The following is a 144,179-nucleotide window of genomic DNA, read 5'->3' as shown; positions in this document are numbered from 1 at the left end:
GCTATTCGAAACGGCCGTTTCGAATAGTACTCGCTCATCTCTAGTTACTTGTCTTTCCCACATACCTGATACTTTTTTCCTTCTGGCATCTACCACCAGGGAGCAGAAGGGACATCACATCACAATAAATGCTCATCTTATGGTTATCCACAAGCTCTATTTTGATGTAATATATGGCAAACCAAACCCTAATGACTTTTGTTTGTTTTGTTTTACAGGCACATGCAGATCATCCTGATATACTAACAATTATATGTTTTACTAGCAGTTACCCACGACTTCGTCTGCGGGTTGGCGGTGGCGCTGAACCGCTTATATTTCTTGTACCCCCATCTCTGCCCCCAGTTTCTTGTCCCCCCATCTCTGCCCCCAGTTTCCTGTCCCCCCCCATCTCTGCCCCCAGTTTCTTGTTCCCCCCCTACATCGGCCCCAGTGTAGTTGGACTCACCTTGCCACGCTCCCCCGCTGCTCTCTCCGCTCACTCACTGCACATAGTTGTCGGGCGACTGGCTGCGTGTGGCATATATGAGGCAGAGCAAGGGCTGGCGTCAGGTTGCTATGACAGCCGTAAGCCTTGCGCTGCCTCCCTGGCCTGGCAGTCTTTTGCTTCTATTGCAGCCTAGGCAGGTAGACTGCAATAGAGGCGCCGGTATTGTGCAGTGCATTGCAGAATACCGGCGCCTCTATTGCAGTCTACCTGCCATACGCAGCCAGCCGCCCGACACCTATGTGCAGTGAGTGAGCGGAGACAGCGGTGGGGGAACGTGGCAAGGTGAGTCCAACTACACTGGGGCCGATGTAGGGGCGGGGGCATGAAGCTGGGGAATGTGGTTGATTCCTGTGGTTTTTTCAGCCAAAGCCAAGAATGGCTACAAATGGAATCGGAAATATTTGGAAAGTTCTTAGGCTCCATTCCTACAGAGTAACGCGCCGCTCATTTAGACACGTAAACACATGTCAGAGCGAGGTGCTTCAAAACAGATCCCATTGACTTCAATGGGTGCTGGCTTACGCGCGCTACACATTGAAATCAATGGGTTATAAAGCCTCTAAATGAGCGGTGCGTTACTCCGTGGGATCGGGGCCTTACACTTCTAACTTCTGCTCAATCTAGTCCTGGCTTTGGCTCAAAAAACACAACAAAATCTGCAACAAAAAAAGGTACCATTCCGCAACGTGGGGCCCCAGCCTTAAATGGGTACTTACATTTTTCAAAGTATTGCTGGCCATAAGCATTGCGGATTTCTTCTGAGGTCTTCTCCCAAAGTTCATTTAATTTTCTTTGATGTATTTCAGGATGAGTTATTAAGGTTTTAAAGTAGCCAGGCTCTATGATACAGACTCTTACACCAAATCTGCCAATTTCACGTCTAGAAAATGCAAAAATACACAAAGTAAGGAACGCTCCATGGTAATACTTAGTGTTGAGCGAAGAGTATTCATCGAAATACCTCGCCGATGTAGGAATGCATGTAATCGTCCGAACACCAAGGGGTTAAACGCATCGAATTTTAGAAACCCTTGGTGTTCGGCCGATTACACGCATTCCCATGCCGGCGAGGTATTCGACGAATACTATTCACTCAACACTAGTAATACTCTAAGCCCCTTTGTAGATGACTGTATGAATGGTCAGTGTGCCATCTGGGTTTTTCCCGGATAGCACATTGAACCATTCCTTTTTATGGGCCTGTACACATGACTGTAAATTACACGGTCCCATGTGCGGGCCAACAGTCCAGGCCGCAATACATGGAACAGGTCCTATTCCTGTATGATTTTGCAGCCCTGCTTCTGCAGTTCCTATTCAGGCAGGACACGGATGACATATTTTTTGTCATTATAGTCTAGCACCTCTACCTTTTTTTTTTATAACTTTTGTATGGGGATGCATAGGGCAGCTTTTTTTTTGAAGGGCCAGATGCCGTTTTTGATTATACTATGTATATATATATTTTTTACTTCTATTTTTTCTTAAACGGTATACTGGATTAGGTCTAATCACTAATGCAATGCATTGCAATGCTAATAAATTGAAAAATACTGGCACTTATATTACAGGCCGCATTGAGCATCCTGTCATAGAAGAAATGCCAAGACAAGCCTGGGAGCCTTCAATAGGTTCATGGCTATCCTTGGCAATTGATTGACAGCCCCCGGATCTTGTTCTGGGGATTGCCAATCCTCCCCAAAATGACTGCGAATCCTTTGGGAAAATAGTGCCTCAGTCGCCTTTGAGTCGTCGGGGACCTTAATGCCTCACAATCAGTTAACCATTTCCATACCGGGCCAATTTCTGGTCCAGTACCAGACAAATTTTTTAATTTTTTTTCTATGTGCGATTTTGAGGGCTGTAACATTTTTATCATATATGTTATTCAACTAATTTCTGCATCTTTTTTTGTGCTTTATTTTTACATTTTTATCTTTGCATGTGTTTTAATTTTCTTTATATCTGGGAAAATATAAATAAAATAAGAAGGAAAATATTCTGTTTTCACTTTTCATTTTTTTATTTTAATATAATAACACAGAGTGCTAATAAAAAACTTTAGAAAACAGTTTTTCCGCTCCATTACAGTAATTTTTATTTTGTATGATCTCCGTTGGGGCGGGGCTATAACCTTTAATAATAGTGTTTTATTAGCGTATTGTATTTATTTTTTTAATTATCTTATTTACATTTTTTTTCCATAATTTTTTTTGTTTTTAACATTGTGTCCCCATAAGGTCATAATAGACCTTAGGGGACATCTCATCCCTTTTTTTGTAGGGGAAGCTGATTTCCCCTGAAACTGGAGCTGGTACATTTAGCCTCAATTGCAGGAGAAATACAGCCTCCTTTACGGTAGTATATACATCTTATAGAGCTGATCAGGGTTCTGCAGGGCCCAGCAGCTCTTAGGGGGCATTCACACAAAGTAAAGTGGCACTGATTCTGCCACAATAACTTGTGGCAGAATCAGCGCTGATAGAAAGACTCCCATTGACTTCTATGGGTTCCGTTTTCTGCACGGAACACATTGAAATCAATGGCAGGCTTTTTAACTCATTGATTTCAATGTGTTTCGCGCAGAAAACGGAACCCATTGAAGTCGATGGGAGTCTTTATCAGTGCTAGTTATTGTGGCAGAATCAACGCCACTTTACTACGTGTGTATACCCCTTACAGATGCTGATTCCGGAGGATCACATGACTGCTGGCTCAGAGGGGAGCCGTAACATGGAGGCGCCCATAGTGCTGTATAAAATTCTCATTGAGCACTGTATACGCAGTGATCGGGAAGGCAGGGAAGGTAATACAGCTTCCCTGCCTTCTCTCTGGAAGCTCCAGCTGGCTCCCCATTTCAGTAGCTGCATGATTTCATCAGTTCTGCTTGGAAATACCGGTACATCCTTGTAGAACTAGACAACCACCTTCCAGATGTAAACAGTCTATGGGCGGTCTGGAAATGGTTAAAGTGGTTTGTCACCAGGGTGAAGCATTAAATTAGCAACACATTTAGTAAGGTTAGGCTCATCGGAATTTAATGCTTCTTCTCACATGAAAATTTTTACCTCCGTTTGTAGAGATATTAATTCATTTCAGAATATGCAAATGAGAAATCTGGAGCACCATGGGTGCTTCTGTTGCTCCAAACTGCTATGCCATACATAAACTAGGTACTCCCACCTTACCTCTCCCTTCTTTGAGTGACAAGGAAAGGTTTCTAAGTTGAAATATTGCCTAGCCCTGTCACTCAAAGAAGGGGTGGGGGGAGGGGAAGATATATTAGAGCAGTGTGGAGCATATTGTGAAATAAAGAAATATCTCAGCAAAAGAGGCACAACTATTCAATGGGGAAAAAAGAGTTACAATTAGAAGAGTCTGATCTATCTGACTGTGCGGCTGGCATAATATAGTTCATCCTGTTGACAGACTCCCTTTAAGGTGCCAGATTTCACATCTGTTAACTATACAGTACAGTATGTAAATGTACTCTTACCGAAGACTGTCTGAGAAGCATTCTACCCCATATTTTGATATGCAGTATCCTCCACCGCAGACAGCTATTCTTCCAGCAATGCTTGCAATGTTGACAACACGACCCTGAGCTCTTCGAATCATGGGAAGCATTTTAAGTGTAACATCAATGAGTCCAAGAAGATTTACATCTACAATTTTGGCAAAGTCATCTTTAGTCAGCCATTCATTCAGTGCAACGGGAATAGCAGTGCCAGCATTGTTCACCAGGCCCCAAAGTCCTGCAAAACATAATCAAACATACTGTAAAGTGACATAAGAAAAAGCAAAGTAAAAGAAATATTCCTAGACTCATAAATTATCACTGCTGGGATCCCTATCAATCCCAAGAACGAGAGTCCTGTGTCTACTGACAGTCACACATGCAAGGTGCTGCCTCATTTAAGATCTGTGGCATTGGACAGTTTGGGACTCTACTTGGCTATCTCCTTCTGTCTCAAAGACTATGAATGGCGCTGCACTGGACACCTGTTTTTGTGATAAGTGGGGTCCCAGCCATGGGACCAGCAGTAATGTTTTCAGCAATTTGTACCATAATAATGGTACTAATGCCCTAATTTTGAAATGGGCTAGCCTTTGCTTCCCACACATCAGTGGATTTTGGGCACTGATGACTCTTTCACCAGTCAACCAGTTTAGTAGCTGTTTAGATCAAGTTGAATAGCCATCACAATTGGGTCCCTGCCAAAGTAACTTAGGCCGTTCACTTGCTATCGATATAACCCACCCCTTGACAGATGCTATTGACATATACAGCATCCCAGAGTGCTCCTGCTTATAATGTGACTGTCTTTGTGCCTCTGGGTTATGTTTGTATGTCCTGTCTATATGTTATGTGTTGCATGTCACATTTTTTCAGCTTTCCCCTTGTTATTTCCCTGTTAGTCTCCCCTTCTTCACCCCCTCTACTTGGTACAGCTCTGGCCTATCACAGACCACTGGATGGGGTTTGGGAGACTTGAGGGTATGTTACCACAGCAGAAAAGGTGATGGAAACCTTTTCTGCTTTGTGAACTTTCCGCACAGCTAGGCGCAAAGGGATGCCAATTCAGCATCAGCATTCCATCATGGCATCCCGCTCCTGATTGGGCCTAAACAGGAGCGTGTCTCGAGCCACAGACGCTGCAGCTGACTCGGCCGTGGATTCTGTGGCAAGATACGTCATGTAACTTCTTTTTTCCACTACTAGCTAGCGGGGAAAAAAGCAAGAGGCTCCCATTGAAGTCAATGGGAGCCATTTTTGCAGGCAGATTTTGAGGCGGATACCGCCTCAAAATTTGCCTGCAAAAACTCAGTGTGAACATACCCTAGGTCACCAGGGTAACTGTTAGAGAACAGCTTACGCTAGGTTCACACCTGCGTTCGGGTCTCCGTTCTGTGGTTTCCGTCTTCTGCATGCAGGAAGACGGAAACCACAGACCGGGACCAGCCGTGAGCGGCAGTGAGTGTTTTATGCTCTCCGCTGCGAAACCGTTTTTTTTTTTAAACCGGACACAGAGTACTGCATTTCCGACTCTGTGTCCGGATTTAGAAAAACGGTTTCGCGGCGGAGAGCATAAAATGCTCACCGCCGCTCACGGCCGGACAGCTTTCAAACCCATTCAAATGAATAGGTATGAAAGAGTCCTGCAGGTTTCCGTCTCCTGCCTCTGTTTTGTACAGGAAACGGAAACCTGCAGAATGGAGACCGGGCGCAGATGTGAATGAGCCCTTAGCAGGTTGTGGTGAGAGTGTAAGCTAGCTCTGCACATTGAGCCCTGCGGTTCCTAACACAGCCTCTGAGAAGGAAGATTCAGCCCAAGGCTAAACTTGAGACAGCCCTGAGAGAGGAATCTAGCTGTCTAACATATTGAAGGTTGGCTAGAAGGAGTTGTGGATTCCTGATGTGAAGGTTTTCTTTTTTTTTTTTTTTTTTTTTGAATAAACCTGTTTGCTACTTTTGTATTCCTGTCTCTCACTGGGTCTGCACCATTGCTGCTACCGATCTACCTCCCCCACAGCAGCCTTAAGTGTCTCAATGGATATAGACTACAACCCCAGTGTGGGACGATCCTTCCATTTATCTTCTACTTAATAACTTGACAAATGTATGCTAAACTAGGGACTGATAGAAGGGGCGAAGCCTTCAAAAACACACTATGGTCGATTGTAGTCTGTAAACATGCGATATGTCTCTTCATGTACCTTTGTGTACTTATATACCTCACCTTTATCACGAACAATATCATTGACCCACTCTGCAGCAGCGCTGACACTTTGGCTGTTGGTGACATCTAGTAGAGTTGTCTGCAATCTGGTTGAGGTTTCTTTCTTCAGCTCCTCTGCCCCATGTTCAGTCAGACAAGCCGCCAAAACCTTTATTCCATGCTTATCCAGCTGTTTTGCCAACAGATGTCCAAATCCTGTATCACATCCAGTGATGAAGACATATTTGTCTGTCAGATTCTCAAGGATTAGACCATATCTGTATCTTCTGTATAGGAAGATCAGACCCAAGAGCACAAGAAGAAGAAGTAGCCACATGGTGATGAGGTCCTACATCAATACAAAGTAAGAAACACAGTTTCTAGTTAATAACGTTATATACACTATATGACTTTTTTTTTTTTACATTTACATGGCACCTAGATGGATATTCCTATTTTGGAATGTGAAAGATGCCATATTGTAGTTCCCTGCATGGTGTACAACTAAGCTGTTGTGCAAGAGAAACCAGGAGCTAGAGCCAAATGGTTCAAGTGAAACAAAAGTTCATATACAGGGGTTGGAAAGGAGTGTGTGCTCACAAGTGAATGTGGCTGGAGGGGTGATCCATGTCCTGCTTCTATCCCCTACCTCTCAAGATGAGGCTGGGTTAGAACAGATGGGACAACTCTTAACTGGTGTACAGTTGTATGTTCCAGTACTATCAAGATGTTTTCGAGCTTGTGAAAGAATTGCAGATAGAAGGACTCAAGCCTGAAAGAAGGCGATCTACATATTAAATTGAGCAATAAACTATTTCATTACTCCCTGCTACCACAGCCCAGATAATGGGGACCTGGCATGAGTGGCTGTTCAACCATTACACCCTTCCACACCCTTGCACCTCTTTTGCTACCATGTGCATGGCGTCTGCAACAAGCTTGTCACTATTAATAATTCTTTTTAAGTACAATTGAAAGCAAATGAAACAAATGGAAAAAATGCTAGAATGTGAAATAACGGTTTCTGTGATCCAGACACAAAGTCGGACACGCAAGGCTTCGTGTCCAGTTAAAACAAACGGTTTCCCCTCAGACAGGCAGAAGACGCACACGGGCGGACACCTTTGCAAACCCATTCAAGTGAATGGTCTTGAAAACTGACCGCCAGGTTTCGGTCTCCTGACCAGTTTCGGGGGGCAGAAGAGTGTAACTGGCCAGATTGCACAAACTGGACGACGAGTGCAGGTATGAACCCCCTCCCATAAACCCTGTTATGCCTCTGACATTCTTGGCTTTGGCTCCAGTAAACACAGCAAAATCTGCAACAAAAAAAAGCTGCGTTTCTGCAACATAGGGCCTCAGTCTTAACCACATGAGGACCGCCGTACGTAAATTTACGGCCTCATGTGCTGGTACCTAAAGACCGGACTATTGCCGAAATACGTCCGGCCTTTAGGTACCTTTCTGGCGGGGGGAGGGGTGCGGGGGGGGACAGGGGTTAGGTGTTACTAACACCTAACCCCTTCCTCCATAACGTCCAGTCGGAACTGAGTCCGACTGGACGTGTTAACCCTTTCGATCGCGCCGTCAAACATCACGGCGCGATCGAAAGGGATCCGCCGACAGGTTAACCCGATCGGCACCCCCCGCGGCGAGATCGGGGGGTGCCGATGTCAGTACAAGGTAGTCTGGGGTCTGGCCAGTGACCCCAGACTACCGGAGCCCCCACATACCTGGTGATCCTGCCAGACGGTGGAGGAAGTGAGCGATGTGTCTCACTTCCTCTGCAGCTTACAGGACACGAGCAGGCTCATGTCCTGCTCGTGTCCTGTCTGCTACTGTGCTGAATCAGCTGATGCTTTCATCAAAGCATCAACTGATTCAAGTGTCCTACAGGGACACATGAAAAAGTTAAAAAAAAGTTAAAAAAAAATAAATAAAGTGTATGAAAAAAGTAATAAAGTTCTAAAGTCCAAAAATCCCTTTTTTCTATACAAAATGAATTATATAAAAAAAAGCACTAAAAATTAAAAAAAGCAATGCATATTTGGTACCACCGCGTCCGTAACAACCTGTACAATAAAACTGAAATAATATTTAATGTACACGGTGAACGTTGGAAAAAAAAAAACGGAAAAAACTCGCCGGAAATAATGATTTTTTGCCATCTCATCCTACAAAATATGCTATAAAAAGTGATCAAAAAGTCATATTCACCCCACAATAGTGCCAATAAAAAGCGCACATTTTCCCACAAAAAATAAGCCCTCAACCAACACTGTCAACCAAAAAATAAAAATGTTACGCCTCTCAGAAGATGGCGATGCAAAAATCACTGATTTATGTCCCCAAATGTGTTTTTGTTCTGCAGAATTAGTATCGCATAAAAAAATAACATAAATGAGGTATCGCCGTAACCGTACCGACCCACAGAATAAAGGACACATGTTACTTATGCTGTACGCTGCATGGCGAAAAATTTAAAATGTAAAACTCTATGCAGGATTGATTTTTTTTTTTTTTTAATCCAGCAAGAAAGAGTTAATAAAATGTAATCAGTAAGTTGTAGGCACCCAAAGATGGTGTCATTACAAAATACATCGCATCCCGCAAACAACAAGCCCTTATATGGCCATGTCACCAGAAAAATAAAGAAAATATAGCATCTAGCAATGTCAAGGCAAAACCCCCCAAAAATCGCCAAATTATTAGAACACAACTGGCTGCCGCAGGTAGGGAATATATAAGCTGTGCGAGCGAATATCAGGGGACACCCCAGATTTACAGCTTATGAGGGAAAAAACACCAGAAGTGACCCCCAATGTGACCCCCAGAGTGACTCCCCCAATCATAGGAGCTACTGGGACATAGTAGGGAATTTGGTGTCTGCAATGTTCTCCGCACAGCTTATATATTCCCTCTTCGCCATCCGCTGTGCAGTCACGTCTGGGATACTAATACTCACTACACCCCCTGATAAATTCTTTGAGGGGTGCAGTTTTCAAAATGGGGTCACTCCTTTGGGGAATCCACTTTTCTGGTACCTTACAGGCTCTACAAACATGACATGGCGTCCAGATACCAAACATCAAAATCTGTACTCCAAAAGCCGCATAGCGCTCCTTCGCTTCTGCGCCCTGCTGTGCGCCCAAACTGCAGTTTATGACACATGTATGACACTGGTGTACCCGTTATATCGGACGTAATGTCATATGTGGGTATAAACTGATATTAGGGCACAGCTGGACGCAAAAGGGAAGAAGGGTTATTGGGTTTTTGGAGCACAGACGGTTTGGTTTTTGGATGCCATGACACTTTTGTAGATCTGAAACGCCAGTAAAGTGGAATCCCCTGATATGTGACCTTATTTTGGAAACTACACCCCTGAAGGATTTCTCCAGGGGTACAGAGAGCATTTTTAACCCCCAAGTGTTGCTATAACTTATTATCCATAAATGAATACGAAGCTGATTGTGAGAGGTGAAAATGACAATTTTTCCAGGAATCCGTCATTTCAGTGCGTAATATGTTGTGCCCGGCTTGTATCAGAGATGAACGCTCTAAAAGCTGTTGTGCCCGGGATACCCGCTTACCAGTTTTTGGAGTGTCTCTGCTGACATAAGTTGGGCACAACATATCGGGCACTAAAATGGCGAATCTCTGGAAATTTTTCATTTTTAACTTCTCATTATCAGCTGTGATTTCATTTCTGGAAACTAAATAAATGCAACACTCAGGGGTTAAAAATGCTTGCTACACCACTTGATAAATCCCATGAGTGGGGTAGTGTCCAAAATGGGGTGACATGTCTGCGGATTCCACTTTATTGGCAATTCAGGGGCTTTGCAAAAGTGGCATGGTGTCCTAAAACCAAACTGTGCTCCAAAAACCAAAAAAGCGCTCCTTCCCTTCTGTGCCCGGTTGTGCCCAAACAGCCATTTATACCCACATATGGCATTAAGTCCGTTATCCGGGGTACACCAGTGTCATACATGTGGGCATACACCGCTATTTGGGTACCCAGCAGGGCGCAGATGTGAAGGAGCGATATGTGCTTTTGGAGTGCAGATTTATATTCTTTGTTTTTGGACACCACGTCACATTTGCAGAGGCCCTAAAATTGTCCCTACAAAATGGGGTCACTTCTTGGTGAATTCCAGTTTACTGTCACCTGTGTAGTTTCTAAAATGGGGTCACAATGGGGGGTTTCCATTGTATTGATACTTTAGGGGCTCAGCTAATGCGACATGGCACCTGAGAACTATTCCAGCCACATCTGCTTTCTAAAAGCCAAATAGCGCTCTTTCCATTCTGAGCCCCACCGTATACCCATACAGCAGATTATGGCCACATATGGGGTATTGCCGTGTTAAGAAGAAATTGTGTAACAAATTCTGGGGGGCTTTTAATTCTTCAGCTACTTGCAAAATTAAAAATATGGCGCTAAATGGACGATTAATTGGAAAAAAAAGTAATTTTTCATTTTTACGTCCCATTGTTAATAAAATCTGTGAATCAGCTGTGAGGCCAAAATGCTCACCAAACCCCTAGATAAATTCTATGAGGGGTGTAGTTTCCAAAATGGGGTCACTTTTAGGGGGTTTCCACTTTATTGGTACACTAGGGGCTCTGCAAATGCAACATGGGATCTGAAAAATATTCCAGCAAAATCTGCCCTTCAAAAGCCAAATAGCGCTCTTTCCATTCGGAGCCCCGCCATGTTCCCATACAGTAGATTATGGCCACATATGGGGCATTTCTGTGTTCAGGAGAAATTGTGTAACGAACTTTAGGGAGCTTTTTTTCCTTTATCCTCTTGTGAAAATGAAAAATTTGGGGCTAAATTGACAGTTTGTTGGAAAAAAAGTAAATTTTCATTTTCATGTCCCAATGTTAATAAAATCTGTGAAACAGCTGTAGGGTCAAAATGCTCACTCTACCCTTTGATATGTTCTGTGGGGGTGTAGTTTCCAAAATGGGGTCACTTTTAGGGGGTTTCCACTGTATTGGTTCTCTAGGGGCTCTGCAAATGCGACATGGCACCTAAAAATTATTCCAGCAAAATCTGCCATCCAAAAGCAAAATAGCGCTCCTTCCATTCCAAGCCCCACCATGTTCCCATACAGCTGAATATGGCCACATATGGGGTATTGCCGTGTTCAGGATAAATTGTTTAACAAACTTTGGTGGGCTTTTACTCCTTTAACCCCTTGTGAAAATGAAAACTTTGGGGATAAAGTGACATTTTAGTAATTTTTCTTTTACACATTCCAATGTTAGTAAAATCTGTGAAACAACTGTACGGTCTAAATGCTCACTATACCCCTTGATGAATTCCGTGAGGGGTGTAGATTCTAAAATGGGGTCACTTTTGGGGGGTTTCCATTGTTTTGGTACGCTAAGGGCTCTGCAAATGTGACATGGTGCCTGAAAATTATTCCAGCAAAATATGCTGTTCAAACACCCAGTGTCACTCCTTCCCTTTCGTGCACTGCCGTGTGCCCAAAAATCAGTTTACACCCACATGTGGGGTATTTCTGTGCACGGGAGAAATTGCATAACAAAATGTGAGATGCATTTTCTCCTTTAACCCTTTGTGAATGTGTTAATTTTAGATCTAAATGAATGTATTAGTGAAAAAAAATGAAATGTCTAAATTTGACCTCCATATTATTTTTATTCTTATGAAATGCTTAAAGGGTTAACAAACATCCCAAATGCTGTTTTGAATAATTTGAGGGGTGTAGTTTTGAAAATGGGGTGATTTATGGGGGTTTCTATTATATAGGCCTTTATAATTCCTTTCAGAACTGAAGTGGTCCCTAAAAAATTAGTTTGAGGAATTTTCTTGTAAATCTGGAAAATTGCTGTTACACTTGTAAGCCTTGTAACATCCAAAATGAATTAAAAGACGATCAAAAGATGATGCCGATATAAAGCAGAGATATGGGAGATAATATTTATTCATGTATTTGGATGGTATGACTATCTGCCTGAAAAGCAGAGAATTTCACATTTTGAAAATTGCAATTTTTTCCAAATTTCCATCAAATTTGCTAGTTTTTTTATAAATAAATACAAAAATATTGATTAGTGTTTACCACTAACATGAAGTATAATGTGTTACGAAAAAACAATTCCTTAATGTACTTCTGGGCCTGGTCCTTAACCGGTTAAACAGGCAGCAAAAACTGATGTGCTCCTTGTTTGAAACCAGCTAGTCAGGCTAACACCGCTTACTTATGTAACTACATATGAAAACTCTATTTCATTGCTCCCTGCTACCACAGCCCAGACAATAGGGACCTGGCATGAATGGCTGGTTTAAAAATGCAAAAAGTTGCAAAAGTTTTGCTCAAATCATTGCAAATCTCCTTTGTGATTTTTAATGCCACAATTTGGGAGTTAAGGGCTTGATAAATTTCCACCATTATTATTAAATCTGGCTCATAGTGTGATGAAGGTTTAGATACTTTGGTGACCAGAAAAAGTGGTTGTGTCATATAAAGCAACCACTGTCCATATTCTGTTAAAGCATATGGACTCAAAGTGGGGGTGGTCTTGCATTGACAGACTCAGACCAATCATCCAGGCATGAGTGTCTCACCAGGAGGTAAGTGACAAGGGGTTTTATATCAGTAGCCTGGGCCATCCCCTGTGTACTTTACTTGACCCCTACGCCTCTAATTGTCCCACCAAATTCTTAACCCCCTAACTGCTGAACCCCCCTGCATTTTTTTTTGTCCCTGTCATGCCCAAGCCTACACTTACTTTGCTACTACGTGCCCTCCCTTATCTTACATTGCAAGCCGGTCATTATGCTTCATGTAATGCTACATTTGTGAGTGACTAGATGTTCCTACAGTGATGACAGCCGATCGTCAGGTCTTACACTGCTTTCACACATAAGATCCGTTTTGAGGCCTTTAAAAAAAAAAAAAAAAAAAAAGTATGTTATATTAGTATATCTCTGTGTTTGATCTGAGTGTCATCTGTTTTTTTTGTGTGTGTGTACAAGAAGTTCAGATGCTCAGAAAGTCTATGAAAAACAGATGACACAGAGACAGCACAACGGATGACGTCTGTCCACGTGCAGTCTGTTTTATTCCTCACTAGCATCTGCCTGCGACTTCGTCTGCATGTTGTTGGCTTCAATGATCCGCTTATATTCAGCAAATTGTTGCCATCGATGGTTTGCCTGCTCCGGCGTTTCAGCAGCTTTTAAGCTGTCCTGCTGCTGAACTTGTTCCTCATGCTGTGCCTGTGATTGTTCCAGCATCTCAGCTTACTGGGATGTCATATTGTAATGTCCCGGTACTGCTAGTCCAATTCCCTCTAGTAGTCCTTGCAGACCGAGATGGTATGGACATTTCCATATAAGGTAAAGATTTACTCCCCCTTCATTCCTTCATTTCTATTTTTCCAGAGCATGCACCATCTTGTGGATGTTTTTGTGAACTACCCCTGCCTATACTTGCCATTGTAATTTGAGTTGTCAGTGTGAAGGTGTGTCCAGTATAATCAAGTGACCTTCAGGATCAATCAAGCTCCCTTGATTTGGCCTGGAGGAGGAGTCGAGTTACAGTTCCCTCCAGGGGGGTTGGGGAGCTTTTTCTTTGGGTCTTTTGTGTAGTCACAGCTAGCAGACAGAGCACATGAATAACTGATAATGGCTGCCAACTATCAGGGTACAGCAAGCAGAGATGTCTTTTCCTCTGTTCTCAAGATCCTTCTCAGAGAGTGTTTTCCTCTGGAGCTCCAAGCCTACAAGCACTAAAAGTTGATGGACTTGTTTTATCCATACATCTGGGACGTCTACACATATCTCTCTATTCAAGTAAGTCTTTGGGACAACTCTATATTTAAGAAGCCCATAGCTAGTCTGGCAGAAATTGAGAATCTCCCGCTGCTAAGAAAAATTGTATTTGCTATTCTACATACGTGTACCCAGTTGTTGACGATTAACCCCCTGGATACAGGCCATCTTTAAAAGTATATACAATTTTACTACCCAAGCAACTACGAATTAATCTATCCAAAGCATTTTGCCTCCGTCATCTGCTAACTGGATACTACCTACAAAGATCGCTGTATTGTATGTGAAAAATCCCTCCATATGTACATTTGTATTACTTTATCCTGCTAGTAAAAGAGCAACAATTACCCCCGAAGCCTGGTTGTCTGTTGTCATTGTCAGATATCAGAGTGGGGGTGGGTAGTCGGGGACATCAAAAAGGAAATTTTGTGCACTTTTGGGACCCAGGGACCCCCTGAAAGCTGGCCACATATGATAAATTACCCGTGATAGCAGCCCTGGCCCTCCTGAGTGTTACAATATAATGAGCATGTTGTTGGTGTTGATGATCCATTTGCTCTAGCGTTTCGGCAGCTGTCAAGCCCGCCTGCCGCTGAACTCATTCCTCGCACTGTTTCCGTGATTGTTCCGGCATCACAGCAGCTCGCTAAGACACCATATAATGAATGTTGTTGGTGCCGATGATCCCCCTCAGCTCCACTTGAGGAGAACTCTGTGACTTCTGGCTACGTTCATAGCTGTTGTTTTAGAATTTTGCAACAAATTAGATTTTCTTTTTCCCAGCATGTTTAAAAGTAGCAAATTGCCAATTTGGATCAAATGTGGTTTCCAATCCAGTGTGTCAGCATGTTGTCTGGAGCTGATCAGATAACATGCAAATGCATATACACAATCCACTGAGGGTTAGCTGAATGTTTACATAAAGAGATAACAGACCTGGCTGAGATAAGCTGCTGCAACAGCAGTGTAATATAGTATGTGAACACAAATTCATAACATTCGTGAAGCCATGTCATTTACCGGGATAAAAAGTAACCTATGTTTTAATCGAGGTTACAAACTATCTATGTGCCAAATTTCATTCAAATCCGTTCAGCGGTTTTTGCCTGATTGAATAACAAACATACACTAATATTAGTAGGATTATTAGGAGGAACCCATAGATTAGCATGGTAGAGAAAAAAAAAATAATTAATAATAGCGCATGTTTTTTTTTTTCCTCAGGGTCTCTCAGTTTGTGGAAGATAAACAGACATGTAAATGGCCCCATTTAATATAATGGCTCTGTACAGTTTTTGTTTTTTTTCCCTCTCTTCTTTCTTGGACAGAAAAATCAAAAGACTGAATGGATACTTAGAGAAGAGAAACCCATGTTATGTGTGCACTTGGTTTGGTTGGAAAAAAACAGGGGATAAAGTGAGTATCCAAAAATATAGGGTAGCAAATTAAAACTCAAAAGCTTTTATTAATACCCATTAAAATATTTAATACTAGCTGGTACCCGCGACTTTGTCTGCGGTGATTGTAGAAGTGGGTATATACAGGCGCGGGTAAGGTTTTCGTACTGTGTATAAGGTATGGGACATGAAATGTAACTTTGTATCTTGTTTTTGCTGTAATTCAGACAATACATGAGACTTTTGTGTTGAAGTTAATTTGTATTTGAGCTGCTATACGGTGTTGGTATAAACTGTACATAGTGTCTGTGGGACAGAGGTATTTGAAGTTAATATACTTCGATATACGACATTGTATGCTTTGTTATTTTCTGCCAGTAGTGTGTTGACATTTTTTTGTTTGTAAAAGTTGCCATATTCTGACAGCAGTCACTTTTTTATTTGTCTGTGTCGGGGGATGTCTTTTTTTGCGGGGCCAGGTGTAGTTTGTAGTTGTTGCATTTTCGGGAAATGCTATTGGTTTGATCACTTTTGATTGATATTTGTATGATAATGAAAATAGTGAAAAAACAGCGGTTTTGGACTTTTCAGTATGTTTGCCGCTACGGCGTTAAGCGTCCATGCAAAATATTTGTATAGCTTTGTAGAGATTTCGGACACAGGGATACCTAACATGTAGGTGTTTCACAGTATTTAACTACTTTTATATGTGTTCTAGGGAAAGGGGGGGGGGATTTGAATTTGTAATACTTTTTATTTTTCATTTTATTTTTTTTCCCCTTGTGTTTTTGTTTTTGCATTTATTAGACTGCCTAGGGGTATTGACATGGGTGGGCGGTGTCACGGATTGTCAGAGCGATGGGGGTCGGCAAACATGGCTGCTCTGGAGGGTTAAAGAGAGCCTCCTGGAGTATCGTTAAGGTGAGGGGCAAAGTGGTAAAGTATATGTGTATGTGATTGTGTGGGGTTAGGGGCTAAGCTGTAGAGGGCAATATGAATTTTGGGACTTGCTATGGTCCAAAGTGTGTGAGATTGCAGAGATGGTGGTGTGAGTTTGGGTTTTGTAGGGGTCCTGGCACAAACGTATGTGTGCTATTGTGACGAAAAGTAGCGTATTGCGCAATCGGGTGTATTAACTATGTTTGTGGAAACTTTCAGCCAAATCGGTCGAGCGGGTTTTGCGTGATTGAGGAACAAACATCCAAACACACAAACCCACAAACATTAATATTAATAGGATAAAATTGCTCCCCCACAAGTGAACCACCATCACCTGTATGTAGGATAGCTAGACTACAGATAGTCGCATAGGTCTGATTGGGGGTATAGTAGCCACAACAGGTATTCAAGCTACTAGGATGTCAAGGGGAAAAAATAAATAAACAAGGATCCTCCCCCTCCTTTCCTCTGATCCCTTCAACACACCATATCAGATCTAATGTGTAAGTTGCTATTGTTATCTCAGCTCCTGTGCCAATATAAATAGCAACTAAACTAGCTGTTTACAATGTTTTTAACTATTTAAAACAGCAATGTAAAGATAGCAGAGTGCTTCCTCATATTCCACTCACTACACTAAGTTTGCCTTTAGCTGCCTGGACTCTCACACTAATAGCTCCAGGCACTGATAACTGCCTAAATTCACAGCACTATTAACCTTGAATTCCTGGCCCTCATAGCTCTTGGCAATGCTAACTTCTTATCTTTTCAACAATCTTAGCTTCACTGGTTAGAACCTACACTTGGTATGGTTGAGTGCAGGTAAAAATAAAAAAAAATTGCATGCAGTTTGTTTCAGTTTTTGATGCATTTTCTTAATTTTACAGGTGAAATGTGCTAAAAAAATGTACAACAAATATTTGGGTTTTTTTTAAAAAAAAGACATGGACCACATATCCTGGTATTTTTGTCACAGAAAGAGTAAATTTAAAACATAACTTTTAATTTTTAAGATAAAAAACAAACAAACAAAAAAAGCCCCAATGTGCGCTAAAAATTGAGAAATGACACACACTATACGGAATGATGATGTCCGTGTGCGTTAATAAATTCCTCAATATATAACTGTAGTCACTGTGTAGAAGGATAGTGACCCAATTAGGAGAATGTAGATAGGAGAGCCATGAGCAACTGCCCCTCAGTCATCCATATATATATAGCATCCTAACCTGTACTGGTTATAACAGTCACTCTAAACCCCTGTGATTAATTACACACCTGGGGAAGGAAAGGGTATATGGATTTGGCATAAAGTAGATATTACTGCTCTCCTATTCTGACCTAATGTGGGCTATGTACTCCTCATAGCTCCTCTACGCGTTTCGCCAATGTATATTGCATGGCTCCTCAGGAGGACGATATTAAATATATACAGTCGCTATTGTTTGCAGTTAAAACTGCAGTTCCTGCATCCTTGATGGTAGGAAGCAGTAATGTGCTATGCACAGTTTTAACTGCAAACAATAGCGGCTGTATATATTTAATATCGTCCTCCTGAGGAGCCATGCAATATACATTGGCGAAACGCGTAGAGGAGCTATGAGGAGTACATAGCCCACATTAGGTCAGAATAGGAGAGCAGTAATATCTACTTTATGCCAAATCCATATACCCTTTCCTTCCCCAGGTGTGTAATTAATCACAGGGGTTTAGAGTGACTGTTATAACCAGTACAGGTTAGGATGCTATATATATATGGATGACTGAGGGGCAGTGGCTCATGGCTCTCCTATCTACATTCTCCTAATTGGGTCACTATCCTTCTACACAGTGACTACAGTTATATATTGAGGAATTTATTAACGCACACGGACATCATCATTCCGTATAGTGTGTGTCATTTCTCAATTTTTAGCGCACATTGGGGCTTTTTTTGTTTGTTTGTTTTTTATCTTAAAAATTAAAAGTTATGTTTTAAATTTACTCTTTCTGTGACAAAGTTAATAATTGAGTAAATTACCCATCAGTGAATTCACATATCCTGGTATGATTGATTGATCCAGGCTTCTCAGAAAAATCTGAAACAATTAACATGAGGATCTTAGTATACAGTATCAGGCCGACTGCAGATGACCGTGCTGCAACCAGCAGGCCGTGAAATAAATGAATAGGAGCCTTGGAAGCAAGGGCCACAATATAGGACAGGAATAGGACCTGTTCTATATTTTGCAGCGCGGACTGTTGGCCCGCACACATGACCGTGAACTCCACGGTTGTGTGTACGGGACCATAGAAAAGAATTGGTCAGTGTGCTAACTGTGAAATATCCAGATAGTACTCTGAACGTGGCCACGGTCATCTGCAACAGCCTAAGCCCAAGAGCCACTTCATGACGACCTGCATACTGGGTCCTTATGATGCAAGGCGACCACCACAACTGCAGCAAAGTTTACACACAGAGAATGACCCAGCAGTTCAACCCCCTGCTACTAAGCTCCCAGACTCTGGGCTAAACCACCTTCACAGGTACTGCACCATATGAACAGATCTCAAGAAGTTCACCTTACCAAATGGCCTCAGTCAGAAGACTGGGAACTAGTAGGTGGATTCCTTATGAGGGGGGTGGGGGTAAAGGAATTCTGGTAACAAGGCAAACAGACATTTTCATTAATGTGTATGAGCCCACTAAGCTACTAGACAGCAACCTCTATATAATGGGTCCTTATGCTATTGCCTAGTTCTGAATTGTCCTGGATTCACTCCAAGTCTTCACTTACACTACCCATGACACTTCTTCCTGTTCTCAGTGTGACACTGGGTTCATATCACACCAGCGCTTGCGCTACATTTGGGGTTTCCGCTCCCCTCTCTGCATGAAAAATGCAGTGAGAAAAGATCTGCAAACAGCGCCTTTCTCTCCGCATTTTTCGTCCTTTTCAGCTATGGTCCCATGGGCTGGAAACGTTGCACTAAAGCACTGCGGGAACAACCGCGGCGTGAACACATCACTATTCTTCCCGTAGCGCTTTGAACAGAAAGTTCACAAATTTTTCCTACACGGACTTTCTGTTACAATTATATCTATGGGAAAGCAGCCAGTGTTTCCGTAGATATAATTGACATGCTGCAATTTTCAAAACCACAACGGTTTTAGAAATCACAACGTGTCCACGCTGCAATTTTTTCTGCAAAGTGGGCATGGGATTTGCATGAATCCCAGCAACTTTGCAAGTACTGTAAAATGCTGCCATTTTTCCTGCGGCGTTTCCACCGTGGGCAAATCGCGGCGTTTCAGAACCGTGGGGCCCCGGCCTTCGGATGGAAAACACATGTACCCCATTATAGTCTATTGGGTCAGCAGGTTTCCTACAGCAACTGTTTTTTTAAGCAGATTGGGTTTATGTTCGGGGAGGGGGGGGGGGGTGTCACCAAGTAGACCCCCGAATGGAAACACGGACGCAGATGTGAACTTAGCCTTAGATGGAATTGACTTGAGCCAAGTCTCCACCCCCACTCCAATTTTTGTCCTCTGTATGTGAGATGGAGTGAACATGAGTCTGCCTCCATTACTGTGCATGTGTGCAGCTAGAGCCTGGGGAGTCAGAAAGAAAGTGGTAACCAGATGGAAGTACCCGCGGTGCCTCAGCACACTGAAAGCTAATATTACGGCTTTTACTTTTGATTGTCTGGCTAGGGCAATGGTTCTGACTCCACACATTTATCAAGCCATTTGCACTGACCATTCTAGCTGCAAACGTCTGTTTTTTAATGCAATATCTACATAGGTGTATAGAGGCCCATTTCCAGCAACCATCACTCCAGTGTTCTAATGGTGCATTGTGTTTGCTAACTGTAAGAAGGCTAATGGATGTTTAGAAAACCCTTGTGCAAGTATGTTAGCACAGCTGAAAACAGTCTTGCTGGTTAGAGAAGCTAGAAAACTCGCCTTCCTTTGAGCTAGTTGAGAATCTGGAGCATTAGGGTAAGTTCACACGGTCACAGTCTCGCGCGGGTTTTGACACAGAGAGAGACGCAGCGAACCGCGTCTCTCTCTGGTCAAACCCCACCTGCCGCGACCATCACAGTCGCGGCTTTCCCCTCCTATGTCGGCTCAAATGAATGAGCCGACATAGGAGGGTGCTGCTGCTAGGCGGAAGCCGCGGTCCAGCGCGCCGCGGTTTCCGCGTGAAGATAGGACATGTCGCTTCTTTTCTCCGCTAGCAGCGGCCCGCCACTAGCGGAAAAAAGAAGCATAGACCACCATTGTAAAGGGGCGGATTTTGAAGCTAAATCTGCTGTCAAAATCCACCCCTTTGCCCACGTGTGAACGAGCCCTTACATTTGTTGGTTTGAATAAACTCTCAAAATGGCCAGAAAAAGAGAACTGTCATGTGAAACTCAACAGTCTATTCTTGTTCTTAGAAATGAAACGCAAATGAGACGCAGAACAACTGAAAAGATGCTGGAAGAGCCTGACGGCATATGTCAAGCATGGTGGAGGTAATGTGATGGTCTGGGGTTACTTTGGTTCTGGTAAAGTGGGAGATTTGCACAAGGTAAAAGGGATTTTGAATAAGGAAGGCTATCACTCCATTTTGCAACGCCATGCCATACCCTATGGACAGCGCTTGATTGGAGCCAATTTCATCCTACAACAGGAAAATGACCCAAAGCCTCCTCCAAATTATGCAAGAACTATTTAGGGAAGAAGCAAGCAGCTGGTATTCTATCTGTAATGGAGTGGCCAGTGCAGTCACCTGATCTCAACCCCATTGAGCTGTTGTAGGAGCTGCTTGACCGTATGGTACGCAAAAAGTGCCCATCAAGCCAATCCAACTTGTGGGAGGGGCTTCTAGAAGCATGGGGTGAAATTTCTCCAGATTACCTCAACAAATTAACAGCTAGAATGCCAAAGGTCTGCAAGGCTGTAATTGCTGCAAATGGAGCATTCTGTGATGAAAGCAAAGTTTGAAGGAGAAAATAACTATTTCAAATAAAAATTATTATTTCTAACCTTGTCAAAGTGTTGACTATATTTTCTATTCATTTTGTAACTCATTTGATAAATAAAAGTCTGAGTCTTCATAGAAAACACAAAATTGTCTGGGCGACCCCAAACTTTTGAACAGAAGCATATATATATATATATATATATATATATATATATATATATATATACTCTTTTACTTAGCTATCATTTTAATTTGAACTCCATTTAACCTTTGCCACTAGGTGTGTGAGGAGCTGGGGGTCATCTGATTTACTGTCTTTGCTAGAATCTTATCTGTTCATGTTTTTGACAGTCCAGCTGGTTGTTCCACCTTTTGTTAGGAGATATCTTCAGGCTTATTGTCCTAGGGAAGTGGTAGTTCACATTTCTTGTGGACCAGGTGTAAACTTCTTAGGCAGGGTCCTGCTGTGAGTTAGGGGAAACCATTTATGGGCAGATCTCTGCCTCCCCCCAGGCAACAATGAGTTATAAGGGCCCATTCACACTACGGGTACGCTGACTGATTCTGAACGTTAAAACACGTTCAGAATCAGCGCGTATAAAGCAGATCCCATTCATTTCAATGGGAGCCGGCATACGAACGCTCCCCATTGATATGAATGGGCTGCTTTTTTCTCTACGAGCGCTCCCATTGAAGTGAATGGGAAGCGATCGGGTGTACATCTCACTTGGCTCATTTTTCTACTTTTTCCTTTAATTGTGTGAGAATTTCATTATACATTAATTCCCTTATTAAAAATCATATTCAATTTTGAATACAACTTTACGAACTTTACTTTGAAAATAAATAAATCAAAAGAATGGGACAGGGGACATAGTAAAGTCCCCGTAAGGACAAAATATATACAGTATATACATGCAGAGCCAAAAGTACTCAGTATTAACTGAGAGAGCATATAAAGGCAGATTTGCAAAAAGACCTCAGAACTAGAGATGAGCGAGTAGTGAAATTTTTGAGATTCGATATTCATTTCGAGTAGAGCCTCAATATTCGACTACTCGATGGAATATCGAATCCCATTATAGTCTATGGGAAAAAAATGCTCATTTCAAGGGAAACCACTATTCGTCTAAAGGAGAGTCACCAAGTCCACAAGTAGCAGGAGGAGAGTGTTTAGAAGGAGCGAAGTGCAGTTGAGGAGTGTTGAGGAGGAGCGCTGTGCAGTTAAAGCACACGGACCCCATAGACTATAACGGGGTCTGTGTGCTTGCAGCGCACTGCCCGCACAAATGATTTATGTGGGGCAGTTCGCGGTAAGCACATGGACCCCATTATAGTCTATGGGGTCCGTGCGCTTTAACTGCACAGTGCTTGCAGTTGCACTGATATTCCGTTCGGGGGGTCCTCCTGACCCCGGACATGAGGCAAGCGCTAATGTGAACCAGCCCTTACTCGTCCTGCAGAACCAGCATTGATTGACCGAATGCTATACAACAGCTGAAAACCTTCCATGAACATTTCAACCAGTTCCATCCCACTATCAACCTGATGCTCAATTACTCCTTCTCTGAAATAAACTTCCTGGATGCAGTCATCAAGATACAGGATAACAAAATTGAGACATCGCTGTATCGGAAAACAATTGACCGCCCTACCTACCTAAGATGGGATAGCTTTCATCCGAAACACATAAAGAACTCCATTGTCTACAGCCAGGCCATCAGATATCATCGCATATGTTCAAACCCTGCAGATAGAGACAAACACCTGGGAGGCCTCAAAAACACATTCTTGAGGTAGGGTTACCATCCAAGAACAGTTGAAAACCAAATCACCAGGGCCACCAGAAGGCCTACCAAGATCGGATTTATTAAAATACAATACCAAACAGGAAAACAATCTGGTGCCCCTGGTCATCACATAACCCACACCTGGAGACGCTGAGAGGAATCACACGCAAATTACATCCACTACTGCAAAAAGACAACTGTCTAACATCCATATTTCCAGACCCCCCCTCTCCTGTGCTACAGACAGCCACCAAACCTCAGGAATATGATTATTAGCAGCTCACTGTCACCTCCAACTAACACAGGAACATTTCCATGTGGACAGAAAAGGTGCAAAACCTGTCCGCACATACTGACCACTGACAGGATAGACTTATCAAACTCTAACAGGGAATCCAAACAAACAAATACAATATACAGCCAGACTCTTGTACTAATATAATGGAGGCTCCGCAACTGCACGGACACCGTCCTTCAGGCAAGGACAAAACTGCAAAAATATCCAAGTGCTTGTATCCAGCACGAAGTGGTAAAGCCTCTAAAACATAACTTTTATTTCAGTAACAAATTGTCCATAAAACTTTGCTCACAACACGACATTTAAGTATAAAAAATAAAATCCAAGAGACATACCAAAAGCGAGACGAGACACTAGCAACACGACATGAAGAACCGCTTACGCGTTTCAGGGAGAGACCCCTTAGTCATAGACTGTCAGGACACTAAACTACCCAGATGGTCTTATGGACTTTGCTGCAACTCATTGGGCATTGGGATTTTTTTAATGCGGGCATGGATATCTTTACAACAGGGCTGTTTGGTTTAGTATCCCAAATTGACCTGACAAGTTCTCTTTAACCTCCTTGCAGGTGACTGTATGAATGGTCAGTGTGCTTTTCGGGTCTTTCCTGGATAGCACACTGACCTATTAATTTCTATGGGCCTGTACATATAATCGTGAATTACATGGTCCTGTAATTTACTTGAGAAAGGAGCCTAGAGTTCCGAAATGTTGTAATCTGTCATCATTATTAGTTAGTCATTAAAAAGGTATCAACTACTGAAGATTATCAAGTTTTTTGTTTTTTTTATATTTCCTACCCACTGGCTAACACGGTACGAGAACAAACATTTTCCTTATGGTCCTGTGTGTGTGAGCTGACAATATTAAAATATTGAGCAGGTCGTATTCCTGTCCGATTTTGCAGCCCTACTTTTGCGTCTCCTATTCATTGATTGAAAGGGGCCGCAGAAGCACGGCCGATGCACGAGCGGCACACGGATGACATCCGTGTGTTCCCCATGGGCTCCCTGTGCCGTTCATTCACGGCAACCAGTTAGCTGGTCATGTGTAACCAGCTTTAACCCTTAAGTACTACAGTATCATGGTGTCTCTCAGACACCACCACCATAGACATATCATTATGATAGAAACCATGATAGTAAAAAGGGTTAAACATATGGTTTTTCAGTAAAATTAAGAAACTGCATCAAAACTGCATGTAGTTCTTACAGGACTGTGTGCATGCTCCCTAAATTTTAAAAATTTTCACAAAAGATACCCTGCACAAAAAAAAATTGTTGCTCCCATGTGGTCCTTTCTGCTATGCATTGGTTATTAAAGGGTTAAATGCCTTCAGCGTGTATCCGAGCAACTCCTTTCTTCGACTGCTGGTTGTTAGACTGGATTTACATGGCAACCCTTTACTGAAGAGCTGAGGGCCGTATTATCTGCACTTGAATAGCGAGCTTCTACTATGCCAGTAAAGCAGAGGTTTTCAATGTACAGGCGACATCAGAGACGTAACTTGATGCTCCTAGGACCTCAATGCTAAACTTTTAATGGGGCCCCTACCTACCTCTTGCCTTATAGAATAGTGGTATATTATATGTGGCACTGGGACCTTCTCAGGGTCCAGGACCTGATAGCGATCGCTACCATTGCACCCCCTGTAGCTATTCCCTTAGTATAGTAACGTGCCTCATATTACTACAACTATAAACAATATGCCATTCTTCAGTACAAAAACCCCCCCCCTGTAATCCCAACTTCAGTGTTTTCACTGCCTTGAAAACTCAATGCACGTTCACACTAGAGCTCTATATACAGTACTTTGCAGCTAGATTATATTGCTCTGTACACTATAGACTTGGTATGCCTCCTTACAAATAAATCAAATACGGTATTTTTGCAGTTTTTATATTGATTAACCTAGTATATAGCAAAAGAAGATTAGGAAGTAAGCAATCTATAAAACTGTATCTGAAAAGATTACACAGAAGGCGTCTTATCTTACTTACCTGGATGTTTGAGAGTTAAGAGCTGTATACGAGAGAGAAAACGCTCAGGGTATATATCAAGGGAGTTTGGAAAAAAAACTAACTCAACTGTTGTTGCTCTGACCCTCCCTTCTTTTACAGCTGCCAATTTTTCTTGATGTATAATACACCCTTGGCATATATGACACAACTTCAAATTCAGGCTGTTTATTAATCTTTGCTTAACAGCTCTTAAAGTAACATACCCTTAAAGGGGCTATATCATTAATGTCCCCCTAAATACTCCTTGTGAATGGAGCACAAACGCACTTGCAGCCCCATAGAAGTGAATGAAGTGCGTATTCCATTCACAAGAGTCTTTAGGACCCCAATTCTGCAGATTGCTGGGGGACCCGGCAGCTGGATTTCCAGCGATCTGACCTTTATTCCTTATCCCTTGTATAGGGAACAAGTGTCATTAAAGCCAAAACCCCTTAGGGCTAATCCCCCATGAATGGTTATAAAAAGATTGGGAACTATATAGGAAGTTGTTATACGTCTCCCTTCTGCTCAATCCACTCCTGGTTTTGTCTCAAAATACGCAGCAAAATCTGCAACGAAAAAAGCTGTGTTTCTGCAATGTGGAGCCTTAGCCTTAAGTAGCACAGTTCTCATTGCCTGAATGGCGTATTAGTCTCAGAATTATTCCCAAACATGGTGTCGCTATTAACAGTGAATGATGGGAATAAAACATTTATTGCATGACCCAAAATCTCATTAAAGTACTGCAACATAAAATTCAACATATTTCTTTGGTGTTGCATGTGACATTCTGCACAATTGCGATATAAAATTTGCACATAGTCGAAATAGTCTTGACTTTCTGTCACATTCGACATTACTCCCATAGATATCAAGTGTGTCATATGAGACAGCGACTCCTACACAGTGGAGGGCCCGTTCACATGGAATAAATGCACGTGTATTTTGGCAAAATACATGTGTAAAAATAACACTCCCATTGACTTCAATAACATTTTACACGTGTATTTTGACGTGTTTTTTTTTACACATGTAAAAAAATGTCATTGAAGTCAATGGGAGTCTTATTTTTACACGTGTATGTTTTACACATGTATTTTGCAAAAATACACACGTTTACTCCATGTGAATGGGCCCTAAAATGGTTACACTGTGTTTGGTTTTCTTGCTTTCCTTGGTTTTATAAACTAAGCCTTTCACTCACAGTCACTCAAAGATTTGCAAGACACACTGAGGCAGCTTTATGAAGACAACGATCTTCATAGTCCTGGAGCCAGCGGAGGGTGCACCTCATATAACGAGGTGCATGTCTGCCCTTGGGGTACTTGTGTGCCTGGCGAAAGATGTCTGTCAGTTTGCCTCCCCCATGATAAATTTAGCAGAGTGATGGCCCCACCCCCTACAGCCCTCGCCAAATTTTCCTTCTCCGCCTTCCAAAATTCATAACTTTTTAATTTTTTTGTCAACGTTTGTGATGAGTTGTACTTTTATTTTGCATCATTATGGGGTACATATAATGTTTTGATTAGCTTTTCTTAATGTTTTAGGGGGGTTTATGTAGGGTGGGGCTATGAATGAATGATTTTCCTGTGGACACTGTTTTCTGACGTCTATAACATTTTACTGTTTACTTGACAGATATGTCAGGGATCTTTATATGTTGGGCAAGTTGTTTTTATTGGCACCAATGTTTGGTATGTATGACTTTTTGATCAATTTTTATTGCTATTTTTTGGGAGAAGCAAGGTGGCCAAAGCACATTCATTTGCGCTTGTGCTACTTATTACTGCCATTAAAAAATGCATACTATGCCTCCCAGCATTAGTATTCACTCCACTGTGATGTCAGCTCAATGCAGTGAATATTCATGAGAAGGCTGCTGGGGTCCTGCATCTTTGGAAAGTGTTTTTCTATGTAATTTTTTTTTTAGATGTCTGAGGGTTGGTTCACACTAGCGTTTGTATTCCGTCTGGAAGGAGTCCGCATGGACACCCCCCGGATGGAATACAATCGCAATTGGAAGCAATTTGTTGTCAAAGCACACGGACCCATAGACTATAATGGGCTCCATGTGCTTGCTGCACACTGCCCGCACGAATGAATGTGGGGGCATTCATTAATTCCTCTGTGCCTGTTTTCTCACATAGAAGGATGATATTGTTGTGCATATTTGCAAAAGTCGGGCCTTTTTTTAAGACTGGTGTACAATACATCAGTCTAATAAATCTGTTTTAATTGTTTTTGAGAACTCAGTCTAAGGGTTAGTTCGCACGGCGGAATTTGCATTCCGCGTGTGAACATTACGCACAGCTAGCCACAACAGGATGCCGATACAGTGCATCAGCATTCCGGTGTGGCATTCTGCTCTGGATTAGGCCCAAATGAATGGGCCTAGTTGGAAGTGAGCCTAGCGCAGCAGACTCGAAATCCACAGCAAGAAGGGTCACCTCGCGAGTGGCTCACACTGAAGTCAATGGGATTCCACGTCAAAATCTACTGCCAATAAACTCTGTGTGAACACACCGTTATTGCACTTGCACATCCGAGTTAGGGCCAATTTTGCAGCGCTTGGAATAACATCCAAGTATCATCTGTGTGTATTCCATTATGCGCTTATCTCTATGGAGGATTCTGATTTGTTTTCTTCCAATGAACGGAATAGGATTGGATCTGCTCTATTTTCATTGGGAACAGACCCTTGGATGGCACGTTCGGACAAGTGCATGAAACCTTAGGGCTCATTTATCATTGATTTGTGGGCAGTGCCGCACCTCCCATGAGGCGACCTGAAGCGAGCGCTTCAGGCGGCACTATGCCAGGGCCTCAGGGAGGGCGTCATTTTTTGCTAACCTAAGCCAGTCCAGGACAAGCTGTCCTGGACTGGCTTAGCACCGAGCGGTGGTTTGGGGAGGCCACTGGAGCAGCGCTGCTCCAGCAGCCTCCCCTCACGCTCAGGCAGAGAGCAGGCAGTCTCCGGGCCTACTCTCTGCCGGCGAACGGGGCTAAGCTCCGCCCCTTCACTCGACCACACCCCGATCCGCCCGGCCACGCCCCAATCCGCCCGGCCACGCCCCCGATCCGCCCCCTCCTCCCGGCAGTGGGGGGGCGGCTTTCTGCAGTTAGCCTCGGGTGGCAAAAGGAGCAGGCTCACCCCTGTTTGTGGGCCTGCAAACAAGCCATGAAAAAGTCTCAATTTTTTGTGACAGTCAAATTTTTTCCCAAAAAAAGTTGTGACTTTTTAAGATCTCATCCCTGAAGCCACTTTCCTCAAAGGAGGGATTGCAGAAATTGCAGTGGCACCATTGCCCCATTAGTTTTAGCACAATATATGTCAGTTTAAGGTGCTGGAAGCCATCCTTTTATACAAAATGGCTTTCGGTGGGTGCCGTTGCCAGGTCCCTACTAAGATTGGCCTGTTTAGCTATCATATATATGTAACGGTTTATTACTCTGTTTCTCTGCATATACTGGTGACTTATTGCGCTGTATGATGTAAGACTGTCAGTGTAATTGTGCTGGCTGATGAGTCACTGGAGCTGTTTCTGTAGGAAAGCGTAGAAGGCCTAGCGTGTATCTGAGAAGGCCTGAATCAGCGGAATTGAAACACCTGGGAGAACTGGGTAATTGCTATGTATTGCCTTGGGATCGCCACTCTCACACTAAGATGGATGCTAAGAATATAGGGGCACATTTATTAAGCTACTTGCACCTTTTTTTGGCATAAATTGCTCCTTTTAAGGTCTTTTTCTGTCCTAATGTTTCATTTATGAACAGATGGACAGATGGAGAAGCTCTGCATATTGCTATGACTTCAATGTTCACTGTGTTACACATACACTGGCCTGGTCACCCTTGCATTGGCAATAATTTCTCGTTTTGTTAGGTCTCTTTTGCAATAGAGCTATTTATTTATTTTTTTATACAGTGTCAGGTTTGCCATTAGTATAGCTTGCTGCACTGTGATCTGTGACACATACATACCGTATAAACCATGATTTTTGCTCTTCAATTACTTCTGGAGGTTGAAGTCATGTTGGAGGTAATAGGGGTGATGCTAATAAGAGCAATAGGAGGTGGTAATTGCTGGTAAGACCTGGAAACCAGGTCATGGTGACAGGATGACAGCAGAGGAAGAGGGTCACCCTGATGTCAGTTGCAATGGTAACAATTTCTGGTGGTGAAGTCACTGCTGGACATCTTAGAGTATGTTCATACGACGGAAACCTTTTCCGCTGTGTGACTTCTCTGCGCGGCTAGCACTGCATCGGCATCCTGACACGGCATTCCACTCCTTATTAAGCCCGAATGAATGGGCCTAATTAGGAGTGTGTCTCAAGCCGCGGAGATATAGGGCATGTCACTTCTTTTTCCTGGTAGCTGAAAAAGATTGCTAGCGGGAAAAAAAAAGCAAGGGACTCCCATTGAAATGAATGGGAGGCTTTTTGCAGGCGGATTCTGTGTGAAAATCTGCCTGCAAAAAACTTCATGTGAACATACCTTTAGTGGATTCCACTGCATTTTGCCAACTGACGTCATACACTCAGTCTTGATGGTGAATACCTAGTCCCCATTATTTCTCTAGAAAAGTGGCCCCTGTTTTATATAACTGTGCAGCGCTTTTCTCTAAGCATTTTTTCATGCGGAATGCCCGTACGGAGACCCTACCAAGCCATAGCTTGTGACTTCCTATCTCGTGGAGATGGACCATGAACACAATGGTCTGGAGCAGACCCTATTGACTTATATAGGAGAGTTTTCTAGATATGCTATGTCTTCTATGCAGTGGAGACTAGATAAGCTGTGACATCACCTATTGTATCTGCTGGATACTGTGTCTTATCTACATATACAAGATAACTGTGACCACTGTGCTAATAAGTGAGGGGGTCAAAGACAGAGATTCACAACTGCAAGGTTTTATGAATTTTTTAAAGTATAGAGAACAGGAAAATTTTTAGCATAAAAACCTTATTCAAAAATAGGTTATTATCTTTCATAATTGATAATAAATCTGCTTGGGCTGACTTCCACCTCGTCCCACTGCTTACCACGATTCCTTCTGAGAAGGTCGTACTGGTGGTGCAGAAGTGAAATTAGTCACAGATTTTTGCACAAAAACCTGATTTGCACAAAAAGTTGTTCAAGGCATGAAAAAGTCACACCAGAAAACTGACATGCAAGACTTTATAAATGTCCCCATAGCATTTCAATGAGGGTGTTTTCCTAGCAAGGCTTAGATAGAATGTTGCTAGGAAGAACTTTAGAGCTTGTTTTATAGCAAAAGAAAGTAAAATTGGTTAATAAAGCATAAACATCACACAAAGAGAAAAAAGTGCACCAACTATTATACTAAGGCTTACTGCTGTCCAGAAAAACGACGACTAAATAAAGCCAAGCAATAGAATAGAGAAATCTAGAAGGGCAGCTGGAAAGGGAGATTTGGAGTTTTGTGATCAGGATAATGGAGAAGAGAGATCTAGAGAAAAATCTGAAGAACTTTGGAAGGGAAATTGCAAACAGGAACATTATCCTTTAATGATTTATCAGGACAAACAGTTGAGTGTTGTGAGGCAGTAAATAAAGTGTCTAGTTCCAGAGTGATGAGATGAAGTTAAGTTGCCATAATAAAATGAGATTTGAATAAATTTAGAGAGAGATAAAAAGAGGCAGAAAATAGTATAATTTCATCTTAGGATAAAACACGAAACAAAGATGCCTGATGAAATGCAGTTAGCATGAAACAATCGTCGCTGTTGTAAATGTTGCCATCCTCTCCCCGCTCTACCGATCTTTTAGAAGATTTTCAATAAAGGAGTTGTGGTTTTACACATGTCTGCTTGGGTGAGTACCCTGATCTTTTTTTCTTTATTTTTGTAAAACACGAAACAAAGATGCTTAAGATGCAAAAGAAATTGAATAAATTACTGAGAATGTTCTGTATCTAGAAAACAGATCCTTGAGGAGTAATCTAAGGCTTGTGTGGAAACCGGAAAAGGTAGAGGGAGAAGACTGGCTTTTTATGGCTATATCCATAGGTTTATGGCTACATCCATGTGTCATACATGTCTGATACCACTTCTATCTTGAGAATGGAGCCCCATCTGTTTCCGAATTTGAATGGACAGTGGCCGAGCAGGCAACTTTGGCCCATTCCCATATCTCCTGTAAAAGTGAATGGACAGACAGGGCCCCATTCTACTGTTTCTACTGTCAACTGGATTGAGACCAGAGCAGAAAAGGGGTGGTGTCTCTGATAGAGTCCTCCACTGATTTGACTGTTGCAGAGAACTCTGAATCACACCCCATGCCTGGTCCTACCTGAGACCACCCATGTTGCCCACCAAAACTAACTGCTCCGATTGATCAGAAATGATGGGGGCTAGAGGAAAAAAAAAAAAAAAAAGTCCAACTGTGTTGTAATCAACGGTGTGATGGAATGGTTTAAAGAAAGGACAGAAGATCTTAACTGAAGTTTTTAATGTTCATGTGCCTAAATGTAAGCTTCCCGTGTACCCACTGCATACACTATTGGTCAAAGTTCTTGAAGTGCCAAGAAAAGAAAAAAAGAGGCAGCACAGGAAGGAAAGAAAAAAAAGAGAGAGTGCAAAGTTCTTGATAAATCCTGACAAGTTAAAGATTGCATACGAGGATTCTATCCATTGTTTTTGGAAATCCAGTTGAAGCCTCAGAATGGACAGAGAGTAAGAACTATCAAGAAGTAATTCAATTCAATTGGTATAAGAAAATATTGTTGGCCTGTATACTATGTTTTTGGAAGGAAGTTTAGTTTATGGGAGGTTGTAGGGGGTTGTAAGCCCTTCTTTTACTTCTCCGGGTTTTCTCACCTTCTCCTCTCCACCTCCTGCTCGCTTCCCCTGCATATATTTGACCAAAGCAAAATCCTCTCCTGGAAAGTTGAGGGACCGTCAGATTCATTGAAAAGACTAGCTGTATTCAGTCTAGTATAAATAAAACTACCTGCCAGGAGTGGTATGTCTGCAAGAGACCCATTTAACTAAGGATACAGTGCAAACTATATTTAACAATAATCTAGGCTATTCCATACTCTAGAGAAAATTTTAGCACATAAAAGATTCCACTGGGCTTCTTTATGGCTATTCACTTACCTATATGGAACAACCTTAGAGAAGGTGGAACTAGAGGAGCAGGTTTCCGTTTTTCATTTAAAAAAATAAATAAATAAAATATTTGCATATAATTTCCCAGAATTCTTAGCATAGCATGCACAGCCTGCAAGACAACACATCCAAAAATGTGTCCTGCAAAGACATTCCCCTTAGGGAGACAGTACCACTCTTGATCCATGTTTACGGCCTCTCACCTAGATCCATGTCTATGGCCTCTCACCTCTCACCTATGGCCTCTCACCTTCTTAGCAAAGCATGCACAGCCTGTAAGACAGCATATCAAAAAATGTGACATGGAAAGGTATTCCCCTTAGGGAGACATTAGTACCACTCTTGATCCATGTCTATAGCCTCTCACTTAGACATAGGTCAGTGCTTTGCACTGGTGAGGGAAATTAACCCTGAAAAATCTCTCTGTAGATGGGCTTCTCTTCCATTGGAGTGAGATATTGCTTCTTGAAAGTCAAATACTGATCTAGAGGAAAAAGTTGGTACTAGAGGAACAGCATGCACATGCCTGAAACACATACATCTATAAGGTGGCCTGCAATGGCAGTCTTTTTAAGAAGACATAGTATCCTTCTTGACCCATGTGTATGGCCTCTAAACTAGTGAAACAGTACCCTGTTTAATACTGGAGAGGGGCGATAACACAAAAAAAGCTCCAATGGGAGCAAAGACCACACAAGGATGGTCATTCAAGGGGACACGACACCACCAGTGATACTACTGCAGCCAAGAAAGAACTCAGCTTGAATGATAAAGGCCATGAGAAGACAATGACATCACGTCGTCTTCAAGAATCCACCACTGCACCAGCACATCTTTCCGCAGCTAACAGAGGAAATGGAAGACCTACAGCATCCCAGAAGAAGGAAGAAAAAGTCATCATAGATTACAACAGCCTTCCTCTCTGTGTGCGCATACAGCACGGTATTTACACCTGGCAGTCTGGTGGACAGTAGATACATAGCAGGTAAGTATGACACAACACACAACACAACTCTCACATTTATATTTTAATTTTTTCAATCTCCATATTTCAGCAGAGGCAAGAACCTTACAACCAGGTAACACCATTAGTGGCCTTGATACAGGGTTCTCGGACCGATCGCCTTTTCCCGGGGTCAAGAAGAAATTTTTCCCTGCAACACAAATTGGCTGAACGTGTTCAGGGTTTTTGCCTTCTTCTGGATCAATGGCGTTAGCTATCAGCACTATACACAGTCATCCTAAGTGCAAACACCATATAGCTGTCCTGGTTGCACAGTCCATCAGTTCACTATGAGAATACACTGCTATTATCCTGACGTGCCCCTACACTTAATTTACTTACTTTCATGCTGTAGGTTACAATATTGTTCCATCATGTTACATGCACTATTTATTGTACCAATGGCCTTGATACAGGGTTCTTGGACCGATCGCCTTTTCCCAACTTTATCCCCCGACTTTATCCCAATAAATCATATTTAATTGTATAATTGTTTCTTGTGTTTTATTTCTCTACATGGTGTGGTGTCCATCTAAATCCAGGGTGATCCTCACATGGTGGGTCTAGGTACAAATGGGAAGGCTTTTTTGAAGGGAGTAGCTAAAATAAAGGATCATAGCTAAATCTATTTAGAAGACTATGTATGTGATATAAATCCAGAGCCGAGCTGAACTCAAGAGGATTGAAGATAAATAGCTGATCCATGGGGGTGAGACTACTGAGACTCCTACTAATATTGAGCATGGGGAGGGGTGTTTATGTTTAACCGTCAATTTGAATGCAGCCAGCCTAAATGTAAGTGTGCCCCTACTGGACAGAAAGCATCCCTACACTCATTCACTTTAATGGGAATGCCAGAGATAGCGATTTCCGGTGCTCCCATTAAAGTGAATGTTCTTCACAAGTGGAAGTTCTGTCCATTCGACTATGGACTCATTGTCAGCCGCATTTCTCAGACTGATCATAGAACATTGAGCTAGGACCTGGACACGACACCTCATAGACATCTATGATACTAAGAGTCTCTGCCTCCCCAGTGGACTTCTGTCTGTATATTATCAGGCTTGTGTAATATCTGCTGGCCTATATCCATAGTCTCCTCACTACTAAACATTACTGTAGTTAAAAATCATTTCCATACTTTAGAAAGTTCTGGCACGCCCCATGTTACTCAGCTATCTCCAACAGTCCCATAGAGTACATGAAGCACGATGGACATGCACATCACTTGGTAAATGCAGAGACATATTTCTTAGATTGTAGGACTCCCACCAATCATTTTCCCCTTATCCTGTGGATGGGGGATAAATATCTTTAGTGGGCCACCCCCTTTAAAGGACTAGACCCAACCCTAGCCTTAGCAAGTGCATGGTAGGTCTCCATAATGGACGAGGTAACAATAACATATTAACAGAATGAATGGGAGTAATATATAAACTTAAAGCTTTATGTATCTATTCATTTCATGCATCTTTTGCGTGCACTAAAATTTCTGCATGTTATCAGCACATTAGATTTTTTTAAGCAGAATTTCCATCTTTTTATTCATCTGTCGATTCTCTGCTCTGTGCATTCACTTAGGAACTATTGTACTAGTTTTAGCTCAGCAGCTGTGGAAATTGGACATAGTTGTAACCCCAAGTGTTGATCTCTCGCTTCATTTCCTCCCTCTGACCCTCTTATATTACTCAGAGCATCTTTGAAGCATCCCTGGAAATCTCCACGGCCATAAGCTGTCTCCATTAAAGATGTCGGTTCCAATAAAGTGTTTAAAGGGGTATTCCCATGACGCTTGTTCACTAACCTGCAGGCTGTTGTGCTCTATTCACCTCCTGCTTCTCTCGGCACATAGGTGGGCGGGTTTACACGGGATCGGTTGTAAATGAATTACCACAGTGTGAAGCTGATGTAGCAGAGCTGGATTTCAGTCAGCTTGCATTACATACAGAGGTAACGGACTCCCTATCTCAGCCCTTATTAGCCAAATTCAATTAAACCGACTGATAAGAGCTCAGAAATCCTGGAGCTCTCACCTCCCCTATCTGTGCCATTTAAGTATCGGAGCTTCTCAATCAGCTCAGAGCTGCTCCCAGCCCCTCCTCCTCCTGAGAGCAGGCAGCTACATCACTTGACAAATGAGCAGATAATTCCAAGGGCCACAGAAACTGAGTGTAAACAATGAAGTGAATAAATTAAGATAGCGGCCAAACAAAGCAGTTTTGATAAAGCAATGCATTTAGGAAAAGTCTTAAATCCACATAAACTAGCAGTATAGACAGGATCCTTGTGATGGGACAACCCCTTTAAGCAGTGTAAACATTGCTAGGCTGAGCAGAGTACAACTTCCCTCTCTTGTCATCAGATATGTTACTCAGGGGTAAGAGGTAAGGAAAAAGGAAGATGAGGGCAAATCATCTAACTATGAAAGTCCCCAACTGTACTCCCGCTGAAGTTTTCTACAGATTATAAAGATATAGTGTAAAGATAAATATCATAATTAAAGGGATTCTACCATTAAAAAATCTTTTTTTGTGTGGATAACATGTCAGAATAGCCTTTAGAAAGGCTATTCGTCTCCTACCTTTAGATGGGATCTCCGCTGCGCCGTTCCTTAGTAATACCGGTTTTTACCAGTATGTAAATTAGTTCTCTGGCAGCGATGGGGGCAGGTCCCAGCGCTGAAAATGCGATGAGGGCATCCCCACCACTGCCCGAGAACAGGATCCTGCTCCGCCTCTATCTTTTGCTGGATCCTCCCCTTCTTTCTTCGGCAGCTTCACCTCTGTCGGCTCTGACACTAGTAGAACCGACTGCGCATGCGCGGCCATAGTTCCGAGGCCGGAATTGCGCACATGCGCAGTCGGCTCTACTAGTGTCTCAGTGGCAGAGCCAACTGCGTAGGCGTCAGAAGAAAGCCAAAGAAAGAAGGGGAGGATCCAGCAGAAGATAGAGGCGGCGCAGGATCCTGTTCTTGGGCAGCGGTGGGGACGCCCTCATCGCATTTTCAGCGCTGGGGCCCGCCCCAATCGCTGCCAGAGAACTAATTTACATACCGGTAAAAACCGGTATTAGGGTGCATGCACACTACGTAACGCCGGGCGTGTATGAGAGCCGTACACGCCGGCATTACAGCAGACTGCCGAACACTTCCCATTCACTTCAATGGGAGTGCTCGTAACAGCGGCGTTTACGAGCGCTCCCATTGAAGTGAATGGGAAGTGTTCGGCAGCCCTGCTGTAACGCCGGCGTGTACGGCTCTCATACACGCCCGGCGTTACGTAGTGTGCATGCACCCTTACTAAGGAACGGCGCTGCGGAGATCCCATCTAAAGGTAGGAGAAGAATAGCCTTTCTAAAGGCTATTCCGACATGTTAGCCACAGAAAAAAAGGGTTTTAATGGTAGAATCCCTTTAAGGTACAAATGCTTCCGCACATTAGTCTAGTAAAAGAACATATGTAACTAAGTCCCCAAGTATCCCCAATCATGGCCTGAGTGTATGACCTGTGTGGTTGCATAGTGTTTATTAGTATGCCCTAGTGATATGGGCACCAGATCAGCCCCCTCCCCACAGCTAAACTTCTGTAAGATCTCCACGATGCTCCATCCCTTCCTATTACTGCATTTAGTGTACAGGTAGTCCTCGGTTTATGACAATCTCGGGTTACGACGTTTCGTGGTTACGACTAGAGATAAGCGAGCAGGTCCTTGCTAGTTGGGAGTGTTAGCAGCTTGCATTTATGCGGGAGCTGACTTTCTCATAGGAATGCATTGGCCAGCGTTGATTGGCCAGTGTACAGCATTCGGCCAATCAACGCTGGTTCTGCCGGAGGCTCGTCTGTGAGGAGGCGGAGTCTAAGATTGAACCACAGCAGTCTCCATTGTGGTCCGATATTAGACTGCGCCTCCTCACAGACGAGCCTCCGGCAGAACCAGCATTGATTGGCCAAATGCTGTACTCTGTATGGCATTCGGCCAATCAATGCTGGTCAATGCATTCCTAAGGGAAAAAGTCAGCTCCCGCATATCGCAAGCTGACAGGGATCCCGAAGTAATACAGTGACTTGGGCATGTTAGATGCCCCCAGACATGCTTCCTCTGCTGTCCCAGTTGCATTCCAGGGTGTTGGTATCATTTCCTGGGGTGTCATAGTGGACTTGGAGACCCTCCTGAGTCGAATAGTGGTTCCCCCTAAACGAGTATTTATTCCCCATAGACTATAATGGGGTTCGATGTTCGATCGAACAGTTGAGTACTGAGCGGCTACTCGAATCGAACTTTGAACATTTCACTGTTCGCTCATCTCTAATTTTTACCCATTGATTTTAATGTGTTATGCGCATAACAAAACTCCGTGTGAATGCCCCCTTATGTTGTTCTCAAATACTGAGCTTGAACTCCCTGTCAAGTCTATTACAGAAGCACTACTGCCACCTAAAGACCAAACAGCTGAAGCTCTTCATAGATTTACCTACCAGGCAAATAGAATTCTTACAAAATTAAGCCAGTATTAAGCAGTGTAAACATTGCTAGGCTGAGCAGAGTACAACTTCCCTCTCTTGTCATCAGATATGTTACTCGGGGGTAAAAAGTAAAGAAAAAGGAAGATGAGGGCAAATCATCTAACTATAAAAGTCCCCAACTGTATTCCTGCTGAAGTTCTCTACACATTATAAAGATATAGTGTAAAGATAAATATCATAGTTAAGGTACAAATGCTTCCACAAATTAGTCTAGTAAAAGTACATATGTAACTAAGTCCCCAAGTATCCCCAATCATGGCCTGAGTGTATGACCTGTGTGGTTGCATAGGGTTTATTAGTATGCCCTAGTGATATGAGCACCAGATCAGCCCCCTCCCCACAGCTAAACTTCTGTAAAATTTCCACCATGCTCCATCCCTGCATTTAGGGTGCATTCACACGGAGTAAAATGGAGTGTAATTTGGAGCGTTTACGGAGCGTAACCGCTCCGTATACGCTCCAAATTACACTCCATTTTACTCCGTGTGAATGCACCCTTAGGCTGCATTCACACTGAGTAAACGCTAGCTTATTCTGAACGTAAAACACGTTCAGAATAAGCGGCGTCTAAAGCAGCTCCATTCATTTCTATGGGAGCCGGCATACGAGCGCTCCCCATAGAAATGAATGGGCTGCTGCTTTCACTCCGCTCAGTCCCATTGAAGTGAATGGGGAGTGCCGGCGTATACGGCAAGCTCTGCTCATGCCGGAGCGTACACGCCGGCACTCCCCATTCACTTCAATGGGACTGCTCGGAGTGAAAGAAGCAGCCCATTCATTTCTATGGGGAGCGCTCGCATGCCGGCTCCCATAGAGATGAATGGAGCTGCTTTAAACGCCGCTTATTCTGAACGTGTTTTACGTTCAGAATAAGCTAGCGTTTACTCAGTGTGAATTCACCCTTAGGGTGCATTCACACTACGGAACGCCAGCGTGTATCACAGCCGTACACGCCGGCGTTACAGCAGGGCTGCCGGACACTTCCCATTTATTTCTATGGGAGCCGGCATGCGAGCGCTCCCCATAGAAATGAATGGACTGCTTTTTTCCACTCATTTCTATGGGGAGCGCTCGCATGCCAGCTCCCATAGAAATGAATGGGAAGTGTCCGACAGCCCTGCTGTAACGCCGGCGTGTACGGCTGTGATACACGCTGGCGTTCCGTAGTGTGAATGCACCCTTAGAGTATATGTATGGGGAACTAACAGCAGATTTTAGCTGGCAGCTGTGATTGCTCTCCATAGTGCCTGTTGTCATAGCTAAGACTGGAACCAACAACCTATTGCATAGAAGGCAAGAACGTTAACAATGGGCTATAGGCTCAGTCATTATGTCTGTAAAGACGAGGTGAAGGCTAGGCCAATGAAACGTGAATAATCCCTTAACAAATCCCTTCATAAATCAGCTGCATGTCCCTGTAACGGAATGCAGATCTATGCCAATGAAGAAACTGGTGTAGATTTCCATCATAACCCATGATAGAAAACTGGTGTGAGCTATAATGAATAATCATGTGACTGCTGAGGCCAATCAGTGGCCCTAGTGGAACTCCAGAAGAGACCCAGCAGAAGCCACCACAGCAGAAGAACGGGGACGCACGGGGACAGGTGAGTTTGCATATTCTTTTTACTTTTTTCACTGCTCCGGATGATTTAAAAGTTAAAAGAATAGTCCATTTTTGCCTGGACAACCCCTTTAGTGATGCCCTAAAAATAAATAATAATTATAATTACATACACAATGACCACTGAAAAGATATAGGTCTCTAAATCAAATCAGGACTAGAAAAGCCCAAGTACCTTCACCTGCAACTCCCCAAATGTGGTCTACTAATAGAGGACTTTTCACCACCTCCAACAACTCCAGCTCCTTAGATCAATTAATAGTTGCTGCTCCACTAATTCTGGCACAGTTGGAATTTTTCTCTAGCCCTCACAGTTCCTGAGCAATCAATGCTGTTAGTTTTGGTGCCTGATATATTATTTAGACTCTGTAATGTCAGGGGGGTGGTGCTAGGCAGGAACAGACAAGAACTTGAATTGGTGGAAGTAATAAAAGGTCCTCATTAATTATAATTACCAAATGTTCTACTCCTGCTTCACCGCTCTTTTGAAGCACATCCTTGGGTGCTCTGGCCCCGGGAGCTGTAGGGGCGCTGTTATGACATCACTTATTTTGTGCCTGCAGCTCTCTGAACAGTCTATGATAAGAGACTGCACAGAACGGCAGGGGAGCGAGGAGAGGGGAGTATTAGTGTTTTATTATGTTATACTGGAGGCAGGGGGACATTAAACTTGGGGCAGATAAAGGGGGACATTAAAATGGAGGCCAATGAAGGGGACATTATACTGGAGCAGATGAAGGGGTGACATTAAACTTGGACCAGATGGAGGGGGCATTAAACTGGGGGCAGTTGGAGGGGGCATTAAACTGGGGACAGATGGAGGGGGTGTCACGATTGTGCCTATGCCCAAGCAACCGGATACTGAATGCAGCATGCACCTCTAAGGGAATGGGGTAGGTAACTCTCCCTGGCGCTACCACAGTTGACTAGGCCCTGCCTGAGGGTGTTGGTCCGCTGTCCCCAAGCTAAGCCTGGCCCCACAACTTCTAGCCCTCTAAACACGAAGCCCTAACGGATAGGTAGGAAGAGAGCTGAAAGAGGCTAGGGACTAGGGATACTAAAGTTCGTCACCCCTAGCAAAGAACAGGTGCAGCCACAAACAGAAACAACTAGGGCGGGATGTGCTGGAAAACAAACATGCAGCACAACATAAACACACAACAAGAGTATGAGGAGAGGAATAGTGGAATAGTGAGGAAAGGGTTACACAGTACAGGGGCAAAATAAACCTGGAACCCTAAACAAAACCTCACTAATACCCAAACCGTGTCAAGCAACCAGAAAATGTAGGACAGGGGTTGAATAGAAGTGTAGAGGGAAAAGCAGACTCTCACACAAGGTAACACACCACTTCCAAATTAGTTCCATAACTGTGCACCTTCCACAAGTAAATCCTCCTAACTGGGCCACGAATTCAGGTTGGTAACAACAAAAACCAGCAAAGACTGAAGTCAGCCCTCTGCCTTATACAGACCCTGGAACAATCTGATAGGTTAATGAGTATAACAAACACCTGAGGCTCATGACTTTGGATCTGGGATGTCCCTCACTCCTTCCTAAAACCACCCAAACTACGGTTAATAATGACTTTGGAATAAATGCACAAAACACTTTATTTTGGTTGTCAAAATGGCCACAGCTTTATTAAACTCACAGAAGTAAAATAATGACAGAAGGAGTCAGGTGAAGTGCTAGACCATTGGGATTCACGAATACTGTGAGATCCCCAGCTGTCTGACATACAGCACCCGGCCAGACAGCAATAAATAAATAAAGGGGGGCGGCACGCTCCGGCTTGCAATTCTAGCAGAGCCAGTACACTTTAAGGGCATCAACGACCCTGTGCTTAACCCCTGTGCCCGCCCCTGGATGACGTTACTAGGCTCCTTCAGGCTGGCCATTTCTAAAGCTCAGCCTGTTCACCACCATGAGGTTTAACCTCCTCTATTATTTAAAATAAGTCTACAATAACTTGCCTGCAACTTCCACCTGACTCCTCAACCGCCACAGAAGAGGCCATTTGACACCTTAAATGGACTCGACCGCCACCAAACTGAGTAGGAATGCACTAGCCTCGAGAAACCTTATATACTACAAGTCCCCATACTACCTGCCCGAAAATACCAAGGTATGAATGTGGCTGAAAATGCAACAAAAGTGATCTGGCTGTAGTCAGAAACTAGTAAAGAAAAATAGACTATAACACAGAAATTGCCATAAACCAGTATACATGGGGATATCGCCATACCACAGACATGTAATTGCCAACCATATATGCAAAGAAGTACCTATTTCCCACTTATGAGGTGTGAGGTCCCACTTATGGTGGTAACTGTATACACATGATACAGATGTATATACCATGTACAAGATAACCCCTCTTCAAAGAATACCTCTCCCACTAAAAACTAGAACTGTCGATTTACAAACATTGGCAACCCTATACCCACTGATACTGCAAGGAAAGACATAGAGAGTATAAAGAAGGGAAGAGATAAGTGCTGTGGCTTCCCCACTAATCTCCCGCTTAGACTACTGCAACACCCTTCTCCATGGACTCCCAGCTAACACCCTCGCCCCCCTCCAGTCCACCCTAAACTGCGCTGCTCGCTTAATCCACCTCACCCCCCGATCCTCATCGGCTGCTCCCCTCTGCCAGTCCCTCCACTGGTTACCCATAGCCCAGCGAATTGAGTTCAAGCTACTGACGCTAACATACAAAGCCATCCACAACCTGTCCCCTCCATATATCTCTGACCTCATCTCCCGCTACCTGCCCACACGTAACCTCAGATCCTCCAACGACCTCCTACTCTGCTCTGCTCTCATCTGCTCCTCACACAACCGTCTCCAAGACTTCTCCTGTGCATCTCCCATACTCTGGAACTCCTTACCACGACACATAAGACTTGACCCCCACAATCACAGGATTCAAGAAGGCGCTGAAGACTCATCTATTCAGGAAGGCCTACAACCTCCAATAACACTATCACCTCACCGCCATCTATACAGTCTCCCCCTCTCCTTCTGTCTCTATCCCTCTTCATTCATAGATTGTAAGCCCTTGCGGGCAGGGCCCTCTACCCCACTGTGCCAGCCGATCACTGTTAGTATGATATGTACCTGTATATTTTGTGTATTGTATGTAACCCCCAAATGTAAAGCACCATGGAATTAATGGTGCTATATAAATAAACAATAACAATAACAACAGATACTACAGCAACCCCAGGGCACTTACTGTAGTGAAATAACCCTCCATTGTTGTTTGATGGGTCACTACCACATCAACAGCAAAACAAGCCATTAAATGATGCTCAGCATGATGAGAAGAAGCCCATAATCCGCTTGAGATACAATAGTCTCTGAAGGCAGTGAGAAGGCTGTAATGTCATCTCTCAATCATTTTCAGAGCACTTGATGACCTTTACCCTTAGCCGCATGCACTGGCCCAAGGGCACCAAGACTGAAAGTAGAAGCTGAAATTTTCGTCTATGCTGGACATGGACCGGCACCATGCTGATGCTGCCCGTTCCGCAAGGAAGGAGGGCATAGGCCTATATAACTCCTGCACATAGAGCATGGGGTTATCAAGGTAAGCAGTGCTGGGCTCCATTCACTAGCTGGCTGCGATAGACACTGTACTGCAGCCATGGCCGTATCACACTGTCAGCAACCTTAAGAGAAATGAGTTGGTCAATATAAGCGGTCATATATCTTCATTAAGAAAAGTACAAATCATCAGAAAAGGTCCTTGAAGCTATTAGATTATTAAAACTTTTTTTTTTTTTTTTTTAAATAAAATGTTTTTCTCTCCCTCCAGCCGCAATCAGCCCCAGCTCGGAGGGATCAGTTTAGTGCATAGGCATGTGAAAAATGACAGCCATGACCCTAGGGACTTACCCTAACAGGGTCTTCTTAAATTTAATTAGTTTGGCGTAACCAGGGGGTCCGTTACTCTGATGGTTACCCCTCCACACCCAGGGGGCCATACCTACGATGGTCACCCCTCCCCACCAGGGGGCCATACCTCCGATGGTTACCCCTGCAGTGGGCTATACCCAAGGTGGTTGCCAATTACCAGCCAAATTAAAAGTAACTTCAAGGACCCATTAAAAAACTTACCGTATTTTTCGGACTATAAGACGCACTTTTTTTCCTCCCAATATGGGAGGAAAATGTGTGTGCGTCTTATAGTCCGAATGCAGCGTGTGTAGCGTCTGTGTCCCATCTGTGAGAATCAAAAGGAGAGCAGCACGGTGCCTGCCTGCTCTGCCCCTCCTTCCCTGCCTGTGTTGCGTCATTGCAGGAGCGAGATATGAGAGGCAGGGAAGTAGGGGCGGGCCAGACAGGTGAAGGAGGCGTGGTTTCAAGCTTGCCGACAAAACCACGCCTCCTTCTCCCGTCTGGCCCGCCCCTCCTTCACTGCCTCTCAGATCTGGCTCCTGCAATGAAGCCACACAGACAGGGAAGGAGGGGCGGGCCAAACGGGAGGAGGAGGCGTGGTTTTGTCGGCAAGCTTGAAACCACGCCTCCTTCACCCGTCTGGCCCGCCCCTACTTCCCTGCCTGTGTGGCTTCATTGCAGGAGCAAGATCTGAGAGGCAGTGAAGGAGGGACGAGCCAGACAGGTGAAAGAGGCGTGTTTTCAAGTTTGCTTAGAAAACCACACCTCCTTCACCCGTCTGGCCCGCCCCTTTTTCTCTTCTTGCATAGCTTCACTGCAGGGTGTCTCTTTCCATCCATGGATGATATATATATATATATATATACAGTATATATATATATATATATATATATATATATATATGTTCAAATCACCCCCATATCCCTAGAATACATATAAAACAAAAACATTACTGTTGAAACACATACACATTTGATATCCCTGTGTCCGAAAGCCCCCGGTTCTATTTACATTGGTGAAATATTATATTATTAGGTTATTAAATATTTCACCAATTTTTTTTGTTTAAAATTTTTTTTCCCCCCATTTTCCTCCTCTATGGTCCGGTGCGTCTTATAGTCCGAAAAATACGGTATTTAATGTCAATAGTACGAACTATAATGCACAACAATAGCTATAGTTTAGGATTATATTTAAGCTAAAGTATTAAGAAAACACATTAGTAAATAACTATATTACATTCTGTTATACACGTTTGAAGAAGTGACAACCCCCCCCCCACACCCCCCAAAAAAAATAAAAACAAAAACACTTGTAAGTGTATTGCAAACCACCTGTTACATAGTGGCTCGGAAATGTATGCATCCCAATCCTTAGCAATCATGTCATTTAGGGTTACATAATAAGGAAAGGCCAGTGACAGTAACAAAGTAAAACACTGGCCTAAAAATTGGAGCCCCAGACACACAAGGTCCTCTCTTCTACTCATACTAGATCACTCAGCTAGTTAGACATGTATGTACAGTATTGTACTTCTGTTGGGACTATGCATGAAAATCCCTATATATATATATATATATATATATATATATATATATATATATATACACACAACAGCATGAAATTAAGGGTGCTCTAAAAGAAACAATAACTTACACGGCTCACCCTAAATACTGTACAAGCAATAATACTAAGTCATACCAGCTCCAGAATAATCCAGAGTCGGTAATAAGGAAATACCTAGCAGCTGTCAGTGGGCACAAAATTATACTGTTATAGGACCCCACTGAGAAATATCCCATCCCATAGTATATGCCATAGTAATGGGACCGGCTGCATTATATGATGTAACATATAATAATGGTGATCCATATACTTATCTGGATACAGACTGTAAATGCTCTTAACACACAGGCTACATGAAGACTAAGAAATACAACAATCCGGTGCAGTATTTGTCTGATATCCATTGTCTAAGTGTGTTGGGCCCTAATACAGAGGTCATAAATAGAGCAGTAGGAATAACAACACAAGCTCTTAACTTTTCCGGATACAAACCCCTTCTTCTTGAAGGGGAGGTCCTTGGAGCTACAAAAATCTGTCTGACAATCTGTACCATCACACCAAATTACCCCCAGCCGCAAGCACTGGCTCAGGGGAAACTAACCACCATGTTTCCCCACTCTTTACAATTTCAACCAGCTCCAAGAACTCCCCGCCAATTATAAATAACCTGTATACAGTATGGCCAGTATATACAGTATGACCTGTATACAGTATGGCCAGTATATACAGTATGACCTGTATACAGCCCTGAGAAATTACATAAAAATTATCAACTTTAACTTATCCCCAGGATGGTCAGTGTTAGCAGAGCTGGAGGTATATACAGGGAGTATCAGTGTGGCCTCCATTACCCTCACTACACTGTACCAGGCTGTCCCTCTCTCACCACAGGACCTCCATTACATGTGTCCTCTCAGCTCCACCATAGACAGACCCTCAGTCCCCAGGACTTGGGAACAGTCTGTATTATATAGTAGTATATATGAGATATCAGCCATGTCTGCAGTATGTGAAGTAAATATATGAGGGCACTCTGTGACTGTATATAACCTGAGGTAATACTGCAGTATATATGATATATCAGCCATGCCTGCTTTGTGTGGTAAATACATGAGGGGACTCTGTGGCTGTATATATCCTGAGATAATATTGCAGTATATATATATCAGCAGTGTGTAGTAAATACATGAGGGGACTCTGTAGCTGTATATATCCTGAGAAATATAGTAGTATACATATGATATATCAGCCATGTCTCCAGTGTGTGGTAAATACTGTACATGAGAGGACTCTGTGACTGCAGACATCTTGTGCTAATACTGCATCATATACAGTATAGTTTTTGATACTACACTAGTAGTGCTGTGTAATGTGGTGACACCAGTGATGTGTGAGGTGATAAACCCCAGTCTTATACTCCCTGATACAGCAGACATGCTTCATCCAGGTCTTGTGATGAGAAAGAGGATGAAGATGGAGGAGACAGGAAGTGACATCTATTCCTAACTCCTCCCTCCCTACAGTAACACACTAAGCACTATATACTAAAGCTGAATATACACAGATATATACTCCTAAAGTAGAATATACACAGATATATACTCCTAAAGCTGAATATACACAGATATACACTCCTAAAGCAGAATATACACAGATATATACTCCTAAAGCAGAATACACAGATATACACTCCTAAAGCAGAATATACACAGATATATACTCCTAAAGCTGAATATACACAGATATATACTCCTAAAGCAGAACATACACAGATATATACTCCTAAAGCTTAATATACACAGATATATACTCCTAAAGCTGAATATACACAGATATATACTCCTAAAGCTGATTATACACCGATATATTCTTAAAGCTGAACCAATCTGTATAAATCTACACAACTACTGCACGAAGAAGAAACTGCAGGAGTTATTGGTTCCCCCATCCCAAAGTCATGTCCCCCTTTGCTGATGGCTCCAGGGGTGTCTAATCAAAGAAACCTCAAGTGTACACTAAAGTCAGATACTCAATGTCCAAGTGAATAGCTTAGTGGTAAGAAAGCCACCAGAGAGCTACAGAACATCAGATCAAATCCCCAACCAAACCCCACCAGAAAATGCACAAATTTTTATAAAGTACTCAGGTCCTGACAGAGAGGCATTAAACTGGGGCTGTTGGAGGGGGACATAAAACAGTTGGGTTTCCTGGATGGGGACATTAAACTGGGGGCAATTTGGAAGCGGATATTAAAATGGGGGCAAATGGAGGAGGACATTAAACCGTGGGGGTAGCTGGAGGGGGACATGTCTGCCTCTACTTGCCCCCAGTTTAATGTCCCCCTACAGCAGTCCTTAGTTTAATGTCCTAATCCAACTATCCCCACAGTTTAATGTCTCACCTCTAGTTTCTTCATACTGTGGGGTAATTGAAGGGAACATTATAATTTGGAGGCATATAATGTTAGGGTGACTGTAGGACAATTATACTGTGTGGGGGCACATTAGAAATATGGATGAGAATGTTTTTTTTTTTTAAAGATCTGTGAGTGCTATTAATAGGTTAATAAATACCTTTAGCAGTGTTTTGAGCAATTTCTAGGTTTCTCTGGGAGCTCCTAGCATCCTCTGCATGTATTTTTATAGGCAACTTCCTGTTCTTTTTTTCCTCCAACTACCATAGTGCATTGCAATTTACTAAGAGATGATTCACACTAGCCCCCCCCCTCTCTCTCTCTCATTCCCTCAAATCTCCTCCCTGTTTCCCTAGCTAGCCCCAACATACTTACCTGTCTTCCTGTCCAGATCTTTTGGGCACAGGACATCACTTCCTTCTGTGGGTCCGGCTCTGCCTGCTCTTAACATCTGCCGAAGCCTGAGCAAAGGGCTGGAGTGCTGGCATGTGCATGTGCGCAATTGCTGTGTTGGAACTATAGCCGCGGGCATGCGCAGTCGGCTCTACTAGTGTCTCACTGGCAGAGCCTACTGCGCAGGCATCGTAGGTGACGCCGAAGAAAGAAGGGGAGGATCCAGCAGAAGATAGAGGCGTCACTGGAGCCTGTTTTCGAGCAGCAGTGGGGACGCCCTCATCGCTGTGAGAGAACTAATTTGCATACCAGTAAAAAGCGGTATTTCTAAGGAATGGTGTGGCGGAGATCACATCTAAAGGTAAGAGAGACGAATAGCCTTTCTAAAGGCTATTCCGATGTCTTATCTACAAAAAAAAAAGGGTTTTAATGGTAGAATCCCTTTAATCATTCTGTAAAAATATTGAAAGGCAAAACAGCGAAAAAAAGGTGGTTTGGCTCTTTTGATTTTTTTTTCCTGTACGGAATTCATCATATGGGAAAAATATTATAATTTTATATATGGGATTTTTAAATTTTATTTTTATTGTATATATTAGACCCCCAGGGGATCTGATCAGAAATGCATTGCGATTAAACAGGAAATGTATTACAGGCTACATAGAGCAGCCTGTAATACAAATTAGTGAGAGATGGCTGTTCTAGCAACTGGTCCTGTATCTCGTTCCAGGTACTGACAATCTGCACAAAAATGACACATCACCTATGGTTATTAGCATAGGTGCATGGGTGGAACTACCTCCATGATGGTTGCTATGGGGCTAGGACATTAGGGGTCCTGGTGCCTGTGGTACAATCTTAGATATGGATTCCATTTGTGGCTGATTGATATCACACCTTTTTGGTCCCCAGACCCTCACAGACTTAATGTCTGCAGTCACATACAAAGCCCTTCATTACATACAAGTGTGAAACTCGCAATATACTTTGTGGGATCTAAAAAAGGAGACACTATATTGTGGGAGGAGTTAGTAAAGGGGTCATTATGCAGTGTGGGGGCCAATAAAGAGGGCCATATACTGTTTGAGGACCAATAAAGTGGGGGGGTCAGTAAAGGGGGCATTATACTATGTGAGGTATTAGTAAGGGGTGCATTATAATGTGTGGAGGCCAGGAAAGGGGACATTGTACCATGTGGGAGCCAGGAGGGGAGACATTATACCTTGGTGGTGGTGGTGGTGGAGTCATAGCTTGCTATGGCGCCTGGTCTTTTATAGTTACGCCCCTATATAGGTGAATCTTCTAGTGACAGTGAGAACATGGCAGGCCTTACAAATAATGGTAAACAGTTTGATGAAATTGTTACTCTTTATTAGATCTAGGTTTCCTGCAATTTATATCAATACATCTCAGTAAGACTGGACTTATACCAATGTTATTCTGAATCAGCCACATGTGGTTGTGCTTTGTTCAGCTTTATGGGCTGGTTTGGGTGAAAAGCGAGCCATCACATAGTCCGATAACACAGTGGGGAGGTAAGATAACGGAAGGTAGATAAGCTTGCAGTCCCATCCAGGAGAATATCTTGTCCAAGGGTACACAGCAGTCAAAGCATGCTCCATACAGTCTGGAACCTGATAGGTCTTTGGACTGGCTGTTTTCAGTAAAGCCTTCAGATTTTTCTCATCTGTGAATAGAGGAGTGAACATGTTATGCTACAAAATGTTATGTTCTCTATTAGTCCAGGCAAATGACTCAGATTTCCGAATAAATCTTTTGCAACCTAAAGGATGTTGTAAATTTGTACAAGTAACAGTGACATGCACCTACATTGTAATAGACAAGATAGATATTGTAGGCTTTTTTTTTTTTTTACTGTATTTTCTGTGGTGAAACTTGCTTTTTTTCCTCAAAAAAATGTGCCAATATTTTTACATTTACAACCCTAGCAATAGGTGATATGTGAAGATCAGTGGGAGTCCAATGCCCTGGACCCCCAAAGATCATCTGCTTGAAGTGGTGATGGCGCCGCTTCACAGGATGTCACAATGCCATGTTCATTCAACACTTGGCTGAGCTGCGATGCCAAGGACAGCCAGTATACATATTTATGGCCTGTGCTTGATAAGCAGTGAAGAGGTTGCAGCACTCACCAGAATACTGCAGCCTCTTCAGACAGAAGATAAGGATAGGACATCAGTTATTAAGCCTGAAACCACCTTTAGGCTAAGGTCCCACGTTTTGGAAACGTAACTTCTTTTGTTGCAGGTTTTGTTACGGTTTTTTTGAGCCAAAGCCAAAAATGGCTACAAAAGGAATGGGAAATATATAGGAAGTTCTTATTCTTCTGCCCTCTGCTTAGTCTACTCCTGGCTTCAGCTCAAAAAAAAAGCAACAAAATCTGCAACAAAAGAAGCTGCGTTTCCACAACATGGGGCCTCAGTCACCTAAGGCATGATTGTGGCTGCTGTAGAAACCCATCTAAGGCCGGGGCCCCATGGGCCAGAAATGCTGCGATTTTCCCGTGGTGATAACGCTGCAGGAAATAATCGCGGCATTATGCAGTAACTGCAAAGTGGATAGGATTCATATGGATCCCATGCCCACTTTGCGGTAAAAATTGCAGCGCGAACACGCTGCAATTTCCAAAAGCGGCGCGGTTTTGGAAATCACAGCATGTAAATTATATCTACGGAAACGCCCGTGGCTTACCCGTAGATATAATTGTAACAGAAAGTCCATGGAGGATAACTCTGTGAACTTTCTTTTTAGAGTGCTGCGGGAAGAACCGAGATGCATTCCCACTATGTTTTTTCGCGCAGTGCTTTAGAGCTGTGGATCATCCCGTGGGGCCTTAGCTTAAGGCCATGGTGTAAATTTTGTGGTTTTTCCCTCAGTGGTAAGACCATGGAAAAAAGCGCAGCATTTTACAGTCACTGTGTAGTGAATGTGATTCTAGCAAATCCCGTCCCCACAATGTGGAAAAATACGTGCAGCGAACACACCGTGATTTCCAAAACTATCACAGTTTTGGATTTCGCAGAATGTCAATTACACCTACGGAAATGCCGGCAGTTTCCCTATAGGTCTAAAGGAGGCAGAAAGTCTGAAGAGGAAACCTCTGCATTTCTGCCGTGGTTTTTCTGACAACGATTTTTGCTGCGGACCAATACATAGGGCTTTAGCCTGAAAAATACCCTGAATTGTAAAATACAAATAAAGTGAATGAGATTTAATTTGATCTCACCCTCATGTTATGGAAAAAGAAAGTTGCCGAAAAGCGGCATTATCGAAAATACATGTGTTTTTATTAAAAAAAAGACAGCATGTTATTGTTAGCTGTGGAATTACAAGGATTTTTCCTATAAATTTAGTGAGGGGAAGAAAAAACCCAAAATGGATCTCTTTATTCTGTTTATATTTGCAGGGAGCTGGAACAAAGGTTTTTTTTTTTTTTAATCAACTTACATTGCTCGTAGTACTGCTTGCCGTAGCTATCTTTAACTTCATTGGGGAGGTTTTCCCAAAGACGTTTTAAGCTATTTATATACATATCAACTGAGAGTGTCGCCGGTGTTATGAAACCTCCTGGTTCTATGATGGAGACTTTTACTCCAAAATCACGTAATTCCCTCCTGTAGGGAAAAAATAAGTGTTAGAGATATGTTTACCAGCAAAAACAGCTCTTATCTATTACCCTTCATAATTTATTTCCCTGGGAGGGAAGGCGATATTTGCAGGGCAATTTTAGGGGCAGCATTGGCACCTTGTTAATATGCAAGGGTGATAGGGTTATACAGAGTCAATCTCCTGCACCCCTTTGCGTTTGGATACATTGTGGCCCTAATGTTGGGCTATGACTCCCTTCATCTGGAACAGGTAAAAGCATTCCAATTATTTTCTTATTTTTATACCATCCAATCATTGGGGTTAATTATATTTTAGATGATTATTAAATGTGAATTTTTGTTTGTCATATAATTGTGGATCTTTGATTTCTTGTTTTGCGCCTTTTTTTTTTTTTTTAAGATAAATTGCACCTTTTTGAGGTTTTTTTCTGCCCTATGCTTCATTTATGAAGACTTTATAAAAGGGTAGCGTAAAAGAGCCCGTCAGGTTAGAAAATATTAAAAAGGGGTACTTGCGCGATTTTTTTATAGCAATTGCACTTTTTTGAACAAAAAAGACGCATCTAAACTATCATGTGCACAACACTTAGCAGGAGGTGTGCCAACATCATAACTAGGCACCACAGTAAAACTAGTCTAAGAAAAGGCGCACCTGCAAAAAGTATGGCCAAAAAGGGGGTAGATGATAGAAAACAGGACATAAAATGTGGCCCCAACCCTTCATTTTAGCATTCTGCATCTGCACCAGTTATGAACATTAGAAGTTATTACCACCATCTTATAAAAACTTACCTTAAGCTATCAGAGAAAGCCTCCACACCATACTTTGATATGCAATATCCTCCAACTGAAGACAGTCTTCCAAAAGCACTAGATACGTTAACAATGCGTCCTTGGGCTTTCCTTACCAGAGGCAGTAGCTGTAGAGTCACATCCACCATTCCAATCAAATTCACATTAAGGACCTTCACAAAATTTTCCTTTGTTTGCCATTCATTTGGGCCAAAAATTATTGTACCTGCATTATTAACCAAGCCCCAGAGCCCTGCAATGTAAAAAAAATACAGCTCATACCGAATCATCTATCCATGCATAAAGGAAAGCTAAGAGGGGCTTATTGCATTAGATACCTGCATTAGATAATATTCTTTTTTTTGCTAATGTGACCTGTAAATTAAATTATTTTTTATTTTTTAGTTCAGCCTCTCTCCATCATCTCAGTAGTAGAAATCACTATCTTTGATTCCATTCACATTGAGTTTTTTGGCGAGGATTTTGACGCTGAATCCGTGTCGGAATCCATGTGGAAAAAATGCCTCTCCATAGAGTTCCATGGGTTCCGCTAGCAAATTTTTTCCGCTAGCGGAAAAAAAGCTTCCTTCAGTTGGATTCCGCCTGCAAAAACCAAAACTGTCAACGGGAGCTGGAAAATCCACGTGGAATTGGCAAAAACCACATGGAAAAACCGCTAAGGGCTCGTTCACACGGAACAAGAGGGGGCGGATTCTGACGCCGAATCCATCTCAAAATCCACCGGTATGTTCCGGCTCACAGAAAAAAGAAGCAAGCTGCCCTTTCTTCAGGCAGATTACGTGTCTGAGTCAGCCCTGGCGTCCGCCTCACAATAGCACCCTCCAGACTAGGCCTATTCATTTGGGCCTATTCTGGAGCGGGAAGCTGCGACTGTAGGAAGCTGCGACTTTTGGAAGCTGCAACAGTCGCGGCAGGTGCATTTTGGTCCTATCCTGACGCGGCTTCCCGCATCAGAATCAGGACCAAAATACGCAGTCCCGTGCCCCGTGTGAACAAGGCCTAACAGTTTTTTCAAGGTCCATACACTGTGCTGTAGGAAAAAACATTTCCTAATTCCTGATTTTTTCCTCGCCAAAATACACTGTGTGAATGCACCTTAAGGGGCCAATCACACGGAGAAAAATGGTGAGGAATTTGGTGTGGAATTTCAACGTTGACGGGATGCTGCTGCAGTGCACCGGCATCCCATTGCAGCATTCCGCAATGGATTACGCCCAAATGAATGGGCCAGAGCATCACGCCGAGGACACAGCGGCTGATTCAGCCACGGAATCCATGGCAAGATAGGGCAGGTCGCTTCTTTTTTCCGCTACTAGCTATCAGTATTGTATTGTAGTTTAGTTCCATTTACCTGACTGGTGATCTGATGAAGCACCAGACACAGTACATGGACTGACGCAGCAAAACTTATAAAGACAAAATAGCAAAACCCCTTTTCTGGTCCTAGAGAATTACTGTAGTACTCGGTATAATCTACAAAAATACCAGGAAAGCAGGAAAATGATGTAAGGAAAAATAAATGATCACCTGTTTTTCCAACTGTATTTGACACTATTTCGGCAGCAGATCTTACACTTTTGCTGTCAGTAACATCCAGTAATATTGTCTGCAGTCTACTAGAGGTCTCTTTCTTTAAGTTCTTTGCCCCATGATCAGTCAGACAAGCAGCCAGGACCTTCATTCCACGCTTGTCTAACTGCTTTGCCAGCAGGTTCCCAAATCCAGTGTCACATCCAGTAATAAAGACGTATTTGTCGGTGACATTCTCGAGCATCAGACTTTGTTTGTACCATCTGTACAACAGGATCAGAGCAAATACCACCGGCAGAAGGAGCCACATGATGGGGGATAGGATTTTATCCTGCAATATACATTGTAACTGAGTGATTGAACATAATTGTGAAACACATCTAAAGGGAACCCGTCATCATGTACATGCAGGCAGCATGTTATACAGCAGACTGATATATACTTTCTATGCTTAGAAACTGTTAGGCTAAGTTCATACATAGTTTTTTGGTCCGAAACCTGAGGCAGAGGCCGCCTCAGGTTCCGGACCGAAAGCCGGGTAGCAGTGACTGAAAGCCAGTGCACTGCACCGGCATCCAGCCGCGCACTCCACTCCGGATTAGGCCCAATGAATGGGCCTAGTCCTGAGGAGGGAGTGTCTCAAGCCGAATCATGAGGTGAAACAGCCTGAAGAATGAGCATCTTGCTTCTTTTTCCGGGAGCCGGAACAAACCGGCTCCTGGAAAAAAAGACCTGAGGGGCTCACATTTAATTCAATGGGAGCCGTCTTTTTGGTCAGGATATTGAGGTAGATACGGCCTCAAAATACTGACCAAAAATCTCCATGTGAACTTACCCTTAGGCTATGTTCACACAGAGATTTTAGGCTAAGTTCACACGGAGATTTTAGGCTAAGTTCACACAGAGATTTTTTGGTCAGGATTTTGAGACCATATCCGCCTCAAAATCCTGACCAAAATGACTGCTCCCATTGAAATCAATGGGAGCCATTCAGGTCTTTTTTCCGGAAAAAGAAGCAAGATGCTCATTCTTCAGGTCGTTTCGCCTCATGATTTGGCTGGAGACACCCTCCTCTGGACTAGGCCCAGTCACGGCTTTCAGTCACGTCTACCTGCCACAGGTTCTGGACCAAAAAAAACCCATATGAACTTTTCATTATAGAGTCATGGGCTGGTCCTATTCGTGACTGACAGCTATTTCTGTACGCACAGTCCTACATGGAGGTCTGTCGAACACTGACTACCCCTGACTGTTTTTAAGCATAGTAAGATATTAGTAGAGATATTAATTCAGAAATTACAACTTCTATTGAATAAATTGCTGCAAAACTATATATCCTAATGTGCTCAGCTTCTCCTGCTCTATAGCATGCTTGTTGCAGATTGCATTGCATGTTCTTGGCCATAGGTTCCCCTTAAGTGAGCAGCATTTTATAGTCCCTAGTGAATCCAATCCACATACTGCAGAAAGATACCTGCAGTGGAAATGCCGTGATTTCCAAAACCATTGTGTTTTTGGAAATCGCATTATGTCAGGTATACTTACGGACACACTGACAGTTCCCTATAAGTATAATAGAAGGTGAAAGTCAGCAGAGGAAAACTCTGTGGACTTTCTGTGAAAAGTGGCGCTGGAAAAACCGCAATGCGTTTCCATAGGTATAAATGATGTGCTGTGATTTCCAAAAACCTACATGGGGCCTCAGCCTAAGGCTAGCTGCACACGACCGAGTTTCACCCATGAAACTTGGTCTGTATGGTAGCTGGATTTACCGGGGCTCTTAGTACTGTAGTTAGGAATCCCTACCTCCCAGCGACATACTGTCCCATAAAAGTTTTTTTGTTGTTGTAGAAATGCATGTTTTTAATTCCATCAATGTGCAGCTCACAGTTCTTAAGCAAAAATGCATCATGTTAACATACCCTCACCGCAAAGCAATAGACTCCATCCACAGCAGGCAAATTGTGACCAGCTGCTTCACATCAGCATTTTATTAGATTAGATAATATAGGTAGCAGCCTAGCAATCTGTTATAGGATAGGGCTACACAGTAACATGGTGCATTGCAAAATCACATCTCAAAACTTTACAATTTGTTCGTATTGTGAAATGCAGGGCCAGTTCTAGCTTCTGCGCTGCCTCAGGTAAGAACTTAAATGGTGCCCTACCCTTTTTGTCTGTAAGACAGGCTTGTGTAACATATAGTATTCAGACAGGACATTGTGCTATGCTATATGATTGCAAATAAAACTTCAAATGTTGAATAAAATTGGTGAGGTGTATTAAAGGGGTAAGTAACTCTTGGAATGATAGCAGCAATGGATTGGTGAGGTAAGTATTGCTGGTTTTAGTTTTTTTTTTTTACCTTTATGTAAACAATCTGTACTTTCCAAAACTCATTTAACCCTCCTGTATCCAGGTAATTTCCACCACAATTTTAACATAAAAGTTATTAGCAGACACATACAACTACAGAGATATATAGTTAAGCATATGGCTTTTTCGTTTTTCATTGTGCACCTAAAACATGTGCGTATACACAATGAGCTTATTATATCCATTCTTAGAGAAGGAATGGCGGATAAGAATTATAATGTAATACAAGCCAGCAAGAGTTTAGGATCTAGATCAGGGGTAGGGAACGTTCGGCACTTCAGCTGCTGGGAAACTACAACTCCCAACATGCCCCATTCACTTCCATGGGAGTTCCAAGAACAGCAGAGAAAGTATGCATGCTGGGAGTTGTGGTTTTACAGCAGCTGGAGAGTCGAAGGTTCCCTATCCCTGATCTAGAGAAAATCTCACTATTATGTCAATATTGAACTAACTACTTACTCCAAGAAACGTTGATAGACAGCGTCAGCTCAGCCGAGCAGGTGGGTAAGAAGATCCCAGATGACTTTTTATTTTCAGGCTAAATTCTTCTAACTTTGCAGAACAGCATCAGATGAGAGGAGAACTCCTTGCTAGAGCTGAACAAGGATGACTGAATGCTAAATTGGCCAAAAAGCAAAAAACACATGAACAGGAAGAAGGGAGGGCCTTAATGCACCTAAACTTGGCTCTAGGAACCGAGGAGGGATAAAACTAGCAGCAGTAACATCAATAGGACGATGTACATAAATTCACAAATCAAAGAAAGCGGAAATCCCGGTCTCAAATCTTTAGATTTCATAATAAAATCCACATCAGAAAAACGTCCTTGAAGAAGGAGCAGTGATTTTGTCACCACACAAATGTCACAACACACCACACACACACCAGACCACTCTAGATACACACAACACAAACACCCCCCACAAATACCACAACTCCACCCCATAAATACCATATGTACACCACACACACATACACGAACGCACATGCAAGGACCACACACGCACGCAAACACACTCAGATGAATGCATACGGACAAACATAGCACATGTGTACTCATACACAACTACCGCACGGATGGACACTTGCATTACGCATGAACAAATACATGGATCACATGCGCGCATACATATACACGAACCACACACGTGAATGCACACACGCATACATACACATGGATCGCATGCACACACACACGACACGCACTGACAAAACACATCTGGTATCCTTAGTGGCTGTTTGCACACTACAGTATTTTTCACGGACCTCCAGGCCATGGATTTGGCGGTTCCATAGATTAATTTGTGCACAAAGCTGTGAATTTTGGCAATTATGGCTCAGATTTCCAGTAGACATGGGGGACTATTTTTCCTAGATGCACCAAGAGGTTCTGGTAAAACATTTTTAATTAATTTGCTGCTTGCAGAAATTGTCTTAAACTAAGACATTGCCTTGGGTTTTTAATCATCTGGGATTGTGGCCACTCTTTTAGATGGAGGGCGCACGGCTCATTCAGCATTAGGATTGCCATTTCATCTAGCGCTGTCTGTAATATCACTTAGGCTGGTTTCAGACAGGTTTTTTTTGGTCCGGATTATGACACGGAACCCGCGTCAAAATCTGGCTCAAAAAACCACCTCCCATTGAATTTAATGGGTTCCTTTTTCGGCAAGCAGTTTGTTCCTGCTCACAGAAAAAAGAAGCAACATGCCCTTTCTTGACACGGATTTCGCAGCTATATCAGCCGTAGATGTCCGCAGCACAACACTCCCTCCTGACTAGGCCCTTCATTTGGGCCTAATCCGGAGCAGAATGCCTCAACTGGATGCTGGTGCACTTTATGGGCGGCATCCAGTGCGGCTAACCGTTTTTTGGACCGAACTCTGAGGGTAAGTTCCTCATGGGGTATTTTGAGGATATGGATATGGCCTCAAAATCCTGACCAAAAAGACAACTCCCATTGAAATCAATGGGAGCTGGTCAGGTCTTTTTTCCAGGAGTCGTTTATTCCAGCTCCCGGAAAAAGAGGTGAGATGCTCATTCTTCAGGCCAATTCGCCTTGAAATTCGGCCTGAAGATACTCCCTACTCCGGAATAGGCCCATTCATTGGGCCTAATTCAGAGCGGAATGTGCGACTGGCTGCCCATGCAGTGCACCAGCATTCAGTCGCAGCTACCCATTTTTTGGTGCGGAACCTGAGGAGGCCTGCGCTAAAAACAAAGCACAAGGTCAATCACTTAAAGTAGCCGGCATTAATTTGGAGAGCCCGTCTGGAGCGGAATGCCGCAACTGGATGCCGATGCACTATATGCACTACACTGGCATCCGGTCGCGGCTACCCGTGTTTTGGACTGAACTCTGATGGAAAGTTCACACGGAGTTTTTTGAGAATACGGATACGGCCTCAAAATCCTGACCAAAAGATGGCTCCCATTGAAATCAATGGGAGCCGGTCAGGTCTTTTTTCCAGGAGCCGTTTGTTCCAGCTCCCAGAAAAAGAAGCAAGATGCTCAGGCCGATTCTTCAGGCCAATTTTACTCTTTTGCCCGTGAACTACTTATATATTACACTGGAAGACTATGTTGTTAATTGGGTGTATAGGTTTTATATGTTTGTGTAAGGTGCATAAATTTAAATTTTTTATTAAAAAAAAACCAGTTAAAATAGTTGTAATAGTTTATACTACATAATATGTATTGAACATATAAAATCAATAAAAATGTTGAAATTTTTTTATAAAGTTGTTGTTCACATCAATGTTACAACAAATTAGTAAAATGACAAAATAATAGCAATTTAAAGTGGATAAAAGATTTACTGTAGCGCTATGAAAATGTCAATTTTAGTGTGACACTGAAAATTTTTACTTTAGCTAGCATAACCAACAATTTAACATATTTTCTGCAAGCGAAGCCGCAAGTATTCCACTAGTTTATATTAATACATCTCAGTAAGACTGGACTTATACCAATGTTATTCTGAATCAGCCACATGTGGTTGTGCTTTGTTCAGCTTTGTTGGCTGGTTTGGGTGAAAAGCGAGCCATCACATAGTCCGATAACACAGTGGGGAGGTAAGATAACGGAAGGTAGAAAAGCTTGCAGTCCCATCCAGGAGAATATCTTGTCCAAGGGTACACAGCAGTCAAAGCATGCTCCATACAGTCTGGAACCTGATAGGTCCTTGGACTGGCTGTATTAAAAAAGGCCTTCAGATTTTTCTCATCTGTGAATAGAGGAGTGAACATGTTATGCTACAAAATGTTATGTTCCCTATTAGTCCAGGCAAATAACTCAGATTTCCGAATAAATTTGTTGCAACCTAAAGGATGTTGTAAATGTGTACAAGTAACAGTGACATGCACCTACATTGTAATTGATAGATATCGTAGGCTTCTTCTTTTTTTTTTTTACTGTATTTTCTGTGGTGAAACTTCCCTTTTTCCCCAAAAAAATAGACACATTTTTTCTTTAACAGGGTACTCACATGTTAAACATTTATGAAATTTCCCCAAATCTATAGGATATATACCATTAACTCCGGGCAAGTGTAGGAGCCACCTCTGGAACCCTCACCTGCTGGACACATTTGGGTCCCCTGGGCATCAATTGCTGATTCACATCAGCAGTATTTCCTATAGAGAGGTCAATGTAGAGTTGGCTGCACTTCTGCACAACTCCATCTGTTCAAGTTTATTGATGTTCCAGGGATATCTCTTTACAGTATATACTCCAACAGACATCAGAGAGGGCTACTTCTCGGCTTCTAAGGGGATTATGGATTAAATAATTCAGGCAAGGGGTTCTAGTGGGCTGCAACAGGTACCCATGGCATGTTTTATGTATGTGAAATAAATGTTTACGATATCAATACTCCTTTCAACTGATTGAGATGCAAGTATGCAATTAAAAAATGTGGTTGAATTATAAGAGTTGTGGTGGGTGGAAGGAAATGTTTAAAGGGGTTTTCCAGGACTTAATAATAGATAGATAGAAACTTTATTGATTCCACGGGGAAAAATGTTTTTTTTTTTTTTTTTTTTTAACAGCTCCCATAAAACATATAGTGAGACAGCACAAGCCATGAACACGAGGCTAATCACATGTACACTCACCGGCCACTTTATTAGGTACACCATGCTAGTAACGGGTTGGACCCCCTTTTGCCTTCAGAACTGCCTCAATTCTTCGTGGCATAGATTCAACAAGGTGCTGGAAGCATTCCTCAGAGATTTTGGTCCATATTGACATGATGGCATCACACAGTTGCCGCAGATTTGTCGGCTGCACATCCATGATGCGAATCTCCCGTTCCACCACATCCCAAAGATGCTCTATTGGATTGAGATCTGGTGACTGTGGAGGCCATTGGAGTACAGTGAACTCATTGTCATGTTCAAGAAACCAGTCTTAGATGATTCCAGCTTTATGTCATGGCGCATTATCCTGCTGAAAGTAGCCATCAGATGTTGGGTACATTGTGGTCATAAAGGGATGGACATGGACATGGACATGCAGTGCTCCAAGCTGGGAGCAAACTTTTTCTTTCCTTTTTCACTCTTTTTCTCTATATCTTCAAGAATCCGGTAACCAAGCAATCTAGCACTATGAATTTAGCAACTATAAATCGAATGGAAGACCCTGTGGAGTTTTTTGTTCCTTTTGTTTCCATTGTAAAGCATGGACTCAAGACCTGGTTCAGCTGGTTTCCACATGTGCCTGTTACCATCCCCCCAGCTAGGACAGCATGGCTCAACATGCGGCATGGAAGAGAAACCTACATGGAAATGCGGACTTCTTCATTCAAGGAGATGATTTTTGGCGTCAATTGCTGATGTGTGAAGATGCTACAGCTGACTGGTATTTCTTTCTATTACTGTGGACACGTGGGACACTGTTACAACCTGGGAACCTACCATCACCCACCTACCCCTGGAGTTATGGAAGCTTGGCAAGAGAGCAGCACCATGTATACCTGGATGGTCTCTGACTTCCTTGGGGCAGTAGAACACTGTGGTAAGGAGGAGGAGGACGGCTTGTGATGAAGGACATTTGGGGCATTTTTTGTGGTTAAAAGGACAATAGTGCTGATGCAAGATACCGAACTATCAGCTGTGAGCAGAAGATCTCACCACCTACCAAAGGAACTGCCACATGTTATCATGATAGCTGCATATGTCCCCCACCTCTGCAAAAAATTTCTGCTTGTTATATCCACATGCTGTGACCCCCCTCCTCATGTCCTACAACCAAGTCGGCTGTATTATTATTATTATAATTATTATTATTAACATCAATCTGCACAGAGAACTAAATGATCCTGCAGTGTGTCTGTGTTTCTTTCTTTTTTAGTTGCTATGATTCCTAGGATTTCTCTATCTGCCATGAGCTTCTATGTGTTCTCTCTTGTTATATACTACTGTACCATCTATGAAACTGTATCACTGAAATTTCCCCATTGTGGGACTATTAAAGGAATATCTTATCTTATCTTATCTTATGGTCAGCAACAATACTCAGGTAGGCTTTGGCGTTGCAACGATGTTCAATTGGTACCAAGGGGCCCAAAGAGAGCCAAGAAAATATTCCCCACACCATGACACCACCACCACCAGCCTGAACCGTTGATACAAGGCAGGATGGATCCATGCTTTCATGTTGTTGACGCCAAATTCTGACCCTACCATCCGAATGTCGCAGCAGAAATCGAGACTCATCAGACCAGGCGTTTTTCCAATCTTCAATTGTCCAATTTCGATGATCTTGTGCAAATTGTAGCCTCAGTTTCCTGTTCTTAGCTGAAAGGAGTGGCACCCGGTGTGGTCTTCTGCTGCTGTAGCCCATCTGCCTCAAAGTTCGACGTACTGTGTGTTCAGAGATGCTCTTCTGGCTACCTTGGTTGTAACGGGTGGCTATTTGAGTCACTGTTGCCTTTCTATCAGCTCGAACCAGTCTGGCCATTCTCCTCTGACCTCTGGCATCAACAACGCATTTCCGCCCACAGAACTGCCGCTCACTGGATGTTAGAGATAGTTGTGCGTGAAAATCCCAGTAGATCAGCAGTTTCTGAAATACTCAGACCAGCCCTTCTGGCACCAACAACCATGCCACGTTCAAAGGCACTCAAATCACCTTTCTTCCCCATACTGATGCTCGGTTTGAACTGCAGGAGATTGTCTTGACCATGTCTACATGCCTAAATGCACTGAGTTGCCGCCATGTGATTGGCTGTTTAGAAATTAAATGTTAACGAGCAGTTGGCCGGTGAGTGTATATCATAGCAGTAATAATTGTAAAGCACTAAAATATTCTGGACAGTATTAATGTATTCAGGGGCCTCAGTAAGAAGATCTCTACATTACCCTGACATTGACTTTGTACATTTGTCAAATTATTATCATCGCCAATAGAATAAATGATCTTTTAAACCTGTTCCTGCCACATGAAAGCTGGATGATCCTTCCACTGGAAGAGCTTTGAAGACTCTGCACAACCTTGTGTTTAAGAGGTTTCCTCTGACAGTCTTAGGGAGCCTGCACACGGAGTTTACGCTCACTCATTCTGAACATAAAACTCGTGAGCTTTCAATGTGATACGCGCATATCACATTCAAAGCAATAGGGAAGAAAGCCTAATGAGCTTACGCTCAGAATGAGCGGAGCGTAAACTCTGTGTGAATGCCGGCGGTCCTTAACTGGTTAATCTCATCCACATATTATGGAAAAAGAAAGTTGCTGAAAAGTGGCATTATCAAAAATGCATGTATTTTTTTTTTTTTTTTTTAAAAGACAGCATGTTACTGTTAGCTGTGGAATTACAAGTATTTTCCCTATAAATTTAGTGGGGGAAGAAAAAACCCCAAAATGAATCTGTTCTGTTTATATTTGCACGGAGCTGGAACAAAGTTTTTTAATCAACTTACATTGCTCGTAGTATTGTTTGCCGTAGCTATCTTTAACTTCTTTGGGGAGGTTTTCCCAAACACGCTTTAAGCTATTTATATGCACATCACCTGAGAGCATCATCGGTGTTTGGAAACCTCCTGGTTCTATGATGGAAACTTTTACTCCAAAATCACGTAATTCCCTCCTGTAGAGAAAAAATAAGTGTTAGGGGGCGTTCACACTACCGTCTGTGTCCAACAGGACTTAAAAACCCTACATGTCGGGTTTTTCTGTCCGCTTGAAAAGTCGGACATCTTTACATGCGGACAGTGAAGGAAGGGCACGGAGTGCAAAAGAACGCACCCGATCGCCATTTAAATAAATGACAAGTGTCACGGACACAGCTAGTGTTCGCTCCTAATGTCCATGCCAGATTTTGAGCGGACACTAGGAGCGGACACTACCTGTTGGACACAGACGGTAGTCTGAACGCCCCCTTAGAGATATGTTTACCAGCAAAAACAGCTCTTATCTATTACCCTTCGTAGTTTACTTCCCTGGGAGGGAAGGAGATATTCACAGGGCGGTAGTTAATATGCTCGGGTGATAGGGTTATACAGAGTCAATCTCCTGCACTCCTTTGCGTTTGGATAAATTGAAGCCCTAAAGGTGGGGTATGACTCCCTTCATCGGGAACAGGTAAAAGCATTCCAATTATTTTCTTATTTTTATACCATCCAATCATTGGGGTTAATTATATTTTAGATGATTATTAAATGTGAAGTTTTATTTGTCATATAATTGTGGATCTTTGATTTCTTGTATTGTGCCTTTTTTAGCATAAATTGCACTTTTTTAAGGTCTTTTTCAATAATATTTTAGCAATTGCACGTTTTTGAACAAAAAAGGGGCAAAATGCACATGGCCAAAAAAGATGCATCTAAACTAACATGTGCACAACACTTAGCAAGGAGGTGCGCCAACATCATAACTAGGCACCACAGTAAAACTAGTCTAAAAAAAGGCACAGCTGCAAAAAGTATGGCCAAAAAGGAGGGAGATGATAAATAACCCCCGTTATCTTTAATCAACAGAGGAAGATAGAAAACAGGACATAAAATGTGGCCCCAACCCTTCATTTTAGCATTTTGCATCTGCACCAGTTATGAACATTAGAAGTTATTACCACCATCTTATAAAAACTTACCTTAAGCTATCAGAGAAAGCCTCCACACCATACTTTGACATGCAATATCCTCCAAGTGAAGACAGTCTTCCATAAGCACTAGATACGTTAACAATGCGTCCTTGGGCTTTCCTTACCAGAGGCAGTAGATGTAGTCACATCCACCATTCCAATCAAATTCACATTAAGGACCTTCACAAAATCTTCCTTTGTTTGCCATTCATTGGGACCAAAAATTATTGTACCTGCATTATTAACCAAGCCCCAGAGCCCTGCAATGTAAAAAAAATACAGCTCATACTGAATCATCTATCCATGCATAAAGGAAAGTTAATTGCATTAGATACCTGCTGGTGTGAACGGTGCTTGATCTTTCTAAACTGCACCAATTCTTTGTATAGATTTTAGATTAGATTTACTGTAATCTAGCTTAAATTATAACATTCTTCTTTTTGCTAATGTGACCTGTAAATTAAATTATTTTTTATTTTTTAGTTCAGCCTCTCTCCATCATCTCAGTAGTAGAAATCACTATCTTTGATTCCATTCACATTGAGTTTTTTGGCGAGGATTTTGACGCTGAATCCGTGTCGGAATCCATGTGGAAAAAATGCCTCTCCATAGAGTTCCATGGGTTCCGCTAGCGAATTTTTTCCGCTAGTGGAAAAAAAGCTTCCTTCAGTTGGATTTCACCTGCAAAAACCAAAACCGTCAACGGGAGCTGGAAAATCCACGTGGAATTGGCAAAAACCACATGGAAAAACCGCTAAGGGCTCGTTCACACGGAACAAGAGGGGGCGGATTCTGACGCCGAATCCATCTCAAAATCCACCGGTATGTTCCGGCTCACAGAAAAAAGAAGCAAGCTGCCCTTTCTTCAGGCAGATTACGTGTCTGAGTCAGCCCTGGCGTCCTATCCTGACGCGGCTTCCCGCATCAGAATCAGGACCAAAATACGCGGTACCGTGCCCCGTGTGAACAAGGCCTAACAGTTTTTTCAAGGTCCATACACTGTGCTGTAGGAAAAAACATTTCCTAATTCCTGATTTTTTTCCTCGCCAAAATACACTGTGTGAATGCACCTTAAGGGGCCAATCACACGGAGAAAAATGGTGAGGAATTTGGTGTGGAATTTCAGTGTAGACGGGATGCTGCTGCAGTGCACCGGCATCCCATTGCGGCATTCCGCAATGGATTACGCCCAAATGAATGGGCCAGAGCATCACGCCGAGGACACAGCGGCTGATTCAGCCACGGAATCCATGGCAAGATAGGGCAGGTCGCTTCTTTTTTCCGCTACTAGCTAGCAGTATTGTATTGTAGTTTAGTGCCATTTACCTGACTTGTGATCTGATGAAGCACCAGACACAGTACATGGACTGACGCAGCAACACTTATAAAGACAAAATAGCAAAACCCCTTTTCTGGTCCTAGAGAATTACTGTAGTACTCGGTATAATCTACAAAAATACCAGGAAAGCAGGAAAATGATGTAAGGAAAAATAAATGATCACCTGTTTTTCCAACTGTATTTGACACTATTTCGGCAGCAGATCTTACACTTTTGCTGTCAGTAACATCCAGTAATATTGTCTGCAGTCTACTAGAGGTCTCTTTCTTTAAGTTCTTTGCCCCATGATCAGTCAGACAAGCAGCCAGGACCTTCATTCCACGCTTGTCTAACTGCTTTGCCAGCAGGTTTCCAAATCCAGTGTCACATCCAGTAATAAAGACGTATTTGTCGGTGACATTCTCGAGCATCAGACTTTGTTTGTACCATCTGTACAACAGGATCAGAGCAAATACCACCGGCAGAAGGAGCCACATGATGGGGGATAGGATTTTATCCTGCAATATACATTGTAACTGAGTGATTGAACATAATTGTGAAACACATCTAAAGGGAACCCGTCATCATGTACATGCAGGCAGCATGTTATACAGCAGACTCATATATACTTTCTATGCTTAGAAACTGTTAGGCTAAGTTCATACATAGTTTATTGGTCTGAAACCTGAGGCAGAGGCCGCCTCAGGTTCCGGACCAAAAGCCGGGTAGCAGAAAGCGGGTAGACCAGAAACCGGGTAGACGTGACTGAAAGCTGGTGCACTGCACTGGCATCCAGCCACGCACTCCGCTCCAGATTAGGCCCAATGAATGGGCCTAGTCCGGAGGAGGGTGTGTCTCAATCCGAATCATGAGGCGAAACGGCCTGAAGAATGAGCATCTCGCTTCTTTTTCCAGGAGCCGGAACAAACCGGCTCCTGGAAGAAAAGACCTGAGTGGCTCCCATTGATTTCAATGGGAGCCGTCTTTTTGGTCAGGATTTTGAGGTAGATACAGCCTCAAAATCCTGACCAAAAATCTCCATGTGAACTTACCCTTAGGTTATGTTCACACAGAGATTTTAGGCTAAGTTCACACGGAGATTTTTGGTCAGGATTTTGAGACCATATCCGCCTCAAAATCCTGACCAAAATGACGGCTCCCATTGAAATCGATGGGAGCCGTTCAGGTCTTTTTTCCGGAAAAAGAAGCGAGATGCTCATTCTTCAGGCCGTTTTGCCTCATGATTCGGCTTGAAACACACCCATTCTTTGGGCCTAATCTGGAGCGGACTGCGAGGCTGGATGACGGTGCAGTGCACCAGCTTTCAGTCACGTCTACCCGCCACAGGTTCCGGACCAAAAAACCCCATGTGAACTTACCCTTATAGAGTCATGGGGTGGTCCTATTCATGACTGACAGCTATTTCTGTACTCACAGTCCTACATGGAGGTCTGTCAAACACTGACTAGCCCTGACTGTTTTTAAGCATAGAAAGATATTAGTAGAGATATTAATTCTGAAATTACAACTTCTACTGAATAAATTGCTGCTTGCTGCAAAACTATATATCCTAATGTCATAAATGATCCCACCGAGAGACAATAAATCTTTTTGCGTGATTGCGTTTTATTCTCAAGTGTTTCTACAATGCATGGTGAAAACGAAAATAAACGTTTTCGGCCTGACCGGCCTTCATCAGACTCTACAAAATAAGTAAAATACAAAACAAAGGACAAAAGTGAGTATCACACCATAGTATAGCATGTGTTAATATACATTAGAGGTGGAGTGGACAATAACTGACTATACATAATATACAAAGTCATAAGATACGCCTCCTAAAACGGAGGGAGGCATTTTGGATTTACACCCTTCAAACCATGGAACCTCTGGGATTGAACAGGGAATATGATATATCCGCTTTCCTATAGAACTGGACCTGATTTATTGACATATATTTCATGTTTTTCAGAACCGCCGTTAGATGACTATATACTCTGGATTTGTGACGTCGTGGAAAAAGGTATCCTTGGTCCACAATAACTTGGTATTGCTACTCTTAGCAATACTGGATCTCAATCTGCCACTCTCCATTCATTTTCTCTAACTAACCTTGTACACTATCTTTTTACTCCTCACTTTCTATTTCTTAAAATACTCCCTTCATACTTCCTCTTCTATCTCTTATTTCAATTTCTTTACTTTGTGTCCCCCATCCTATATCTCAATACACACACATGTATGTATCATGTAACATTGTCTTATTTATTCAATTCCCTCCAATGGGGTCCTCAATACCTTATCTACTCAAATACGTTTACATGACAGCCTCCACCCCATTCCTACATACACACATTCAGCACTCATATATCCTTAGAATTACTTCAGCCCCTCCATCTCCTACGTTACCACATCGCTGCAGACACTTACATGCAGGGGCCGTGGCGCTGTAGGTTAACTGGGTAACCACAGTCACATGGAACGCCTCCCCACGTGACCGCTCTGTCTCCCGGCAATCTGTACTACCATCCACTACGAACGGCGGATTATGTTTTATGTAACTCTGTGATAATCAGCTTGCGTAATCCAGGATCGTCTCTTGTGATATCGACTTGATTTTCTGTTCTTGTTTCCAACACAGCGTAGTAGTGATGACTTTGTATATTATGTATAGTCAGTTATTGTCCACTCCACCTCTAATGTATATTAACACATGCTATGCTATGGTGTGATACTCACTTTTGTCCTTTGTTTTGTATTTTACTTATTTTGTAGAGTCTGATGAAGGCCGGTCAGGCCGAAAACGTTTATTTTCGTTTTCACCAAGCATTGTAGAAACACTTGAGAATAAAACGCAATCACGCAAAAAGATTTATTGTCTCTCGGTGGGATCATTTATGATATAGAATACGGATTGGGACCCTATCCCACCATCCACCCAGCAACATCCATCACACTCCTTTATATATATCCCAATGTGTTCAGCTTCTCCTTCTCTATAGCATGCTTCTTGCAGATTGCAATGCATGTTCTTGGCCATAGGTTCCCATTAAGTGAACAGCATTTTATAGTCCCTAGTGAATCCAATCCACATACTGCAGAAAGATACCTGCGGTGGAAATGCTGTGATTTCCAAAACCATTGTGTTTTTGGAAATCGCATCATGTCAGGTATACCTACGGAAACACTGACAGTTCCCTATAAGTAGAATAGAAGCTGAAAGTCAGCAGAGGAAAACGCTGTGAACTTTCTGTGAAAAGTGGTGCTGGAAAAACCGCAATGCATTTCCATAGGTATAACTGACATGCTGCGATTTCCAAAAACCTACGTGGGGCCTCAGCTTAAGGCACACGACCGAGTTTCACCCATCCAGGTAGCTGGATTTACTGTGACTCTTAGTACTGTAGTTAGGAATCCCTACCTCCCAGCAACATACTGTCCCGTAAAAGATTTTTTTTGTTGTAGAAATGCATGTTTTTAATTCCATCAATGTGTAGCTCACAATTCTTAAGCAAAAATACATCATGCTAACATACCCTCACCGCAAAGCAATAGACTCCATCCACAGCAGGCAAATTGTGACCAGCTGCTTCACATCAGCATTTTATTAGATTAGATAATATAGGTAGCAGCCTAGCAATCTGTTATAGGATAGGGCTACACAGTAACATGGTGCATTGCAAAATCACATCTCAAAACTGTACAATTTGTTTGTATTGTGAACTGCAGGGCCAGTTCTAGCTTCTGCGCTGCCTCAGGTAAGAACTTAAATGGTGCCCTACCCTTTTTGTCTGTAAGACAGGCTTGTGTAACATATAGTATTCAGACAGGACATTGTGCTATGCTATATGATTGCAAATAAAACTTCATATGTTGATCAAAATTGGTGAGGTGTATTAAAGGGGTAAGTAACTCTTGGAATGATAGCAGCAATGGATTGGTGAGGTAAGTATCGCTGTTTTTTTTTTTTTTTTTTTAACCCTTATGTAAACAATTTGTACTTTCCAAAAACTCCTTTAACCCTCCTGCATCCAGGTAATTTCTACCACAATTTTAACATAAAAGTTATTAGCAGACACATAGAACTACAGAGATATATAGTTAAGCATATGGCTTTTTCTTTTTTCACAGTGAACCCAAAACATGTGCGGAAACACAATGAGCTTATTATATCCATTCTTAGAAAAGGAATGACGGATAATAATTATAATGTAATACAAGCCAGCAAGAGTTTAGGATCTAGATCAGGGGTAGGGAACGTTCGGCACTTCAGCTGCTGGGAAACTACAACTCCCAACATGCTCCATTCACTTCCATGGGAGTTCCAAGAACAGCAGAGAAAGTATGCATGCTGGGAGTTGTAGTTTTACAGCAGCTGGAGAGTCGAAGGTTCCCTATCCCTGATCTAGAGAAAATCTCACTATTATGTCAATATTGAACTAACTACTTACTCCAAGAAACGTTGATAGACAGCGTCAGCTCAGCCGAGCAGGTGGGTAAGAAGATCCCAGATGACTTTTTATTTTCAGGCTAAATTCTTCTAACTTTGCAGAACAGCATCAGATGAGAGGAGAACTCCTTGCTAGAGCTGAACAAGGATGACTGAATGCTAAATTGGCCAAAAAGCAAAAAACACATGAACAGGAAGAAGGAAGGGCCTTAATGCACCTAAACTTGGCTCTAGGAACCGAGGAGGGATAAAACTAGCAGCAGTAACATCAATAGGACGATGTACATAAATTCACAAATCAAAGAAAGCGGAAATCCCGGTCTCAAATCTTTAGATTTCATAATAAAATCCACATCAGAAAAACGTCCTTGAAGAAGGTGCAGTGATCTTGTCACCACACAAATGTCACAACACACCAGACCACTCTAGACACACACAACACAAACACCCCCCACAAATACCACAACTCCATCCCATAAATACCATATGCACACCACACACACATACACGCACGCACATGCAAGGACCACACACGCACGCAAACACACTCAGATGAATGCACACTACGCATACGGACAAACATAGCACGTGTACTCATACACAACTACCGCACGGATGGACACTTGCATTATGCATGAATACATGGATCACAAATACATGGATCACATGCGCGTATACACGCATACATATACACGAACCACACACGTGAATGCACACACGCATACATACACATGGATCACATGCATGCACACACACACACACACGACACGCACTGACAAAACACGTCTGGTATCCTTAGTGGCTGTTTGCAGACTACAGTATTTTTCACGGGCCTCTGGGCCATGGATTTGGCGGTTCCATAGATTACTTTGTGCACAAAGCTGTGAATTTTGGCAATTATGGCTCGGATTTCCAGTGGACATGGGGGACTATTTTTCCTAGATGCACCAGGAGGTTCTGGTAAAACATTTTTAATTAATTTGCTGCTTGCAGAAATTGGCTTAAACTAAGACATTACCTTGGCTTTTGCATCATCTGGGATTGTGGCCACTCTTTTAGATGGAGGGCGCACGGCTCTTTGCCCTTTAATCTAGTGCTGTCTGTAATATCACTTAGGCTGGTTTCAGACAGGTTTTTTTTGGTCCGGATTATGACACGGAATCCGCGTCAAAATCTGGCTCAAAAAACCACCTCTCATTGGATTTAATTGGTTCCTTTTTCGGTGAGCAGTTTGTTACTGCTCACAGAAAAAAGAAGCGACATGCCCTTTCTTGACACGGATTTCGCAGCTGAATCAGCCGTAGATGTCCGCAGCACAACACTCCCTCCTGACTAGGCCCTTCATTTGGGCCTAATCCGGAGCAGAATGCCTCAACTGGATGCCGGTGCACTTTATGGGCGGCATCCAGTGCGGCTAACCGTTTTTTTGGACCGAACTCTGAGGGTAAGTTCCTCACGGGGTATTTTGAGGATATGGATATGGCCTCAAAATCCTGACCAAAAAGACGACTCCCATTGAAATCAATGGGAGCCGGTCAGGTCTTTTTTCCAGGAGTCGTTTATTCCAGCTCCTGGAAAAAGAGGTGAGATGCTCATTCTTCAGGCCAATTCGCCTTGAAATTCGGCCTGAAGATACTCCCTACTCCGGAATAGGCCCATTCATTGGGCCTAATTCAGAGCGGAATGTGCGACTGGCTGCCGATGCTGTGCACCAGCATTCAGTCACAGCTACCCATTTTTTGGTGCGGAACCTGAGGAGGCCTGAGCTAAAAACAAAGCACAAGGTCAATCACTTAAAGTAGCCGGCATTAATTTGGAGAGCCCGTCTGGAGCGGAATGCCGCAACTGGATGCCGATGCACTATATGCACTACACTGGCATCCGGTCGCGGCTACCCCTGTTTTGGACTGAACTCTGATGGAAAGTTCACACGGAGTTTTTTGAGAATACGGATACGGCCTCAAAATCCTGACCAAAAGATGGCTCCCATTGAAATCAATGGGAGCCGGTCAGGTCTTTTTTCCAGGAGCCGTTTGTTCCAGCTCCCAGAAAAAGAAGCAAGATGCTCAGGCCGATTCTTCAGGCCAATTTTACTCTTTTGCCCGTGAACTACTTATATATTACACTGGAAGACTTGCACTATGTTGTTAATTGGGTGTATAGGTTTTATATGTTTGTGTAAGGTGCATAAATTTTAAATTTTTTATTAAAAAAAACAGTTAACAAAATAGTTGTAATAGTTTATACTACATAATATGTATTGAACATATAAAATCAATAAAAAAAATTTTTTAAAAAGTTGTTCACATCAATGTTACAACAAATTAGTAAAATGACAAAATAATAACAATTTAAAGTGGAAAAAAGATTTACTGTAGCGCTGTGAAAATGTCAATTTTAGTGTGACACTGAAAATTTTTACTTTAGCTAGCATAACCAACAATTTAACATATTTTCTGCGAGCGAAGCCGCGAGTATTCCACTAGTTTATATTAATACATCTCAGTAAGACTGGACTTATACCAATGTTATTCTGAATCAGCCACATGTGGTTGTGCTTTGTTCAGCTTTGTTGGCTGGTTTGGGTGAAAAGCGAGCCATCACATAGTCCGATAACACAGTGGGGAGGTAAGATAACGGAAGGTAGATAAGCTTGCAGTCCCATCCAAGAGAATATCTTGTCCAAGGGTACACAGCAGTCAATGCATGCTCCATACAGTCTGGAACCTGATAGGTCTTTGGACTGGCTGTATTAAAAAGGGCCTTCAGATTTTTCTCATCTGTGAATAGAGGAGTGAACATGTTATGCTACAAAATGTTATGTTCCCTATTAGTCCAGGCAAATGACTCAGATTTCCGAATAAATTTTTTGCAACCTAAAGGATGTTGTAAATGTGTACAAGTAACAGTGACATGCACCTACATTGTAATTGATAGATATCGTAGGCTTCTTCTTTTTTTTTTTTTACTGTATTTTCTGTGGTGAAACGTCCCTTTTTTCCCCAAAAAATAGCCACATTTTTTCTTTAACAGGGTACTCACATGTTAAACATTTATGAAATTTCCCCAAATCTATAGGATATATACCATTAACTCCGGGCAAGTGTAGGAGCCACCTCTGGAACCCTCACCTGCTGGACACATTTGGGTCCCCTGGGCATCAATTGCTGATTCACATCAGCAGTATTTCCTATAGAGAGGTCAATGTAGAGTTGGCTGCACTTCTGCACAACTCCATCTGTTCAAGTTTATTGATGTTCCAGGGATATCTCTTTATAGTATATACTCCAACAGACATCAGAGAGGGCCTCTTCTCGGCTTCTAAGGGGATTATGGATGAAATAATTCAGGCAAGGGGTTCTAGTGGGCTGCAACAGGTACCCATGGCATGTTTTATGTATGTGAAATAAATGTGTAAGATATCAATACTACTTTCAACTAACTGAGATGCAAGCATGCAATTAAAAAATGTGGTTGAATTATAAGAGTTGTGGTGGGTGGAAGGAAATGTTTAAAGGGGTTTTCCAGGACTTACTAATAGATAGATAGAAACTTTATTGATTCCACGGGGAAAAATGTTGTTTTTTTTTTTTAACAGCTCCCATAAAACATATAGTGAGACACCACAAGCCATAAACACGAGGCTGATGTATATCATAGCAGTAATAATTGTAAAGCACTAAAATATTCTGGACAGTATTAATGTATTCAGGGGCCTCAGTAAGAAGATCTCTACATTAACCTAACATTGACATTGATCCTTCCACTGGAAGAGCTTTGAAGACTCTGCACAACCTTGTGTTTAAGAGGTTTCCTCTGACAGTCTTAGGGAGCCTGCACACGGAGTTTACGCTCGCTCATTCTGAACATAAAACTTGTGAGCTTTCAATGTGATACACGCATATCACATTGAAAGAAATAGGGAAAAAAAGCCTCCCATTGATTTCAATGGGGAGCACTCGTATGCCGGCATCCATTCAAGTCAATGGGATCTGTTTTTTACGTCGCTCACTCTGAAGGAGCTTACGCTCAGAATGAGCGGAGCGTAAACTCTGTGTGAATGCCGGCGGTCCTTAACTGGTTAATCTCATCCACATATTATGGAAAAAGAAAGTTGCTGAAAAGTGGCATTATCAAAAATGCAAGTATTTTTTTTTTTTTTTTTTTTTTTAAAAGACAGCATGTTACTGTTAGCTGTGGAATTACAAGTATTTTCCCTATAAATTTAGTGGGGGAAGAAAAAAACCCAAAATGAATCTGTTCTGTTTATATTTGCAGGGAGCTGGAACAAAGTTTTTTAATCAACTTACATTGCTCGTAGTATTGTTTGCCGTAGCTATCTTTAACTTCTTTGGGGAGGTTTTCCCAAACACGCTTTAAGCTATTTATATGCACATCACCTGAGAGCATCATCGGTGTTTGGAAACCTCCTGGTTCTATGATGGAGACTTTTACTCCAAAATCACGTAATTCCCTCCTGTAGGGAAAAAATAAGTGTTAGGGTGCATGCACACTACGTAACGCCGGGCGTGTATGAGAGCCGTACACGCCGGCGTTACAGCAGGGCTGCCGAACACTTCCCATTCACTTCAATGGGAGCGCTCGTAAACGCCGCTGTTACGAGCGCTCCCATTGAAGTGAATGGGAAGTGTTCGGCAGCCCTGCTGTAATGCCGGCGTGTACGGCTCTCATACACGCCCGGCGTTACTCAGTGTGCATGCACCCTTAGGGGGCGTTCACACTACCGTCTGTGTCCGACAGGACTTAAAAACCCTACATGTCGGGTTTTTCTGTCCGCTTGAAAAGTCGGACATCTTTACATGCGGACAGTGAAGGAACGGCACGGAGTGCAAAAGAACGCACCCGATCGCCATTTAAATAAATGACAAGTGTCACGGACACAGCTAGTGTTCGCTCCTAATGTCCGTGCGAGATTTTGAGCGGACACTACCTGTCGGACACAGACGGTAGTGTGAACGCCCCCTTAGAGATATGTTTACCAGCAAAAATAGCTCTTATCAAAGGGTTTTATATTCTTATCAAAAACCCTTCGTAGTTTACTTCCCTGGGAGGGAAGGAGATAATCAGGGCGGTAGTTAATATACTCGGGTGATAAGGTTATACAGAGTCAATCTCCTGCACTGCCTTTTTTAGCATAAATTGCACCTTTTTGAAGTCTTTTTCAATAATATTTTAGGGGGCGTTCACACTACCGTCGGTGTCCGACATGTAGTGTCCGCTCCTAGTTTGGTGTGTACAAAATTCCTCACCATTTTCCTCTGTGTGAATGGACCCTAAGGGCTAGTTCACACTTGGTTCCGCGTGTACACATTCCGTTGCGGCTGCCGCAACGGGATGCTGCTGCAGTGTACCGGTATCCCATTGCGGCATTCCGCGATGGATTAGGCCCAAATGAATGGGCCAGAGCATCACGCCGTTGACGCAGCAGGTGATTCAACCATGGAATCCATGGCAAGATAGGGCAGGTCACTTCTTTTTTCCGCTACTAGCTATCAGTATTGTATTGTAGTTTAGTGCCATTTACCTGACTGGTGATCTGATGAAGCACAGACACAGTACATGGACTGATGCAGCAACACTTATAAAGACAAAATAGCAAAACCCCTTTTCTGGTCCTAGAGAATTACTGTAGTACTCGGTATAATCTACAAAAATACCAGGAAAGCAGGAAAATGATGTAAGGAAAAAGAAAAGATCACCTGTTTTTCCAACTGTATTTGACACTATTTCGGCAGCAGATCTTACACTTTTGCTGTCAGTAACATCCAGTAATATTGTCTGCAGTCTACTAGAGGTCTCTTTCTTTAAATTCTTTGCCCCATGATCAGTCAGACAAGCAGCCAGGACCTTCATTCCACGCTTGTCTAACTGCTTTGCCAGCAGGTTTCCAAATCCAGTGTCACATCCAGTAATAAAGACGTATTTGTCAGTGACATTCTCGAGCATCAGACTTTGTTTGTACCATCTGTACAACAGGATCAGAGCAAATACCACCGGCAGAAGGAGCCACATGATGGGGGATAGGATTTTATCCTGCAATATACATTGTAACTGAGTGATTGAACATAATTGTGAAACACATCTAAAGGGAACCTGTCACCATGTACATGCAGGCAGCATGTTATACAGCAGACTGGTATATACTTTCTGTGCTCGGCTAAGTTCATACAGAGTTCGTCCAGCCGCGCACTCCGCTCCAGATTAGGCCCAATGAATGGACCTAGTCCAGAGGAGGGTGTCTCAAGCCGAATCATGAGGAGAAACGGCCTGAAGAATGAGCATCTCACTTCTTTTTTGGGAATCCGAACAAACCAGCCATATCCGCCTCAAAATCCTGACCAAAAAGATGGCTCCCATTGAAATCAATGGAAGCCATTCAGGTCTTTTTTTCCGGGAGCCGGTCTGTTCCGGCTCAAGAAAAAAGTGAGATATTCACTCTTCAGGCCATTTCGCCTCATGATTCGGCTTGAGACACACCCTCCTCTGGACTTGGCCCATTCATTGACCCCATATGAACTTACCCTTATAGAGTCATGGGGTGGTCCTATTCGTGACTGACAGCTATTTCTGTACGCACAGTCCTAGATGGAGGTCTGTCAAACACTGACTATCCCTGACTGTTTTTAAGCATAGTAGAGATATCAATTCAGAAATTACAACTTGTACTGAATAAATTGCTGCAAAACTATATATCCTAATGTGTTTAGCTTCAGTGGCCATAGGTTCCCCTTAAGTGAGCAGCATTTTATAGTCCCTAGTGAATCCAATCCACATACTGCAGAAAGATACCTGCAGTGGAAATGCCGTGATTTCCAAAACCATTGTGTTTTTGGAAATCGCATCATGTCAGGTATACCTACGGAAACACTGACAGTTCCCTATAAGTAGAATAGAAGCTGAAAGTCAGCAGAGGAAAACTCTGTGGACTTTCTGTGAAAAGTGGCGCTGGAAAAACCTCAATGCGTTTCCATAGGTATAACTGACATGCTGCGATTTCCAAAAACCTACGTGGGGCCTCAGCCTAAGGCTAGCTGCACATGACCGAGTTTCACTCATAAAACTTGGTCTGTACGGTAGCTGGATTTACTGGGACTCTTAGTACTGTAGTTAGGAATCCCTACCTCCCAGGGACTCTTACCATCAAAGCAGGGGCAAAACTAAAACTAGCCAAGACTGGGCCCCCCAGCAAACTTCTGACTTGCTCTCCCCATGGCATAATGCTCCCTTTCCTGACCCTCACACATTATAACGTCCCATTTACAAAACCTATAATGTCCCAAAGTGGCCCCCCAGACAGTATAATTTCCCATAGAGACCCCCTGCACACAGTACTATGTCCCACAGTGGCCTCTGCACGCGGTATTATGTGGGATTACTTCAGAAGGTAACAACCTATTAAAAAAAAAAAAAAAAAAAAAAAAGCTTAGGGGGCTTGCGGGGCCCCCATAAGCTCCCAGGTGCAGTGGTTGCCACTACAGCTTCTACCCCGATACTTACGCCTCAGCATCAAAGATAACGGGGATGCTAGGAGTCCTGTTCCCAGCACGAAGTTAAAGTCTGCAAATACATGGACCGGCAAAAAGCAATATTTCTGTCCAGTAAAATATATTACAAAAAATCTATTATAATCTCTTATACCCTGTACTACTCATTTATGCAAAGTTTGTTCAGAGCGTTCCTGTTTAATTTTGGGGTGTGATGAAGGGTCTATATGTGCATACAGTCATGGCTAGAAGTGTTGGCATGCCTGAAATTTTTCCAGAAAATTAAATATTTCTCCCACAAAATCATTCCAATTACCGGTACACATATTTTGTTAAACACATGTTTATTTTCTTGGTGTGTATTGGAACAACACAAAACACAGAGGAAAGAGAAAGCCAATAATGATATAATTTCACACAAAACTACAAAAATGGACTGGACAAAATTACTAGCACCCTCTACTTAACATATTGTTGCACATCTTTTAGAAAAAAAATCTGAAATCAATTGCTTCATATAACCATCAACAAGCTTCTTACAAGTCTTACATGAAACTTTGGGCCCTACATTGAGACTCAAAATCCTTTGCTAATCTTCAGGTTTCCTGATGCCTTGCATACAGTCCGGGGTGTAACTTGAGGGGGTGCACAGAATGCAATTGTACCAGGGCCCGGGAGCCTTGGGGGGCCCATAAGTCCTGGCATAACTTAATTGGTTAACTGTGGTCTCATCGACCACTAGGTCCATAAGCCTGAGGGTCCATAAGTCACCCTCACCATACAAAGGTGGATTAAACTTCATAGATCACCTTTCTGAATCCCTATCAATCACATTTTGCTCATTGTAAATTTATTACCCCTGTCCTTTGGTGATCTGGAGTGAGAAAATTAACCTTTTCAAGTCAAATGGAGCAACTAGTCAGAGTATAGTCAAGGATGGATTCTGGGGGTTTGAACCACTAAAGGGGAGAAAATTGCTATGGGGGGCCAAAGCTGGTCTATCGCACCAGGCCTCTAGTTGCGCCACCACATTCAGTCAAGGCGTCTAGTGCCAAAGGGAGAAAAAAAACCAAAACATCTTTCAACCTCCACCATATTTGACTGTTGGCACTGTATTATTTTCTGTCTGCCTGTGGTCTCATTCTGTTTTTGGTAAACATTAGAATGATGTGCTTTACCAAAAATCTCAATCTTGGTCTTACCTGTCCACAAGCCAGAAAGATTTTAGTTTACTCATGTGCATTTTGGCAAACTGCAGTCTAACTTTTTATGTATCTGTGTAAGCAGTGGGGTAGAGATGAGCGAACACCGTTCGATCGAGTAGCTATTCGATCGAATATCAGGCCGTTCGAGGTATTCGATTCCAATCGAATACCAGGCCGCATACGCAGTAAAAATTTGTATCCCCTCCCACCTTCCCTGGTGCTTTTTTTGCACCAATAACTGCGTAGAGGAGGTGGGACAGGAACTACGACAATGGAGGCAGTTAAAAAAAAAAATGAAAAAACCCATTGGCTGCCGAAAACATGTGACCTCCCAGCATATTCGCCATTTTTGCGGTCAGAGATAGGGAGAGAGACATAGCTGCAGAGGGCTAGATAGGGATTAGCTTGTAGTAGGCAGGGAAAAACCGAAGAAAAACAGCTCTTTTCAGAGCTATATACTAAAGGGAGAGGAGTATAGAGTTCTTGCTATATACTGTCAACCTTTTTTTTTGGGGGGGGGGGGGGGTGTCCGCACACCAAATTGCAGGCATCCCCAGCAGTTACTTGTTGCTTATGCACCTGTCAAATGGCTTTTATTTTGGCTGTCCCCCAAGCCACAAATTAGCAGGAACACAAAGCATTGACTTCTTGCTATATACTATCAATAGAGATGAGCCAACACCGTTCAATCGAATACATATTCGATTGAATATCAGGCCATTCGAGGTATTCGATTACAATCGAATACCACGAGACAAATGCAGTAAAAATTTGTATCCCCCTCCCACCTTCCCTGGCGCGTTTTTTGCACCAATAACTATGCAGGGGAGGTGGGACAGGAACTACGACAACGGAGGCATAAAAAAAAACAAAAAACAGAAAAAGGAATTGGCGGCCAAAATCAGGTGACCTCCACTTTAGATGAATGGTGGATTTAACATTCGATTAATTTGGGACTGTGAACTATGTATACACAAAGAAAATATTTTTTTCAGCTCACCCTCATATGGAGTAGATTGGATTCCCAATCGTCCAACTGTGCACGGACACCGGTGGACTTGTCCAGCTGAGTCAACTCACAATCGCAGAAAAATCCAGCACAAAGTCGGACGAAGGATAAAATCACCTTTTATTTGAATTCATTAAAAGCCTCCATATAGGAACCGTCTGTTCATTTCATCAGTGCATAGATATAACTGCTACGCGTTTCGGGACCAGGCAGGACCAGGCATGCCATGAGGAAGGGATCTTAAACCTTTTTGTCTCTAAGCCAGGCTTGTGTAACATATAGTATTCAGACAGGATGTTGTGCCATGCTATATAAAACTTCAAATGTGGAACAAAATTGGTGAGGTGTATTAAAGGGGTAAGTAACTCTTGGAATGACAGCAGCAATGGATTGGTGAGGTAAGTATTGCTGGTTTTAGATTTTTTTTAAGCCTTAGTAAGCGATTTGTACTTTCCAAAAAAAACCTTAACCCTCGTGCATCCAAGCAATTTCTACCAAAATTTTAACATAAAAGTTATTAGCAGACACATACAACTACAGAGATATAGAGTTAAGCATATGACTTTTCTTTTTTCACAGTGAACCTAAAACATGTGCATATACACAATGAGCTTATTATATCTATTCTTAGAGAAGGAATGACTGATAACAATTATAATGAACAAACATGACTGAATGCTAAATTGGCCAAAAAGCAAAAAACACATGAACAGGAAGAAGGGAGGGCCTTAATGCACCTAAACTTGGCTGTAAGAACCGAGGAGGGATAAAACTAGCAGCAATAACATCAATAGGACGATGTACATAAATTCACAAATCAAAGAATGCGGAAATCCCGGTCTCAAATCTTTAGATTTCATAATAAAATCCACATCTGAAAAATGTCCTTGAAGAAGGTGTAGTGATCTTGGCACCTAAAAGAAAAATGAGATCATGCAACAAAAAATTATAAATAAGAAGGAACAATAAATTGAGTCCAATGCTTGAGACCTATGATCCGCCACAGTAGAGAACCATGAGATCAAGCGTGAAATAGGAAACCTTTTTTTGGATTGGAGAAGCTGCAGTCTGATAACACCTCCACCAATCCACAACATAATCCAAATGGTAAAGGGTTCCAAAGTATAACAGTATGGTAGTTTATGACGATTTGCTCCCCTCTATAAGCTGTGTCTGGTGGTGGTGTTCTTTACGTAACCTCTTCCATTAGGAAAATAAACACTAGTTCAGTGCTTAGCAGAGGAAAACTTTGGCACCTTGACTTTCTTAGCGTGTTTTATGTCTGTGACTGTTGGGTGTTTCGGACAGTGAAGCCAATCATGACACTAACATGTTACGTCCTTTGTAACTTCAGCAATTTCCACTACTGGCACTGCTGCTCAAAGCTCAGTCCTGGTGGTTTTGGGGTCAGTTCGGCCTTACCTAGGACAAATATAAAGATTGGTTTGATGTCACTCCTGAGATCCTCAGATAGCCACAGTAGCCTATGGGCTAGCCTAGGGCTATGAACCCAAGTGGGTGACATACAGTGTTGGCCAAAAGTATTGGCACCCCTGCAATTCTGTCAGATAACACTCATTTTCTTCCAGAAAATGATTTAAATCACAAATTCTTTGGTATTATTATCTTCATTTAATTTGTCTTCAATGGAAAACCACAAAAAGAATTGTCAAAATGCCAAATTGGATATAATTCCACACCAAACATAAAAAAGGGGGTGGACAAAAGTATTGGCACTGTTTGAAAAATCATGTGATGCTTCTCTAATTTGTGTAATTAACAGCACCTGTTACTTACCTGAGGCACCTAACAGGTGGTGGCAATAACTAAATCACACTTGCAGCCAGTTGAAATGGATTAAAGTTGACTCAACCTCTGTCATGTGTCCTTGTGTGTACCACATTGAGCATGGAGAAAAGAAGACCAAAGAACTGTCTGAAAAGAGAAGAAAACAAAATCCCCGGCACCGAGCCGTTCTTTGTGTAATACCCTTGGTGTATAGAATAGATAGATAAAGCAATACAGGTGTCCGCTCACCTGGCCTGGTTGTGTTTGACACAACAACCAATGGACGTGATATATAGAAAACCGGTATGAACCGGAAGGCAGCCGCTGATAAACGTCTTCGGGGACGTCGGACCAAAGTAGGGGAAGGGACCAGCCTCGCGGAGGACAGGCAGAAAATCAGCGCTCACCCAGTTTTTGGAAAAATGGAAGGCAACTTTATTAGGCACCACGCGTTATGGGCAGACAGCCCTTTTTCAAGTGCAATATCAATCTGCAGCTGCTATGCTGCTCTCCTGTGAGGTCTCTCCTGCTGCCCGCACGCACTTCCTCCGCGAGGCTGGTCCCTTCCCCTACTAAAGAACTGTCTGAGGACTTGAGAAGCAAAATTGTGAGGATGCATGGCTACAAGGCTACAAGTTCATCTCCAAAGACCTGAATGTTCCTGTGTCTACCGTGAGCAGTGTCACCAAGAAGTTTAAAGCCCATGGCACTGTGGCTAACCTCCCTAGATGTGGACAGAAAAGAAAAATCGACGAGAGATTTCAACACAAGATTGTGCGGATGGTGGATAAAGAACCTCGACTAACATCCAAACAAGTTCATGCTGCCCTGCAGTCTGAGGGTACAACAGTGTCAACCCGTACTATCCATCAGCGTCTGAATGAAAAGGGACTGTATGGTAGGATACCCAAGAAGACCCCACTTCTTACCCAGAGACATAAAACAGCCAGGCTGGAGTTTGCCAAAACTTACCTGAGAAAGCCAAAAACGTTTTGGAAGAATGTTCTCTGGTCAGATGAGACAAAAGTAGAGCTTTTTGGGAAAAGGCATCAACACAGAGTTTACAGGAAAAAAAAGAGGCCTTCAAAGAAAAGAACATGGTCCCTACAGTCAAACATGGCGGAGGTTCCCTGATGTTTTGGGGTTGCTTTGCTGCCTCTGGCACTGGATTGCTTGACCGTGTGCATGGCATTATGAAGTCTGAAGACTACCAACAAATTTTGCAGCATAATGTAGGGCCCAGTGTGAGAAAGCTGGGTCTCCCTCAGAGGTCATGGGTCTTCCAGCAGGACAGTGACCCAAAATGCACTTCAAAAAGCACTAGAAAATGGTTTGAGAGAAAGCACTGGAGACTTCTAAAGTGGCCAGCAATGATTCCAGACCTGAATCCCATAGAACACCAGTGGGGGAGAGATCTCAAAATAGCAGTTTGGAGAAGGCCCCCTTCACATCTCAGGGACCTGGAGCAGTTTGCCAAAGAAGAATGGTCTAAAATTCCAGCAGAGCATTGTAAGAAACTCATTGATGGTTACTGGAAGCGGTTGTTCGCAGTTATTTTGTCTAAAGGTTGTGCGACTAAGTATTAGGCTGAGGGTGCCAATACTTTTGGCCAACACTGTATGCTGTTCATGACAGTTCAAGAATCCATATTTGGTGAAATGATTGTAACAGGCTCATATTTGGAACGTAAATGTGTCTTGTTTGATGTTCTGCAGCAAACCTATGCTGCAAGGCAAAACCATACTCCTTTGCATCTTCTGGGCTGTCCTTCTTAGTCGCTACATTGCTACAGCAGGAGAGGGGCTGTTGTTCAAGACGTACTATCTTTTGGTAATCTAAGACTTAATTGTTGATATCCTTGTCCGTGCATCATAGGAACAGGTAATTCCTGTTGTCTTCTCTGACTATGAAGCAATGGAGTATTTACTAAATGTCTACTTCTACATAACAGTTTTTTTTCCTGAAGCGAATTAACTCTATAAAGCAGTTGCTTAGGTTAGCAGAAGTTTTTGGAAGAGCTTCCTTTCATGTTAAGAATGAAAGGTATCGGCGTTCTGCGTCCTTAACTTTGCTAACCTATATATATATATATAGCCCCATCATCTTCCGCAGCAGTTTACAGACATTGACCCATATTGGGCCCCCCTAATGTTCCCCTCGTAGCACTAATAAAATCACTAGAATCTTCAGTCCACTTTTAGAGCTAACACTCTGCTAAACCTGCTTGGAAAGCTAAAGAGAATTCTGAAAACACAATACAAGCTTTATTTTGATCTTTCAAGTCTATGACAGAAATTTGTGTTAAAAATGACCTTTCACCTCCTGGGGCACATGCGGTTTTATACAACACTAGAAAGCCAACAGTGCATCTGCTTTCCCATTCTGTGCCCTGGGAGAAAAGGTATTGGTGCCAGTACCATAGCTCTTCACTGTCAGAAGGGCGTTTCTGACAGTTATCCAGCAACGCCTTTCCTCACAGTATCGTCTATTGGGCTGTACTGTGAGAGCGGGGTTGCTTACCACCCAGCGATGACACTGAGCAGTGAGGAACGCCCCTCTAGTACTTGTCTATGGACTAGTACTGTACTATCAGGAGGGGGAGGGAGGTGTGGCTCCCAGCTCTCATAGTACAGCACTAAAGATTCTACTGTTAGGAAAGGCGTTCCTGACTGACTGTCAGAAATGGCCTTCTGAGAATGAAAAGCTACGGTACCGGCACCAATACCTCTTCTCCCGGGGCACAGAACAGGAAAGCAGATAGTGCGCTGTCGGCTTTCTAGCAGTGTATAAAACTGCATGTGCCCCAGAAGGTGAAAGGTCATCTTTAACACCAATTTCTGTCATAGACTTGAAAGATAAGAATAAAGCTTGTATTGTGTTTTCAGGATTCTCTTTAGCAAGCAGGTTTAGCAGAGTGTTTAGTGGACTGAAGATTCTAGTGATTTTATTAGTGCTACGAGGGGAACATTATACAGTAAATGCTGCTATTTGTGGATTATACTATGAGGTCAAAGGGTATCTTGTAGTAAGTGGGTGACATGACAGTATTTAGTCCTGGTATAGCGGTCAGCAGGTGACATGACAGTATTTAGTCCTGGTATAGCGGTCAGCAGGTGACATGACAGTATTTAGTCCTGGTATAGCGGTCAGCAGGTGACATGACAGTATTTAGTCCTGGTATAGCGGTCAGCAGGTGACATGACAGTATTTAGTCCTGGTATAGCGGTCAGCAGGTGACATGACAGTATTTAGTCCTGGTATAGCGGTCAGCAGGTGACATGACAGTATTTAGTCCTGGTATAGCGGTCAGCAGGTGACATGACAGTATTTAGTCCTGGTACAGTGGTCAGCGGGTAACATGACAGTATTTAGTCCTGGTATAGTGGTAAGTGGCTCACATTACACTATTTAGTCCTGGTATAGCGGTCAGCAGGTGACATGACACTATTTAGTCCTGGTATAGCGGTCAGCAGGTGACATGACACTATTTAGTCCTGGTATAGCGGTCAGCAGGTGACATGACAGTATTTAGTCCTGGTATAGCGGTCAGCAGGTGACATGACAGTATTTAGTCCTGGTATAGCGGTCAGCAGGTGACATGACACTATTTAGTCCTGGTATAGCGGTCAGCAGATGACATGACACTATTTAGTCCTGGTATAGCGGTCAGCAGGTGACATGACAGTATTTAGTTCTGGTATAGCCGTCAGCAGGTGACATGACAGTATTTAGTCCTGGTATAGCGGTCAGCAGGTGACATGACAGTATTTAGTCCTGGTATAGCGGTCAGCAGGTGACATGACAGTATTTAGTCCTGGTATAGCGGTCAGCAGGTGACATGACACTATTTAGTCCTGGTATAGCGGTCAGCAGGTGACATGACAGTATTTAGTCCTGATATAGCGGTCAGCAGGTGACATGACACTATTTAGTCCTGGTATAGCGGTCAGCAGGTGACATGGCAGTATTTAGTCCTGTTATAGCGGTCAGCAGGTGACGTGACAGTATTTAGTCCTGGTATAGCGGTCAGCAGGTGACGTGACAGTATTTAGTCCTGGTATAGCGGTCAGCAGGTGACATGACAGTATTTAGTCCTGGTATAGCGGTCAGCAGGTGACGTGACAGTACTTAGTCCTGGTATAGCGGTCAGCAGGTGACGTGACAGTATTTAGTCCTGGTATAGCGGTCAGCAGGTGACATGACAGTATTTAGTCCTGGTATAGCGGTCAGCAGGTGACATGACAGTATTTAGTCCTGGTACAGCGGTCAGCAGGTGACATGACAGTATTTAGTCCTGGTATAGCGGTCAGCAGGTGACATGACACTATTTAGTTCTGGTATAGCGGTCAGCAGGTGACATGACAGTATTTAGTCCTGGTACAGCGGTCAGCAGGTGACATGACAGTATTTAGTCTTGGTATAGCGGTCAGCAGGTGACATGACAGTATTTAGTCCTGGTACAGCGGTCAGCAGGTGACATGACAGTATTTAGTCCTGGTATAGCGATCAGCAGGTGACATGACAATATTTAGTCCTGGTACAGTGGTCAGCGGGTAACATGACAGTATTTAGTCCTGGTATAGTGGTAAGTGGCTCACATTACACTATTTAGTCCTGGTATAGCGGTCAGCAGGTGACATGACACTATTTAGTCCTGGTATAGCGGTCAGCAGGTGACATGACAGTATTTAGTCCTGGTATAGCGGTCAGCAGGTGACATGACAGTATTTAGTCCTGGTATAGCGGTCAGCAGGTGACGTGACAGTATTTAGTCCTGGTATAGCGGTCAGCAGGTGACGTGACACTATTTAGTCCTGGTATAGCGGTCAGCAGGTGACGTGACAGTATTTAGTCCTGGTATAGCGGTCAGCAGGTGACGTGACAGTATTTAGTCCTGGTATAGCGGTCAGCAGGTGACATGGCAGTATTTAGTCCTGGTATAGCGGTCAGCAGGTGACATGGCAGTATTTAGTCCTGGTATAGCGGTCAGCAGGTGACATGACAGTATTTAGTCCTGGTATAGCGGTCAGCAGGTGACGTGACAGTATTTTGTCCTGGTATAGCGGTCAGCAGGTGACATGGCAGTATTTAGTCCTGGTATAGCGGTCAGCAGGTGACATGACACTATTTAGTTCTGGTATAGCGGTCAGCAGGTGACATGACAGTATTTAGTCCTGGTATAGCGGTCAGCAGGTGACATGACAGTATTTAGTCCTGGTACAGTGGTCAGCGGGTAACATGACAGTATTTAGTCCTGGTATAGTGGTAAGTGGCTCACATTACACTATTTAGTCCTGGTATAGCGGTCAGCAGGTGACATGACACTATTTAGTCCTGGTATAGCGGTCAGCAGGTGACATGACACTATTTAGTCCTGGTATAGCGGTCAGCAGGTGACATGACACTATTTAGTCCTGGTATAGCGGTCAGCAGGTGACATGACAGTATTTAGTCCTGGTATAGCGGTCAGCAGGTGACATGACAGTATTTAGTCCTGGTATAGCGGTCAGCAGGTGACATGACAGTATTTAGTCCTGGTATAGCGGTCAGCAGGTGACATGACACTATTTAGTCCTGGTATAGCGGTCAGCAGGTGACATGACACTATTTAGTTCTGGTATAGCGGTCAGCAGGTGACGTGACAGTATTTAGTCCTGGTATAGTGCATACTTCCCAACTTTGGAAGAACAGAAAGAGGGATAAAATGTGCGTCGCACTATGCCCAAATTTAGCTCCACCCACTTTTATGTTGACTCAGTATAATTCTCCTACAGTCACCCGTACATTATATGCCCCCAGAGAGAAACATAAAAGAAAGGCGAAGTACAGAAGAATGAAAATGTATAAAATACTATACTTTATTGAAACATAATAAAAAACAACAGACAAGGAGGGACACAACTCATGAGAATGAATAAGGGCCTTTGTCTCCTTGACAAAGGCATGTACGCTGAAACGCGCATTGGGGTGGGCCTCCTGCTGGTTTTAGGTACAGGGTCTGGATGCACCATGAGTATGTTTACACTTGTATTACCTCTCTTCTTGGATGTGCAGTTGCTCTTAGGATGTGAGACCGGGTCACTCTTTCTGGCTTACATGCTACTATTGTTATTATGGGATAAATTGTTTACATACATATAGATTCTTGACTTAATTGTTTGTATACTTTTATAATACATTTTTGATGTACATCTACTTATTGACATTGATGTGTGTGTTTTCATCCCTGTACCCCTGATGTTGCACTGCGATTGTACACCTGTACCTTCCTCCTTGGCCCTTATTTATTTTCATGTGTTGTGTCCCCCCTTGTCTGTTGTTTTTTTATTATGTTTCAATAAAGTATAGTATTTTATACATTTTCATTCTTCTGTGCTTCACCTTTCTTTTATGTTTCTATTTAGTTGGTTTGAAGCACTTTATCCATTCATAGAGATGTGCCTTATAGCACTAAGGGCTCGTTCACATCTGCGTTGTTCGGTCCTTATTGCAGGTTTCCGTTTCCTGCATAAAACAGATGCAGGAGACGGAAGCCTGCAGGAGACTTTCTCACCCATTCATTTGAATGGGTGAGAAAGCTGTCCGGCCGTGCGCGGCAGTGAGCGTTTTGCGCTCTCCGCCGCGAAACCGGGTTTTATAATCCAGACACGGAGTCGGACATGCACTACTCTGTGTCCGGATAAAAAAATCCGGTTTCGCGGCGGAGAGCCTAAAACGCTCACCGCCGTGCACGGCCGGACCCGGTCTATGGTTTCCGTCTTCTGCCATTCAGAAGACGGAAACCATAGTACGGAGACCCTGAACGCAGGTGTGAACCCAGCGTTACACACTGGTCTTCCATTTTCTAAATATTTACTGCTTCTGCTGTTTATTCATGTATGTTTTATTTATTATATGCCCCCATTATAATGTTCCCTTCCAACTGCCCCACAGTATTAAGTCCCTCTCCTGGTGCCCCAGTTTAAACTGGGGGAGACTAGAGGGGGACATGAAACTGGAGCAGCTGGAGGGGGACATTAAATAGTGGGGTTAGCTGGAGGGGGACAATAAATTAATGACTGCTGAAGTGGGACATTAAACTGGGGGCAAATAGACGGGGACATTAAACTCGGGCAGCTGGAAGGGGACATTAAACCGTAGGATTAGCTGGATGGTGACATTATACTGGGGGCAACTAGAGGCAGACAAGTTCTCCTCCAGCTACTCCCATGATTTAATTCCCCCTACAGTTGTCCCCAGTTTAATGCCCCCTTAATATTCCATCAGTTAAGTGGCCCCTTCATCTACCCCCAGTTTCATATCCCCCCTTCATCTTCCTTCACTTTCATGTACTCCCCTCCATCTCTGTCCTCAGTTTCATGTCCCCCATCTCTCCCTCAGTTTCATGTCACCTCCATCTCTCCCTCAGTTTCATGTCCCCCCTCCATCTCAGCCCCCAGTTTCATGTCCCTCCTTCCATCTGTGCCCCCAGTTTCATCTCCACCTCCATCTCTGTCCACAGTTTCATGTGCCCCCTCCATCTCTCCTTCAGTTTCATCCGGACGCAGATGAGTTGAAACAATGACATACCTCCCGCCGACCGGGACTGCAGGACAGGACCCTGAATCCGGGAATGTCCCACAGAATCTGGGATGGTTGGGAGATATGATGGCGGTCTGCGGGTGACCTGACAGTATGTAATCCAGATATAGTGGTCAACGGGTGACGTGACAATATTTAATCCTGGCATAGCAGTCCTATTTGATAATTTTGTATGTATATAAATGTTTTATTGTGTATAAGGATAACCATACAACAAAAAAGAGGGGTACGGGGAAATAGGAAAAACACAGCCCACTCACTCTGTTCAGATGAAGGAGATGTCCATAGACTTGGTAAGGTGTGGTGTCCACAAACAACCGCGGATGCCCGGATCCAAAAACTCCAACGGTACGAGTGCTTAAACTAGTGCATACGAAATCCAGCACCAAACGCGTTGTTTATTTTTCTTAAAACTTAGCCTTTAATTTCAGTGGTTAAAAACCATACATCATGGAAAACATTACAATTCTTGCTATCACATCAGGAGATGATAACTGACGCGTTTCGAGGACTTATGATCCTCTTAGTCGTAGCCTGATATGGTGTAACACATACTCCTACTATAAAGGCCTCAGCTTCTCTGACTGATTCAGAACACCTGAGGTCAAACACTAGCAGGTAGCCTAAGTAATCTAAAGTCATATGGTAATAAAAACATTACAGATTAAAAACAAACTAATACCTGTTTGAATAGATCCATGAATTTAACAATGTTATGTATAGAATACATCTATTATCTAAATCAAACGAATTACAATAAACCTTTCGTGCAAGAAAAAACATGGAGCAATTAACTATTTCATTAACATACCGGACATGGTTATCTATGTTGAGAGCCTTTGGTATTTGGAACGACGCGCATGCGCATATGATTCTTTACGCATGCGTGTGGGCTCCATGCTAGCGGAGAAGCCATTTTTGTTGAGGGCAAGAAGTCTCCTGGCCCATTCGTTCCTCTCATTTGGTTCTATTGGATTTCTAGGTATGTCGGTACAAGATACATCCACAGATTCTAAGGATTTTCTCCATAGGTATTGTCAATTGTTAATAGGATTATTAAGGTAGAGTTTGATGACAGTATTGCATTTAATTTTCTACATATATACGGACTTATGTCTGGTATGTTAATGAAATAGTTAATTGCTCCATGTTTTTTCTTGCACGAAAGGTTTATTGTAATTCGTTTGATTTAGATAATAGATGTATTCTATACATAACATTGTTAAATTCATGGATCTATTCAAACAGGTATTAGTTTGTTTTTAATCTGTAATGTTTTTATTACCATATGACTTTAGATTACTTAGGCTACCTGCTAGTGTTTGACCTCAGGTGTTCTGAATCAGTCAGAGAAGCTGAGGCCTTTATAGTAGCAGTATGTGTTACACCATATCAGGCTACGACTAAGAGGATCATAAGTCCTCGAAACGCGTCAGTTATCATCTCCTGATGTGATAGCAAGAATTGTAATGTTTTCCATGATGTATGGTTTTTAACCACTGAAATTAAAGGCTAAGTTTTAAGAAAAATAAACAACGCGTTTGGTGCTGGATTTCGTATGCACTAGGATAAGGATAACCATAGGCCTTGCTGCGTGTGCACCTGATTTTTAAAGGGTACAAGCAACTGGTTTGCAGCTGATATTTATTAGCAACTTCAGGCTAGTCCAGCTCAAATCCAAACACAGTACTGTTGGGAGCAGGGAGAAGATTCATACACTGAATTCCCTACCTAAGGCTATCTGGGAGGTCATTCCCACAATTCTACACAATAGGAACATTACCATAAACCCCATCTTATCCCTCGCCTAATACTCCGGTCATCCGGTGAGGAATTATGGTTGTATATATTTTTCTGGTCCTAGGATGTAGGACTGGACCTCTTCTCCTGCTGACATCACACAGGGAGGAGACTAGGACAGGTACAGTATATGTTCTCAGACCAGGGATAGAGGCTATACCTTCTTATCCTGGGAGACATGTGAGGACACGTGTGTTGCTGCTGGCTTAAGGAGGTGCCCTGGGGCTAGCAGTTGAAGCCCCAGTGAACCAGACTGCAGATTGGTTTGGTATTCTTTTTTCTCTTTTAGGCTAAGGCCCCACGTTGCAGAAACACAACTTTTTTTGTTGCAGAATATAAGAGCTTTCTATATATTTCCGATTCCATTTGTAGCCATTCTTGGCTTTGGTTTATAAAATCGCAACAAAAAAAGCTGCATTTCCGCAATGTGGAGCCTTAGTCTTAAGCTGATTTTATTTTTCTGTACTGTATTCCTTGTTTTTGTCTGTATTTGCTTAACTATCCACTGATGTGTATTCTGTATACGTTAGCTGCTAGAACTGACCCACTTGGTTTAATAAATATATAAAATTTATAAAGCTTGTTTTATGTTATCCTATGAATTCAGGCACTCATAGTTGGTGAGTGAAAGGTAAAAGGGATGATCGCAGGTAGGCCAAGCAGCTTGGCAAAGTGATAACCTTCACAACACTCCATTGCAATTTATTCATTTTTAAATAGGCCTTTAACTTCTGGATTACTCTATCAGGTAATAACCAATATTCACTTACTCATCCCCACTTCTGCTTACAGCCTCCTCCTCTTTTCCTTCAGCCTCAAGGGGGTGCCGCATATTATATCCTGCCACTATAGTGACTGGACGTTGTGATCTGATGTTGTTCAGAATTGAGATGCAATATGCAGCTATAAGCATAAGAGGCTGAAGCATATTAGGTCTTGATTAAGAACATCTGAATGCGACATTCGAGCAATGTTCAGCGTATGGGCTTAATATGCTGTGCCCCCTAGAGGAGAGGCAAAGGAGTCCATAAGCAGAAGCAAGGATGACTAAGTGAATATCAGCAGTTTCTTGCTGGAGTAATACAGGTAGGTAGACCAGTAAAGGGGAAAACTTACTTTATGAGGGCCAATTAAGGTGGTACATATTGCATGGAGCCAATAAAAAGTTCAATATACTATGTGGTGATCCATAAAGGAGACAATATACTGTGGGTGGGGAAAGAACTAAAGGGAGCATTATGCAGTGTGGGGGCCAATGAAGGGGACCGTGTACTGTTTGAGGTCATTATGAAGTGGCATTATACCATGTGGGGGATCAGATAAAGGGGGCAATTTATTGTGTGGGGTATTAGTAAAGGATGCATTATAACCGTGTGGAGGCCAGGACAGGGGCATTGTACCATGTGGGAGCCAGGAGGGGAGGCAGGCCTTACAAACAATGGTAAACAGTTTGATGAAATTATATATTATATATTTGATGAGACAAATGACACTAATAAGTCTCAATGAGAAATGCATGGTATTCTTTATTAGATCTAGGTTTCCTACAATTTATAATAATACTAGAAATGAGCGAATCAAAGCTGCAGAAGAGAAATTTTGACCGAAGTTCAGGAAATCTTTGATTCTCTAAGAAGCTGGAGTAATATGTAATAAAATGTAATACAATAATAGTAATAAAATGGCTGCTGTATATGTTAAGACAAAGGGTAGAGAACTCTGGTAACGCGGGATCACCTATAATGCTATTTTAGGTGCAGTTATTTGTCATCGCACTTGGGACAGACATTAGCAGGAGTTAGGGAAAGACTTAGAAAACAATTCAAAACTGCTAGTAGTTGAGGGAAAGAGCAGTAAAAGTATAGGGAAAGGATAAGGAGGGAATTTATAGAAGAATTTGGGTTGCAGCGTCGTTAATATCAAAAATTGCAATACACCTTGCAGCGCTCACTGCCGTTATACTGCTGCTCATTACTCATACCTGTGTGTTCAAGCAGAACATTCCAAGCCTTTTGTAGTGCAGCAGTGCAAAAAAACTGAAGTCTTAGGGGGCATTCACACTACGTTTACTGAAGCTTATTCTGAACGTAAAACACGTTCAGAATAAGCGTCGTATAAAGCAGCTCCATTCGTTTCTATGGGAGCCGGGATACGAGCGCTCCCCATAGAAATGAATGGGCTGCATCTTTCACTGCGAGCAGTCCCATTGAAGTGAATGGGAAGTGCCGGCGTGTACGGCTCGGCATGAGCAGAGCTTGCCGTATACGCCGGCACTTCCCATTCACTTCAATGGGACTGCTCGCAGTGAAAGAAGCAGCCCATTCATTTCTATGGGGAGCGCTCGTATGCCGGCTCCCATAGAAATGAATGGAGCTGCTTTATACGCCGCTTATTCTGAACGTGTTTTACGTTCAGAATAAGCTTCAGTAAACGTAGTGTGAATGCCCCCTTATCCACTAATATCTGCAGTTATCTTTTATAACACCTTTTTAAAGGTGTTTATTATAAGAGGCGTATTTGCTGTTGTTTTCAAAGCATAAAATTCCATGCCATTTTTCAGTACAGTAGTGCAAAAGAAAACTGAATTCTTATCTGATAATCTCTGCAGTCATCTGTTAAAACACCTTTTTAAAGGCATTTATTAGTGGGGAAAGAAATAAGGAGCATATTCGCCATTCTGTTCAAAGTATAAAATTACAGGCCATTTTGCAGTACAGTACTGCCAAAAAAAAAAAATCAGAATTCTTAGGTACTAATCTCCACAGTTACCTTTTATTCTAACGCTTATTTAAAGGAGTTTATTAGTGGAGAAATAAGCGGCTTATTCGCCATTGTCAGCAAAACATAAAATTACAGACCATTTCTCAGTACAGTAGTGGCAAAAATTAATAATTTAGCCACTAATCTCTACAGTTAATAGTTATTCTAACGCTTATTTAAAGGTGTTTATTAGTCAGGAAAGAAATAGGGGGCATATTTGCTGTTCTCTTCAAAGTATAAAATTATGTTTGTAGAATGGTTGACTCGGTCATCTACTTCATCCCAAGTCACATCAGACACCCTAAGCCAAGAGTCGGAGGGTTCATTAGGCACAACCCGTAGTTGCCATGACCCAGGAACACACCCTGTACTCTCAGATGTCCTCAACCTGCCTATGTCCTTTTCAGTTCCCTCAGCTACTCTATGCTGTGGGCTCAGATCCACTATACAGTGAGGATGAGCTAATACAGGTCAGTCAGCAGCTAGTGCCCAGCCAAGATCTGGAGGAGCCATCCACCGCTTCCTCTGGTAGGCGGGCAAGTAGTGATGGGGAGAGTGGTGTGGGAGCTGGTGTTGTGAACGGCCAGGCTCCTGGCTCAGAGACCACTGAGGAGATCAGTGACATGCAGACATTAGTGGATTACTATGTAGCTGATCACAATAGGGAGCCGGGTGACTAAGGGGCTCCATCACCATTGGGAGAAGAGGGTGGTAGCTTGCACATGGGGCAGCGGCAGAGTCAGCAGGGTGGCAGCAATGGGAGGTCAGGAGCCAAACGTGCCTGGGGTAGACCACATGCTTCGCAGCAGCCTACTTGTCCGGACAGCAGTGGTGCAGAGGTTTACGGAGGCAGTAGAGATAGCAGTTAGTGTAGAGTGTTGGGGCGAAAATCACCTACTTGGCAGTGTGGCAGTTTTTCGTTAAGCCGGCCGGGGGAGGTGAACATAGCCATATGTCCAATCTGTGGGCAGCATGGCCAGGGTGCCAATGTTGGTACCAACAAACCCTGCATCAACATATGCAGCATCACCATAAAGTGGCCTGGGAGAGCCGTGGCTCCAATGTGATGGTCCAGCCTGCCGTAGGAACTGTTGCATTACCCAGTGGCACCCACCCCGTTTCAGACAGTAAAGACTCCACCACCTCAGCCGAAGGAAGCTGTGTGTCCTTCCCATCATCTGCTGGTCGTGATGCTCCTTTTCCTGCTCCTCCTCCTCCTAATCAGACATTGCATCAGCAATCGATCAGGGAATCTATATCCAAGAGACAACAGTATGTGTGCACTCATCCAATGGTGTAGAAGCTGAACGTGTTCTTGTCTAAGTTGCTGGTGCTGCAGTCCCTTCCTTTCCAGTTGGTGGACTCTTTCAGAGAACTGATGGCTTGTGCTGAGCCGAGGTGGAGTGTTCCAAGGTGGAGAGTCCCAATTTCTTTGCCAAAAAGCCAGTACCAGCCCTGCACAAATATGTAGAGTAGAATGTGGGCCACTCTTTGAGCCTGTCAGTGTCTGTCAAAGTGTACGACAGTGCTGATGGGTGGAGCTGTAACTACAGTCAAGAACAATATATGTAATTTTCGGGCCCACTGGGTTAATGTGGTTCCTGCACAGACACACTAGAAACTTGGACAGGTGACGCAGCTTCTGCATCCACGTTCTCATGCCGTTGGTTCTGCAACAATGTCTGCCTCATCCTTCACTGTGTCCTCAGCATCCACTGCAGAGAGAATTCACAGTGCTCCTCCAGCATACCACATGTGCAGGGCACAGCGGTGTCGCGTTGTTTTACACCTCATTTGCCTGGGCAAGGTCACACAGGGGAGGAACTGCTTCATGTCCTCAATAAGGAAATCGAATCCTGGCTTTCTCCAAGACAACTTAAAATTTGAACCATGGTGACCGACAACGCCATGTTGGCGCTGCATCAAGGGGGCCTGAGCCATGTGCCCTGCATGGTGCACATGTTCATTCTGGTTGTCAAGTATTTCCTTAAGTGTTCCACCCATGGCTCTACTTGTTTAAACATTTACTAGAATAGGTTCTGTAGACACGTGTATGGAATCAGCAGACGAGGGTGTTAAAGGAGTGCGCTTTTCACACTACAGTAGGATCTTGAGACTCTGCATGGTTGTTTATACCTAGCACTAACTTTGACGTTTAAGGCTGAGTTCACACTTATTTGGTCAGTTTTGGTCCCGTAACTGGTCAAATAAGTGACGTGTGCAGTGGTTCTAAGAGTGATGCCTGTCATGTGTGTATCATACTCACTCACTGTATTGTTTGACTACTACAGCAGACTCCCTATGCACTGTATATGTTACTGCAAGGCACAGTGTTCTACACCACTATACAGTAATTATTTGGATAGAATCGAATCCTTTTGGGAAATCCGGAGAAGCGTCCAAATTGAATTTTTCAAAACTTCACTCATCTCTAATTAATACAGCTCACGCTAGGTTCACACTAGCGTTCGGGTCTCCGTTCTGTGGTTTCCGTCTTCTGCATGCAAGAAGACGGAAACCACAGACCAGGTCCGGCCGTGAGCGGCGGTGAGTGTTTTATGCTCTCTGCCGCGAAACCGGTTTTTTAAAACGGGACACAGAGTACTGTAAAACGCTCACCACCGCTCACGGCCGGACATCTTTCAAACCAATTCAAATGAATGGGTATGAAAGAGTCCTGCAGGTTTCTGTCTCCTGCCTCTTTTTTTTTTTTGCAGGAAACGGAAACCTGCAGAACGGAGACCGGGCGCAGATGTGAATGAGCCCTCAGCAAGTAAGACTGGACTTATACCAATGTTATTCTGAATCAGCCACATGTGGTTGTACTTTGTTCAGCTTTTTGGGCTGGTTTCGGTGAAAAGTGGCACAGCAGGTAGTCTGATAACACAGTGGGGAGGTAAGATAACGGAAGGTAGATAAGCTTGCAGTCCCAGCCAGGAGAATATCTTGTCCAAGGGTACACAGCAGTCAAAGCATGCTCCACACAGTCTGGAACCTGATAGGTCCTTGAATTGGCTGTTTTCAGTAAAGCCTTCAGATTTTTCTCATCTGTGAATAGAGGAGTGAACATGTTATGCTACAAAATGTAATGCTCTCTATTAGTCCAGGAAAATGACTCAGATTTCCGAATAAATCTTTTGCAACCTAAAGGATGTTGCAAATCTGTAAAAGTAACAATGACATGCATTGTAATAGACAAGATAGATATTGTAGGTGTTTATTCTGTATTTTCTGTGGTGAAACTTGCCTTTTTTTTTTTTTTGAAAAAAATTTATGAAATTTCCCCAAATCTACAGGATATATAACACAAACTCCAGGCAGGTGTAGGAGCCACCTCTGCAACCCTCACCTGATGGACACAGCAGTATTTCCTATAGAGGTCAATGGAGAGTTGGTTGCCCTTCTGCACAACTCCATCTGTTCAAGTTTATTGATGTTCCAGGGATATCTCTTTATATACTCCAACAGACATCAGAGAGGGCTACTTCTCGGCTTCTAAGGGGATTATGGATGGAATAATTCTGGCAAGGGGTTCTAGTGCAATGCGAGGCATATTTTGACATTGTGGCCTTGCCTTTATATCACTTGTTTTTAGTTAGTTTTGTGTATTCTAATAAAATTTTTGATATTAAAATTCATGTGTTGTAAAAAAAATTTTTTTTTTTTTTTTGATTGAAGAATAGAGATGAGCAAACAGTGAAATGTTCGAAGTTCGATTCGAGTAGACGCTCAATACTCGACTGTTCGTTCGAACAACGAACCCCATTATAGGCTATGGGGAATAAATACTTGCTTGCGATATGCGGGAGCTGACTTTTTCCCATAGGAATGCATTGACCAGCGTTGATTGGCCGAATGCCATACAGAGTACAGCATTCGGCCAATCAACGCTGATTCTGCCGGAGGAGGCGGAGTCTAAGATCAGTCCACAAGCAGTCTCCATTCTGGTCCGATATTAGACTCCGCCTCCTCACAGATGAGCCTCCGGCAGAACCAGCTTTGATTGGTTGATGAGCGAACAGCGTATGGCATTCGGCCAATCAACGCTGGTCAATGCATTCCTATGTCGTAGTTCCTGTCCCACCTCCCCTGCGCAGTTATTGGTGCAAAAAAAGCGCCAGGGAAGGTGGGAGGGGAATTGAATTTTTAGTGAGCTTGCCACCTGGTGTTCGACTCGAATCGAACATCTCGAACAGCCTGATATCCGATCGAACATGTACTCGATCGAACGCTGTTCGCTCATCTCTATTGAAGAACTATTCCTGATAGGTAAAGGGGTTCTAGTGGCCTGCAACAGGTACCCATGGCATGTTTTATGTATGTGAAATAAATGTTTAAGATATGAATACTCCTTTCAACTGAATGAGAAGATGCAAGCATGCATTGAAAAAATGTGAATACTTGAATTACAAGACTTGTGGTGGATGGAAGGAAATTTTTAAAGGGGTTTTACAGGATTTACTAATAGAAACTTTATTTATCCCAAGGGGTAAAATGGTTATTTAACAGCTCCCATAAAACATATAGTGAGACACCACAAGCCATAAACACGAGGCTGATCACATACATATCATAGCAGTAATAATTGTAAAGCACTAAAATATTCTGGACAGCATTAATGTATTCAAGGGCCTCAGTAAGAAGATCTCTACATTAGCCTAACATTGACATTGACTTTGTACATTTGTCAAATAATTAACATTGCTGAAGAATGAAATTGCCAGTAGAATAATTGATCTTCTAAACATTTTCCTGCCACAGCGAAGCTGGATGGTCCTTCCACTCAAACAGCTTTGCAGACTCTGAATAACCTTGTGTTTAAGGGATTTCCTCTGATGGTCTTAAGAGTCCTCTTCTGCACAGTACCTCAAAACTGTAAAGCTGGTGACCCTCCACTTCCCACAGCACCGGCCCTTTAAATCAACTTATCAGTATTTTTGCATCTGTCTGTAGCGATAGGTGATCAATTGAAGAACAGTAGGAGTCCAATTCCTTTGACCTCCAAGGATCAGCCATTTGAAGTGGCAATGGCACCGCTGAACATGACATCACAACGCCATGTTCATCACTTGGCCTGAACAGACTGAGCTGCGATACCAAGTACAGCCACTATACATATGTATGGCCTGTGCTTGACAAGTAGTGAAGAGGCTGCAGCACTCACCAGAATGCTGCAGCCTCTTCAAACAGAAGATAAGGATAGGACATCAGTTATTAAGCCTGAAAACCCCTTAATGGGGTTTTCCGGGCAAAAAATGTTTTTAAAAAATGTCTTAGTGCTATTAATGGCTTAATAGATGCACCCATATACCTTTAGCAGTGTTTGAGTGATGCCTGGGTGTCTCTGGGAGCTCCTAGTATCTCCTGCATTTGTTTATGAGGTTCAGTTTCCTGCTATATATCTTCCACACTAACCCTTCTCACCTTACTGCCCTCTCCTTCCTCACATCCCCCCCTTCCTCAATCCACCCCACCCTCTCTCTCTCCCTCCCATACCCCCTTCCTGTCTCTCTAGCTATCCCACCCTTCTCTACCTACTCATCCCAACTCCCAACCCATGTCATATACTTACCTTCCAGGCTTCTTCCTGCAAGACAGCTCCTCCTTCTTTACTGATTCTACAGGTGTGCACTCTTCTCCAGCGCTGTTCTGTTCTCTGCAGCGATGATCCACCTCTATTGCACATGCCTGGAAGCTGCACAGTTACACAGCTCAGCACACCCCATCACACAACAGAGCTTTATGCCAAGTTTCCATAACAACCCCGCCATTTTTTCACTGCTGTAGGTCATCTTTAAAGGGGCAGGGCGCTATTGATGACACTGTTACACAACGTCACATACACACAGCTTTACTCCAGATTTCCATAACAACCAATCACAGGTTTTTCACTGATATTCAAACTGAGATACACATAATCACTTGACGCTTATGTACACACACAACATGCAAAATAGGCCATTGCAAAACTGGGAAATTCTTATGGGGCCACTACACAAACTAAAAATGGAATATACTTGTGCGCAGCCGTCATGTGTGTATATATATATATCTATATATTATGGAAAAAGAATGTTGCTGAAAAGTGGAGTTATTGTTAGCTGTGGAATTACAAGCATTTTCCCAATAAATTTAGTGGGGGAAGAAAAAACCTAAAATGAATCTCTTTATTCTGTTTATATTTGCAGCGAGCTGGAACAAGTTTTTTATTCAACTTACATTCCTCGTAGTACTGCTTGCCATAGCTATCTTTAACTTCATTGGGAAGGTTTCCCCAAAGATCCTTTAACTTATTTATATGCACATCAACTGAGAGTGTCATAGTTGTTTGATAACATCCTGGTTCTATGATGGAGACTTTTACTCCAAAATCACGTAATTCCCTCCTGTAGAGAAAAGCATAATTGTTATAGATTAGAGATGAGCGAGTAGTGAAATATTTGGGATTCGATATTCGTTTCGAGTAGAGCCTCAATATTTGACTACTCAATCGAATATCGAATCCAATTATAGTCTATTGGAAAATTGTCACAGCCTGGCTGACTGGTCTAAGGGCTCGTTCACATCTGCGGCCCGGCACTCTGTACTTAGGTTTCCGTTTCCTGCCTAAAACACAGGCAGGATACGGAAACCTGCAGGAGTCTCTCTCACCCATTTATTTGAATGGGTGAGAGAGATGTCAGGCCGTGCGCGGCGGTGAGCGTTTTAGGCTCTCCGCCGCGAAACCGGGTTTTATAATCCGGACACAGAGTCGGACATGCAGTACTCTGTGTCCGGATAAAAAAATCCGGTTTCGCGGCGGAGAGCCTAAAACGCTCACCGCCGCGCACGGTCGGACCCGGTCTATGGTTTCCGTCTTCTGGCATGCAGAAGACGGAAACCATAGAACGGAGACCCCAAACGCAGGTGTGAACCCTGTACTAATGTATTTCACTAAAATATATAACTTTTATTATTTGCCACTTAGGCACAAACACATTACAACATAAACACCCTTGTAGTTTAAAGTTGCACAGCTAAATATGCTGATGTGCCCTCCCTTAGGACAATTCACAATATTTGCACTATGTGGGTGATAAAATTAAAAATATTGTCTGAAACAGACAGGAAGTTTGCATATATAATAAATATTTATTAAAAATATATAATACAACAACAGTTGTCATTAATCAATACATAAAAAATAAGTAAATAAAAGGGAGGAAACAACCCCAGAAGGATATATATAATAACCAGGTAGTGGGTGGCAAATATATACTAATAAGGCATAAAATAACCAAGCAAGGCAAAAAAATTGTGGCAATTTAAAACGAAAACATACTCAGTGCAGTGTAGAACAAAATCAATGCAGTGTATAACAAAATCAATACTCAGTGCAAACCACTTGTTAAAATGTGCCCCAAAAGAAACATCATAATATATGGTAAAGAATATATGTATACACCAGTGTAACTAATATACTGTGACCACAGAGAGCCGAGCAGGGAGTAGATGAAAAATAATAGCCAATGCCTACCCACAGGACCTGGTGGCTAATTAGATAAGATCAAAAGGTGCTATACAGAGATAGTGTGGAGCAAACGATACTTCTGTAATGGGGAGCAGGTGATGATATACGCAGTAACTGCACAGAGCCACGGAATAACAATATATAACAGTTTAATAAAGAAAGGAGGGGAAGGGAATGGGAACGGGAGAGAAGGTAAGAAATAAGTATACAGTAGCTAAGCAAAACATATAACTTCAATATGACAGTGCGCACAACAAATAGTGGTAGTTACCCCTCTAGTGTCTTTAGTTAGAACCTGCATGCATTGGCTAGGAGAGGCCTCTCTTAAAGTAAGTCAGTAACAAGGTGCACCTTATTAATCTTCCAGGCAGGGGCCTGCTTTATCTTCCAGGCAGGGCCTGCTTTGTCTTCCAGCACACAAAGCTGCTTTAATGCTTGACCGAGCTGTATGGCCCCTCACTCTACTCACACTCCAACATACCTCTGTTTACAAGCTGACACAAGGCAGGAATAGTGAAGTCTCTCAGGGTCCTTGTTCAGCAAAGGAAAGTCCTTAATGGGCAAAGCAGCCTGCAGCAGGTCCTCCTAGCATGACATGTGTCCCCCTTCTGCCTGCAGCTTCCTGTATGCACACGCTTTTCCTCTCTGGAACATACCATCTTTCTCTGAGCTGTAGGGGGGGTTCTTTTGTGAATAGATTTGCCCTGCAATTTAGTCTTTCAGCAGTAGATGGCAGCAGAAGATCAGACAAATGACACAGTTATTCCATAAGCCCCTTACACTTCCTCTGTCCTAATTGAACTCTGCCCTGTAGATACGGGGTGTCTAGTGGCTATAGGAGTTGAACGATAGTGCTGACACTGCCGATACTGCTGCTGTTTAGTACAGTGTAACGAATTGTTGTATTGCTAAACATGAGTCCCACTCCACTAACAGTGAAACAATACAATGAGGCTGCTATCACGCAGATGTAAGGCAGAGTTCAATTAGAACAGAGGAAGTATCGTTGCTCCACACTATCTCTGTATAGCACCTTTTGATCTTATCTAATTAGCCACCCAAGGGTTATTCAGTGTGCATGGCTTACACAGTTATCAGCTGAGGATACCTTAATCCCTTGAACAATCGATGTGGGTAGACATCTATGTGAGAAAGGCACATTATCACCCACATAGTGCAAATATTGTGAATTGTCCTAAGGGAGGGCACGTCAGCATATTTAGCTGTGCAACTTTAACCTATAAGGGTGTTTATGGTGTAATGTGTTTAGACGTTTTTAGCCTAAGTGGCAAATAATAAAAGTTATATATTTTAGTGAAATACATTAGTCTTTAGACCAGTCAGCCAGGCTGTGACAATACTGAAATAGTGGCTGTACTATACCCCTGTGAAGAGTCTATTGGAAAATTGCTCGTTTCAGGGGAAACCACTATTCAACTAAAGGAGAGTCACCAAGTCCACGAGTAGCAGGAGGAGAGTGTTTAGGAGAAGCGCTGTGCAGTTGCGCTGATATTCCATTCGGGGGAGGGTCGGACGGAAGGCAAGCGCTAATGTGAACCAGCCCTTACTTGCCCTGCAGAACCAGCATTGATTGGCTGAATGCTATACACTGTATAGCATTCAGCAAATCAACGCTGGTTCTGCAGCAGGCTTGTCCTTGCTAGTCAGGAGAGCTGGCAGCTTGCAGTTACGAAGGAGCTTACTTTTTCTCATAGGAATGCATTGACCAGCATTGATTGGCCAGTGTACAACATTCGGCTAATCAACGCTGGTTCTGCCGGAGGTTCGTCTGTGAGGAGGCGGAGTCTAAGATGGAGACTGCTGTGGTTCAATATTAGACTCCGCCTCCTTTTTTCCAGATACCACAGTAAAACTAGTCGAAAAAAGGCGCGCCTGCAAAAGGTATGGATGAAAAAAGAGGTAGATATTATATAACCTCCATTATCTTTAATCAACAAAGACCAAGATAGAAAAACAGGACGTAAAATGTAGCCCAAACCCTTCATTTTAGCATTCTGCATCTGCACCAGTTATGAACATTAGCAGTTATTACCACCATCTTATGAAAACTTACCTTAAGCTATCAGAGAAAGCCTCCACACCATACTTTGACATGCAATATCCTCCAAGTGTAGACAGTCTTCCAAAAGCACTAGATACGTTAACAATGCGTCCTTGGGCTTTCCTCACCAGAGGCAGTAGATGTAGAGTCACATCCACCATTCCAATCAAATTCACATTAAGGACCTTTAAAAAATCTTCCTTTGTTTGCCATTCATTGGGACTATAAATGATTGTACCTGCATTATTAACCAAGCCCCAGAGCCCTGCAATGTAAGAAAATACAGCTGTAATACAAAATCATTTAGCTATGAATAAAGGAAAGCTTAGGCTGGGTTCACACGGGGTTTTTTGGGATGCATTTTGATGCGGATTCCGCGGTTGATTCAGCGGCAGATGTCCACAGCATGACACTCCCTCACGACTAGGCCCATTCATTTGCACAAGGCCCATGCACTGCATTGGCATCCAGTTGTGGCTAGCCATTTTTTGGACCTGATTCTGGACCTCCACCTCAAGATCCAGTCCAACCACCCACCCCCCCTCCCCGTGTGAACCAGGCCTTAGAGGGACTTACTACTCTAAATACCTGCTGATGTGAATGGTGCTTGGAGTTTTTAGGCTGCATGAATGCTGAGTATGGATTATAGGAATAATTTATTTCACATTTATTGACAAGTTCTTTGATGACTACCTACTAGTGTGAACTGTGTCCCTATTAAAAGGAATGATTTATTTTTTTGCAGATGTTTTATAGTGCTGATGTGATACCTGATAGACTTTTTGTATTCAATACTTTCATCTATCTGTGGACTTCTTACAACTCGCTGAATAGCAGTCTTAAAGGTTTAGCCTACATCTTAATAGACTTCGTGTATTTTTCCTAAAGCAACCTTTAACTTAAAGAGGTTGTAAAGGCTAATTTTTTTTTTTTTAATTAGACCGGGGGAGGTGGTAAATTTTTATTTATTTATTTTTTTAATTATCACTTGTCCTCGGTGCTCTGGTGTCCTCCCAGTGTGGTCCGATCGTGTAGCTCGGCTGTTATCTTTTTCAGAAATCCTCGCTGGCTATAACGTCTCTTCTGCTAAGGTTCCTGATTGGCCAATCAGTGGCCTAAGGAAGGGACCCAGGGACATCACAGGAAGTCTCCACTGCACGTGACCGCTGAGGCCAAGAAGAAGAGCCGGAAGAAAACAACAGAGCTACAGGACCGGACTGCGCTGGGAGGCACCAGAATACCAGGGACAGGTGAGTATGTTGCTTTTTTTAAATATTTTTTTTTACCTGCCCCTGTCTAATTAAAAAAAAAAAAAATTAGCCTGGACAACTCCTTTAACTCTTAAGGCTCCGTTCCCATAGAGTAACGTGCCGCTCATTCTGACACTTAAGCACATGTCAGAGTGAGCGCAATAAAACAGAATCCCATTGACTTCAGTGGGATCGGTTTTACGCGCGCTACCCATTGAACTCAATGGGAGGCTTTTTTACCTATTGCTTTCAATGTGATACGCGCTTATCACATTGAAAGCAATAGGTAAAGAAGTCTCCCATTGAGTTCAATATGTAGCGCGCGTAAGAACGATCCCATTGAAGTCAATGGGATTCTGTTTTACTGTGCTCAATCTGACACGTGTCAGAATGAGCGGCGCATTACTCCTTGTGAACGCAGCCTAACTCAGTTGAGCTATATGAAAAAAACCTGCTGGTGTGAACTGTGCTTGAGGTTTCTAAACTGCACCAATTCTTTGTATAGATTTTAGGAATGATTTACTATAATCTAGCGTAAATTATAACATTCCTCTTTTTCCTAAATTATTTTTTAGAACAAAATAGCTCAGCCTCTATCCATCATAGTAGAAATCACTATCTTTAGGTACCAGTTCTAGTAACAAACCCAAACATGAGTCTAAAATAGGTGTGGTTTAAAGGGTACAACCTCATACTGCGTAATGCCTCGTTCACACTTGTGCCTGGTGTCCGTCTGTTGTGAATCTTCCAAAATTGCAGAAAAACAGATTGGGATTGGCTAGTACACAGTCTGTTTAAAAACCCATTCACTTCACAGACTTTGCGTCCAAAAAAAGTGGATTCACAGCAGAGAGGCTGCAAATGGACACCTGTGGATTGTTTTAAAAATTGAAGTGAATGGGTTTTTAAATAGACTGTTTGCTAACCGATCCCAATATGTTTTTCTGCAATTTTGGCAGATTCACGACGGATGGACAGCAGTGTGAATGTCCCCTTTGAGTTAGGCTGAGGTCACATCTTGCAGAAAAGAGGTGTCTTTTGTTGCAGATTTTGCTGCTTTTTTGAGCAAAACCCAGGAGTGGCTACAGAAGGAACAGTAAATATAAGTTTAAGGCTAAGGCCCTACATTGCAGAAGTGCAGCTTTTTTTGTTGCATTTTTTGAGCCAAAACCAGGAGTGGATTGAGCAGAAGGCAGAAGTATAAGAACGTCATATACAGCATATTTCAATTCCCATTCTTGGCTTTGGGTCAATGCACACAGAAATTTTTGGTGAGGATTTGGAGAGAAAAAAATCCGCTTCAGGAATTAGGAAATGGTTTTTTGAAGTGGTTTTTGGAGCATTTTTTGAAAACTGCTTTCTGCATTGTGGGACCTTAGCTTAACCCCTTCCCGACATGCGCCGTAATAGTACGGCGCGTGTCGGGTCTGTAACTATGGCGACCGCCCGGGAGCCGGGCGGCCGTCATAGCCGCCGGGTGTCTACTACTTTAAGCAGTAGACAACCGGCTCTAATGCCTCCGATCGGTCCCAGGACCGATCGGAGGCATTAACCCCTCTGGCGCTGCTGTCAAAGGCGCCGGAGGCGCCATTTTCCCGGCAGCGCATGGGCGCCGCCATTTTGGCAGGGATCGCCGGCTCCTGGAGCATGCTCCAGGGCCGACCCCCGTTGCCATGACAGCCGGGAGCCTTGTTAAAGGCTCCCAGCCGGTCTGCAAATTCTCTCTTTTGCAGGCTGGTGTATACAGCCTGCAAAAGAGATGATGCTTTTTTGCAATGCATTGCAATGCATTAGCATTGTAATGCATTGCATTAGTGATCAGACCCCCTGGGGTTCAACACCCCTAGGGGGTCTAATAAATGCAAAAAAAAAATAAAAAAAAAAGTAAAAAAAATATAAAAATATATAAAAAGTATTAAAAGTTCAAATCACCCCCCTTTCCCTAGAACAGATATAAAAGTAGTTAAAAACTGTGAAACACATACATGTTAGGTATCCCCGCGTCCGAAATCGCCCGCTCTACAAATCTATACAAATATTTTTCCTGTTCGGTAAACGCCGTAGCAGGAAAAATAGTCAAAAGTGCCAAACCGCCGTTTTTTCACTGTTTTAATTCTGATAAAAATTTGAATAAAAAGTGATCAAAGCAATAACATTTCCCGAAAATGGTAGAACTAAAAAGTACACCCGGCCCCGCAAAAAAAGACGCCCTATGCATCCCCGTACACCTATGTATAAAAAAGTTACGGCCGTCGGAATATGGCGACTTTTAGAAAAAAAAAATTTTAACACCGTTTTGGAATTTTTTTTAGGGGTCAAAATGTAAATAAAACCATATAAATTTGGTATCCCTGGAACCGTACCGAAACACAGAATACAGGGGACATGTCATTTTGGCTGCACAGTGAACGCCGTAAAACCAAAGCCCGTAAGAAAGTCGCAGAAATGCATTTTTTCTTCAAATCCACCCCATTCTGAATTTTTTTCCTGCTTCCCAGTACATTATATAGAATAATTAATGGTGGCATCATGAAGAAAAAATTGTCCTGCAAAAATTAAGACCTCATATGACTCTGGGAGCGGAGAAATAAAAAAGTTATGGGGTTTAGAAGGAGGGGAGTCAAAAACGAAAAACGAAAATCAAAAAATGCCATCGGCGGGAAGGAGTTAAGGCTGGGGTCCCATGGGACGTAAACGCTGCGATTTGCCCGCAGCGGAGATGCTGCGGGAAAAATTGCGGCATTTTACAAACAAGCAAAGGGGATGGGATTCCTGTAAATCCCATGCCCACTTTGCAGAAGAAATTGCAGCAGAGATAGGCTGCGATTGGCAAAGCCGTTTCGGCTTTGCAAATCGCAGCATGTCAATTATATCTACGGAAACGCCGGCCGCTTTCCCGTAGATATAATGTTTAGAGAAAGTCCGCAGAGGAACTCTGTGAACTTTCTCTTAAAAGCGCTGCGGAAAGAACCACAATGCAATCACGCAGCGGTTCTTTCCGCAGCGCTTTAGTGGTGCAATTACGGCCCATGGGGCCTTAGCCTAAAGGTGATAAAGTAGCAGTTATTACTGTGCTGAAGCAATATTTAGTTCAGCTGTGACTTTTTTTTTTTTCTGTAAAATGGTCACCTATGAACCGCGTATTCCACCATGGTGCAAGAGAGCAGTAATATAACAACATGCCTGGTGTGAGTGCGAAGCCATAGTAGGTCCACCTTACAGGAATGTGTTTGTCAATCTGCTGCTCTATAGTATAGTTCTGAATAAAGAGTTCTAGGAGAAATGAGTAGGACTAAAGCCATTTTCCAAGACTAGAAAGAAATGTTTGTTTTTTTCTACCCTGAAAGGGGTATTCCCATAACTCTTGTTCTGCAGCCTGAAGGCTCTGTACTCTCTTCACTTCCTGGATTTCTCGCACATTGGTGGGCGGGGTTTCACTTGCTCTATCTGCTATGATCCACAGTATGACGCTGATGTGGAAACTGATATAGCAGAGCTAGATTTGAGTCAGCTTGCATTACATACAACGGACTCCTTATCTCAGCCCTTATCAGCCAAATTCAATTAAACCGGCTGATAAGTGGAAAAGCTGAAGATAGACAGCACAGTAATCCCGAGCTCTCACCTCCCTCTCCCTATATGAGGAGCTCCGTTGCTTATCAGCCCCAACCACCTGAGAGCAGGCAGCATGAGCAGATAATCCCAAAGGCCATTGTCAACAATGAAGTGAATAAATTAAGATAGCGGCCAAACAAAGCAGTTTTGATAAAGCAATGTATTTAGGAAAAGCTTTATATTCACATAAACTAGCAGTATAGATAGGATCCTTGTTATGGGACAAACCCTTTAATCTGTGCCATATCAACCTATGGGCTATATCTGGTATTGCAGTTTAGAGCCATTTACCTGACTGGTGATCTGATGAAGCACAGACACAGTACATGGACTGACGCAGCAACACTTATAAAGACAAAATAGCAAAATCCCTTTTCTGGTCCTAGAGAATTACTGTAGTACTCGGTATAATCTACAAAAATACCAGGAAAGCAGGAAAATGATGTAAGGAAAAAGAAAAGATCACCTGTTTTTCCAACTGTATTTGACACTATTTCGGCAGCAGATCTTACACTTTTGCTGTCAGTAACATCCAGTAATATTGTCTGCAGTCTACTAGAGGTCTCTTTCTTTAAGTTCTTTGCCCCATGATCAGTCAGACAAGCAGCCAGGACCTTCATTCCACGCTTGTCTAACTGCTTTGCCAGCAGGTTCCCAAATCCAGTGTCACATCCAGTAATAAAGACGTATTTGTCGGTGACATTCTCGAGCATCAGACTTTGTTTGTACCATCTGTACAGCAGGATCAGAGCAAATACCACCGGCAGAAGGAGCCACATGATGGGGGATAGGATTTTATCCTGCAATATACATTGTAACTGAGTGATTGAACATAATTGTGAAACATATCTAAAGGGAACCTGTCACCATGTACATGCAGGCAGCATGTTATACAGCAGACTCATATATACTTTCTATGCTTAGAAACTGGTATGGAGTCATGGGGTGGTCCTACTCGTGACTGACAGCTATTTCTGTACGCACAGTTCTACATGAAGGTTTGTCAAACAATGACTACCCCTGACTGTTTTTAAACATAGAAAGATATTAGTAGAGATATTAATTCAGAAATTACAACTTGTACTGAGTAAATTGCCGCAAAACTATATATTCTAATGTGCTCAGCTTCTCCTGATCTATAGCATGCTTCTTGCAGATTGCACTGCATGTTCTTGGAAAGAATATGCAAATCTGTTTCCCAAGATGTAAATAGGGAAACAGTGCCTCTGTCTGCTCCTGCATGTTCTTGGCCTTAGGTTTCTGTTATAAGTATAACTCCATGTCATAACTGACAATGTAGGTTTTGCCCAGACTTATGAAGTTCTAACTTCCCTTAAAGTTTAATTTATCTGAACAAGATTGTTATAGATATACCATATCTAGCCAAGAAGCTAGGTCTTGTCATAAGACACAATGTTTTGGGGTTTTTTTCACTGCGTTTCCACAGCAGGCAAAATATTATAAAAACTGATGCATTTAACTGATACGTAGGCATTTGGTGAATAAATACCTGCCAAATATTTAGTGTCCCTATCCGTTTTGTAAATGGATTGGAAAAGCCCAGATGTTTGTATTATTCTATCCAGCAAAAAGGAACCACTCAAGTAAATGGACTCTATGGATTAGTTTTTTTACGGTCCGGGCGTTTCCTTAGGTAACTGCTTTTTTATGCGGACTCCCCGAACGGAAACCCAAACGCAGATGTGAACCAGGCCTAATATGGTGCATTGCGACATCACATCTCAAAACTGTACAATTTGTTCGTATTGTGATACGCAGGACCAGTTCTAGCGTCTGCGCTGCCTGAGGTAAGAACTTAAATAGTGCCCTACCCTTTTTGTCACTAAGAAAGGCTAGTATACACCTATAGTGTTCAGACAGGACGTTGTGCTATGCTATACGCTTGCAAATAAAACTTCAAATGTGGAACAAAATTGTTGAGGTGCATTAAAGGGGTAAGTAACTCTTGTAATGATAGCAGCAATGGATTGGTGAGGTAAGTATCGATGTTCTTAATTTGTTTTGTTTTTTTAACCCTTTATGTAAACAATTTGCACTTTCCAAAAACCCCTTTAAGGGAGCCTGCACATAGAGTTTATGCTTGCACATACTGAATGTAAAACTCGTACAGAGTGAGCGGCGTAAAAAACAGATCTCATTGACTTGAATGGGTGCCGGCTTACGTGTGCTCCCCATTGACATCAATGGGAGGCTTTTTTACTTATTGCTTTCAAGGTGTTACGCACCTATATCGGCACCCATTCAAGTCAATGGGATCTGTTTTAACGCCTCTCATTCTGAACTAGTTTATGTTCAGAATGAGCGGAGCGTAAACTCTGTGTGAAGGCTCCCTAACCTTCCTGCATCCAGGCAATATCTACCACACTGTTAACATAAAAGTTATTAGCAGACACATACAACTAGAGAGATATACAAGTAAGCATATGGCTTTTTCTCTTTTCCAAAACATGTGCGGAAACACAATGAGCTTATTATATCCATTCTTAGAGAAGGAATGACGGAGAATAATTATAAGTAATACAAGTCAGCAAGAGTTTAGTATCTAGAGACAACCTCACTGTAATGTCAATAGTGAACTAACTACTTACTCCAAGAAACGTTGATAGACAGCGTCAGCTCAGCCGAGCAGGTGGGTAAGAAGATCCCAGATGACTTTATTTTCAGGTTAAATTCTGAAGATGCAGAACAGCAGCAGGTGAGAGGAGAACTCCTTGCTAGAGCTAAACAAAAGGATGACTGAATGCTAAATAGGCTGACAAGCAAAAAACACATGAACAGGAAGAAGGGAGGGCCTTATACACCTAAACCTGGCTCTATAGAACTGAGGAGGTATACAACTAGCAGCAATAACACCAATAGGACAATGTACATCAATAGGACAATGTACATGAAGGACGCGGAAATCCCTGTCTCAAATCTTTAGATTTCATAATAAAATCCACATTAGAAAAATGTCCTTGAAGAAGGAGCAGTGAAGAATCTTAGCACCTGAAAGTCAGAGAAAAAAGATCATGCAACAAAAAATTATAACTAATAATAAATAATAAATGGAGTCCAATGCTTGAGACCTATGATCCACAATAGTAGAGAACCATGAGATCAGGTGTCAAATAGGAAACCATTTTTGGACTGGAGAAGTTGCAGTCTGACAACACCTCCACCAATCCATAACATAATCCAAATGGTAAAGAGTTCCATAGTATAACACATCTGGTAGTTTACGATGATATTCTCCCCGCTATAAGCTGTGTCTGGTGGTGGGGTGCTTTACGTAACCTCTTCCATTAGGAAAATAAACACTAGTTCAGTGCTTAACAGAGGAAAACTTCGGCAGAATCTTTGGTCACCTTGACTTCCTTAGCGTGTTCTAGGTCTGCGACTGTTGGGTGTTCCGTACAGTCAACCTAATTATGACACTAACATGTTACATCCTTTGCAATTTCCACTGCCAGCACTGCTACCCAAAGCTCAGTCCTGGTGGTTTTGGGGTCAGTTTGGCCTTACCTAGGACAAATCTAAAGATTGGTTTGATGTCAACTCCTGAGATTCTCAGATAGCCCCACTACCCTATGGCATCGACTAATTCAGCAGAGAAAATGTGAATTTCTTTTTCTGACGACATATGTAAGGGAGCTAATATAACAATGTGGGATTTTTCCATGACTCACACCCTTGTTGCTTCTCAGTATGTAGTGGAGTGTCCCAGTCTATGTTCTCAATGGTTAACTATCTCAGCAACATCATTTAGGACTAAGAACCCAAGTGGGTGACATATGCTGTTTGTGAGTGCAAGACTCTACATTTGGTGAAAAGTTTGTAACAGGCTGATATTTGGAACGTAAATGTGTCTAGTTTGATGTTCTGCAGCAAACCTATGCTGCAAGGCAAAACCATACTCCTTTGCATCTTCTGGGCTGTCCTTCTTAGTCGCTACAACAGGGGCTGTTGTTGAAGACGTACTGTCTTTTGGTAATCTAAGACTTAATTGTTGATGATATTGTCCGTGCATCATAGAAACAGGTAATTCCTGTTGTGTTCTCTGACTATGAAGCAATGGAGTATTTGCTAAATGTCTTCTTCTATATAACAGTTTTTGCCTGAAGCGAATTAGCTGTATAAAGCGGTTTGTTAAGTTAGACTGAAGTTTTTGGAAGAGCTTCCTTTCATGTTAAACGCTGGAATTAAACATCACTTTGCTTTTATTAAGTTTGCAAGGATGAAAGGTATCAGCATTCTTCTCCCTTTACTTTGCTTACCTACATAGCCCCTTCATATTCCGCAGCACTTTACAGACATTAACCCATATAGGGCTCACAATCTAAGTTCCCTTCAATATGTCTTTGGATTCTGGATGGAAACCAGAGTACCTGAAGAAAACCCACGCAAACACCAGGAGAAAATACAAACTCCTTGCAGATGTCCTTGGCCAGATTGGACTCTAGGACTCCAGTGCTACAAAGCAATAGTGCTAACCACTGAGCCACCGCACTGCCCCTTAGTGGTGGTGCAGGTTCTTCATGGTTTCTGTCAAATATATTCAGCATGAAGTCTAATAAATGTTTCTCCATAACTGTAAGTGTTGTAGAAAAGCTGGTTGCAAATTTTTCTATGTCTTTTTGAGCCAAAGTCAAGTGACTTAAATAAAAATGGGACATCTATAGGAATGACTTCTACATATCACTTTTGGTAATCTTCTTCATTTTATGTATATAGACATTGCCTATGATAACCAAGAATCATGTCAGTGGGCAAATAGAGCATCACGTGGGCCATTGATTCACTCATGTACTTTATGTACCCTGAGGATGTCTCTATGGAGCAGAAGTAAGATCACTGTGCTCTTGTCAAGGGCTGATATTTCATTTACCAGAGGTTTAACTTGAAGCTCTGTGGCCACTATATTGTATGTGGCAGAGAGACCTCTAGGGCCCCCTCAGGATCCAGGCTCCAGTAGCGAATTTTACCTCTGCACCACCTGTAGCTAAGCCCCTGTCCTTGCTATAGCCCTTTGGTGAGGTTGATGAATAGCATCCACTGCATAGGTTCAGGGGAGATGTACAGGTGGTGAAGGAATGCATTGAGCTGGGTGAAGTGCTTGCATATAGTCCAACCAGTCAGATTCTATGTATTTAAAGGAGTTATTCCGGGAATAAGCATTTCACTTGTATGTTAACAGCCATTAAACTGCAAACCTTTGGTATACAGTGCATTACTGTACAGACAAAATGTACACTAGCATTTGCATCTCATTTCTGCTATTAAAAACCCCATACAACTCTTCAGCAAAAAAGCACTGTGTAAACCGAGGCTGACCCAGTGCTGCATTTGGTGGTGGATGTTTTGTTCCAATTGTCAGGGTCTGGGGTTGCTAGGTGGGGTGGCATAGACACACAAGTCCAGTTTCTTTAGTCCAAAACAAAGGTAGAGTTAATTTTCACTCCAAAATATAGTGTAGCAACAAAAGGAAAACAATACAAAAATAAATACCTGCCCGGCTAGGCTCTAACTAAACATAGAATAGGTTACCTCACCTAGAATAACAGAAATCCAAAAGCCACTAGAATCATTCAGGACACAGCTCCAAAAATATGACCTCTCTGTCAGCTCTCCAGCCAAGCTCTGCCAAAGTGTTTCTGCTGGAGCAACTTCTTAAACCTCCTTGACAGGAGACTCTCTGCAACTGAGTAGCTGCTGGAACATCCCCAAAGTGTGGACTGGAGGGGGGGTGGAATGACAGGTCCCACTACCAACCTACCAGTCATTCCTAAAAATCCAGCCCAGTACTGAGCATTTACCAAAATGCTCAGCAGATGAAAGTTGTCTGCTGAGAACAAACATTCCTGGAGTTTTCTCATCTCACCCACCTGAGTAGTCTGGGTGAGATGTACACCCCCTCCATTACCTGACCAGCCATCGGCTTACACAACATAAATAGGTTGCATTTATATCTATGCCTTAGTTCAGTCTTTTATACCAGTGGTTTTTGCTGGCAGGTATATCGTGTGGTCTAAGGCATTTTTGGAGTACTTCAGTTTTTAATTGAATTCTTCTGAAGATTCTTGTCTATGCTATGGCTTTTCAATGACTAAATCTCATATACTGTACACAGTTGTCCTGGACCTCCCTCCCACATTGGTATTTCACAAACAGCTTGAGAGATGGGAGAGATTTTGCTTAACATCAATTTATGTCATAGACTTGAAAGATCAGAAGAAAGCTTCTACTGTGTTTTCCGGATACTCTTTAGCTTTCCAAGCAGGTTTAGCAGAGTGTTTAGCTCTAACAGTGGACTGAAGATTCATGCTTTCCTTGTACAATGTTATCTCAGATAGATGGAGTGTATAAGCATAAAACTGAGGGGGGACAGCTAGCTTGCTAGAGGGATCTATGCAGGGGGGCCCTGGATCAATTGCTAATACACATACAGACTGAAGATTTCTTCTGACAGTAGGCAAGCTTGTTATTTTTTTGTGTCTGTAACTATATAAGAGCTGTGACTGGCCTAGGATAGGTTTGCACCATTATAACAGTCATCTGTCAAATACAGATAAAGCGCTCACCGCCGCTCACGGCCGGACCCGGTCTGTGGTTTCCGTCTTCTTGCATGCAGAAGACGGAAACCACAGAACGGAGACCCGAACGCAGGTGTGATCCTAGCGTCAGTCACAACAGGCAGTGATGGTAGAAAGGTATGAGACTCTGACAGGAGACAGGCCTCTACAGGGATCTGAGCCCTGCCACAGGAAGATAGAAGGGAAGGCAGCGGACAGCCGCCATTGTGACAGGATTTTCACTGCATTTCTGGGAGGGCAAGTCACCTCAAAGGGACTTGTTGTGGGGATTACTTCTTCTGTGGGGACAGGGACTTCTTGTGTTTGTAGGATAATAGAAAAGCAGTAGAGCATTATGTTCGTCGTGATTGGGGACAGAGAAACATCAATGCTCTAGGTAGAGACAATGTTCAACATAATCCTTTAGTTTCTCCAATAAAAATCTCCATTCCTCTCCAACATATAAAGTTGGGATCGATTAAAAGCTTTGTGAAAGCCAAAGACAAATTCCAAGGGTTCCAGTACATTTCACAGAAATTCTCCAGCATTTCACCAACAAAACTGAAGGAAGGGATATTTGTTGGTCCTCAGATCAGAGAGCTTATGAGAGATGATGTGTTTGAAGGAACTCTAAATGATAAGTAACTGAGATCTTGGAAAAGCTTCAAGTGGATCTGTGAAAACTTCTTAGGAAAAAATAAATCTCCAGAATATGTCAAAGGTGTTGAGGAAATGCTAAATGCATACCAATATCTTGGATGTCACATGTCTCTGAAAATGCACTTTTTGCATTCACATTTAGATTTCTTCCCTCCAAATCTTGAGGATGTAAGTGATGAACAAGGCGAGCGGTGTCACCAGGACATTAACGTAATAGAACACCACTATCAGGGTTTTTGGAATGACTCAATGATGGCAGATTACTGTTAGATGTTATATAGAGACAAACCTGAACAATTGTATCATTGACAGTCTAATATCAAGCACTTTTAATTTCTGCTTATATTTTGGTTTCTATTTTGCATGTGAAATTATTTTAGTTTTGTAAGGTTAAGCATTTTTTTCTGGTATGTGGATTACTGTTTTCTTAATGTCACTAGTATATTTCCTATACCTATACTGATATATATAATGATGCTGCTCCATGGAAGCTATACGTGCTACAGAAAAACTATATACATTTTTTAAATCAGGACAAAAATCAAATTCAGAAAAGTACAAAGTCACCTGCAATGATTGCAAAAAATATTTTTTTGTAGACCTGTGAATTGGAATGAGGATGAAGGAAGAAACAACTTGGAGAATTATGCGCTGCTACACTAAGCTACAGAACAAAAAGAAAAAAATGTCTACATTAAAATATAACGTTTAATAGTAAAGATTAACCCATTAAGGACACAGCTCAAAAGAGCCTTAACCACTTCAGTACTGGGGCAATTTGTGGTCCAGGACCAGACACATTTTAGGTTTATTTTGTATGTGCGGTTTTCAGGGCTGTAACATTTTTCTCATACGTCTCATTCAACTAATTTTTTTCGGGGACACATAGGGCTCTATTTTTATGTTTTTATTTTTGAATTTGTTTTCATTTTTTTTATATCAGGAAAATATAAACAAAATAGGAGGGAAATTGTGTCTGGTTTTTCACTTTTCTTTTTTTTATTTAATGAAGACATAAAGAGGCCAATAATGCATACTGTGGTTATGGGACTCAACTCATATATACAGAAAAAACAACCATATCCACAAATAAATATAAAAATATAATTTTATTGCTATCCAAATTAAAAAATTACATGGACATACAATGACACATTACACAAATAACACAAAATAAACGGGATAAACCGTGAGGTTTATAAGTGCCAGCAAGCCAGAGTGATGTAGGTGAGACAGTGCATACATCTAAAGTCAGTATTTAGCCATGGGCAGGGCAACTAAGGGTCCAGTTGAATAATATAATTGTGTATGCACATATGCCGTATCAGAAAAAAGACATTTTAAGTCAGCTAAATATGTAGACTTACACACGGCATAATAGTAAAAGTCAACAACTCAACTATATCCTAGAGTGCCCAAATAATAACAATTATATGCCTTAGCTCACCTTTACATCATATAAACTGTCTGACGCGCGTTTCACCCCTGCTACAGGGCTTCGTCCAGGGACCAAGTCCTTAGTTGCCCTGCCCATGGCTAAATACTGACTTTAGATGTATGCACTGTCTCACCTACATCACTCTGGCTTGCTGGCACTTATAAACCTCACGGTTTATCCCATTTATTTTGTGTTATTTGTGTAATGTGTCATTGTATGTCCATGTAATTTTTTAATTTGGATAGCAATAAAATTATATTTTTATATTTATTTGTGGATATGGTTGTTTTTTCTGTATATATGATTTTTTTATTTAATAACACACAGTCCTACTGAAAAACTTTATAAAATAGTTTTTCCTCTCCGTTATGGTAATTTTTATTTTGTATGGTGTCGTCGGAGGTGGGGCTATAACCTTTAATAACGGCATTTTATTGGCGAATTATTTTACTTATTTTTTTAATTTTATTAAAAATTTTTAAAACTTTTTAATTAATTTTTTTTAAATATATTTTTTTTCAGATGTGTCCCCATAAGGTCATAAGAGACCTTTGGGGACATCTGATCACTTTTTCTTTGTTAGGGAGGCTGATTTCCCCTGCAACTGGGGCTGGTACATTTAGCCCCAGTTGTAGGAGGAATACAGCCTCCTGCACATTGTATACACAGTATACATTGCTGATCTGGGGACCTGTAGGACCCAGAAGCTCTTGCAAGACACTGATCCCGGCCGATCACGTGACTGCTGGGTCAGAGAGCGGCCTCATCATCGCGGCGCCCATAGCTGTGTATACAGTGATTAATGAGCGCTGTATACACAGCGATCGAGAAGGCAGGGACGGGAATAAACCTTCTCTGCCATCTCTCTGGGAGTTCCGACTGAAGTTACAGCCGGCTCCCAGCTTCAGCAATTGCATGATCTCATGCAATAGCTGTGTTCTGACAGGACGTACTGGCACGTACTGTCAGAACAAGGCAACCACTTTCCAGACATATATAGTCTATGGGCGATCCGGAAGTGGTTGAGGACCAGGCCTCTTTTTTCAAAATGGACATGTCTTTTTAAATGGCAATAACTTTGAGATGCTTTAACTTACACAAGTGATTTTGAAATTTATTTTTTCTTAACACATTATACTTCATGTTTGTGGTAAACACTAATCAATATTTTTGTATTTATTTATAAAAAAAACTAGGAAATTTGATGGAAATATGGAAAAAATTGCAATTTGCAAAATGTGAAATTCTCTGCTTTTCAGGCAGATAGTCATATCACCCAAATACATGAATAAATATTATCTCCCATATCTTTGCTTTATATCGGCATCATCTTTTTATTGTCTTTTAATTTATTTTGGACGTAACAAGGCTTACAAGTGTAACAGCAATTTTCCAGATTTACAAGAAAATTTCCCAAACTAATTTTTTAGGGACCACTTCCGTTCTGAAAGGAATTATAAAGGCCTATATAATAGAAACCCCCATAAATCACCCCATGTTCAAAACTGCACCCCTCACATAATTCAAAACAGCATTTGGGATGTTTGTTAACCCTTTAAGCATTTCATAAGAATAAAAATAATATGGAGGTGAAATTTAGACATTTAATTTTTTTCACTAATACATTCATTTAGACCTAAAATTAACACACTCACAAAGGGTTAAAGGAGAAAATGCATCTCACAGTTTGTTATGCAATTTCTCCGAAGCACAGAAATACCCCACGTGTGGGTGTAAACTGATATTTGGGCACACAACAGCGCATTGAAGATAAGGAGCGACACTGGGAGTTTGAACAGCAGATTGTGCTGGAATAATTTTCAAGCGTCATGTCTCATTCGCAGAGCCCCTAGAGTACCAAAACAATGGAAACTCCCTAAAAGTGACCCTATTTTAGAAACTATACCCCTCACAGAATTCATCAAGGGGTATAGTGAACATTTTGACCCTACAGCTGTTTCACAGATTTTACTAACATTGGGATGTGTAAATGAAAATTGACTAAAATGTCACTTTATCCACATTTTCATTTTCACAAGGGGTTAAAGAATAAAAAGCCCCCCATAGTTTGTTAACCAATTTCCCTGAACACGACAATACTCCATATGTGGCCATAATCTGCTGTATGGGAACATGAAGGGGCTTGGAATGGAAGAGCGCTATTTTGCTTTTGGAGGGCAGATTTTGCTGGAATAGTTTTTAGGTGCCATGTCGCATTTTGAGGGCCCCTAGAGTACCAATACAGTGGAAACCCCCTAAAAGTGACCCTATTTTGGAAACTACACCCCCCACAGAACACATCAAAGGGTATACTGAGCATTTTTACCCTACAGCTGTTTCACAGATTTTATTAACATTGGGACATGAAAATGAAAAATTACTTTTTTTTTTCCAATAAACTGTCAATTTAGCCCCAAATTTTTCATTTTCACAAGAGGATAAAGGAGAAAAAGCTCCCTAAAGTTCGTTAAACAATTTCTCCTGAACATAGAAATGCCCAGTATGTGGTCATAATCTGCTGTATGGGAACATGGTGGGGCTCAGAATGGAAAGAGCGCTATTTGGATTTTGGAGAGCAGATTTTGCTGGAATATTTTTCAGGTGCCATGTCGCATTTGCAGAGCCCCTAGAGTGCTAATACCGTAGAAACCCCCTAAAGGTGACCCCATTTTGGAAACTACACCCTTCATAGAATTTATCTAGGGGTAGTGTGAGCATTTTGACCTCACAGCTGTTTCACAGATTTTATTAACATTGGGACGTAAAAATGAATAGGGCAGGAATAGTTTTCCACTCCTGAAGAAGCCAAGCTGTGGCGAAATGCGTTGGGGTGTGTTCCTATGTCCTTCTTGTCTGGTTGCACCCAGTAATTTGGCATCATGACTGCAGGTAAACCTATGTAATCCTGTACTGAGCTTTCTGGGTGGTTATATCTATGTTTGCATTGTTTATGTCTTCAAAATATATAGGAATTGTATTGTGATTAGGGATCGGTTTTTGATCTTATGCTGGCTTATCATTATTTGTTTAGCTGGTTTCTCTCTCTCCCAGCTTACATATATCTTTAACTATTTAAAGTCCAGCACAAATAATTGAGGTAATATTTAAAACTTTCCCTGATCAGAGAACGCTGCTATATTACATACGTTGCATTTTTACACTACCCAGTTAGATATTTATTAAAACTGGTTTCCCTGATATGGTGGCAATAATATTTCACTTGTGAAATGTATTTTACAATAATAGCTTCACTCGTGACAATTTATATTATTGGTGCTTACCAGACTGTTCTGTCTTACTCCCAGTGTCTTGTTTGTTTTTTGGCGATCTCCATCTTGTCCTGCTTCAAGGTATCAACTAATTCTGTATTGTAGCTTGCAAGACACGAGCTTGCTTATGTCCTGCAGTCTACAGAGGAAGTCAGCCGATGTAGACGCATCTGTTAACTTCCTCCATTGCCGATAGGATCAACCAGGTACTGGGGGCACCAGGCTGCAACAGGGTCACTAGCCAGACGCCAGGCTGCATCTTACTGAAACCAGCACCCCCTGTTATCACCACGGGGGGTGCTGAGGGGCACATAAACATGGCGGAACCCTTTGCATCCCGCCGTCATGTTTTTCGGTGGGATGCAAAGGGTTAAAACGTCCAGTTGTAGCGTTATCGAGGCAGGTGGTAGGTGTTAGCATCACCTAGCACCAGCTTCGGATCCCCGCCAAGGGGGTCTCTGAAGACCGGCCGTATTTTTACAATAGGCCGGTCTTCAGAGACCAGGAATGCTGGCCGTAATTTTACAGCCAATGGTCCTTAACTGGTTAAAAGTAATAGATGTTCAACATTAAAATAATAATACTGTCTTCCAATGTTAGTCTTAGGTGGTAGGTAGATACACCCAAAAAGCCTGTTGGAGCCAGAATTATGGCTCAATATTTATAGCCCTGCAACGCCTACATATCTAATTTGTCAATAAGACAGGTAATAACCCATTGCTATTAGCCTAATTTCTGACGCATTTCTGCTGAACCTATATAGTCATCTTATCAGAGGCAAGGCAAAGTATTTAGTTAGGCAAATACTAAAACGTAATGTTAGGCAGCCAGATGTTACGATCAACTGGGGTGTTCACCACAATGCGCTCGTGACTGTGCTACTCCTAAAGAAATTAAAAAAAAGAAAAGTTCCAGTATTTGGTTAACTTTCCTTGCCTCTGATGAGCTGACTATATAGGGTCAGCAGAAACGTGTCAACCAATTAGGCTAATAGCGATGTGGCAGGAAATTGTGAAATTTGAAAGTGTGTGTCATCTTTGGTGTGTGTTACACGGTGTGTGTAATGGTAGTTAGCCAAATCAAGAGAGTGCAATGTGGGCTCTCTAGTTAGACTTTAGCTATCTCTAGTAAGCTGATCTTTTACTGGTTCTGAATTTGTCAGTAATTGTGTGTGTTGATTTGGAAACTCTGTGTTATGAGTACACACCCTCTACCATGGCTGCGTTCACACGGAGTTATTTGGTCAGAAAACTGACTCAAATTCCTCCTCCTAAAAACGACTCACCAATTATTGAGCCATAATTCTGGCTCCAACAAGCTTTTTGGGTGTATCCACCTAACGCATCACACTACCATTGGAATGAAGTAGTATTACTTTAATGTTGAACATCTATTACTTTCAATCTTTACTATTTCAAAGTTATATTTTAGTTTATACATTACTTTGTTTTTGTTCTAATACGTTTGGTACACAAAAATATATCTATCTGCTATTGTACACTAAGCTACTGGAAGCACGGGAGATAATCACAAAGACATTTATTAGACAATGTGTATAACTGCAATAATTTTACAGTCAAAACACTGCAAAACTGCACCAATGTAAGTAAACGGCGCTATTACAGTTTATTGCATCAGGGCTGCTGCACAATGTCTGAGATGTAAAGATATCACAACCAATGTTACGTGACTATACAAGATGCAAATTTTCATCAATTCATGCAATAATAATGTCTATAATTGATTTAGAATTGGACACATATGACCAAAGTCATCGCCACCTGTGTCCGGCATTGCTGCGTCTTGGTATGTATAGGCTGAGCTATTCTATGGGCTGATGATGTCGCATTTCTGGCTAAACTTGAAGCTCTTTGACTATTGTGGGGGATGTAGGCTGAACATATAAATGCAGTGACCTAAACAGGCAAGATTGGGAGGAGGCAGAAGTCTTGCAGTGTGAATGGTATTGCACATGCACAGGTTCTGTCTGCTGGACATGTTAGGTTTTTTGGTTTGCTCTTTTTCATTCACCTTTACTATGGAAGTGTCGTGTATAGGGTTGAGCGATTGGGATCAGAAAAGATCGGATTCCGATCGGCGATAGGGTAAATTTCACGATCGCGATCGGAATTCCGATCCCGATCTTTACCAGTGGGATCGAGGTCGGAGGTTATCTGAAGATTGGCTTAACCCCATTCATGTATATATCATTAATAGGGTTGAGCGATTGGGATCGGGAAAAATTGGCTCCTCATCAGTGATCGAGCAAATTTCACGATCGGGATCGGACGGAAAATGATTGAAAATCGGATTTTAAATACGATCTTGAAATCTCAAGATCGGCCCAACCCTAGTCATGTACAACTACTATTAAATAGATTTAGAATGATGCAAGGAGTCCCTGACTCCCAGTGATATACTGTTCCATAATAGTTGATACCTTTTTTAATGGCTAACAAAAAATGATGACAAATTGCAGGCCTTCAGGACTGCAATAAGGTCCCTTCATTAGGCTGGTATTACACAATATCTGAAGGCAAGCACATTTATACAGCAATACAGTGTTCACTGGCTAAGGGGGCGTTCACACTACCGTCTGTGTCCGACAGGTAGTGTCCGCTCCTAGTGTCCGCTCAAAATGTGGCACGGACATTAGGAGCGGACACTAGCTGTGTCCGTGACACTTGTCATTTATTTAAATGGACATCGGGTGCGTTCTTTTGCACTCCGTGCCCTTCCTTCACTGTCCGCATGTAAGGGTTTTTCTGTCCGCTTGAAAAGTCGGACATCTTTACATGCGGATAGGGAAGGAAGGGCACGGAGCGCAAAAAAACGCATCCGATGTCCATTTAAATAAATGACAAGTGTCACAGACACAGCTAGTGTCCGATACTATTGTTCGTGCCAGATTTTGAGCGGACACTAGGAGCGGACACTACCTGTCGAACACTGACGGTAGTGTGAACGCTCCGTAATACGGTACAAAGACTACATTTTTCTTATACTGTTCCATAGTGATTAAAGTATGGGATAGTATATCATTTGAAGGCAGGGACTCCCAGTATCATACATAACTATAATGCATCTCTCACCCAGCATCATGGACAGACTTGGAAATCCACCGCTTACAGGGACATAGTGTTATCTCCGAGACTCAGAGGTGTGAAAGCAGCCTTAGGCGACTTTCACAGAGTTGGTATTTGTAAGCCAAAGGCTTGAGTGAGTCAAGAAAACAGAGAAGTTACAAATATTTTCATGTACTTTTCTCTGCCTACATTACACCTATGGTTTTAGCTGCCAAATATGAGTGCAAAATACTGACCTTGTGAAAGTAACTTAAAACCAAAGATAACCCAGCATGCATCACTATTCTTGCCATCAAAAATGTAATAAACAAAGGCACTCTCAGGTCAATGACATTCATTGGTGGCGATTTGGATCCTCTGTTTGACAAACTAAGGGTGAGTTCACACGATGTCTTTTGGCTCGTAATCTGGCGCGTCTACGCCGCGGGAGCTTTTGCGGGCCGTATACGCTCCCATTGATTTCAATGGGAGCCAGGATCGTATACGCGGCACTATTTTGCGGCCGTGAATTTGTGAATTTAAAATCAATGGGAGCGTATACGGCCCGCAAAAGCTCCCACGGCGTAGACGTGCCAGATTACGAGCCAAAAGACATCGTGTGAACTCACCCTAAGATAAATACAAGCCATGGCAATAGTGTGAACAGAGATTTTATAGAGTCCCAGTGTGCTTGAAATGTAGCCACTAGAAAACGTAAGGATTTGTTGATTTATAAAAGTAAAAAAGACAAGTATGTTTTTCAGTGTGAATATTCTGAAGCATGTGCTGTTACTCAATAGCAACGTTATGCAGTTCCAATTTGAATATATGGCTAATGCTTTATACTTACAATTTTTTTTGATTCGCAGCGTTCTTGTGAACTGATGTCCGCAACTGATTTTAGGACGACTGTCTTCTGGTGGGAACGTCTTGTTGCTGAGTCCCAATAAGTTCTGTTGGAATTGTCCAGTGTGTAAAGAATCAGAGTGAGGAAACTCACCTGACTGCCTGTCATTTATGAGATGATATGCTAGAGGTACACTTATGAAAGGTTGAGTAAGGCAGCTCCAGGGCTAGGCTGGGTTGGGTGGGTAGGTTTATCTTAGTCAAGTTTTACGTAATGCTCACATTACTGATAAAAAAAAAAAAATTATATACTTTTACAATTATATACGTTTTAAGCTTAAAAAGAACTTTTCACCACCTCTGCCACCTTCAGTTCTTTGCATCATTTAAAAGGTTCTGCTCCATGGATTCCAGAGCAGTGAGTGCAGTTAGTTTTGGGGCTTGATTTAGGCTATATACTGTCAGGAGGGTGGTACTAGGCAGGAGCAGACGGCCATTTGCAATAAACACCCCCCCCTCTCCCCCGCTAAGTCATTTGCATGAGGTTTAAGACCTCACACATACATAGTTTTATTGTGCACTATTTTGGGGCTTGTGATGGTGCTTTCAGATGGTACAGTTAAAAGAACATCAAAAATCACTTTGAAAGAAAAAAAAATTGCGCTTTTGATGCATTTTTTTATTTTTTTTATTTTGCAGGTGCAAACCTGTTTCAGTTGTAAGAAAAAAACAAAACAAATTGAACTGTTTCAAAAACACAAGCATTTCTTCCTAGGCGTCTTATTAACTGCACCATTTGAATATACCCTGAGGCCAGCTGCCATCTATGATGCTAGGATTTCCTGACTCATGCAGTATGTATTCAGTATGGGAAAGCAGTCTTCTGGAAGACCGGGATTTCTAGTGTCATAGATTACTATAATGCTGGGAAATAAAACATGTATAATTCAATAACATTTCCTAAGTTTGGGTCATCAATACCGAGTGTGCAGGCTGAGTCAATTGTTTTTGTTAATGGAAGGCAATTGGTTGACATCCAACTATCCTCTGAATAAATGCCTTCAGTTCTCCATTGATTTCATTCACCCAATGCATCTATATATAATATAATATTATAATATACTGGGTAGTGCTTTATTACATGGGAACATAGGCTACATGAGATGCTAAAAGTAAAAACAAACAAGACACAGCCCGGTCTCACTTGCTCGGAGTTTAATCTCTTCAACTGGAAATGGTATGTACCACACATAGAAAAAGCTTCCCCAAAAAAAAATCCAGCACTCCAAGAAGGGATGCAATGGAATAAAGAAATTAATCCCATATGCATAAAAGTCTATTCAGATATCATCACAGAAATAACATGTTAGGGCATTCAATAAACATACACAGATCAACCATGGGGTGTAATGGCGGTGTAAAGACATCAGTACACACCATGTGATAGATTAGGCCCAATCACAGGCCTCAGCAGTGATGTCTGAAGAGGGCCAAAGAAGCTGTGGACAACACAATGGAGCGAGGATTCCAAGGAAAGGCGAAGCAAGAAGAGTATGAGTGTTTGTTATTTTTAATTACCTTCCCAAGGCTTCTGGGGAGACCTCAAAGTATAATAATACAGTGCCTTGCGAAAGTATTCGGCCCCCTTTGAACTTTTCAACCTTTTGCCGCATTTCAGGAGTCAAACATAAAGGTATAAAAGAAAATTTTTGGGGGAAGAATCAACAACAAGTGGGACACAATTGGGAAGTGGAACGAAATTTATTGGATATTTTAAACTTTTTTAACAAAGAAAAAACTGAAAAGTGGGCCGTGCAATATTATTCGGCCCCTTTACTTTCAGTGCAGCAAAGTCACTCGGTTCAGTTCAGTGAGGATCTCTGAATGATCCAATGTTGTCCTAAATGACTGATGATGATAAATAGAATCCGCCTGTGTGTAACCAAGTCTCCGTATAAATGCACCTGCTCTGTGATAGGCTCAGGGTTCTGTTTAAAGTGCAGAGAGCATCATGAAGACCAAGGAACACATCAGGCAGGTCCCAGATACTGTTGTGGAGAAGTTTAAAGCTGGATTTGGATACAAAAAGATTTCCCAAGCTTTAAACATCCCAAGGAGTACTGTGCAAGCAATCATATTGAAATGGAAGGAGTATCAGACCACTGCAAATCTACCAAGACCCGGCCGTCCCTCTAAACTTTCATCTCAAACAAGGAGAAGACTGGTCAGAGATGCAGCCAAGAGGCCCATGGTCACTCTGGATGAACTGCAGAGATCTACAGCTGAGGTGGGAGAGTCTGTCCATAGGACAACAATTAGTCATACACTGCACAAATCTGGCCTATATGGAAAAGTAGCAAGAAGAAAGCCATTTCTCAAAGATATCCATAAAAAGTCTTATTTAAAGTTTGCCACAAGCCACCTGGGAGACACCAAACATGTGGAAGAAGGTGCTCTGGTCAGATGAAACCAAAATCAAACTTTTTGACCACAATGCAAAACGATATGTTTGGCGTAAAAGCAACACAGCTCATCACCCTGAACACACCATCCCCACTGTCAAACATGGTGGTGGCAGCATCATGGTTTGGGCCTGCTTTTCTTCAGCAGGGACAGGGAAGATAGTTAAAATTGATGGGAAGATGGATGGAGCCAAATACAGGACCATTCTGGAAGAAAACCTGTTGGAGTCTGCAAAAGACCTGAGACTGGGACGGAGATTTATCTTCCAACAAGACAATGATCCAAAACATAAAGCAAAATCTACAATGGAATGGTTCACAAATAAAACGTATCCAGGTGTTGGAATGGCCGAGTCACAGTCCAAACCTGAATCCAATCGAGAATCTGTGGAAAGAGCTGATGCCTGCTGTCCACAAACGCTCTCCATCCAACCTCACTGAGCTCCAGCTGTTTTGCAAGGAAGAATGGGCAAGAACTTCAGTCTCTCGATGTGCAAAACTTATAGAGACATACCTCAAGCGACTTGCAGCTGTAATCGCAGCAAAAGGTGGCGCTAAAAAGTATTATCGCAAGGGGACTGAATCATTTAGCATGCTCAATTTTTCAGTTTTTCTTTGTTAAAAAAGTTTAAAATATCTCATTTCGTTCCACTTCACAATTGTGTCCCAATAGTTGTTGATTCTCCCCCCCAAAATTTAAATTTTATACCTTTATGTTTGAAACCTGAAATGTGGAAAAAAGCTAAAATTTTCAAGGGGGCCGAATACTATCGCAAGGCACTGTAGGTGTGAGGTGACTCGGCCTGAAGAATGAGCATCTTGCTTCTTTTTTCTGGGAGCTCCCGGAAAAAACTCCTGCGCGGCTCCCATTGATTTCAATGGGAGCTGTCATTTTGGTCAAGATTTTGAGGCGGATAAGGCCTCAAAATCCTGACCAAAAATATCCGTCTGAACTTATCCTTAAAAAGGGCCTCACGGTGGCTCAGTGGTTAGCACTGCAGCACTGCAGTCCTGGGGTTCAAATCCCGCCATGGGCAAAAAAAACATCTGCAAGGAGTCTGTATGTTCTCCCCATGTTTGCATGGATTTCCATCCCATATTCCAACGAAAAAAAAAGACATACTGATAGGGGGAAAATGTACATTGTGAGCTCTGTGTGGGGCTCACAATCTACATTAAAAAAAAAAAATAAAAAAAAAGAGAATCTCACACCACCCCTCCCTGCTCCATAGAGGCTTATATGTGAGGCTGAAAGCTGATATAATATAAAGAAGCAGTCACTGAAGATAAGGAGCAGGAGAACGGCTAAATGAGTGGTAAAGGAAACAGAACTCCTTAATACGATATATTACAAAGTTTCTTCTTTTCACCTGTACTAATGGATTTTTTTTTTTTTTTTTTTTTTATAGCTGGAGATATCCTTTAAGTGTTTAAAATCTCTATTTTCTGACATCTTTACCCTTTTTAAGGATACAGCTAAGTTTGAACCACTTTGTTATCACAGAATAGAATTTTTGCTATGTGCACTCAACTTTTTGCATGGTTTATGTATCTGTACCACAATGCTTAATATTTTTGGTAAATTGTACTTAGCTGTCTGCCTTACTTATAGACCACTTTTATATTGCTGTTCTTATCAAGGTCATGCATTTATACATTTTTAATAAATGGACATATATGGTAATCAATGTTTCATAACACAAATCATAGCATCACAGTGCTAAGGACCAATGGTAGGCTGACGTTTGGAACAGTCGCCATTGTTCTAACCACAATTAGAAAGTTGTAAGTTTCTTCCATCTTATTTTTATTGATATCTATTGTATCTTTAGCATAGATCATCAGCAAGAGATCGGTGGGCATCTAAAGGGGCTGTGACATGGCCTTGTTACTTATAAGACAAAGGCAGTAATAAAATGGCACAGTCACTATTAAAGAGATTGTATGCAACGTAAACAATGAAGAGGTTATAGTGCTCATACAAGCACCAAGGCACCTTTAGACAGCTGCATGGTGGAGGTCTTGGGTTTTGAGGATAGGTCATTAGTAAAAAATAGGTTTAGAGGATAGGTCATTAGGAAAACCCTTTTAGGCCACAGCCCCAACTCAACATTTTAAATTTTTTTCAGATTTTGCTGCAGTTTTTTGAGCCAAAGCCAGGAGTGGATTGAGCAGAAGGTAGAAGTATAAGAACTTCCTATATATTTCCCATTCCTTTTCATAGACATTCCTGGTTTTGGCTCAAAAGAACTGCAGCAACATCCGAAACAAAAAAAGCTGCGTTTCCGCAATGTGGAGCCTCAGCCTTAAAGGAAGTTTGTCACCAGGGTGAAACCTATTAACCCCTTAACGCTAAATCACGTACCTGTACGTCAGGGAATGTGGTTAGTTCCCGCATTCCCACGTACCTGTACGTGATAGAGATCGCACGGGTTCAGAAGCAGAGCCCGTGCGATCTCCACGGGAGGCCGGCTGTATCTGACAGCCAGGGACGGTGATTGCACCGACCCCCCCCCCCCCCCCGCTGTTTAACACTTAAGGTGCCATGATCCATAGTGATCATGGCACCCTAGGGGTTTGGCCTGCTATAAAGCATGCTGCCGGCTGCATAAGGAGTCTGTGTTAGCTGTAATTTACAGCTACACGCTGCTCCTTAATCCCTCCCCCCATCGGAGCGAGCTCCGATGGGGGGAGAGTTAACTCCTTGGATGCCGGGCCGAGAGGAAGCTAGTCTATGCATCTGCATAGCTAGCTTCCTCTATAGACTGGAATACACGTGTATTGCAGTCTATAGTTAGTATAGAACCAGCGATCCTCTCTGATCACTGGTTCTAGTGTGCTTACAGCACAAATGTAAAAAAGGTTTTTTTAAAAAAATAATAAAGTGTGTAAAACAAACATAGTTACATTTCTTGTAAATCTGGAAAATCGCTGTTACACTTGTAAGCCTTGTAACGTCCAAAATAAATTAAAATACAATCAAAAGATGATGCCGATATAAAGCAGAGATATGGTAGATAATATTTATTCATGTATTTGGGTGATATGGTTATCTGCCTGAAAAGCAGAGAATTTCACATTTTGAAAATTACAATTTTTTCCAAATTTCCATCAAATTTCCTATTTTTTTAATAAGTAAATACAAAAATATTGATTAATGTTTACCACTAACATGAAGTATAATGTGTTACGAGAAAACAATCTCAAAATCACTTGTGTAAGTTAAAGCGTCTCAAAGTTATTGCCATTTAAAGTGACACATGTCAATTTTGAAAAAATAGGCCTGGTCCTTAACATACTTTTGGGCTGTGTCCTTAAGGGGTTAAACCAGCAACAAAATGAAATAGGTCAGACTCGCCTTAATGTAACGCCTTTTCTCACATGAAAATGTGTGCGTCCACTGTTGAAATATTCATTTATTTCACAATATGTAAATGAGCAGTCTGGCGCACTTCTGTTCCTCCAAACTTCTATGCTCCACACTGCTCTAATACATCTTCTTATCAACTCCCTTCTAAGTGACAGGGCCAGGGAGCTTTGCCTAAACAAGTGCTCATGCTGGCACTGTGGGGTGTAGCACTTTGGAACTACAAAGCCCTCAGTGATCCAGATGACTTATTTGCATATTGCGAAATAAATTAATATCTCATGGAGAAACCAATTTTATGGCTCCAAACACATTACCTTCACCTATCTGTTTTGCTAGTTTAATATGTTACCCTCCTCCCTTTAAGGACCCCCCTTCAGAGTTGAAGGGTTTTGGGCACTTTAATGGTTTATTATAACATAATAAAAGTAATAATTTCTCATAACACATAGATTTTTTTTGGATTGTTAGCAAAATCAGCTACATATTATATATTAAATTAGTTGGCAGAACATTTTTAAGATAAAAAAATAATCTGATTGGAATCCATGTTACCATAATGAAAATTACTTTGGCACTATTGTTCTGTAGTATATAGTCAGCATATATATAGAATGCACCGCTGTAAACAGAAGAATAAAAATGTTTACATCACAGCTTTTGCAGGTTTGGGTGCTGAACGACACAGCACATAGTCAGCTAAAACAGTAGGTAAGTAAGATAAAGGAAGCCAATAGAGCTTGCAGTCCCAACCAGGAGAATATCTTGTCCAAGGATGAACTGCAGTCAAGGCATGCTCCAGGCAGTCTGTTACAATGTGGAGTTTGGGGCTGCAACCACCAAGGAGAGACTTCAAGCCCTGGCCATCTGTGTGTATAAGCAAAACATAGAAATCATCTACAGGTTATTGATGACAACATGCACAAAGTAATCGGCTATACCAGATATATCACTAAGTTCACCGAGATTGAAATGTTTCCCCGAAAGGAAGAATATGTTTACTCACATTGATGATAGTACTGTTCTCCATAATAAGTTTTTAGATCTGGATTAAGATTCGACCACACGCGCTCTAGATTCTTCAAATGAGGTTCTGCTGACCCCAATGGAGTCCTAAAGCCACCCGGCTCAATGATAGAAATCTTCACACCAAAATCTCGAAGTTCTCTTCTACATAGGAAATATGACATATATATTATTGCTTCAGTGGCCTAAATGTACATCTACAAAGTAATGGTACTCAAATTTTCATTATCATGAGCAAAATGTTAAAGTGACCCTAGTGGCATAACTAGGAATGGCGGGGCCCCGTGGCCAGCTTTTGAAATAGCCTGAACCCCCCCCCCCCCAACCGACCGACCAACACACACCAATGACCTCAACCAACCAACCCCCTCCCCCGCATTCCTGCGTGCACTACTATGTCCCACAGCGGCCCCTGTACACAGTATTATGCCCTATAGTGACTCCTGCACACAGTATTATGCCCTATAGTGACTCCTGCACACAGTATTATGCTCCATTGTGTAGACATCATTATACTCTGGGGGATGAAAACATAAAAAACACTGTTACTTACCTCTTCCTTGCTCCGCTGCACTCTCCACCACTGTTGGCCATCTTCAATGACATGACTGCGGGGCCTGCGTTGCGACGCATATGGACGTAGGCCCCAGTCATGTGACGTCAGGCACGTCACGCAAGTAGGCCCGAAGTCTGCCCGGAGAGGTAAGTAACACTATTTTTAATGTTCCTTACCTCTCCTGGGCCTATGAAAAGACCCCCAGGTATAATAATGCTGGTGGGGCCCGCGGCATCACTTACCGATCCCGGGCCCCTGCCAGGATCAATAAGTAAGTAGGGCCCGTTACCGGCTGGAGTAACCACAGCCGGTAACGGCCTATTAAAACAAAAAACAATGCAGCGGTAGCAGTTGTTGCCGGCCCCCCTAATGTTCCAGGCCCTGTGGCAGCCGCTACCGCTGCTACCTCTGTAGTTATGCCCTTGAGTGAGCCTTAGGAATTATTTCAGATAATACATGGAATGATAAGTTCTTGTAATCATGTTTTCATGTGAAAAATATGTTTTATATTTGGATGCAAGATTTTTAACTTTCTGTCCTGCAGTAGTCACTTTGGTCACTGAGCCTCATATTAGACTGTCACTTCCTGTTCTGTAGAGATCACTTCTTAACTGGCTTCTCACTATTATAATAAATTGAATTACAATGAAGATAACTCCAACATTATATAGCTTGAGGCAAATATCACAGGATCACATCACTGACAACAGGGGGTGCTCACAGCGGCCCCCTCCCAGCACAGTGACCTTTACACAGGTCATAGGGCATGCCTACAGCTCTCTCTAAACTGTTGTTGAAGGGAGTCTGTCAGCAGTAACTTGGTTATAAATCTAATCCTAGTACCTTGTAGAGATGATTGTACAATTTCCAAATGATGGAGCCCCATTTACATGTAAACCCTCCCTCCATGTAAATCACTATTTTATCCATATTTAAGTAAGGAGAAACTATTTGCCCATGAACCTAGAGCTGAGCCCCAAGTCAAGACACATCCCAAAGCATGTTTCCGCTCTTTATCATATCAAGAAATACCAATCGGGTATCAGATTCCTACTTTAGGATAGAAAATTAAACTGATAACTGAGTTGATGCTGCAGGCTTAGCTACAAAAAATCTCATTTAGGCTGAGGCCCCAGCTTTTTTTGTTGCAGATTTTATTGCATTTTTTTGAGCCAAAGCCAAGAATGATTACAAAGGAATGGGAAATATATAGTAAGTTTTCATACTTCTACTTGTCAGGATTTGAACCGGTGTCTTGTGGTTCTCCTGGTCGGTGTTCTCTGCCTCATGGCTATTTGCCTGATTGTGTTTGTTCTCCGGCTCTCTGCTGCATGTGCTTCTTTGTTGTCTATTGGAGTTTGGGAGCCCCAGGTGTATTCAGTTGTGTATCCTATCAGGTGCTGCCAGGTTCTGTTTAAGGGGACATTCACACGATGTAACGTGGTGTTGATTCTGACATGTAAACTCATGTCAGAATCATCGCTGCAAAACAGAATCCCATTGACTTCAATGGGTTCCGTTTAGCGCGTAACACATTGAAATCAATGGGAGGCTTTTTAAGTCAATGGGATTCTGTTTTACAGCGCTGATTCTTACGCGAGCTATCGTGCCAGAATCAGCACCGCTTTACATCGTGTGAATGTCTCCTAAGACTGGTTGTCTGTTTACTCAGTGCTGGGTTTTGTTGCTTTTGCAGCTAATTCTTGGTCCCTGTATTCTAAAGTAATTTTCTTGTCTAGAGCTCTGCTGTTTCTAGCCTGGGGGTTGTGATGAGAGACTCCTTCTGTGTAGTTTGTCTTGGTGGTTTCCCATTATACCTTTCCGCACCATTTCCCTCCTGCCTACATTTAGTCTCTGTTTTGTACTTGTGGGCATGCTGGGCTTTCTAGTTCACCTAGTTCCAGCACTTTGTCTTGCAGCAATCTCTTCACTAGGGGTACTGTTATTATTATTATTATTATTATTATTATCATTATTATTATTATTATTGTTTATTTATATAGCACCATTAATTCCATGGTGCTTTACATTTCTAAAATTTAGAACACCAGACCCTAGAATCTTGTAGCTCTTTTTTCCTCTCTATCTATACAGGTCTTCGTGTTTAGAGAGGGAGTAGCTGTTGGGGCTGGGGCTATCCCGGGGCAAACTGACCAACACCTGCAGGCAGGGATTAGTTAGCCGCCGTAGCTTAGGGACAGTTTTCCCTACCCCTGTGTCATTAGATCATTGCTGCATCCCTGCAAACGGTTACCTGCTTCACAGTAAACTGTGACACTATCTTCTGCTCAATCCACTACTGGCTTTGGCTTAAAAATGTGCAACAAAATCTGCAGCAAATAAAGCTGTGTTTCTGCAACATGTCACCTCAGACTTAAATTATACCCTGTTACAGAACTAGAGTTTTATGGCTGATTTCAAGAACGCCAATAATGATGATGATAAGCCATAACTTATACCTTTGTATCCACTCCCTGGCCTGGAAAAGGGGCTCGCTTGCCCAGCTTTGGTCTGATCTCTGATCGGTTTGTTTGACTGTATTTCTGTAATGGGTGACTGACTGGTTGTCATTTTATATTTTCATTTATTTTCCATTGCCTACAATTTTGCAAAACATAGGAACATCGATATTGTTTACCTGAGACTATCCGAAAAAGCTTCAACACCAAACTTAGATGGACAATATCCTCCCCCAACATTAGCTATTCTTCCTCCACAGCTTGAAGTATTGACAATTCGCCCCTTTGCCTTTATGATGAGAGGTAACAATTGCACTGTCATGTCAAAGAGTCCCACTAAATTGATATTCACCACCTTAGCAACATCTGCTCTTGTTTGCCAGGCATTAGGACCAAATGTAAATCCAAAAGCAGCATTGTTCGCAAGGCCCCATAACCCTGAAAAACATTGAAGATAACTGGTTAACAATTTACTTAAAAAAAAGAAAAAAAAAAGTACAAAAAAATAGTACAAATAACGTAATAAACATTTTGACATAGACAATGGTCTATGACAGGGATACCCAATACATCGATCGCGATCTACCGGTCGATCGCGAAGGAAGTATGGGTCGATCATGTGACGCAGCCAGAAGCGTTCATTGCAGGTGTGGTCTGCTGTGTGGGCGGGGCCTGGGCCGCAGCCCTGCCTAGTTTCTGTGTCAGACTGGAGAGTGGGGAGCGCGTCATGCCCCGGAGCTGCTGCTGCTTCTGTCCCGTGTGTCTCAGCGGCGGAGCGGAGGGAAGTCTTCCCTCCACTCCGCTGCCAAGACACACGAGGACAGAAGCAGCAGCAGCTCCGGGGGATGACGCGCTCCCCGCAGGCACCGGCATTACTAGCAGTGGTGTCGGCTCTGTGCTGGGTGCCCGTACAGTGCCATGTGAGCTTTGAGCCAATCAGAACGTCTGCATCAGAGCAGGCCCATTCGAATTGTTAAGCCCCGCCCAGTCTTGTTAGACTTGTGGGCCCAGCCCACACATCAGACCCAGGCCCCACCCACACAGTAGATCATTTTGACTTGATCAATTTATAGGTAGATCAACCTGTGTACAAGTGTGAGCACCCCTGGTCTATAGTCACAATCCAGGAACAATAAAATCAGCACTATACAAACTGTAACAGGGCAGGAACTCATCTATTAATGTCATAGCCCACACATGGACATGGCTCATTCTGTACAGCAGCTTACCCAAGGAAGGGACAACTAGGTTTCTGGTTACTAAGCTGAACACAGAAAGCACATTTACTCACAGGTCTGGTTCATCACTGGTACTTTAGGAGACTAGTACTTTCTAGGAGACTTTGTCACCGGGTATAAAGACCATAGTATGTGAAGACTGTTTCGTGTGGCACAAAAACTACACCGTCCAATGCACAGCCAATGCATACCACTGGGTACGGTCATTGCCTGCCCAGCCAGTGCATGTAAAAGGACCCTAAAACCCTATTGCTCTTTAGCAAAGATTTAAAGGCACTTTGTATAATTTTAGATATGATTCATGGGAGACGTACCTGTAGTATAGCATATACTGAAGCATTTAACACTCTTTTCAGATCAATACTGAACCTGACAAGGAAAAAGTGCCCCATGTCTTCAGGAGAGATCAGTGGCATAAAGAAGTACATTAGGACATGTAACTAAAATCTTGTACAGAGCCATATCATGGGGCATATATATGAACTTTACAGACCCTGAGGAAGTTTGGACATAGAGTGGAGTAAGTATATGTACAAAATTTTTGTATATATTTGCTCTTCCATAAATCCTTGTGAAAAAGTCTCGATAGAACAGCTAAAGCATTGCAGAGATGGGTGAATAAAGTTTATATTTCCTCTTTTTTGGTGCTGACTAGAAATGAGCGAACACTATTCGAAACAGCAGTTTCGAATAGCACGCTCTCATAGAAATGAATGTACTTTTTTTTTTTTTTTTACATATATATATATATTTTACTCACCATGATCTCCAACAATATTGGCAATCCACTTGGCAGCAGAGCTCACACTCTCACCATCAGCTAAGTCTAGTATTACTGTTTGTAATCGACTTGATGCTTCTTTCTTCAGATTTGCCGCCCCTTTCTCTGTCAGACAAGACGCAAGAACCTTCATTCCACGTTTGTCCAGCTGCTTTGCCAACACATTTCCAAATCCACTGTCACATCCAGTGATGAAGACGTATTTATCTGAGAGATTCTCTAGGATCTGACTCTGTAGGTGCCATCTGTAGAGGAGAACTAGAACTACTATCACCAGCAGAGGGATCCACATGATAGGATTTTACTGTGACCTAGGACAGGATACAAATAGGCAAAATTTTAATTGATATTGTTTAAGGAAGCAATAGTGATACTTCTACATACTGCATACCTTGCATTAAGGGTATATCCAGATAACCTATACTCAGAAGATGCTATCAGTAAGAGAACAGCGGGGGCTGACACCCAGGACCACCTCTGATCAGCTCTTTGAAGGTGCTAAGCCGTGTGACCACTTGCTGTTTGTTTCATAGTGGATGTGCCATGTACCAAAATTACAGGCTTGTCTCATAGTGAAGAGAACCATGCTGTTATTATATTACATGGGTGCAATGAAGCATACAATGTGCCATGTAAACAATGGAGGGGTCACGATGCTCATAGGCCCTTTAAACAGTTCACCAGTGGGGGTCCCAGATGTTTAGGTCAGGTCATCAGTGAAAAAGAACTGGCCATGCCCTTACCATTACAAATTGATACCACTTTTTAGCTCTAGAAATATTATGGAAAAGAGTAATATTTCTAGTAAAACTTACTTACACACAGTTTCCCAGAGTTCCTAGAGAAAGGTGATGGCCCATAAAGAAGTTCTTTCATGTCCTCTTATCTCTGGCTCTGTTATATACCGCTGTAAAGCTGACAGTGTTGGTTAGTAATTCCCCTCTCCTGTAGGAGTGGCAACCACTGTAGGGAGGTAACAGAATGCCAGAGATAGAGGGCAGAGAACCACAAGGTCATATGAGAGTGACTATTGAATGGACGCCAAGAGGTTCTGCCTTTTGCAATGGGAATTTTATAGATCAAGCAGGATGACTAGGCCATAACACGGCACTCTTATTTATTTATTTACTTATTTGTGTATGCTCACAAGGATTGAGGGAAGCGCTCCTCCTTTTGGGACCCTCCTGAGGTCTAGGGGGCGGAGTTGTGTGGTCATCAGGTTCCCTCCCCTGCTACGCAGTTCACCTCTGTTTTTGAGGAGGTTGATGTCTTGTTGGCTCCTGGTAGTACACTGGTGTGAGAGCCCATGTGGAGGCCAGGAGCAAAGTGCCAGTGGTGCAACTACTACCATAACAGCAGCTAAGGGGCCCTTGCTGCTTTTTTAACCAGGCCCATTTACTTTCCGATCCCTTTTCCTGCCCACGGCATCTCCGCTTCCCTTTAATACGAATGACGTCCCATATCACGTCACTGACGCTGAGTGCCAGAAAGTCAGTGAAAGGGATGGTATATGGAACGTATGGGTAGTGGAGATGGACATGGGCAGAACCGAGGATTGGTAAGTAGGGCTATTGGAAAGAATCTTGCAAAATTCATCTGGGGGTTTGGTCCAAACCAAAATCTGCTATTATTATAATATGGGCTCTCTTCAGACCTCAGAGTATAATGATTGGATTCCCAGGGGAGGTGATTAAACATAAAAAAAGACAGCATTACTCACCTCTCCTGGGTTCTGGTGCCGATCTTAAATGATGTCACAAACATCACATGCGTCAGGCTGGTGTATAATGACGGAGCACGGGCAGGTGAGTAAGACTGTTTATATTTGATGGCCTTCCCTGGGCCTCCGCTCTGCTTAAGTATAATAATAGTTTGTGGGTGGTGAGTCCCAAAAATTTGCACCAAACACTGTGTGTGTAGGGGCTACTGTGGGACATTATACTACATGAAGAGGCCTCTATGGGACATTATACCTATTCATTGTCCATGAATCACTGGCAGTCAGCAGTCAGCAGTTTTGCAGCTCACTAAATATTGCTACATTGTTTAAGCTTTCTGTATAATTAACAAAACTGTGCTCTGAACCTTTGCTTTCTAGTATGGTTGGCTATACACAGGTTAATAGTACAAAAGTTATTTACACAGGATTGATATGATCTTAATAACCAGGTAAGTTTGGAATAAACTAGTCTAACAAATAGCTTAGAAAACTCACAGGCTTTTATTTCTAGTGAGTCGATATTCATAAACTGAAGGGTTTTTTTTAGGTCAGAGGGATCTATAAGAATGTATATTATAGACGTAAAATACCCGTACTAACTTTACCATCCTATTAAGTTTGTGTGTTTGTGTGTTTGGATGTTTGGATGTTTGTTCCTCAATCACGCAAAACCCGCTCGACCGATTTGGCTGAAAGTTTCCACAAACATAGTTAATACACCCGATTGCGCAATAGGCTACTTTTCGTCACAATAGCGCACATACGTTTATGCCAGGACCCCCACAAAACCCAAACTCACACCACCATCTCTGCAATCTCACACACTTTGGACCATAGCAAGTTCCAAAATTCATATTGCCCTCTACAGCCTCGCCCCTAACCCCACACAATCACATATACATATACTTTACCACTTTGCCCCTCCCCTTAACGATACTCCAGGAGGCTCTCTTTAACGCTCCGGAGCAGCCATGTTTGCCGACCCCCACCGCTCTGACAATCCGCGACACCGCCCACCCATGTCAATACCCCTAGGAGGTCTAATAAATGCAAAAAAAAGTTTAAAAAAAAGTAAAAAAAAATATAAAAACAAATAAAAAGGATTAAAAATTAAAATCACCCCCCTTTCCCTAGAACACATATAAAAGTAGTTAAAAACTGTGAAACACATACATGTTAGGTATCCCCGCGTCCGAAATCGCCCGCTATACAAAGCTATACAAATATTTTTCCTGTTCAGTAAACGCCGTAGCGGGAAAAATGGTCAAAAGTGCCAAATCGCCGTTTTTTCACTGTTTTGATTCTGATAAAAATTTGAATAAAAAGTGATCAAAGCAATAACATTTCCCAAAAATGGTAGAACTACAAAATACACCCGGTCCCACAAAAAAAGACGCCCTATACATCCCCGTACACGCACGTATAAAAAAGTTACTGCTGTCGTAATATGGCGACTTTTCAAAAAAACTATTTTTAACACAGTTTTGGATTTTTTTAAGGGGTCAAAATGTAAATAAAACCATATAAATTTGGTATCCCCGGAATCGTAACAAAACACAGAATACAGGGGACATGTCATTTTGATTGCACAGTGAACGCCGTAAAACCAAAGCCCGTAAGAAAGTCGCAGAAATGCATTTTTTCTTCAAATCCACCCCATTCTGAATTTTTTCCCTGCTTCCCAGTACATTATATAGAATAAATAATGGTGACATCATGAAGAAAAATTTATCCCAGGAAAAATAAAGACCTCATATGACTCTGGGAGCGGAGAAATAACAAAGTTATGGGGTTTAGAAGGAGGGGAGTCAAAAACGAAAATCAAAAAATGCCATCGGCGGGAAAGGGTTAACTTCAAATACTTCTGTCCCAAAGTCACTATGTAAAGTTTCTCACAACACCGTATAGCAGCTCAAATACAAATTAACTTCAACCCAAAAGTCTCACGTATTCTCTGAATTCCAGCAAAAACAAGATACAAAGTTACATTTCATATCCCATACCTTATACACAGTACGAAAACCCTACCCGCGCCTGTATATACCCACTGCTACAATCACCGCAGACGAAGTCGCGGGTACCAGCTAGTATTGTAGAACTGGGGAGATTCACACTGTTTTAGCATATGAATAAAATATCATCCATTTATCCCAGGAATGGCACTCAAGTGTTTTTATACTATACCTCATGTTAATGCTGTATATATGTATATATATAATGTGTGCACTTATACGCTTCATATGACATTATTATTCAGGGTGGCTATAACAGCAATAAATTAGGGAGAGAAAGGATAATAAATATGTTAGTTTTTGTGTTATTACTGTATTTACAGTGTGCTATATGTAACCCCTGCAGCCAGTCGCTAGTCTCAGAGGTGCCATGTGCAGTGACTGGCTGCAGCGGACTTGTGGATGACACATTATGGCTACAGCAAGTTAATAGACACCAGAGGGGCCCACTGGAGTGGCAGCGTAAGAATAGCATGGGAGTATTGTTGTTTTCTATCACAATTACTGCTGTAAGCCAAACTTTTTAGAATTCCAGACAACCATATTTTTAGTTTTTAGATGTTTTTGCAATGATATTTGCTACTATCCAATCCAATCAATAGCTTGTTAATTTCTGACACTGATACAACAGTCAACCCTTAGGTCAGTTTTAGATGATTGTAATATGGGTTCATTTATGTATCTGTTTTATGACCACAGGTCCTAGCCTAACTGTGGGCCAAATAACCTGTAGACACAGCATGATGGATCCTTTTGATGATGTCATTTTGGGTCTCTAAGCCCACACTGAAGACAGGACTTGTGGCCATAACATAAATGCACAAATGTGCCAGTATTCTTCTCACTGTACATGGTGGTGTACCCATATAGACTTTAATAGCTGAACCTATGTCTCAACTATGCTGTTCAGTTCAATTCTAAACCAAGTACCCAATACAAACTATACATGATATAAATGACTTGCATATACAGCTGTGTATGTGTATGGCGGTATCCTACTAACCACATACTCAATGTCACTATTTCTAATAGTTCTCCTATGATGTGAATATAATGATGAGAATACAGTTATTGATAAAATATAAAAATGTATCTAAAGAACTAAAACTAGTGGACTTAGAAATCGGTTTGTAACTATTCTGTATTTTCAAGGTCCCTCCCAGGTTACCTTTCCATAGGTCATTCAAGAAGGGATTTTCCTCTCTAGATTTTTGATCTGTGTCCCAGAACAAGGAAGGATCTTATCCAAACTGAAAGGTCCTCCATAGTCCCCTGTTTGATTTGATACTGGATAACAGGAAAGAGAATATATACTCTATGAGATATACTGTATTTGTCACAGGGATACTGATTCATGGAGGACTTACCAGTAAGGCATAAACATATGCTGCTGTGTTATTGCTATTACTAGCTGTATAAGTGACCCATATAGAGCACAAAACATGCAGACTGAAGGCTGAGGAGCCAAATGGACTAAAATGGAGTAAATATAGAATATGATTGTGGCAAGGTATTGATCATATAGATCTTGATTCTTACTCTTCAGAACATATGGCAAATACTCTTCATTACACATTACTATTTACATGAAAGAAAGCGGTACATTGTGAAATGTTCAATATAACATAGTCTATAGAAAAGTGCTTTAAACTCACCTTGGACAGTGTGAAGATACCTCAGGCAACCTCATACAGAAGGCGCACACTCACATGGAAAGGGCTGGGTCTGTTCCTTATTAAATAAACACATTGCTGGCAGCAGAAGTGGGTAGATTACAGATCCAACCTATCAAGTAAAATGTGTCAGATAAGCTTAACAGAAAAAAATATTAATATTTTGCAATAATGTTTTCCTAATAATCATATAAGATACATCTACTGTATGGAGCTAATAGTTTGTCACGTGTACTGTGTTAATAACATTCCTAAATAGCCAGCATTGGGGGCTGCTCCTTGCACAGACGTCTTATTATTCACTTGTACATCAGGAGAGAAGCTGTCCTGATGGGCTGTGTGCTGTACATAGGAGCATATGCATGTGTCTTGGGTTTCCTACTCATAAATGTGTGCTTTATTAGAGTGTTAGCTGTGTTTTCTTATTATTTTCTTATGGCCCCATGCACTCATTCATTTAGTATCATAAGTCAGTGCTGCGAGCCTGGTTCTTTTCTTGTCGGTTTTGAGGCCGTTATGGATGGCACACACATATCACCGTGTACTGGCCATACTGTTTTCTCATGTACTGGTACATACATACAGTCCTATGAAAAAGTTTGGGCACCCCTATTAATCTTAATAATTTTTAGTTCTAAATATTTTGGTGTTTGCAGCAGCCATTTCAGTTTGATATATCTAATAACTGATGGACACAGTAATATTTCAGGATTGAAATGAGGTTTATTGTACTAACAGAAAATGTGTAATATGCATTAAACCAAAATTTGACCGGTGCAAAAGTATGGGCACCTCAACAGAAAAGTGACATTAATATTTAGTAGATCCTCCTTTTGCAAAGATAACAGCCTCTAGTCGCTTCCTATATATTTTAATCAGTTCCTGGATCCTGGATGAAGGCATTTTGGACCATTCCTCTTACAAAACAATTCAAGTTCAGTTAAGTTTAATGGTCGCCGAGCATAGACAGCCCGCTTCAAATCATCCCACAGATGCTCAATGATATTCAGATCAGGGGACTGGGATGGCCATTCCAGAACATTGTAATTGTTCCTCTGCATGAATGCCTGAGTCGATTTGGAGCTGTGTTTTGGATCATTGTCTTGCTGAAATATCCATCCCCGGCGTAACTTCAACTTCGTCACTGATTCTTGAACATTATTCTCAAGAATCTGCTGATACTGAGTGGAATCCATGCGACCATCAACTTTAACAAGATTCCCGGTGCCGGCATTGGCCACACAGCCCCAAAGCATGATGGAACCTCCACCAAATTTTGCAGTGGGTAGCAAGTGTTTTTCTTGGAATGCTGTTTTTTTGGACGCCATGCATAAAGCCTTTTTGTATGACTAAACAACTCAATCTTTGTTTCATCAGTCCACAGGACCTTCTTCCAAGATGAAGCTGGCTTGTCCAAATGTGCTTTTTCATACCTCAGGCAACTCTGTTTGTGGCGTGCTTGCAGAAATGGCTTCTTTCTCATCACTCTCCCATTTAGCTTCTCCTTGTGCAAAGTGCGCTGTATAGTTGACCGATGCACAGTGACACCATCTGCAGCAACATGATGCTGCAGCTCTTTGGAGGTGATCTGTGGATTGTCCTTGACTGTCCTCACCATTCTTTTTCTCTGCCTTTCTGATATTTTTCTTGGCCTGCCACTTCTGGGCTTGACAAGAACTGTCCCTGTGGTCTTCCATTTCCTTACTATGTTCCTCACAGTGGAAACTGACAGGTTAAGTCTCTGAGACAACTTTTTGTATCCTTCCCCTGAACAACTATGTTGAACAATCTTTGTTTTCAGATCATTTGGGAGCGGGCTGTCTATGCTCGGCGACCATCAAACTTAACTGAACTTGAATTGTTTAGTAAAGAGGAATGGTCCAAAATACCTTCATCCAGGATCCAGGAACTGATTAAAAGCTACAGGAGGCGACTAGAGGCTGTTATCTTTGCAAAAGGAGGATCTACTAAATATTAATGTCACTTTTCTGTTGAGGTGCCCATACTTTTGCACCGGTCAAATTTTGGTTTAATGCATATTGCACATTTTCTATTAATACAATAAACCTCATTTCAATCCTGAAATATTACTGTGTCCATCAGTTATTAGATATATCAAACTGAAATGGCTGCTGCAAACACCAAAATATTTAGAACTAAAAATGATTAAGATTAATAGAGGTGCCCAAACTTTTTCATAGGACTGTATGTTAGTGCGCATGTAGCCTTAGGCTGTGTTCACACAATGACGAATGCAGACAGAGCGCCTTCTCTTTGCATTCGTCAACATTGTTTACTCATAATTCATGTCTCACTTTCAGGTCTTTTTCTTCTGTTGAAAGTAAGTGAAGCTGCCTGGAGGGGATGTGTACTGTATTTAGTATATGCATGTATCTTACCAGTAAGGCCGGGTTCTCCTTTTGAGACTCCAGCGCAGAAACTGCTGAAAGTTGGTGGAGAGAAAAGCCACCTCAGGTTCCGGTCCAAAATATGGGTGCACAGGCATCCAGTCGCGCACTCCGCTCCGGATTAAGCCCAAATGAATGGGCCTAGTCGGGAGGGAGTGTCTTCAGGCGGATGTTGCGAGGCGAATCCACCTGGAGAATGAGCATCTCGCTTCTTTTCCCGGGAGCCGGAACAAACGGCTCCCGGAAAAAAGAACTGTCCGACACCCATTGATTTCAATGGGAGACGTCTTTTTGGTCAGGATTTTGAGACAGATAAAATCAAAATCCTGACCAAAAACCTCATGTGAACTTACCCTTACCTTTTGGTATGTAA

The 144,179-nt window shown here is 42.3% G+C and overlaps 5 protein-coding genes and 1 pseudogene across 5 annotated transcripts in view; all 6 read right to left on the bottom strand.

The window, feature by feature from the left end:
- Positions 1–6,547, bottom strand: part of LOC142195740 (retinol dehydrogenase 16-like) — a 7,884-nt gene extending 1,337 nt beyond the window's left edge. Inside the window, exons 1-3 of the mRNA XM_075265757.1 lie at positions 6,232–6,547; positions 3,987–4,245; positions 1,207–1,370 (exon numbers count right to left, since the gene is read on the bottom strand). Of these exons, the coding sequence (XP_075121858.1) occupies positions 1,207–1,370; positions 3,987–4,245; positions 6,232–6,547 (739 nt within the window). The remainder of the gene's footprint in view (positions 1–1,206; positions 1,371–3,986; positions 4,246–6,231) is intronic.
- Positions 6,548–49,402: 42,855 nt separating this feature from the next.
- Positions 49,403–54,267, bottom strand: LOC142193870 (retinol dehydrogenase 7-like). The gene is made up of 4 exons (XM_075262883.1): positions 53,941–54,267; positions 52,393–52,645; positions 51,440–51,606; positions 49,403–49,658 (listed from the first exon to the last, which is right to left on the bottom strand). Exons 1-4 carry the CDS (start codon positions 54,251–54,253, stop codon positions 49,417–49,419), a joined length of 975 nt encoding a protein of 324 aa, XP_075118984.1. The 5' UTR covers positions 54,254–54,267; the 3' UTR covers positions 49,403–49,416.
- A 5,022-nt stretch (positions 54,268–59,289) lies between these two features.
- LOC142193869 (short-chain dehydrogenase/reductase family 9C member 7-like) lies at positions 59,290–66,234 on the bottom strand (annotated as a pseudogene).
- A 6,459-nt stretch (positions 66,235–72,693) lies between these two features.
- Positions 72,694–76,202, bottom strand: LOC142194117 (17-beta-hydroxysteroid dehydrogenase type 6-like). The gene is made up of 4 exons (XM_075263139.1): positions 75,890–76,202; positions 75,715–75,835; positions 74,480–74,646; positions 72,694–72,949 (listed from the first exon to the last, which is right to left on the bottom strand). Exons 1-4 carry the CDS (start codon positions 76,200–76,202, stop codon positions 72,708–72,710), a joined length of 843 nt encoding a protein of 280 aa, XP_075119240.1. The 3' UTR covers positions 72,694–72,707.
- An 18,535-nt stretch (positions 76,203–94,737) lies between these two features.
- On the bottom strand, positions 94,738–109,033 carry LOC142194116 (retinol dehydrogenase 7-like). Its single transcript, XM_075263138.1, has 5 exons — positions 108,721–109,033; positions 103,402–103,654; positions 100,037–100,203; positions 96,644–96,865; positions 94,738–94,823 (listed from the first exon to the last, which is right to left on the bottom strand). The coding sequence occupies exons 1-5, from the start codon at positions 109,031–109,033 to the stop codon at positions 94,738–94,740; spliced, it is 1,041 nt and encodes a 346-aa protein (XP_075119239.1).
- Positions 109,034–129,605: 20,572 nt separating this feature from the next.
- On the bottom strand, positions 129,606–141,453 carry LOC142193868 (retinol dehydrogenase 7-like). The gene is made up of 5 exons (XM_075262882.1): positions 141,381–141,453; positions 135,973–136,304; positions 134,154–134,412; positions 130,940–131,103; positions 129,606–130,800 (listed from the first exon to the last, which is right to left on the bottom strand). The coding sequence occupies exons 2-5, from the start codon at positions 136,283–136,285 to the stop codon at positions 130,580–130,582; spliced, it is 957 nt and encodes a 318-aa protein (XP_075118983.1). The 5' UTR covers positions 136,286–136,304; positions 141,381–141,453; the 3' UTR covers positions 129,606–130,579.
- Between the last annotated feature and the right edge of the window lie 2,726 nt (positions 141,454–144,179).

This window comes from Leptodactylus fuscus, chromosome 2, assembly GCF_031893055.1.
Source record: "Leptodactylus fuscus isolate aLepFus1 chromosome 2, aLepFus1.hap2, whole genome shotgun sequence".
In the NCBI taxonomy this organism is placed as follows: Eukaryota; Metazoa; Chordata; class Amphibia; order Anura; family Leptodactylidae; genus Leptodactylus; species Leptodactylus fuscus.
This window is presented reverse-complemented; position numbering and strand designations above follow the sequence as displayed.

What these genes read in the sequence shown, in the direction of transcription:
- LOC142193870 (XM_075262883.1), bottom strand. Translation starts at nt 54,253, where the DNA reads ATGTGGCTCCTTCTGCCGGTGGTATTTGCTCTGATCCTGTTGTACAGA. An exon ending in AAATACAGTTGGAAAAACAG is followed by an intron (nt 52,646 to 53,940) that starts GTGATCATTTAT and finishes TTTACATTGCAG; the next exon opens with GGCTCTGGGGCTTGGTTAAT. An exon ending in CAAGCAGTACTACGAGCAAT is followed by an intron (nt 49,659 to 51,439) that starts GTAAGTTGATTA and finishes CTCTATTCACAG; the next exon opens with ATGAGAAAAATCTGAAGGCT.
- LOC142194117 (XM_075263139.1), bottom strand. Translation starts at nt 76,202, where the DNA reads ATGTGGCTCCTTCTGCCGGTGGTATTTGCTCTGATCCTGTTGTACAGA. An exon ending in AAATACAGTTGGAAAAACAG is followed by an intron (nt 75,836 to 75,889) that starts GTGATCTTTTCT and finishes GTATTTTTGTAG; the next exon opens with ATTATACCGAGTACTACAGT. An exon ending in TTCATCAGATCACCAGTCAG is followed by an intron (nt 74,647 to 75,714) that starts GTAAATGGCACT and finishes TTTTCCCTACAG; the next exon opens with GAGGGAATTACGTGATTTTG.
- LOC142194116 (XM_075263138.1), bottom strand. Translation starts at nt 109,033, where the DNA reads ATGTGGCTCCTTCTGCCGGTGGTATTTGCTCTGATCCTGCTGTACAGA. An exon ending in AAATACAGTTGGAAAAACAG is followed by an intron (nt 103,655 to 108,720) that starts GTGATCTTTTCT and finishes CTTACATTGCAG; the next exon opens with GGCTCTGGGGCTTGGTTAAT. An exon ending in AGCCCAAAAAGCTGAACAAA is followed by an intron (nt 94,824 to 96,643) that starts GTACAACCACAT and finishes ATGTTGATGCAG; the next exon opens with GGTTTGTTGGTACCAACATT.
- LOC142193868 (XM_075262882.1), bottom strand. Translation starts at nt 136,285, where the DNA reads ATGTGGATCCCTCTGCTGGTGATAGTAGTTCTAGTTCTCCTCTACAGA. An exon ending in GCTTTTTCGGATAGTCTCAG is followed by an intron (nt 131,104 to 134,153) that starts GTAAACAATATC and finishes TTTCCTATGTAG; the next exon opens with AAGAGAACTTCGAGATTTTG. An exon ending in AGAACAGTACTATCATCAAT is followed by an intron (nt 130,801 to 130,939) that starts GTGAGTAAACAT and finishes TTATACACACAG; the next exon opens with ATGGCCAGGGCTTGAAGTCT.